This window comes from Esox lucius, chromosome 11 (assembly GCF_011004845.1).
Source record: "Esox lucius isolate fEsoLuc1 chromosome 11, fEsoLuc1.pri, whole genome shotgun sequence".
Classification (NCBI taxonomy): domain Eukaryota; kingdom Metazoa; phylum Chordata; class Actinopteri; order Esociformes; family Esocidae; genus Esox; species Esox lucius.
This window is the reverse complement of record NC_047579.1, coordinates 9,257,913-9,391,728: the sequence shown is the minus strand read 5'-3', so window position 1 is coordinate 9,391,728 and position 133,816 is coordinate 9,257,913. Positions and strand designations below refer to the sequence as shown.

Genomic DNA, 133,816 nt, shown 5'->3' with positions numbered 1-133,816 from the left:
ACCCGGTCAAAGACTGAGATATAACAATCTGGACAGTTACTATATGGGGACATAAGTTAACTATGCTCTTCCCAATAAGGAATAGAGCTCTGTTCACCTGTAGGATGTAAGTAATAATAACCCCCTGCTGTTCAAGAGCTTCCTCCTAGAGAACAGTTTCTTATGGCGGTTTTTGATCACTATCCTTAAATAAACATTTTTTTTTTGCATGATCAGTCATATTTGCAATATATATGCCATAATTTCACAATTTCTGCCAGGGTATGCCAATTTATGAGCACAACTGTATGCCACAAAGAATTAGGCCGTTCTGGGGTCCAACCCAGTGCTATCGAGGTGTATGTTTGTTTCATTGTGTTTCTGTGTGTTTTGTCTGAGTGTCTTAATATCCAGTATGTGACAATAAAGAAATAAAAGATGCATGTGTGTGTATAATCTGAATGATGATGATGTGTAATATTGTGTCTTGGTCTCATCCATCAGATGTCTGTGATCTCACACTGGACCCAAACACAGTAAACAGAAACCTGTCTCTGTCTGAGGAGAACAGAAAGGTGACAAGGAGGAGAGAGGAGCAGCCGTATCCTGATCACCCAGAGAGATTTGAGGACTGGCCACAGGTGTTGTGTAGAGAGGGTCTGTCTGGACGCTGTTACTGGGAGGTAGAGTGGGGTGGGGGAGGGGCTGATATAGGAGTGACATATAAAGGAATCAACAGGAGAGGAAGAGGTGGTGACTGTTGGCTTGGATACAATGACAAGTCCTGGAGTCTGAACTGTGATGGTAACAGTTACTCCGCCAGTCACAAAAATAAGACAACTGACATACCTGTCACCTCCTCAGACCCCCACAGAGTAGGAGTGTATCTGGACTGGCCAGCCGGCACTCTGTCCTTCTACAGGGTCTCCTCTGACACACTGACCCACCTGTACACATTCAGCACCACATTCACTGAGCCCCTCTATCCAGGGTTTAGGGTTTATACCGACTCCTCAGTGTCTCTGTGTCAGATGGTCCCTGTGTCAAACACAACATGATGTTTCACTCTAATCATGGTCATGTTCAGTAGGACACTGTAGTAAAACACTGACAATAACCCTCTAGTAGTGAGTAAATATATCATATATGCTGGTCATTACTGTCCATTGTAGTCATTTTTGTTTTCAGTGTTAGGTAACGTTAGTTTGGAATTCTGTTGTATGACTGTCCAGTGCTAATACCTGTTAGTTTTAGTTGTATATCTGGAGTTCCTTTTAGATTATTATTGTTTTTTTGTCCTGTTGTCCTTGTGTGACCTTCACTACTTGTCCTTAAATAAATACACTGTGTAAATGTGCAGCTACTCCCAGCTCATCCCTTGTCCCACCATTACAACACTGTTCTGTAAAACCTTCTCATTTGGAAATCATTCATCTGGTTGTTATTTTTTCACATTGGAGTTTCTAAACATTGATAGTGATGTAAAATCAAGGCTTTCTGAGGCATTCAATTATTTTATCAAATTGGGCTGAAAAACAGTTCCTTCTCAAGGCTTTTGAACTCACTCCACAGTGGTTTCAGGAATGAATCTCACGTGTTTAATGTTTATATAGACCTCTTTTTTAGGACATCCTACCAGACTTCGTGGTGCCATGGTTGGGCATGTGGATTGGAAAGTGGAATTAAAATGCAGGGTCGTGTCCTACGTTCTTGCCTTTTCAAACTGTATCCGTTCCAATGGTTTGGATGATAAAGGCAAGCGTGTCATAAGATACACTAAATGAATTGTATTAAATGAACAACAATAAACAGAATCATATGAACTCAAACAGTTTGCTAAAGTTAATCTGAATTGGATCTCGCACCACTACATTAATGATTATGTGTCCACAACACTGTCAGCTGCCCAATCGCTGGTTGAAAATGCCACCAACATATTTCTATATATAGATTTCTCAATCTGTTTGACTCATTTTTTGAAAGTGTCTTACCATTCTCTAAAATGTAAGTGCAATTGTCACAATTGTTTTACGGGACAACTTTATTGCATTTGTACAAAATGTAGTAATTCACCCAAAACATTTAGTTAATGTTATTTTGTCAGTAAATTGGCCAATGCCACCAAAGTGAATTTTTGTCATTCTGTGAGCCATACTGGTAAAAATGTTTAGATGTTTTACACCATTTCAGTCAACCCGGGAAATGTTTGTGATATACAATTGTCAGTTTTGTTCTACATTTTTGTTGACACTGACTGCTTACTGTAGTTAACAATAATGTCAGTTTTATCTGGCTGAATGTTATTGTGTTTCACCCTGAGCTTTTTAGATGCCGATTTCAACCACAACTACAAGGTTACTAGGAAATGTCAATACAGTACAAGACTGTGGTACACGGAGAAATGGTGTGCACGTTCGCACGTATACAGTACACTTATTTTTGTAGCAATGTGTTACATGTTAACACTAAATGTACATTTGCAAGTAAATTGTTACATATTTCTTATATGTGAAGTCATATTGTGAACAAAAAATTCCCCACAAAATGACATCCATGCGAAAAAAAAGAAAACCTGCAATATCCATCCATCCATCCATCTTCTTCTGCTTATCCGGGGCCGGGTCGCGGGGGCAGCAGTCTAAGCAGGGATGCCCAGACTTCCCTATAATAATAATAATAATAATACATGGGATTTATATAGCGCTTTTCAATGACCCAAAGACGCTTCCCTCTCCCCAGACACTTCCTCTAGCTCTTCCGGGGGGACACCGAGGCGTTCCCAGGCCAGCCGGGAGACATAGTCCCTCCAGCGTGTCCTAGGTCTTCCCCGGGGTCTCCTCCCGGTGGGACGGGACCGGAACACCTTCCCAGGAAGGCGTTCCGGAGGCATCCGAAACAGATGCCCAAGCCACCTCAGCTGACCCCTCTCGATGTGGAGGAGCAGCGGCTCTACTCTGAGCTCCTCCCGGGTGACCGAGCTTCTCACCCTATCTCTAAGGGATCGCCCAGCCACCCTGCGGAGAAAGCTCATTTCGGCCGCCTGTATCCGGGATCTTGTCCTTTCGGTCATGACCCAAAGCTCATGACCATAGGTGAGAGTAGGAACGTAGATTGACTTCACCACGACAGACCGATACATCGACTGCATTACTGCAGAAGCTGCACCGATCCGTCTGTCAATCTCCCGTTCCATCCTTCCCTCACTCGTGAACAGGACCCCTAGATACTTAAACTCCTCCACTTGAGGCAGGCACTCTCCACCAACCTGAAGTGGGCAAGCCACCCTTTTCCGACTGAGGACCATGGCCTCGGATTTGGAGGTACTGATTTTCATCCCCACCGCTTCACACTTGGCTGCAAACCGTCCAAGTGCATGCTGAAGGTCCTGGTTTGAAGAGGCCAACACGACAACATCATCCTCAAAGAGCAGAGACGAAATCGTGTTGTCCCCAAACCTGACAAGTACAAATCGTTTTTTGCAAATCTAGTGTGTTCAAAATTCTTTAAACAAACAGGAACCAATCCACAAACACCGGTTGCTATACACAAATATGATACGTTCAACAAACTCAGATGTCACTCACAAATACCTCTTCACCTGATGAAAAAAGTTTGCATATTGTGAATTCCGATTGCGGATCGTGTTTCATATTCACAGATGGTGAAGTATTTGTTTGTGAATTTTAAACGCGTTTGTTTGAAGATTCTGAATTAATTTGTGAACCGCGTTTCCTTACAGATCATTAAGTATTTGTAGAATTTGTGCAATTGTACATTTTTATGTAGTATAAAAAATGTTACAAACAAATAGGAACCAATCCACAAATATAATTTGATCCGTAAATAGTGAATTTACTGTTCAAAGGGATAATCCCAAATCATTTTTCATATGTTCAAATCCCTGCTTTGAGGTACAAGTAGAAAGGAATGCATTTATGTGTAGTGAAATATATTTGTGGATCGTGTTTTTTATTTGCAGATCATGAGACATGTGTGGATGTTACATTCATTTGTAAATTGTATTTTCTGTTTACACATTGTAATATACATTTGTGAATTGTAATCTGTAATGTCCGCGGTAAAACGCGATGTTAATAATATGCAATTAATTGATTTTGCCACTTTACTTAGAGTATATTGTAAAAATGTATAGAAGGAAATGTTCAGGAAAGTGGATAGAGTAATTATATGCAAAAGAATCAAGGGGCACTGTGTATTTGCAATTGTTGCTGGCATTTTTACTCCACCCATCCTATTGGCCACAATGTAACTCAATGGAAATGAAATACATATTGCGCTATACAGAAAAAACTATTCTATACGCCGCTGTGAATGTATTGTAGGAAATGTTCAGGAGACTCTGTAGAGTAAATAAATGCAAAAAAAAAATCAAGGGACACTGTGTATTTGCAATTGTTGCTGGCCTTTTACTCCGCCCATTCCATGTTGCTCACAAGACGCTGATGGAAATAAAAACTCGAAACTATTTATTTTATTGGTTCGCGAACGACCATAAGTTCCCTACTAATCTTCTGTGGACGGTTTAAAGACATGAAATAGATCAAGTTCGTTCCGAAACCAAGAAAGGACTGCGTTATTTGTGTGCGTTCATCTTCCAGTAAGTTTCACAGTTTAAATTTTTTATAAGAAGCGAAGTATGATCTGTAAGATGTTTAGAGTTTGCATCCGTTCGTCATTCGCCATGACTTGGCAAACTGCACCGCTAATTAAGAGGAATGAGGGGAATGTTTGTTATTGAAGTCGGTCATGTTATATACTATATGTGCAACGAAGAAAATTTAAGAAAACTTAATGAGGGGTTACTATTTAATATCCCTCTCTGTGTAGTTCTCGACGGGCTGTTCTTGCTGATACGTCCTGCATTGACGTTCTTGCCTGGGAAATTGATTTTCAGTTTTTCTCTTACATAATTAAATAAGCGCTATAAAAATATAATGTATTATTATTATTATTATCGCAGTAATGCACGAGCATCACGGCCATGGATGTGCGCTTTAGACCAGTGTTTTTCAAAGTCTGATCTTGGTTATTTTGGTGATTATAATGTTTTTACAATACACAGGTCTGTGACAGTACTGTCAATATTGAGAAAAGAAAATGTATGTTGTGTTATTACTCCTGACAATTAGAACGAGTTTTGTTAATACTCCTACAAATAATTAACATAAAGATAGGAAAACGGTATGTGTGAAAACACTTTATGTCATTTGGTTCGCGATGGTTTGTCATTTTGAAAGTGTGGGTCGCTGGACAAAAAGTTTGAAATCACTGCTTCAAACCATAATTAAGGAGACTATTTCCTGTTGCTCAACCTATTTACTGATATTTGTCCCACAGATCTATATAGAAAGTCCTCACTCGTTCCAAAATGTTCACCTTTTGTTGCCTTACAGACTGAAATAGAAACACATAAAACATACGTCTTTATTTACACACAGTAACCCACAATAACTAAGTTCACTTATCCACTATTTGGGAACTGCTGCCATAATAGATTGTTTTTCGTCTGTAAATGCAGATGTAACTTTAGTCACTGTTCCTATTGAAACACTGGCCAGTTGAGCAGTCTTTGTGAGGAAACTCCTCCCATCCGTGCCCCAATAATGAACCCTCTTTCAAAGTCTCTTGGATAATTTTGCCATTTTGATCCAAAATCAACTGGGACTGCTCAGCATTTTCATACATGCCACAGAGCATGTTAATTGCACGATTTCCATACACACGCCCTGTGCGGTTTCATGCTTGGGGGGCGTAATTTGATGCAAGGCTGATACTCCCTGTAATGTGCCAAATGCCACCTTTTACAGTCTAAATATAATTTTAATTGTACGTAAGTCTTGACTGGAAAATTCTCAACATTCATGAATAACTTCTATCACATATACAGACTGGGTCACTCAATGCTTCAAACTGTCTATCATTCAACACAGACTATTCAATACAGACGGTAAAACGCGATGTTAATATTAAATGAATTGATTTTGCCATTGACTATTAGCATGCAACTGATTATCATTAACTTAGCATTTGATCTAGTTTATGCAGGCATTTAGGTTTTTAAAATATGAAGGAAAGTTCTGGCACGGTTGTAACGCCTTGTTTCACCAGCAATGTTTTCACCTCACCTGTACTAGTCTGACAGCTAGATTAACACATTAGTGATCTCTAATTTTAGCTTAAAAACAGTGATTCTAATAATCTTCTTGCTTACAACTTTTGTGTAAGCAAGAAGACCGTCTAAGTGAACATGTGCAGAGTGAATGTAATCACTCTAGCTTGTCTCTGTAGGAATTCAAGGCGTTTCAATCGTCCCATGATGCTTTCGTTACTTCTAGACTAGATTACTGCAATGCTCTTCTCTCCGGTTATCCAGACAAATTAATAAATACACTTCTATTAGTGCTGCACACGGCTGCTAGATTCCTAACTACAACAGAAAGAGTATTATAACCTAATTGTCTTCCTTATAATAGGCCTATGTGATTTTGAAAATTAGCCTGCTTATGCCATTCAGTATTTATACATCATAAAAACTCATTAAAATGTTCAGTAAACTTGCATTACGCAGGACAGGACCTGTGAGATATTATTTGCTATATCAAGAAATAATTACACATGGTACAGATGCGTTTCAGGTAGGCCTAGTTTATGTAAGTTTTTAAAAAATGTGACTGATTTTAAGCTTTTGTTACTTGCCTATATGTTTTACAATTCTGGAATTACAGAAGAACGTCATGTTAGAACCCTCAAAATCAAGGAAAAAATACAAAAACAAAATTATTTCAACATTGGACAGGCAAAGTAGTATATTATTGTTTATTCATCTCGCAATCACGCCAATACAGCTCCCTTGCAGCGCCGCGCTTCTGAAATGCTCCCGGTGGGGTATAACATTATTTGGAGGACGGAACCAAACCTCATCGGAGCCGGAAAGCTCAGCAGAAGCGCCCGGTGTAAATCCGGCGTAAAGTTGATGCGACCATAGACATAATAAAGAGTAGACACCGCATCGACCGCTACTGCCTACTGGCGCTGAAGAGCCGTGGGGCCGCCATCTTGGATCGGTCCGCCGCTCCTCTCAGTGTAATCTGTTTTGGCAGGTGAAACGACCTGTCAGCGCATTTAATAAATCATACCTCAGTGAATACCTTACTGATTTTCACGCGTTTTTTTTTTTGCTGCAAAGGTCATACATGTAGCTATGATACAGGACACATGGTTTGGCGTATTTTAATATTGATAGTGGGCTTAACAGTAATAGAATATTCTGATATATGATATAAAGGGACCAGACGTCCGAGATCAAAACTGTGAACATAATCCCCAAAAACAGGGTCATTTCCAGTTTGACTATCATTCTGATTGAAACACCTAATGTGTAAATAATGGCAGTAAAGTCAGATATATATATATATTTCTCTCTCTCATTTCACAGCCCCCCTCCCAACATACACAGATGGGTCCCAGTCTAAAATAGCAGGATACAATTAAAAGTGACAGTTTTCATTTAAACTGCACATTTACTTTGTTGAAACTCCCTTGAAAAGTCTGCAAACTTAATGTAGCAGTTTTCAAAACACAGTTACAAGTGCTTTTCAGAACCCAGAGGGAAAGAGATCAGGGTTAAGACAAACACAAACACATAATGTAAAGAAACTTCACTACACACAATCTCGCAAATCCAGTGTAAGGCAAAGGAGACCAACATTTGGATTCCTGGAGACACACACCATGAGGCTAGAGTTCATGAAACACAAACAAACAGAGGTATTTACAGACCCACCAACACTTACAGCAGTATTCACATATAATGTGACAGACCACTGTTTCCAGGCATTTTTAGACATTGCTTTCAGTTTCAGTGTTAATCTTGTCAGAATGATGACAGATAGATACTATGTGTGATGAGTAAGGTTAAAGTACAGATATAAAGCTTAGAATTCGTTTTGGGATGCTGGAATTTAGGATTAAAGTCTTGAATTGTCGTGGAACCACACACATGCACACGCTCTAAAACCCCTGAAAGAGGACAGTTCTTCCTCGTGCTCCCTTTCTGCAGTTCAAGAGAGGTGAGTTTGGTAATGTGGTGCAGCCTTATTTTGAGAAACACAGACACAACCAATGACAACAAGTCAATGATGGTTGTCGATGCCAAACAGTCTCCTCAATGTGTTCCCCAAGCAGAAAAACATCCTCCGTTCCAATCTCCTCCCGGACGATGTGTGTGACTGTTGACACCTTAGGAGCTTGTATTGGTGAAGCTTGGCGGATCACCCTCTCTGCAGCACTCAGCACCTTATTAAAATAATAATTAAAAAAAATACATTATATTTATATAGTGCTTTACACAGGTGAGACACCACACGAACCATCAGGCAGCGGAAGATGGCCTGGAACTGGCATGCAAATTGATTGTAAAATATGTCTCAAGAGTTGCTTATTTTCATCTTCGAAACATTGCAAAAATGAGAAACTTTCTATCAAAAACATATGCAGAAAAATGTATCCATGCTTTCGGTACTTCTAGACTAGATTACTGCAATGCTAGAATCTTAACTAGAACAAAAAAATTTGAACACATTACTCCTGTCCTGGCATCCTTACACTGGCTGCCTGTTAGGGTTAGGGCTGATTTTAAGGTTCTACTCTTAACCTATAAATCAATACATGGACTTGCTCCTACTTACCTTTATGAAATGATCCAGTCGTACATACCTACATGTAACCTTAGATCGCAAGATGCAGGCCTTTTAATTGTACCTAGAATTTCTAAACAAACAGCTGGCGGCAGGGCCTTTTCTCATAGAGCTCCACTCCTGTGGAATGATCTGCCAATTATGGTTAGAAATGCAAACTCAGTGCAAACTTTCAAGTGTCTACTAAAAACTCATCTCTACAGCACGGTTTATAATTAGGTGTAGCCTGGCCCGGGGGCGTGAAGGTGACCAGTAGGCTTGATACTGTCCACCCTTGCTGTCTTGCCAGGTGGGCTCTCGTCACCACTGCGATGCCCTCCCTCCAATGCCTTTCGGGGGAAGAGTCACTGGCTTGTTATTGACTCTCTGTTGCGCATTTGTGCAATTGGGCTGTACTCTGCTGGCAATACTCGGCCCTCATTCAGGGGGGTTGCGGTTGGTGGGTGTCCCTTTGGTTGATGCCTGGCAATGTGGGTGGATTGATTTCCTGCCTGTTGGGCCCTGTCCGGGGCCTCCCCCGGGTAGGGCCACAGTGTCCACCGGACCCCCCCCGTCTCAGTTCCAAGGTGTTACGCTGCTATATTATTGTGCTGGGGAATATGAGGAATGCACTACTAACTTTTCTCAGTCTCCTCCCGTTTTAAATTTTAGGAGGAGATGAGGTCCTGGTCCACACCTGCGGACTACCTGGTTTGGGGGGCCCGTTGCTGTCCCTGTTCTTGTCCACCTGGTCATACTTCTGACCTAGTCTAAAATCAAATAGACTCTGGATTTAGCCCAGATACATTTATTTATTATTCCAATTGGACTCTTAATATCTCACCCGGCACAGCCAGAAGAGGACTGGTCACCCCTCTGAGCCTGAGTCCTTTCTAGGTTTCTTCCTTTAATCCGACCTTCTTAGGGAGTTTTTCCTAGCCACTGAAATTCAACACTACTGTTGTTTGCTCCTTGGGGTTTAAGGCCGGGTGTCTCTGTAAAGCACTTTGTGACAACTGCTGTTGTAAAAAGGGCTTTATAAATACATTTGATTGATTGATTGTTATTCCAGCCACCTTGTATGGAAAACAGGCACACAATACATACATTACTCACAAGACATAAAGAAATGCATTAGGTATATTTTCCAAATTGTAATTAAAAGAACACCAACCCTACCTGACGCTCTGATTGAATTAAATAGGAGCTCCAATTGATCTTGGCTGAACCTGTAGGTGAGCACATACCGCTGAACTAAAAAATAAGCTTGTTTGAAAACCATTCTACTATCAGATGTTCTGTTGCCTTTTTTTAAATGTGGTGGGTATGAGACATGAGAGGTAACTTACTTTTGTTAGGGTGAATTACATGTGAATAATACACAGTGTTGGGCAAGTTACTTGGAAATTGCAGTGAGTTAAGCTATTAGTTACTCTGTCATGAATAAAGCTTCACTACACAAAAGCTACCACCCAGTCAAATGTAGCCAGCTAAGTAACACAAACACAGCAGTAGGCTAGTTCATTACATAGGAAGCTACTTTAAGTTGTGCTAATTTCACATGACAAGAAAAGTAGCTTGTGTGGCCAAGCTACTCGGTAAATAAAGGAGTTACTACTACTGATAAGTTACTTGATTCTGGAAATATTGAAGCTACCACCAAAATACTAAGTTACTAGCTAAGCTAGTATTGCCCAACAATGATAATACCGTCTTTTATTTATATAAATATATATGTATATATACAGTCTGTGCCACTTGTGTGAAATTGGCTGGCCAATGTTATACCTATAATATTTGCTTTATTTCTACAATAGCATTCTTGTGTCAGTTGTAATCTAAGTCAGTGTTATAGAATAAGACTTATCAAGTCTCAGTTCGCTGGGTGAACACAGGCTGGTGCAGTAAACATAGCCTAGCTAGCTGGATATGATTTCAGTACAGTGATATCAAAGATCCTTGCTCCTTCTCAACTCTCTGGTAATATTCTAGTCACAAAATACAACCAATAGTACGGTACAGTTAAATCTTACTTTTGAAAAGTAATCCCCCGAGCCCTGCTTTCGATGGTCCGCCAAATTGAGCAGGAATATGCTGCACAGTGCTCTGGCATTGTCGCGCCCAGCAGCCAATGCGGCGTCTACTCTTTATTATGTCAATGCAAAATCAGGCTACGTTACAATGGGGTGTCGAATGTAAAAGTTCGGTTACAATTTTTTAGCTGATACATTTTCAACATTTAGCTCACTTTCCTCACATTTAGCGCATTTTCCTCACATTTGAGACAGAAATTATATATATATTATATCTAAATGTTAAACCTAAATGTTATAGTTAAATCAAAATGTTATATCTAAATCTAATTGTTATAGTTAAATCTAAATGTTATATCTGAATGTTATATCTAAATGTTAAATCTAAATGTTAAATTTATATCTAAATGTTACAGGGGGGAGAACAAGTATTTGATACACTGCCGATTTTGCAGGTTTTCCTACTTAAAAAGCATGTAGAGGTCTGTAATTCTTATCATAGGTACACTTCAACTGTGAGAGACGGAATCCAAAAATCTTGAAAATCACATTGTATGATTATTAAATAATTAATTAGCATTTTATTGCATGACATAGCAGAATGAAGTACATGGTGCAGGAAGCTTAAAAATAGTGTCCTCATATGTGGACACAGGGAGGTTAAACATATTGAAATTAAGAGGCAAACGAGTTTCAGTAAATCGATACATTTCCACAGAGCATGTCACATGGGGCTACACATCCAATAGAAACAGAGATAATTCATATCATTTTGGAATCAAAATATTGTGCAAAATAATAGCGATCTGGCTCAAATAATTATGATGAGGCAGTTATGTAATAATTGCAACAGTCCAGTTGTAGGCTCAGTTTTCAAAGATTGTGATGACTCCATTCTGCTGATTAATACAAAAAAAACATTTGTAATTCAATTGTAATTATTTCACACCCCATCACATAAAAAAAAAGATGTATTTCTAGTATTCAATAATTACATAAAGGAAGGATATGGCAATGGGGCGAAGATGGTAGCCAACCCATTATTTGAATTGAATTAATTGAACTGACAGTTAATTTAATCCACTGAAAGTCTACTGAAAGTCTAATAAAAGCATGTTATGAGAGCTGTTATACAAATATTGTTTGTGTTTAGAGTGTTTATAGCAGCACTTGACTTGGGATGAAATTAGCAGCAGGAACTGACAATCCACACATCAGACTGTGTTTATCATATAGCCATAGCCATGAAGTCAACATTGAGGGGTGGGACCAAGTCGGTCGGGGGAGTGGGGGGGTAATATTTAAACAATCACTTACTGATGGGATTAACTTTTAAGTAATTTTTTTCACAATAGCAGAAGCCTTACTAAAGCTTCCACTTGACTGAAGAGTCCTCTCACCTCTGGCAGCATTTCCAGAATAATGCTAGCAACATCTGAGCTCATTAGATACGTGTAATTAGCCCCAAACATGGCCAGCTGCACCCACATTAGTCTACATTGTCCATATCTCCACGTAGCAGCACATTTTGAAGCAGCTGCAGCTTGTTGAATCCAGCTTGATCAAACCTCTCTATGAACTGAGCATTCACTGTCTAAGATGTTGTAGAATTGGGCTCTGTAGAAAGACTGGGCATCTGGAAGGATATGGGCTGCAACCTGACAAAGTGTAATGCCTTGTAAGTTTGTGGATATGAGGCATCTGAATAGGTTGTAGGTCCAACTTTGTTGCCATAGCAGTTGCTCATGCAAACAACACAAGCAAAATGCTCCTGCATTTGCTTGTCCTGCATGCTTGTTTTGACCTGGTCCACAGCCTCCAACATGCCTGAAACTGTTACCTAAGCTGCAGGGAGGTTTTCAAGCACTCCAACTCCCCATCAGCCATTACAAGACCTAGCACATTCTTCAACCATTACAAGCCTAGCCACATTATTCAGCCATTACAAGCTTAGCACAGTGTTCCCTTTTGGAAAGGTTCCATGAGGGCCATTAGCCTCAGTTGAAGTGTCAGATGAGCTGCATCTGACACTAGCCATTTCTTCAAGTCTGTCAGCACAGACTCATACTGGCTGAGAAACTGAATTGCATAGGGGCGAACAGTCCACCTGGTGGGACAGAGATGTTTCAATGAGGTGAAACCATGTTATGAATTAGCAATTTCCTGGAAAATCACCATGAACTTGCCAGACTGATTAAAGAAATCCCCCAATTCATGCCCCAGACCCATTGGATCTCTTACTGTTGTAGAGGCTACACAGGCAACCTGCGTAACAAAGTTCACACAGTGTGGACCACAGACAATACAAAGCCAGCAGTTGTTCTTTCCTCACAATGGCTTGGACCCCTTGCAATAGTCCAGCCATGTTTGTGGCACCGTCGTAGGTTTGTCCTTGAAGTTGGGACAGAAGTTGTCCTAGACGCATCATCACATCAAATGCCATCTTGGCTATATTTTGGTCATCATCTCTGCATCACACTCTGCCTTGTACTTTAGAAGCTGGCTGAAATTCCCACTCTCCTTATCAGCGCCTCGAAATGCCTGATCTTGTCGCGCCAAGTACTTCACACCTCCAACAAGCTCACGTGAAAGATGCACATTAACAGGCTTTGGCTCCTGAATCCGATGGAGTCACATCCGTCACACCTAATTTGTGACACTTTGCTGTCTTTATGTGCACTACATTTCTCCAGGGCCTTCTTCCAATTTTGAAAGCTATTCTTGACAAAAGCTGAATCTGCTTTTGATGCGAGTTTAGACTTTTGTGCTGCAAAATATTTAGCACAATAGAAACAGAGGACGCCCTTGACAGAGGGACTGTAATGGAGACAAGAATGATCTTAAACCATTTCTCCTGAAAGTAGAGTGTCCTATTTAACTGGGTATGACATTGACATATGGCTTGTACTACTGTACCCTTCTATCTTCTGACTGGTACTCATTTTCTCACTGCTCTCAACTTACTTTTGTTCTTTTCTGAGGCTGCCCAACAAGTAAAAATGTCACTGCCACCCATCCTCTTACTCATGAAGACACTGACTGTGAATGAAAGCTGACTAATATAACTGCTTGGACTTTAATCAAACACTAATAATGCTATTGATCTTAAGCAAATACACTTATACAGTATACGAATATGCAATAGATAAAAGCTACTACTGTCTACATAACACATGCAGCGCAACATAAATGATTGACCCTTAACTCAGACCTCACATGAGCTTTCTGACAAATATAACGTAATGCAGACATTAAAGGTAGTTTAACACACCTGTGAGCACCATTGTTGGTCTCTGGGTGAATGTGTGCCTCCAGGGAAGACGGGCTGCCATGCATCTACGGCTTTTAGTTTTTGGAAATTGTTTTGAATAGTTTTTACTTTAGCCTGAGAAATTCAATAGTGTCTATGAAAAGTGTAATATGACAACAAAATGATAAAGTGAAGGTGGAATACAATTTCTTTCTTGACTTTTTCATTTTTCCAAAATATTGTTTTCTATTGTGGTTAGAAACTTAAAAATTGAATAGCATCTAAGAAATGTGTGCCATGATAACAAAAGTGGTATATTTGGACTCGGTGGAGGATGGGCTACAATCTCCCAGCAGGCAACACACCAGTGGACCACTAGCTTTTGGCCGCTGCGTCCGCCGAGCGTTTCTGCAAAGCGTCCGGCCAGCGGCAGTCGCTTTTCTTTATACCGCGCATCGCAGTCGGTCCGCCAGTGCGATAAATGCTTTTATGTAATAAACCCAGCGGGATGCCTCACACCCCAATATTAGGTTTTATTTATTATAATCCTCTAGAATAATTTTGGTCATACCACAAATGACAACGAACTGAATAAAATCGAAACTATATATTTCAAATAGTGCAAGATGCATACAAAAAAACATGCATTATACAGCAAGCATACAAAATAAACATGTGCAAATGAATTGAAATAAAAGTGTTACAAAATCAAATAGTGCAAGAAAACATTTCCAGCAACAGATAGTAAAATTACAGTATTTGAATGTGAAAGTACAAAATAAACATAATACAATACAAAATAAACAAGGGCAAGAATGGCAGTAATATACATATGTATGACTTAGCAGCAATCGATAGGTATTGAATATCACAGATACATCAGTGCAATAAGCTTATGAATGGTGGCATAACACAACAACTACAGTCAGAATTAAGAACATTCACACAGAGCGATAAATATATTAAGATGATAATGCAATCTGCAATATATATAACACTGTACATAGCAGCATTAAAAAAAAAATACAGTACTGCAGCTTAGCAGCAATATTGGTTGTGCTGGAGATGCCATTCATATTAACGGCAGAACCCTTGTACCGTCATGACATCTCCCACCTGCACGGTCATCTGCCCCTTTCTGGTACCTGGGGACCTGGTTCTGGACAGCCTCATCAGTGGCATCCCGGTTGGAAAGATTCTTCCTTATGGCTCCTGTAATACAGTAATCAGATATTATACTTAAATGGTCTGACATGATTGAGAATTGCATGACATTCAAGACAAATGCAGTTTCATTATGACAAGATGTTAGTGTAACTATAGTCTTGTTTTTACCTGATTGTAGAGTCAGCTGTGCCCTCAGCTCGACCTTCTCTTCAGTCAGCCACTTGATCTCCAAATGTTCTGAAAGTAAAGACAGACATTTAATTATTCAGTCCTAAATATCTGGTTATTTTACAATCAGAAGTCAAATCTTGGTGTCCACCAAAATGTTCATTCTTACTTTCATGTGCAGAGCTAAAACTTCCCCCTACCTCTGCCTTCTTGCCTTTAAAAATACATTGAAATTGACAAATAAAATTAGAAGCAACATGCTTTAATAAGTCAAGCATCTGGGTTAAGTGAATGAACCCACACTTACCAATGTAGCCATCCTCTATGGTGGCTTGGAGTACCTCTCTGGTGCCTTGGAGTACTGTGCTTGCTCCATCCTAAAAAAAAAACATGTAAGTTAGTGAACAGGTAAATATGGTGAAACCAAGAAAACATTGCAACAAAACTACAGAAAACGTCATCACCTGAACGTAATGTTTAGAAAATAAGTTTCAAAAACTGGCAGCATAAGACACACACAGGCTCAAGCTCAGTTTCTATAACCTGTTTTCCCGCCAATGGTTTAAAACTTGCGTTCAGCTACAGTAACTTGACTAAAGAATTTTAATGTTAATATAATATTGCAAACAGTTAGTTTAATACAAAACAGTCATTACGTTCTTACTCAGTATCCTAACAACACTTAACACTAGTTATTTATAATATCGCAGAACAGAACTCACCATAGATGTAGGTGACTCGGCGTTCAACAATTTTCGGTCTGATGTCCAAAAAAATCATTGATCTTCGTTTGTTTCGGGAGTTCATCAAATTGTAGTAAAACAATGTGATAATCCACATGTTGTATGGTCCAATTCGCACGGTACAACAGCGTGGAATCCAAATGGCGACTGTCTGTAAGGTCTTGCCTTACAAATGCGCAATTCGCTACTATTACGCCATCTGCAGACACGGCGGTGTTTAAACACAGTAAAGAACTGTCCCCCATGAAGCATTAATGTCAAGGCTATAGACGAGTTGAGCTGGTACCATGTAGTGAAAATGGCCATTAGTTCGTGAAAATATTATGGTAAGCAATGGCGAGATGTGTTTACTGTGCCTGTCTACACAAAGGTCCTTTACCAATGTTGACCAGAATTCTGTACACTAAGATTTTATAATATTAAAATAAATCAAATAATCAGTACAAGATTAGAAGGGGTATAATAACATCTCTGCTGGAAAAAATGGCAACACAAGCAGATACAGCAGACTAAAGTGCACGCCCTCTTTTCGACGGCTAGCCGCCAGCGTAACGCAGTCGGGCCGCTGGTGGAAAGCTGCCTGAGATGCAAATTAGCTTATGCAAATTGAGATCAGGAGAAAAGAGGCAAAATCTGGTGGCCCGCTGGCTGTACGACATTATAGCTGTGGCGACGCGCCAGCGATTGCTCACTGGGCTACAGCTTTTCATGTTTAGAAAATATTTAGCACATTTTTGAGGTTAGCTTTTTGAAATTCAATAGCGTCTACGAAAAGTGTGCCATGAAAACAAAAGTGCTATATTCTGACTCGGTGGAGGATGGGCTACAATCTATGGCTTTTTTTTTTTTTTTTATTGTACATTATTATTTTTTTTGTTTAGCCTTAGAAATTCAATAGAGTCTATGAAAAGTGTGCTATGACAACAAAAGTGGTATATTCCAACTCGGGGGAGGATTCGTTTTTTGGTTCAGACGCTATTGAATTTTTAAGGTTCTAACCACAATAAAAGTGTGGTGGAAGGGGAGATGGGAGTTGTTGTGCCCCGTTTGGGACAAGGGCAACTTCTGGAAGCATTGGGTGATTTTAGTTAGAGGGTCAGGAGAGAGGGGGTGGATACTCTGCCTATGAGTACTGTCCTTCATGCTTATCTTGTTTGGAAATGGCATTCCAAGAGCATGACGTATATTGGCACCAAGCAGCCGAAGAAAAAGTATTTGATACACTGGAAGACCCAGCCACGACCCATCTTAAATGCTCTTACTGAGGGAAGGAGGTTGTTGGCCAAGATCTCGCGATACATAGCCCCATCCATCCTCCCCTCAATACGGTGCAGTCGTCCTGTCCCCTTTGCAGAAAAGCATCCCCAAAGAATGATGTTTCCACCTTCCTGCTTCACGGTTGGGATGGTGTTCTTGGGGTTGTACTCATCCTTCTTCTTCCTCCAAACACGGCGAGTGGAGTTTAGACCAAAAAGCTCTATTTTTGTCTCATCAGACCACATGACCATCTGTCATTCCTCCTCTGGATCATCCAGATGGTCATTGGCAAACTTCAGATGGGCCTGGACATGCGCTGGCTTGAGCAGGGGGACCTTGCATGCGCTGCAGGATTTTAATCCATGACGGCGTAGTGTGTTACTAATGGTTTTCTTTGAGACTGTGGTCCCAGCTCTCTTCAGGTCATTGACCAGGTCCTGCCGTATAGTTCTGGGCTGATCCCTCACCTTCCTCATGATCATTGATGTCCCACGAGGTGAGATCTTGCATGGAGCCCCAGACCAAGGGAGATTGACCGTCATTTTGAACTTTTTCTAATAATTGCACCAACAGTTGTTGCCTTCACACCAAGCTGCTTGCCTCTTGTCCTGTTGCCCATCCTAGCCTTGTGCAGGTCTACAATTTTATCCCTGATGTCCTTACACAGCTCTTGGCCACATGTCTTGGCCATTGTGGAGAGGTTTGAGTCGGTTTGATTGAGTGTGTGGACAGGTGTCTTTTATACAGGTAACGGGTTCAAACAGATGCAGTTAATACAGGTAAAGAGTGGAAATCAGGAGGGCTTCTTAAAGAAAAACTAACAGGACTGTGAGAGCCGGAATTCTTACTGGTTGGTAGGTGATCAAATACCTAAGTCATGCAATAAAATGCATTAAAATTAATTATTTAAAAATCATACAATGTGATTTTATGGATTTTTGATTTTTGTTTCCGTCTCTCACAGTTGAAGTGTACCTATGATAAAAATTACAGACCTCTACATGCTTTGTAAGTAGGAAAACCTGCAAAATCGGCAGTGTATCAAATACTTGTTCTCCCCACTGTAGGTATAGATGACTATAATAAATAATGAAGAATCACTGAATGTGTAAATAGACATTGAATTGACATTTTTCGGTTCCTTCAATATCATGGCAAATTGTACACTTCGGGACATTGTAAGGAAATACGCTACCGACCAAACCGTGCAACCACTCGTACTGTGTAGCCTACATAGTGAACTCCAGCCACACACTCACTACTTCATAGCACGAAACACTTAAGAAATTGTACTGCCAATTCAGTTTTCACAACAAAAAGTTGTCAGTTTGTCTCTGTGGTTTCGATAGCAAATTTAATAGCAAATAATTTAATAGCAAATTATTGTTGCTGTCTATGCCCCTTCACCTTACACAATGTATAGCCAATGTATATCACAATATACAGTGGATATAAAATGTCTACACACCCCTTTTAAAATGCCAAGTTTTTGTGATGTAAAAGAATGAGACAAAGTCACTCAGACACCCAGACGTAATTCTCCCGCAACACCATTTTCATATCAGGCGAACATTCATGGGTTGCGACCCCTAGTTTGGGAACTGCGGCCATAATAAATTAGGTTTTCCACTGACAATTTGCCTGTAGTAGAACATAAATTAAAGCACCATCATGTAACTGTACAACAGTTACTCAATCTAACTTTTTGGTCAACCAGCTGCCACTTTAAGGGTGAGAAGCTTACCAGTGCCCTTGTCTTTCTTTCAGAACATCTGTCCACTGTTAGATTGGACCTGACTAGTATTTGCTAGCAGTTGCAGTTCAAACTCTTAACAAAAATGGTAACACCATCAAATTCACAAACAATACAATGTTAGTAACCGTGAAACATGGTGTTAAGTCTCACTTTTGATTAAAAGAGTCACAAAAGTTTATGAAAATTCAGCAATACTTGTTTCTTAGAATACATGCATTATTTCAGAAACATTTAGGCTGGTAAGAAACTGGCAGGATAATTTTTTTCATCTAGCTGCCACAGTGACTGGTATTGTAGACTAAGTTAGTTTGAGTATGGTTGTCTAATAGTGCTTTTGTTTGTTATATTAAACACAAAGACACAACGCTGAAGAGAGCAGAGAAAGAAAACACTACTAAACAATGGAGACAATGAAACTTGTTACTGACTTTTCAATATGTTTCAGCCTTTGCAGGATTATAATGAATAAACACATTCTGCTTTTAGATTGCAACAGTTTACTGCCATCTAGTGAGGAATACTAATTCAACACTTCATCAGGATGGGGTGAACAAACTAAGATGAAACTGAAAGTAGTTTGTTCTTTTTTGGCCTAGGATCCTTTTTGAGACAACCAGGTGGAAAACTCTAAACTGGAGATACTTGGAAAAATGTACTGTATTCGTTTGTATTTCAGAAACAGAACCTATTCTTAAGGAGAGAACATAACAAAATAAATTACTAGTAAGTAGATCAGTTTTTAATAGTTGCAGACAAGCAGCAGTTTTATAGTGTTGATGGAGAAAGGATCTGATTTGAAGTAGATTTGATAACCCTTTCACAGTGGTTTTCTACAACTTAACATTGGTTAAAGCTGAGGTACCTGAAAGGTACATGTATTTTTGACAACAAAGCCAAGGCTTTTACCTCCAACAACCAACCTAATAGAATAGGTTTACATGTTTCCTAATGCTTGTCCTGGAAACACATTGTTTATACAGTTGTGTACTTGCCCAGCACTAACACACCAGATTAAATTATCCTAATGATTATTTATAGTTGTGCTCAACAGATTGAATACTCTTGGATAATTGGCAATATACAGTTCTGGAAAAAATCAAGAGACCTCTCCTAATCTTTATCTAATGTATAGCAGCCATTATATTGCAGTGTCTGTTAAAATCCAACACAGGCACACCTCATTTTACCTAATGAGGTACTGATTAGGTGATTAACTGAACCATATAACCACTGCTGTGGTCATCACTAAGCTCTTGCAATAGGACCAGCTGGATGTCAAAAACAGTGCAAGTTGTACCTCAAAGGTATTTGAATAACTATTCAGAAGTTCAAAAGAAAGGCTTTGAGTGAGGAAAAGAAGGGGTAAATTCTGGCATTACTGGCAGAGGGATACAGTGAGTGTCAGGTTGCTTCCATACTGAAGGTTTCAAAGACGGCGGTTCATAAGAACAAGGTCAAGCCACAGACATTGGAGACAACAAAGCTACATACTAGCAGAGGGTGAAAACGACTGTCCACTGACTGAGATGACCGTCAACTCATTAAAATGTCACAACAACTGTAGGATGACATCAAGTGACCTACAAAAAGAATGGCAAACAGCAGCTGGGGTGAAGGGCACAGTGAGGACAGTTCGAAAAAGGCTCCTAGGGGCAGGGCTGAAGTTGTGCAAAGCTAGAAAAAAGCCCTTCATCAATGAGAAGCAAAGAAGAGCCAGGCTGAAGTTTGCAAAAGACCATAAGGATTGGACCGTAGAGGAATGGAGTAAGGTCATCTTCTCTGACGAGTCAAACTAATGGTTAGACAGACCTGGAGAGGCCTACAAGCCACAGTGTCTCGCACCCACTGTGACATTTGGTGGAGGATCGGTGATGATCTGGGGATGCTGTAGCAAGGCTAGAATTGGGCAGATTTGTCTTTGTGAAGGACGCATGAATCCAGCCAAGTACAAGGTTATCCTGGAAGAACACCTGCTTCCTTCTTCCCTACACTGTCAGGGCAACCATAGTTCTTGGTCAGAGTTAACATACCTCCTGATCTGAGCTGCCCGTGGTCTCTGTCCTGCCAAAATGGAAGAAACAGAGGAGACACAGGCAACTTCACCTTGGAGTTATCTATAGCTGGGTCATAGATAATATCAGGACATCATAGTGGCAGACATTTAACTAGTCAGGACATCATGGTGGCAGACATTTAAGTAGTCAGGACATCATGGTGGAAGACAAACTAGTCAGGACATCATGGTGGAAGACAAACTAGTCAGGACATCATGGTGGCAGACATTAAACTAGTCAGGACATCATGGTTGAAGACATATAAACTAATCAGGACATCATGGTTGAAGACATATAAACTAGTCAGGACATCATGGTGGAAGACAAACTAGTCAGGACATCATGGTGACAGACATATAAACTAGTCAGGACATCATGGTGGAAGACAAACTAGTCAGGACATCATGGTGACAGACATATAAACTAGTCAGGACATCATGGTGACAGACATATAAACTAGTCAGGACATCATGGTGGAAGACAAACTAGTCAGGACATCATGGTGACAGACATATAAAATAGTCAGGACATCATGGTGACAGACGTATAAACTATTCAGGACATCATGGTGGCAGACATATAAACTAGTCAGGACATCATGGTGGAAGACAAACTAGTCAGGACATCATGGTGGAAGACATAAACTAGCCAGGACATCATGGCGGCAGACATATAAACTAGTCAGGACATCATGGTGGAAGACATAAACTAGTCAGGACATCATGGCGGCAGACATATAAACTAGTCAGGACATCATGGTGGCAGACATATAAACTAGTCAGGACATCATGGTGACAGACATATAAACTAATCAGGACATCATGGTGGAAGACATAAACTAGCCAGGACATCATGGTGGAAGACATAAACTAGTCAGGAGATTGGTATGGATTACAATATAATACATGTATTAACTTACGTCTGTTTGTGAGGATTTCAGTGCAGGTCGACCACAGGTCCCTGTACAGGATCCATTTTGATCAGACGGAGCGGTATAACATTTTCATTTAATCATTAAACAACAAAAAATAAAGCCAATGATTTCATACTGATGATTCAAAGAACAAAGCAGAGAGAACAACAACTTGGAGTAAGTCATTATCAAGTGCTGCTACTTCAGTTTAGTTAGTCAGCCCACATTCTCAAAGAGGATGTGAATCAGTTGGTCTGTCTTATCAGTAAAATCTATGTTAAGGGAAGTCAAAGAATAATTTTATTCCAGGTTTGTTACTGAATATTATATATGTGATCATAGTACAGTAATTTGTGTCATTCTTCAGTTTGTATCTGATTCCGACATTGTGTCTTCTACTCTTTACAGTATGAGTCTTGATCCAGGAAGTGTGTGTTTTTCTCCTTTATGTGCTTACAGGTCTAAGAAGATAGACTGAAGAGTACTGCCTCTAAAATGAGTCTCTCTGGGGAGAGCGAGGAGGGGGACACTGCCTCTAAAAATAGTATTTTTGGGGAACATGACATTACAGCTAATAGGTAAACATTTTATAATTTGGTTTTAGAATAGCTTTCCCCATCTGAGTTCAGAGTACAAAGATTACTGAATATTTACCTTGTTGTGTTGAAGGGTAATCCAGCAGAAGAGACCAGCCTCCCCTGTACCCAACTGTGTGTCCATGAAGAGTGACAGGTCTATGGATAACCCTATCAGTTTCAGAAAATTAGACTCAAGGTGAGAGAGAGACAGCGCAATGGTGTTTCTGTTTATTGTTTTGTTAACCAATATTTTCCAGGTATGTTTTTAATATTGATCCTATAGGTGTTTTACTAATAAATAATAAATAGATTGGCTTCCATGTGTGCATTTATTATTGGTGCATTTAATACAATAATTCTCAGTTTGTTTTTGTAGCTGACTAATTTTCACATTTAAACAAGACAGTTAAGTGTCAGAGATTCTTAGTTCGTCCAAATACCAATCATGAGTCCATTATATAGACAACACTCTGGGTCCCTTCAGTATTATTTATATACACAACACTCTGGGTCCTGCCTTAGTATTATTTATATAGACAACACTCTGGGTCCCTTCATTATTATTTATATACACAACATTCTGGGTCCCTTCAGTATTATTTATATACACAACACTCTGGGTCCTGCCTTGGTATTATTTATATAGACAACACTCTGGGTCCCTTCATTATTATTTATATAGACAACACTCTGGGTCCCTTCAGTATTATTTATATACACAACACTCTGGGTCCCTTCAGTATTATTTAAAGGGTCCAGCAAGAGAGGCTCACTGTGTCAATATACAACAAACTACTAAGACAGTCCACTATGAACAAAAACATTGTTGAATTGCATTTAACTGTATTATTTCCAGGGACCATAAAAAGAAACCAGACTCTCCAGTACCCAGCTGTGTGTCCAAGAAGAGTGACTGGTCTATGAATCAACCTTTACATTTCAGAGATGGAGACTTTTCTACACATCAAAGGTAATAAAAACTCATGGGTCATGGTCAGTGATTGTCAACATTGTCTCTTATTTATTTTGTTCCCATTATCTGATGGTACAAAAACAGCTTGTCTTCTTGGGTTCAACATTTAACAAAAAATACATTACAGGCGAAACAAATCTTTACAATGTACATACATTTAACAAACACTTTTACAATATACGTAGGAGTCATAATTGACCTTTCACAAAAGCCCCACCTATCCTAGTTACTGTTGCTACACCCGTCAAGCTGCGCTTCTTTGTAAGGGGCAACTACTGTAAACAACCCAGCACGGAGGGTAAAAGTAACATTACCGGTCAGTGTAAGTGATCCTTTTTAGAGTTATTCCTCCACGATATCCTCCAGATCAAGACATTGCAATATGCAGGGGAAGGTAATGTTGACAATATTCAGATAAACAAGGAAGGTGACACTAATTGAAACAAGCATATAGAACTCAATCAAAGAATAAGAAACCACATTAACTCAAATGCGACCAGCACAGCCTTGTGGACCAGTCATGGACCGACCTATCAGTTTCAAAAAAGTAGATTCAGGGTGAGAGAGAGACAGCGCAATGGTGTTTCTGTTTATTGTTTTGTTAACCAATCATTTCCAGGTTTGTTTTTAATATTGATCCTATAGGTGTTTTAGTAATAAATAATAAATAGATTGGCTTCCATGTGTGTATTAATTATTGATGCATGTAATATAACAATTCCATCCTCAGTTGTACAAAATATTTAAACAAGACAGTTAAGTGTCAGAGATTCTTAATTTGTCCAAATACCAATCATGAGTCCACTATATAGACAACATTCTGGGTCCCAGTATCTGGGTTCAGTATTAATTATAGAGTCCAGCAAGAGAGGCTCACTGTGTCAAAAAAGTCCACTATGAACAAAAACCCTGTTGAATTGCATTTAACTGTATTATTTCCAGGGACCATAAAAAGAAACCAGACTCTCCAGCACCCAGCTGTCTGACCATAAAGAGTGACAAGTCTATGACACTACCAACACATTTCAGATTGGGAGACTTTTCTACACATCAAAGGTAATAAAAACTCATGGGTCATGGTCAGTGATTGTCAACATTGTCTCTTATTAGTTTATTTGTTCCCATTATCTGATGGTACAAAAACAGCTTGTCTTCTTGGGTTCAACATTTAACAAAAAATACATTACAGGCAAAACAAATCTTTACAATGTGCATACATTTCACAAAAACCTTTAAATGAACAGAGTAAAGATAACTCTTTCACACTTTTCCATCTCTCATATGGTTGTTTAAATTATCTATAATACCTTATTTAAAACATTGCAGATTTTTTATTGGAATATCTACATAGGCGTGCTGAGGCCCATTATCGTAATTTCCTGTTTATAAACCTCGCCTTATACGTGTATTTAGAAAAAAAAATTAACCACCATGGTTAATACATGGGTGCAGCTAATACACACGTTGACTTTTTTAAAACCACTTCCACCAGAAATCTTTTTCACAGATGATTTTGGACCAGGTGAGCCGGCCAAGAAGAGCAAATGTCTCTTACTGAGTGAGTGACTGACCCTTGTTAAATAGCATAGTGGTTAGAGACGTGGACTTTGAAGCAAGATGTCCCGCTTTCAAGTCTTGTCACTGTCAAAACAAATTATGCATTAGGATTTGTTAAGGAATAGATATAAACTTTGCTTGCTACAACCTTTAGTAGCTATGTTATAGTAACCCTAAAATAAAACTGTAAACGGTTATAATAGTTATTTCTGGTGGATTTTTGAAGTATGCCTCGGTGCAGGGTATTATAGGTTAGATCACATCCCCTTCGGCAGTAAAACAGTAGGGGTTTCCACGATTCTCTCATCTTTTCACTTTTCACAGTTATTGTCACCTGTTTTGATAGTAATTGTATCAATGTAATTCCTGAATGAAAGATAAACAAATATTGTTATGCCATGAAATGAAATAGCTTTGGCAGTGTTCATCTTCAGTCTCGCCAGAAATGTCTCAATACTTATGGCTATTCCAAGTACTAAGTTATTAAATAGTAAGCATATTACTGGCTAATAAGCTGTTAAAATGGCAAGTGGCAACAGTTCATAGAAGCTTTTTTTTGGTGAAAGTAAAGTTAATAAGAAACGTTAGTCAGTTTAACAGAATGCTTAATGGTGTCTAGCGAAATATTCAAACAAGGCCTGATGGTAATGTGTGTCGAGACGCTATACGGACAGTTGGCAAATGTTTACCTCTGTGGCATAGTGGTTAAAGACATTTCCTGTCATGTGGGAGACCCTGGTTTGAATCCAGTGAGGGAAACTACATTCATCACTTCTAATTGCAGTCCAGCTGACCTGGGCTTGCCTGGTTGCTTTTCTGGTTTTATACTTTGAATGTATATTAGCATTGAAGCTATTGTCAGCTATAGCTATCATACACACAGAGCTACATTTTACATGTAATCTGCTTTTATTAGACACAAGAAATACAAATATATATATTGACATTAGGAGATGACTACTGACACCTTTTTTACAAATGGTTAAAATCGTATAGTAGCCTTGACAAATGCAAATTATATTGAAAGGTCAGACTCACTTCTTCTCACAATACAATATCCAGGTCAAGGTTTATGATGCACTTTGTGTTGTGGTGTTTAACTTTGAGATTAAGGGGTATAAGAGCCTGCATGTTTCTATTGCAGAGCTACAATAGTCGATGTTGCATTAAATGAGTAATACTGTTTATTACTACATTTTTTAGTTTCCTCCTTTTTTGACCCATTTTCACATCTCTACTTCTACTTTCTCATTTGTTTCTTTATTTCCCATTTTTACTTGAACCTTTTTTTTCTTTAGGGTTAAGTTTTAGATTAAAGATTAGGAAAACATTTAGAATTACAAAAAATAAGTTGTTATTCCTGAAAGTGAAAACACAAAAATGTGTACGAGTCACACTCGGGAAGTATAGATGTAATGTCATGTTTTGTCCACAGAGACCAACAGGAGAGATCAGAGTCAGGGATTCTCAAGGTTCAATCTGTACAGAGTAATCAGACACCTCTGTCCTACATATTCAGTGTATGTACATTTCTTTACGTTTACCTCAAGTGAAGTTTATCTGTCAGTCTTTCATGCATTTGTTAATATTGTTTTGATATTTAATTAACTTTAATTCCGTCTGTTGTGAACATTTTCTATCTGCTTCTTTCAGTTACTTGAACAGAATATCATGACATTTGTGAAGAAAGAGTTGAAGAGGTTCAAGACAATGCTGAGTTCAGATCTCCCAGAAGGCTTTGAGAGTCAGAGGGAGGATGAGGAAGGTTTGGACACTGAAGATGAGAAGCAGGAGAGTAGTGCCAAAGAGGGGGCTCTGATGATCACACTGCATGTCCTGAGGAAGATGAACCAGAAGCATCTTGCTGACACACTGGAGAAAAGTAAGAATTGTCTGACATTTCTGTTGAATGTGTCATTATGAGGAATATTTAAAAGCTGTATGTAGCTGAGAACACATTGGCCCTCATTTATCAAAAGTGCGTACATCAAATTTCCAGCGTACACCAAACCACGGTGACTTTGAGATTTATCAATATGGACGTTGGCGTACGGCACTCTCAAATCCTACGCCAGCTCAGGAGGTGGTGTACGCACGTTTTGAGTTCGTGCGGAAATGCGCAGAAACAAAAATCCTAACGCACTGACAAACTAAAAGATATGATATATTATGACCCACTGTAAAAAAAAAACCAACAACATAATAATTACAAACTTTAGTGTTTATTTTTGTGCAACATGGACTTAAATGTTTAATTTGTGTGACTTTACCAAAGCATTTGATTTATATGTATTCCTTCAGATGCGAGCCTGTGCGCTTTACATGACGTTTCAGGGTTAGGCCCGGCAGTTGCGCACGGACTGGGTTCAGTAATAAAAGGCTTTTAATGACCAAAATATAATTCAGACTGACAAAATAATAAAAATTACATTCTTCTTCTTTTAAATAATAATAACAATAATAATAGAAATAATAATAATAACGACATTCTTCTTCTAAATTACAATAAACGTCATTAATAATAAATATCATAAAATAATAAGACGAATATTACAAATTGTCATGCAATTATTAATGTGAATGAATGGTACTCCACATCACATCATCATCTTTTATTCCGCTTTTTAAACTGCCAAATAAAACAATTTTATTTCTTTCTACCTCCCTGGTGATCGTCTCAATCTCCACGTCAGAGAAGTTTCTCTTTTTTGCCGTCTTCTGTGTGTCCGTGGCGTAAAATGAGGGTGTGGGGGAAGCGGAGACTTGAATATATAGGTGCGTGTTATTCTAATGACGATCGTTTTCAGCCGCGGCATTTATCAAGGGCAGGTATTGCGTACACCTGGATTTTAAAGGTACGCACAGCTTCATAATTCAGGCGGTGAGAGGAGTGTAAGCTAAATCTTACGCCAACATATAGGCCCGTTTCTACGCAAGAATGATAAATGAGGGCCATTGTCTTCTAATAGTGATGTGTTTAATCATTTAACAAAGAAGAAAGATTTAAGAGACTTATATACTGTATTGTCATTGTTTAAAGAAACACTTTTCTGTATTATTTCTTCCTTCAGGTCAGCTTGCTTTGATTTGTCCTGCACACAAATCTAATCTGAAGAAGAAGTTTCAGTGCTTATTTGAGGGTATTGCTAAACAAGGGAACCCAACCCTCCTCAATAAGATCTACACAGAGCTCTACATCACAGAGGGTGGAAAGGGAGATGACAATCATGAACATGAGGTGAGACAGATTGAGACAACCACCAGGAAACAAGCAAGACCAGAGACAGCAATCAAATGTAATGACATCTTCAAACCCATACCTGGACAAGACAAACCTATCAGAACTGTGCTGACAAAGGGTGTTGCTGGAATTGGAAAAACAGTCTCTGTGCAAAAGTTCATTCTGGACTGGGCTGAAGGAAAAGCCAATCAGGATGTCCAATTTGTATTTTCCCTCCCTTTTAGGGAGCTGAATATGATGAAAGGGGAAAAAATCAGTTTGATTCAACTCATCAATCATTTCTCAATAGAAACCGAAAAAGCAGGAAACTCTGACTACAACAAATACAAAGTTCTGTTTATCTTTGATGGTCTGGATGAGTGCCGACTGCCCCTTGACTTCCAGAACAACAAGAGCTGTTGTGATGTCACAGAGTCAACCTCAGTGGATGTGCTGTTGACAAACCTCATCAAGGGAAATCTGCTTCCCTCTGCTCTCCTCTGGATAACTACTAGACCTGCAGCAGCCAATCAGATCCCTTCAGGGTGTGTTGACCTGGTCACAGAGGTGAGAGGGTTCAATGACCCACAGAAAGAGGAGTACTTCAGGAAGAGATTCAGTGATGAGGACCTGGCCAGCAGAATCATCTCACACATAAAGACATCAAGGAGCCTCTACATCATGTGTCACATACCAGTCTTCTGTTGGATCGTTGCTACAATCCTTGAGTACATGTTGACTACAGATGATAAAGTAGAGCTGCCCAAGACCCTAACAGACATGTACTCACACTTCCTTGTGTTTCAGTCCAAACACAGGAATGCAAAGTATGATGGAAAAAAAGAGACAGATCCACACTGGAATAAAGAGAGCATTCTGACACTGGGAAAACTGGCTTTTCAACAGCTACAGAAAAGCAATCTGATTTTCTATGAAGAAGACCTGAAAGAGTGTGGCATTGATATCAAAGAAGCATCAGTGTACTCAGGAGTCTGTACACAGATCTTTAAAGAGGAATGTGGGCTGAACCAGGACAAGGTGTTCTGTTTTGTCCATCTGAGCATTCAGGAGTTTCTCGCTGCTGTGTATGTGTTTCTCTCATTCAACAACAAAAATAAAAATCGATTGGATCAAATAAAATCAACCTCCTTTAAAACTAAGTTCAGGAAAATACTTGAAATAGATTTTCACAAGACTGCTGTGGATAAAGCCTTCCAGAGTAAGACTGGACACCTGGATCTTTTCCTCCGCTTCCTTCTGGGTCTCTCACTGGAGTCAAAGCATTTACGGGGTCTACTGACAAAGACCAGAAGCAGCTTACAGAGCCATGAAGAAACTATCGAGTACATCAAGAAGAAGATCAGGGAGAATCCCTCTTCAGAGAGGTGTGTAAAAGAAAATGTAATCGGTCTTGAGTCCAAAGTTCTATATAGATGTTTACATTTTTACATTCGCATGGGATAATCGATATACAGCCATCTAGTATGACCTCACTCCGAGTAATCAAAGAATCCAGGTACAACAGGCGTCTTTGTAGCTTCTTCACTGGCCCCGCCCTCAACTCATATTACTCACACATTAAACAAAGAACAGATGCCGGGTCATTCTCTGGTCAAACTAAGATCTCTTCAACAGATAAACAGAGGACCTATGATCTGTTAATTACTCATGTACCTAGGTCACAGCATACTAAATGAAACCACCATAGAAATGAATATATGAATGTAATATAAAATAATAACTTCATATATTGCTTCACAATTTCAAATTTGTATCACAGGTGCATCAATCTGTTCCACTGTCTGAATGAACTGAATGACCATTCTCTAGTGGAGGAGATCCAGAGATACCTGAGTTCAGGACGTCTCTCCAGAGAAGAACTGTCACCTGCACAGTGGTCAGCTCTGGCCTTTGTGATACTGACTTCAGAAGAGGAGATTGATGTGTTTGACCTGAAGAAATACTCTACATCAGAGGAAGGTCTCCTGGGGTTGTTGCCAGTGATAAAAACCTGCAGATCTGCTCTGTAAGTACAGTCAAACAAATTACCCCCCCCCCCCCCACACACACACAGACATAAACCATCATACCACATCTACAGTATATTTATAGACTGACAACTGTGATCAGAAAGTTTATTGAGGGTTGTGTATGAGGAGAGGGTTTATAAATTGTGCAGTTGAGGGTTGTGTGTGTGTGTGGGGATTTGGCTACAGTCAGTTTGGTTCCGGGGGCAGGTTCATGAGGCCTACTGCTGTAGGAAAGAAACTGTTCTTGGTCCTGATAGACCTCAACCTTCTGAGAGTTCTGAATAGTCCATTTCCAGCCCCAATCTTTGCCGCTCACCTCCACGTCCTTGAGTTATGTAGGTCGTGTAGAGACGGCAGATTGCAGCCAATCACCTTCTCTGCAGAGCGGATGATGCGTTGCAGCCTGCCCGTCCATGGCAGTGACTGCAGTGGACCAGGCAGGGATGGAGGAAGTCAGGATGGACTCTATGATGGCAGTGTAGAAGTGCACCATCATAGTCTTTGGCAGGTTGAACTTTTTCAGCTGCCACAGGAAGTACATCCTCTGCTGAGCTCTCTTTGTAAGAGAGTTGATGTTCAGCTCCCCCTTGAGGTCCTGGGCGATGGATGTGCCAAGAAAGAAAAAAATACTCTACAGAGTTGACTGGGGAGCCACCCAGGGCAATGGGGGAAGGGCCGATGGGCTCATGAAGTCCACTATCATCACCTCTGTCTTTAGGGAGTTGAGCTCCTCGTTGTTCTGACTGCAGGATTTTCTATATTGGGAGTAACGCTGTAGTGTCATATATAGGCAATGTTTTATAAGTATGCCCTAAAGTAGGGCTGACATGACAATGATGTAATCTATTCATGCCTTCTCTGAATATACAATGTCCAAACACAACCATCAATGAAAGACATCTTCTGCATCTGGGTAATTAGACGATATGTTTATGGGGAGAACATGGTTTGAATCCATCAGCTAGTTATTATTTTTTGGACCATCAGTCCCAGAGTCTGAGGAAATCAGGTGAGGTCTGCCTTTCCATTCAACTGTGAGTGTTAGAGATATATCTTTATCATAGTGAATCACTGTGACATAAATTAAAGGGGTAGTGTAACGACTGTGTTATATAAATATGAACACATTATATCAGTTCATCTACTTTGTTGTGTTGGAATATATCGTTCAGATAGTGGTTACTTTAGCAAGAACATACTCAATCGAAGATCAAGGGGGGAAAGAAGCTTTATTAAAAGCAGTGTAAAGATAGTTGCTAGCGGTTATATACATTGAAGGGCTTGATAAGCAATTGCAAAGGATGAATTGCAAAAACAAATAGCTCATTCATAGAAATATCATCGATAAATCTTAGGAAATGTAACCTCTTGCATTGTTCTACAAAGGCATAGGCAACACAGCTTTCTCTCCAAGTAAAAACATTGCAGTGTATTATTCAATTACTTTCGTTTGTTAATTTGATTAGCAGAGTAAAAGGATGATCAAAGGATGACTTACAGTAGCCTACATGAATAACGAAATGGATTATTTGATAATCGATCTTGTATTGTCACCAATCCCCCCGGTGCCGGCGCTCCCCCATTGCACCTGTACCGCTAATCAACTTCACCGCGGACTGCCCTGTTTATTACACACCTGTTTCCCATTCCCACTGATCAGTACACCTATGTAATGCCCTGTTTATTACACACCTGTTTCCCATTCCTACTGATCAGTACACCTATGTAATGCCCTGTTTATTACACACCTGTTTCCCATTCCCTCCGATCAGTACACCTATGTAATGCCCTGTTTATTACACACCTGTTTCCCATTCCCACCGATCAGTACACCTATGTAATGCCCTGTTTATTACACACCTGTTTCCCATTCCCACCGATCAGTACACCTATGTAATGCCCTGTTTATTACACACCTGTTTCCCATTCCCACCGATCAGTACACCTATGTAATGCCCTGTTTATTACACACCTGTTTCCCATTCCCACCGATCAGTACACCTATATATGCCTTCTCTTTCCAGTGCCTTGTTGGCTATTATATCCATGTTACTGTTGCAGTGAGTGCCCGAAGCATGTGTGGGCGTATGTACTGCTATCCTTATGTCTTTGTCTGTGTATTCTGTTTTGGAGGCTTTACACCTCACTTTTGTTTGGGCTTGCACCATCAGTTTTTGCCAGTCCGCGTAAGCAGAGTCGGCCTAGAAAAGCGAAACTGCGAATCTCACTGACTGACTACCCCTTGTTAAATAGCGTTGTGATTAGAGACGCGGGCTCCGGAACAACAGATCGTTATTTGACGCAAAATGTCTGAGGTTCAAGACAGACAAAAACTTCTCTGGTTACCACTCTTTGTAGCTACGTAATTGGCTAATGGCCAATGGCTCATAATCTGTTAAAATGGCCAGTGGCAAAATCTATGAAGTTCATAGATACTATTTGTGGTGGAGGTAAACTTAATGAGAAACGTGACTCAGTTTAACACAATGCTTAATGGCGTCTAGCGACATATTACTGGCCAATAACCATTTAAAACGGCCAGTGGCAAAAGTCATTCAGTTCATAGATACTATTTGTGGTGGTGGTAAACATAGTAAGAAACGTTACTCAGTTTAACACAATGCTTAATGGTGTCTAACGAAATATTCAAACTTGGCATGATGTTAATGTGTGACAAAATGATATACAGGGAGGGTTTTTTAATTTGATGTCTTGCTGATTTTGTATGTTTGTTTCTTTACGAATTGATATGCATTTTAATGAGTGAGATAAGTATTTCAGCCCCTCTCAATCAGAAAGATTTCTGGCTCCCAGGTGTCTTTTATACAGGTAATGAGCTCAGATTAGAGCCCAATCATAAAGGGAGTGCTCCTAATCTCAGTTTGTTACCTGTATAAAAGACACCCGTCCACAGAACCAAGCAATCAATCCAATTCCAAACTCTCCACCATGGCCAAGACCAAAGAGCTGTCCAAGGATGTCAGAGACAAGATTGTAGACCTACACATGGCTGGAATGGGCTACAAAACCATCGCCAAGCAGCTTGGTGAGAAGGTGACACTAGTTGGTGCGATTATTCGCAAATGGAAGAAACACAAAAGAACTGTCAATCTCCCTCGGTCTGGGGCTCCATGCAAGAGAGTTACAATGATCATGAGAATGGTGAGGAATCAGCCAGAACTACATGGGAGGATCTTGTCAATGATCCCAAGGCAGCTGGGACCATAGTCACCAAGAAAACAATTGGTAACACTACGCCGTGAAGGACTTAAATCCTGCAGCGCATGCAAGGTCCACCTGCTCAAGAAAGCACATGTACAAGCCCATCTTAAGTTTGCCAATGAACATCTGAATGATTCAGAGAAGAACTGGGTGAAAGTGTTCTGGTGAGATGAGACGAAAATCAAGATCTTTGGCATGAATGCAACTCGCAGTGTTTGGAGGAGGAAGAATGCTGCCTATGACCCCAAGAACACCATCCCCACTGTTAAACACGGAGGTGGAAACATTATGCTTTGGGGGTGTTTTTCTGCAAAGGGGACAGGACAACTTCACCGCATCAAAGGGACGATGGACGAGGCCATGTACCGTCAAATCTTGGATGAGAACCACCTTCCCTCAGACAGGGCATTGAAAATGGGTCGTGGATGGGTATTTCAGCATGACAATGACCCAAAAAACACGGCCAAGGCAACAAAGGAGTGTCTCAAGAAGAAGCACATTAAGGTCCTGGAGTGGCCTAGCCAGTCTCCAGACCTTAATCCCATAGAACATTTGTGAAAGGAGCTGAAGGTTCGAAATGCCAAACGTCAGCCTCAAAACCTTAATGACTTGAAGAAGATCTGCAAAGAGGAGTGGGACAAAATCTCTCCTGAGATGTTTGCAAACCTGGTGGCCAACTACAAGAAACGTCTGACCTCTGTGATTGCCAACAAGGGTTTTGCCACCAAGTACTATGTTATGTTTTAATGAAGGGTTGAATACTCATTTCACCCATTAAAATGCAAATCAATACATAACATTTTTTACAAGCGTTTTTCTTACATTTTTTGTTGTCATTCTGTGTCTAACTGTTCAAACAATACTACCAATAAAATTATAGACTGATAATTTCTTTGTCAGTGGGCAAACATTGATATCTTGTGAGATGGCTAGATACCAATGATATTTTGGACAACATATGGACTTTTTATTGGATTTATTCTTATTTGTGTTTGGTATAATTATTATATAGTGTTTGAAAGCAAATAAACACTAACTGTCCAAATCATTAGCTTTACACCATTTTCTCGGAGACTTTTGCACAGTAATGTAGGTGATGGTCGGGTGTCCACATACTTTTGGATATATAGTGTATATCTACTGACTAACAACAGTAAGATTTGCTATACAGAAAGTTACATTCTGGTATCATGTATTTGCAATTTCAGTTTTAAAAGTATGCGATAAAGTGAAGTTCACATGACAATGATGTAATATATAGAAACTATTCTAACGTTGTTCTTAACTATTGTTCTGTTTGTGACATCATGATAATCTCTCTCCAGACTGTCAGGTTGTGGAATCACAAAGAAAGGCTGTGCTTCTCTGGTCTCAGCTCTGAAGTCAAACCCCTCACACCTGAAAGAACTGGATCTGAGCTACAATCAGCCAGACAATTCAGGAGTGAAGGAAATCTCTGCTTTGCTGAAGGATCAACAATGTAGACTGGAGACTCTCAAGTGAGTAATAGTAGTTTATATTTAATATGACATAGTTTCATAACATTATAATAATACAACAGAGGTGTTACACAACAAAAGAGGACTAAAACAGCTGCTGTTGTCAATGGGTGAATCTCCACCAGCCCTGAGCTCCCAGCAAGACAAAGTCCCCATCTCCCTGGTACAATACACTGTTCACTGGTGCAATATAAATGTTCACTGCTCTTCTCTAATTAATCCTAAAGTATCTGAACATACTGTATTGTATGTAGGGTGTACGTAGGCTAATAGGCAATATAATTACTTATCAGTGGCCAAAACCAAACAGACTTTACTACATAGGTTGACATAGTCTAATAATTTTTGCAGTCCTACTTTCCAGCTTTATAAACCATTCAAACTAATCTTAATTTCATCCCTCTGAGGTCCACAGATCCACCCCTGTTTTTCAGTTTATTGTCATTCCTGCTACTCCCCTCCTCACATACAAACACACATACACAAACATACACACACACACACACACATACACACACACTCTTCTAAAGTACCTCTACATTTAACCTTTTGACAGAGAGCAGTGATGTATTTCTATGTAGTTAGTTAGATTCTAGTGTCATGTATTCGCAATGTCAGTTTTAAAAGTATGCCATTAAGTAAAGTTTAAAATACAATATAATACACTGATCAGCCATAACATTATGACCACCTGCCTAATATTGTGTAGGTCCCCCTTTTTGCTGCCAAAACAGCCCTGACCCTTCGAGGCATGAACTCCCCTAGACCTCTGAAGGTATGCTGTGGTATCTGGCACCTTTAAGTCCTGTAAGTTGCACATCTCACAGATGTTCGATTGGACTGAGATCTGTGGAATTTGGAGGCCAAGTCAACACCTTGATCTCGTTGTGTTCCTCAAACCACTCCTGAACCAGTTTTGCTTTGTAGCAGGGTGCATTATCCTGCTGAAAGAGGCCAATGCCATCAGGGAATACCGTTGCCATGAAAGGGTGTACATGGTCTGCAACAATGCTCAGGTAGGTGGTACGTGTCAAAGTAACATCCACATGAATGGCAGGACCCAAGGTTTCCCAGCAGAACATTGCCCAAAGCATCACACTGCCTCCGCCAGCTTGCCTTCTTCCCATAGTGCATCCTGGTGCCATGTGTTCTCCAGGTAAGCAACGCACACGTCCCCGGCCATCCACGTGATGTAAAAGAAACGTGATTCATCAGACCAGGCATACTTCTTCCATTGCTCCATGGTCCAGTTCTGATGCTCATGTGCCCATTGTAGGCGCTTCAGGAGTCAGCATGGAAACCCTGACTGGTCTGCGGCTACACCGACCCATACACAAAAAACTGTGATGCACTGTGTGTTCTGACACCTTTCTATCAGTACCAGCATTAACTTTTTAGCTCGTCTCTTTGATCAGACCACACGGGCCAATCTTCACTCCCCACGTGCATCAATGAGCCTTGGCCGTCTATGACCCTGTCGCCGGTTCACCATTTTTTTTTTCTTTGGACCACTTTTGATAGGTACTGACCACTACAGACCAGGAAAACCCCACAAGGGCTGCAGTTTTGGAGATGCTCTGACCCAGTCGTCAAGTCATCACATTTTGGTCCTTTTCAAAGTCGCTCATTTTTCCTGCTTCTAACACATCAACTTTTAAGGCAGAATATTCACTTGCTGCCTATTATATCCCACTGAGAGGAGACATGATAATGAGATAATTCACTTCAACTGTCAGTGGTCATAATGTGATGACTGATGGGTGTATATATTTATATAGATTATCAGTGTTATTCACTTCACCTGTCAGTGGTCATAATGTGATGGCTGATGGGTGTATATTTTTACATAGATTATCAGTGTTATTCACTTCACCTGTCAGTGGTCATAATGTGATGGCTGATGGGTGTATATATTTATATAGATTATCAGTGTTATTCACTTCACCTGTCAGTGGTCATAATGCTATGGCTGATCAGTGTATGTAGAAGGTATTATTATGAACAATTGCTGAGTTTATGACATCATGAAAATCTCTCCCCAGACTGTCAGGTTGTGGAATCACAGAGGAAGGCTGTGCATCTCTGCTCTCAGCTCTGAAGTCAAACCCCTCACATCTGAAAGAACTGGATCTGAGCTGCAATCTGCCAGAAGATTCAGGAATGAAAGAGCTCTCTGCTTTGTTGAAGGAGCCACAATGTAGACTAGAGACTTTGAGGTAAGAAATAGTAGTTTATTTCTATTTTTAATATGACATTATTCTGTCATATTAAACTACAAGGGACTAAAACTGCTGCTGTTGTCAATGGGTGAATCTTCACCATCCCTGAGCTCCCAGTAGGACAAAGTCCCCAACTCCCTGGTACAATACACTGTTCACTGGTACAATATAAATGTTCACTGCTCTTCTCTAATAAAACCAGCCTGGATATCAGGACCATTTTACAATTCATTAGAAATGAATCAGTAATCTGTATGATCATCTGGCCACTTTTTCTATGGCACTAAATTACATAATATATAGCTAAGGAAACTACCTTGATTGTGGTCCCAAACGGTTAATAAGCTTATCTACTATCTACGTGACTTCTGTGAGTTTTTCATGTCTTTTTGTTCTTTGCTCTTAAGCAGGAATGTGGAAAATAATGAGTCAGGAGCAGGTTTAACAAATTCTCTATTACATTTTTTTTAACTTCTGAAACAAGCCCACACAGCCAAGGATGTTCTAAAAATCATGACATAAAACTTCTCCTTGTCAGGGATACATAAAAGAGGGGAGTAACCTTTAACTGCAACATAAATCACGGGTGTAACACCGTCTTAACTATAAGTGTTGGAGAGCTCGCTTCCGGAAGTGATGCGTATTTTCGCTTTTTGTGATGCGTATTTTCGCTATTTGTCACTCCACGAGAGGTGACCTTTTCCTTTCCTTAATCATCCTTGCTTTCGGATATCGGAGGTACCAAGTAAAGGATACCTGAAAAACACATTCCAGAACGGGCTCTGTAGAGTTACCTCAGATTTGTGCACCCTTTTTTGGGGGGTAAGCATATTTCTCTGGATTTAACACTACCTTAATTAAATAGTTCACATTAAACAAGATTTCCCATAATACAAGAGGAAGTGACATTCTTGTGTGTCAAATCCTGTGATCCTGATGATCAAGCTTATACAATTCATGGTGTCACATTCATTCATCCTTCAATCAACATTGAATAATAACATAACATGAATAAGATGAGCTAGATGAAGAATTTGTTCTTTCCCTCCCTGAATTAATGTTAACCAAGACATCCCTAGCAGTAATCATGGGCATGTTAGTGATCGTTTGTACATATCTCAAAAGTAGTGTTTGAAAAATAGGAAAACAATGTCCCATTACTATGGCAGCATGTTGAGCCGTATACTGTATTTGCAATCATACCTACATGTAACTATTGTAATGAACGACGTGATCTGACATCACCCTGTTTGAATGTACAGATAGCTGTCTGTACATTTGTATGCTTTCATTTTAGTAGCAGTGTAAGGGGATGGATTCTCCACAAGGTATATGTACCCATCCCCAAAGCTCAGCTACGGCAGCAATGTTGGTGTTTTTAACGGTGTAAATAATGCATTGGGTGCTGTAAATGAGTCACAATTTATCAATCAGTCAATCAATCAAATGTAATTATAAAGACTTTTTTACATCAGCATTTGTCACAAAGTGCTTTTACACAACACCCAGCCTGAAACAATTAGTGTTGAATTTCAGTGGCCAGGAAAAGCTCCCTAAGAAGGCTGAAATTTAGGAAGAAACTTAGAGGGGAACCAGGCTCAGAGGGATGACTAGTCCTCTTCTGGCTTTGCCGGCGGAACATTTTAAGAGTGCATGTTGCAATAATTAATAAATGCATGAGGGGTGAGTCCAGAGTCTATTAAACCTAGTCTACGTTAGAAGCATGATCATGTTAGATTCTGTCCAAGTTTGATCCATGGGCAAAATACATTTTCTTCCATAATTACAGAGGCAACAGTCTTTAATACCAGGATACATAGGAGGTGGCCTGTGGTCATAACCAACCATTACACAGTCCAATACCCTCCAATAAGAAAGGTTTATCCTACAACAGAGCCTTGTATGGTATGTTCCAACTTATGGTCAATGGACCTGTCCTAAGAGCCTATGACAGTCACATGGGCAACTCCTAGCAGTTTCTCATGCCATTTCCTCTCAACCAGTTGGACAGGGACAGCAACTAATCTTTTAAGCCTGGTACTCCGGAGGTGTGAGCCAAGACCTCATGTCCTCCCAAGTTTAAACAGGGCAGGAGACAGGGAAAATTTAAAAAGTGCATTCCTTGGATTAACAAGGATTCACAGTGGAGAAAGAGAACTGATCCTACTCCCCCAGCACAATAATATAACAGACAGGGGGGTCCAGTGACATTTTGCCCTATCCCCAGACAGGGCCCACCATACAGGAAGTCAATTCACCCACTTTGCCAAACATCAACCAAAGGGACACCCACCAACAGCAACCACCCTGAAATGAGGGCCGAGTATTGCCAGCAGAGTTCATACTATATTGCATGATGGGCGCAACAGAGAGACAACAACGAACCAGTGACTCCACCCCCAAATGTTATTGGAGGGAGGGCATCCCAGTGGCGATCAGCAAGGGTGTACTGTATCAAGCCTTTCTGGTCACCTTCACACCCATGGGCCAGACTGTACTTATTCATAGACCATGCTGAAGAGATGAGTCTTTAGTAGACACTTGAAAGTTTGCACAGAGTCTGCACATCTAACCTTATTTGGCAGATCATTCCACAGTAGAGGAGCTCTATGAGAAAAACCCTGTTTGTTTAGAAATTCTAGGTACAATTAGAAGGCCTGCATCTTGCGATCTAAGGTTACTGGATCAGTTCGGCAAGGTAAGTAGGAGCAAGTCCATGTATTGCTTTATAGGATAACAATAAAATCAGTCCTAGCCCTAACAGGCAGACAGTGTAAAAAGGCTAGCACTGGAGTATTGTGTTAAAAGGTTTTTGTTCTAGTTAGGATTCCAGCAGGTGTTCTGCACTAATTGAAGTTTATTTATTGATTTATCAGGGTAACCGGAAAGAAGAGAATTGCAGTAATATAATCTAGAAGTAGCAAAAGCATGGATTTGTTTTTCTGCATACATTTTTGATTAAAAATAATACAGATTTTTGCAAGACAGAAATATGCAACTCTTGAAATAAATATGTTCATCAAAGGAGAGGTCAGGGTCAAGGGTAACACCGAGGTTTCTTACAGTTTTTTGGGATACGACCATGCAGCCGTCGAGGTTCACAGTGAGATCTGCCAACAAAACTCTTTGTTTCTTGGGTTCTAAAACGAGCATTTCTGTTTTTCTTGAGTTTAAAAGCAAGAAGTTCTTTGTCATTCACTTCCCAATATCTGAGATGCATGCTTCCAAAGTAGCTAATTTTGGGGCTTCTTCATGCTTCATCGAAATATACAACTGTGTCTTCAACATAACAGTGAAAAATTACATTGTGATTCCAGATGACATCACCTAGAGGCATCATATATAGTGAGAACAATAATGAGCCCAAAACCGAGCCTTGAGGAACACCAAAACATACCTTTGATTTGTCAGACGATATGCCATCTACACATATGAACTGATATCTTTCAGATAAATAAGATTTAAACCTGGCTAGAACAAGTCCACTTAGCCCAATGTGGGTTTCCTGTCTCTCTAAGAGAAGGGATTGATCAATAGGGTCAAAGGCAGCACTAAGATCAAGAAAGAGCAGGATGTATGCAGAACCTTTGTCTCAGGCACTATAAAATGTGTTTCAAAACCTAAATGTGATATAATCAATACGTCTGTAATTACATTTCATCTTTTTAGTTACACAGGATCTGAAAAATTCATTTTAATATGGGCCTCAAAATACATGTTGTAATGTATTTTCTATGATGTGAAATACATTTGGACAAAACTGAAATGTATTTATACATTTTCAAATACATTTCAGAATAAAAGCTGAAATGTATTTTGAATAAAGTTAAATGTATTTATACATTTTTAAATACATTTCAGAATAAAAGGTGAAATACATTTTGATACCTGAAATGTATTTTGAATAAAGATAAATGTATGTATACATTTTTAAATACATTTCAAAATAAAAGGTGAAATACATTTTGATACCTGAAATGTATTTTGAATAAAGATAAATGTATGTATACATTTTTAAATATATTTCAGAATAAAAGATGAAATACATTTTGATACCTGAAATGTATTTTGAATGAAGTTCAATTAATTCGACATACATTCATCAATACATAAAAAAAAATGTGCATTGCAAAAAAAAAATATTTATTTTTCATATGGGGCTCATCACTACCCCTAGCTGGGAGGGGGCCAGAGACAATTATCGATGCCGAAACATCTATCTAGCTAGTTTACACGCTGATGCTATGTTCTGCTTCGTAACCTCTGACTGTTTCATCCTAACATCGTTGGTGCCAACTTGAATAACAATATCTCTGTACTCCCTATACTTGCCAGTTTTAGACTTCGCTAGCACCAACCCCAGATTTGTGGCTACGTCGGTGGCTCTGCCCCCCGGTAAACACTGTACGATCGCCGTCTGATTCTTTAGTCTAATACTGGGGGTAATGGAATTGCAGAGTTTTCAGTTTTTCTGGACCACCGGTAGAAAATCCATGCCGATTATTTCCCTCCGAAGACGGCTCAGGCCTTGACTCCAATTCCAGTGGGGAAAGCCTGTTGAAAATCTCAATCAGCTCTAGTAGCGACCCAGTTTTAACTGGTCTGCAGCATTTCTTCCCAGTGACAATGGCCCTCATTTATCATTCTTGCGTAGAAACGGACGTATATGTTGGCGTACGATTTTGCTTACACTCTTCTCACCGCCTGATTTATGAAACTGTGCGTACCTTTAAAATCCAGGTGTACGCAATACCTTCCCTTGATAAATGCCGCGGCTGAAAACGATCGTCATTAGAATAACACGCCCCTATATATTCAAGTCTCCGCATCCCCCACGCCCTCATTTTACGCCATGGACACACGGAAGACGGCAAAAAAGAGAAACTTCTCTGACGTGGAGATTGAGACGATCACCAGGGAGGTAGAAAGCAGTTTAAAAAAGCGGAATAAAAGATGATGATGTTATGTGGAGTGCCATTCATTCACATTAATAATTGCATTACAATTTGTAATATTTGTCTTATTATTTTATTATATTTATTATAAATGACGTTTATTGTTATTTAGAAGAAGAATGTCGTTCCATCCATCCATCCATCATCTTCCGCTTATCCGGGGCCGGGTCGCGGGGGCAGCAGTCTAAGCAGGGATGCCCATACTTCCCTCTCCCCAGACACTTCCTCTAGCTCTTCCGGGGGGACACCGAGCCGTTCCCAGGCCAGCCGGGAGACATAGTCCCTCCAGCGTGTCCTAGGTCTTCCCCGGGGTCTCCTCCCGGTGGGACTTCCCAGGAAGGCGTTCCGGAGGCATCCGAAACAGATGCCCAAGCCACCTCAGCTGACCCCTCTCGATGTGGAGGAGCAGCGGCTCTACTCTGAGCTCCTCCCGGGTGACCGAGCTTCTCACCCTATCTCTAAGGGATCGCCCGGCCACCCTGCGGAGAAAGCTCATTTCGGCCGCCTGTATCCGGGATCTTGTCCTTTCGGTCATGACCCAAAGCTCATGACCATAGGTGAGAGTAGGAACGTAGATTGACTGGTAAATCGAGAGATTCGCCTTGCGGCTCAGCTCTTTCTTCACCACGACAGACCGATACATTGACTGCATTACTGCAGAAGCTGCACCGATCCGTCTGTCAGTGTCGTTATTATTATTATTTCTATTATTATTATTTAAAAGAAGAAGAATGTGATTTTTATTATTTTGTCAGTCTGAATTATATTTTGGTCATTAAAAGCCTTTTATTACTGAACCCAGTCCGTGCGCAACTGCCGGGCCTAACACTAAAACGTCATGTAAAGCACACAGGCTCGCATCTGAAGGAATACATATAAATCAAATGCTTTGGTAAAGTCACACAAATTAAACATTGAAGTCCATGTTGCACAAAAATAAACACTGAAGTTTGTAATTATTATGTTGTTGTTTTTTTTACAGTGGGTCATAATATATCATATCTTTTAGTTTGTCAGTGCGGTAGGTTTTTTTTTTCTGCGCATTTCCGCACTAACTCAAAACGTGCGTACACCACCTCCTGAGCTGGCGTAGGATTTGAGAGTGCCGTACGCCAACGTCCATATTGATAAATCTCAAAGTCACCGTGGTTTTGGGTGTACGCCAGGTATACGCTGGAAATTTGGTGTACGCACTTTTGATAAATGAGGGCCAATGAGAGTGTTCTTGCCTGGCTGCAGGAGCTGTGCCAGGGGGCTAACAACACTGTCGTTTCTTCCAGGTGGCACAAACACAGTTTTTTCCATCTCCACACTAACATAATCCTTGCCTGATATTTGCATCTAAAGCCGAGCCTCTAATTCTGCTATCTTGGTTTCAACACGGAGGAGACGATAGTTCTTCAGGGGCGAGTAGCTCCGTTTATTTTGTCCAAATAGATTCCCGGTGTAGAGAAGTTGTGTAAAAAGTCAATAGATAAAAATAATACATTGTCTATTGCATTTGGACGATGCACATGTGTACACAATTCAAATGCAATGTGTATATATTTATTTATATATTTAATAATGTAATTTTCCATTTAATAATGTAATTATTGTTTGCTTGTCTGCGCAATTGAAATGCAATGTAGGGGTGGGACTTTCAGTAAGATCGAGGTGTTCCCATTCTATTATGTCCGTGCACACTGAAAACACTAGGCAGTTGACACTCTACACTACTCTGCAACCAGCAATACTCATCTATGATATCATACTGAGGAATATTCCAGATGATGTCACACATGAATATTCCAGATGATGTCTTTTCATGTACATTCAAAGTACATTAGAATATTCCTTTGTCTGTAACATTCATATGCATACTACACATTGTATCTATAATATTCAATACCCATATTCTTCATATTCCATGTCACAAGAATTACATTTTGCAGGAAGATGCTGTGTTATTCGGTGCATTTGATAAATAAACTTTGAACTTGATCTACACTAGTTGAAAAACTTGTAATAACCCAGAGGAATATCTGACTAGTATTGGCGAGATTGCCAGGTTAACAGACATAGATATTGATGATGTTTTAGACAATATTTTCAGGGACAAAAACCTTGGATGACAAGATATGAAATTTCAATTGAAGGACGCGACTTGACAGCCTGCACGACCTGGCCCAACTCCCTAACACCTTGCGTCTGTATTTTATCGGCTAACTAAAAAACATTTGCTACGGTGAAACCTTTATCTTTATGGATATTTACAGACAACTCTTGTCAATGCTTAAACCTACTATTGAGTTCCTCACTAAAAAGTTTCCTTTTCAAATTTTTTGTTAAGGAAAGGAAAATGTGCAGTTCCGGAGCTGTATACTGTAGATAGAAGAAGAGAAAATGTGTGTTTATGTTTGTGTGTGTGCGGAATGCAGGAACTGAGAACACTTATGATTTTGTATACAGCAAATTACATTCTAATGTGATATATAGGTCATGTCAGTCTGAAAGCTATGCCCTTAAGTAAAGTTTACAAAACATTTGAATATATATAGCCTATTCTAGAGGCTATTCTAAAGTTATTCAGAACTATTCTGTTTGTGACATCATGATAATCTCTCCCCAGACTGGCAGGTTGTGGAATCACAGAGGAAGGCTGTGCTTCTCTGGTCTCAGCTCTGAAGTCAAACCCCTCAACCCTGAAAGAACTGGAGCTGAGCTACAATCAGCCAGACAATTCAGGAGTGAAGGAACTCTCTGCTTTGTTGAAGGATCCACAATGTAGACTGGAGATTCTGAGGTGAGAAATAGTAGTTTATTTTTATTTTTAATACGACAAAGTGATAACTAACATGACGACAATACAGCAGAGGTTCAACACAACTACAGGGGACTAAAAACAGCTATTTTAATGAGTGATCCTCCACCAGCCATGAGCTCACAGAAAGACACAGTCCCCAACCCCCTGGTACAGTACACTGTTCACTGGTATAAAACAAATGTTCACTGCTCTTCTCTAATTAAACCAGCCTGAAAATAAGGACCATTTTACATTTCTTTAGAAAGTATTCAGTAATCTATATAATCACCTGGCCACTTTTTCTATGAAAGGCCTTTGGAGATGACTTATGGTAGAGAAATGAATTTTCAAATCACGGGAAACAGCTCTGGTGGACATTCCTGCAGTCAGCATGCCAATTGCACGCTCTCTCAAAACTTGCGACATCTGTGGCATTGTGCTGTGTGATGGAACTGCACATTTTAGAGTGGCCTTTTGTTGTGGCCAGCCTAAGGCACACCTGTCCAATAATCATGCTCTCTAATCAGCATCTTGATATGCCACACCTGTGAGGTGGATGGATTATCTCTCCAAAGGGGAAGTGCTCACTAACACAGATTTAGACAGATTTGTGAACAATATTTGAGAGAAATAGGCCTTTTGTGTACATAGAGAAAGTCTTAGATCTTTGAGTTCAGCTTATGATAAATGGGGGCAAAAACAAAAGTGTTGCGTTTATATTTTTGTGTAATAACAAACGTGTATGCGAAGTGTAAATGTAAATAAAATTTTAAAAGCAATCCCTTGTTTACCCAGGAAAATACAGGAGTTTACCTGCTAGACATGATTGGCTGAGATAAAGAAGGGGCTGAACATGCTAACATGATAAGCGACCTGATTGACCGATCATTCATCCGTGTGTGTGTGATTAGACTGGACATTAGATGGCGTCAAAATTCAGTTCATCGATGCTATTTGTGGTGGAGGTAAACTTAATAAGAAATGTTAGTCAGTTTAACACAATGGTTAATGGTGTCTAGCGACTGGGCAATCATATAGCGCAGTGGCATAGTGGTTAAAGACACAGCTTCTCACGTGGGAGACCCGGGGTTAGAATGCGGTGAGGGCAAAATCATTTAGCATAGCATAGCATCATCTTCCGCTTATCCGGGGCCGGGTCGCGGGGGCAGCAGTCTAAGCAGGGATGCCCAGACTTCCCTCTCCCCAGACACTTCCTCCAGCTCTTCCGGGGGGACACCGAGGCGTTCCCAGGCCAGCCGGGAGACATAGTCCCTCCAGCGTGTCCTAGGTCTTCCCCGGGGTCTCTTCCCGGTGGGACGGGACCGGAACACCTTCCCAGGAAGGCGTTCCGGAGGCATCCGAAACAGATGCCCAAGCCACCTCAGCTGACCCCTCTCGATGTGGAGGAGCAGCGGCTCTACTCTGAGCTCCTCCCGGGTGACCGAGCTTCTCACCCTATCTCTAAGGGATCGCCCAGCCACCCTGCGGAGTAAGCTCATTTCGGCCGCCTGTATCCGGGATCTTGTCCTTTCGGTCATGAGCCAAAGCTCATGACCATAGGTGAGAGTAGGAACGTAGATTGACCGGTAAATCGAGAGCTTCGCCTTGCGGCTCAGCTCTTTCTTCACCACGACAGACCGATACATCGACCGCATTACTGCAGAAGCTGCACCGATCCGTCTGTCAATCTCCCGTTCCATCCTTCCCTCACTCGTGAACAGGACCCCTAGATACTTAAACTCCTCCACTTGAGGCAGGCACTCTCCACCAACCTGAAGTGGGCAAGCCACCCTTTTCCGACTGAGGACCATGGCCTCGGATTTGGAGGTACTGATTTTCATCCCCACCGCTTCACACTCGGCTGCAAACCGTCCAAGTGCATGCTGAAGGTCCTGGCTTGAAGGGGCCAACACGACAACATCATCCGCAAAGAGCAGAGACGAAATCATGTGGTCCCCAAACCTGACACCCTCCGGCCCCTGGCTGCGCCTAGAAATTCTGTCCATAAAAATTACGAACAGAACCGGTGACAAAGCACTCTCCACAGGATGCCGCGAGGGACACAGTCGAATGCCTTCTCCAAATCCACAAAACACATGTGGACTGGTTGGGCAAACTCCCATGAACCCTCCATCACCCTGTAGAGGGTATAGAGCTGGTCCAGTGTTCCACGGCCTGGACGAAAACCACACTGTTCCTCCTGAATCCGAGCTTCTACTATCGGCCGTATTCTCCTCTCCAGAACCCTGGCATAGACTTTCCCGGGGAGGCTGAGAAGTGTGATCCCCCTATAGTTGGAACACACCCTCCGGTCCCCCTTCTTATAAAGAGGGACCACCACCCCGGTCTGCCATCCCAGAGGCACTGTCCCCGACTGCCACGCGATGTTGCACAGGCGTGTCAGCCAAGACAGCCCCACAACATCCAGAGACTTGAGGTACTCAGGGCGGATCTCATCCACCCCCGGTGCCTTGCCACCGAGGAGTTTCTTAACCACCTCGGTGACTTCAGCCCGGGTGATGGACGAGTCCACCTCTGAGCCTTCATCCTCTGCTTCCTCAATGGAAGACGTGACGGCGGGATTGAGGAGATCCTCAAAGTACTCCTTCCACCGCCCGACGACATCCCCAGTTGAGGTCAACAGCTGCCCACCTCTACTGTAAACAGCGTTGGTAGGGCACTGTTTCCCTCTCCTGAGGCGCCGGATGGTTTGCCAGAATCTCTTCGAGGCCAGCCGATAGTCCTTCTCCATGGCCTCACCGAACTCCTCCCAGGCCCGAGTTTTTGCCTCCACAACCACCCGGGCTGCAGTCCGCTTGGCCTGTCGGTACCCGTCAGCTGCCTCAGGAGTCCCACAAGCCAACCAGGCCTGATAGGACTCCTTCTTCAGCTTGACAGCATCCCTTACTTCCGGTGTCCACCACCGGGTTCGGGGATTGCCGCCTCGACAGGCACCGGAGACCTTACGGCCACAGCTCCGAGCGGCCGCTTCAACAATGGCGGTGGAGAACATGGTCCACTCGGACTCAATATCTCCAACCTCCCTCGGGATCCAGTCAAAGCTCTGCCGGAGGTGGGAGTTAAAGATCTCTCTGACAGGAGACTCGGCCAGACGTTCCCAGCAGACCCTTACAGTACGCTTGGGCCTGCCGAGTCTGTCCAGCTTCCTCCCCCGCCATCGGATCCAACTCACAACCAGGTGGTGATCAGTTGACAGCTCCGCCCCTCTCTTCACCCGAGTGTCCAAGACATATGGCCGCAGGTCAGATGAAACGACAACAAAGTCGATCATCGACCTGCGGCCTAGGGTGTCCTGGTGCCACGTGCACTGATGGACACCCTTATGCTTGAACATGGTGTTCGTTATGGACAAACTGTGACTAGCACAGAAGTCCAATAACTGAACACCGCTCAGGTTCAGATCAGGGGGGCCGTTCCTCCCAATCACGCCCCTCCAGGTGTCACTGTCGTTGCCCACGTGGGCGTTGAAGTCCCCCAGTAGAACGATAGAGTCCCCAGTCGGAGCACTTTCCAGCACCCCTCCCAGAGACTCCAAGAAGGTCGGGTACTCTGCACTGCCGTTCGGCCCGTAGGCACAAACAACAGTGAGAGACCTATCCCCGACCCGTAGGCGCAGGGAAACGACCCTCTCATTCACCGGGATAAACTCCAACACATGGCGGCAGAGCTGGGGAGCTATAAGCAAACCCACACCAGCCCGCCGCCTCTCACCATGGGCAACTCCAGAGTGGTGAAGAGTCCATCCTCTCTCAAGGAGTGTGGTTCCAGAGCCCAAGCCGTGCGTAGAGGTGATCCCGACTACCTCTAGTCGGAACCTCTCAACCTCACGCACCATCTCAGGCTCCTTCCCCGCCAGCGAGGTGACATTCCACGTCCCTAGAGCTAGTTTCCGTGTCCGGGGATCGGGTTGTCTAGGCCCCCGCCTTCGACTGCCGCCCGATCCTCTCTGCACCGGCCCCTTATGGTCCCTCCTGTGGGTGGTGAGCCCACGGGAGGGCGGCCCCATGTCGCTCGTTCGGGCTTGGCCCGGCCGGGCCCCATGGGGAAAGGCCCGGCCACCAGGCGCTCGCGAACGAGCCCCAACCCCGGGCCTGGCTCCAGGGTGGGGCCCCGGCTGCGCCATGCCGGGCGACGTCACAGGACACACAATTTTCTTCTTCATTAAGGGGTTTTTGAACCGCTCTTAGTCTGACCCATCGCCTAGGACCTGTTTGCCTTGGGAGACCCTACCAGGGGCATATAGCCCCAGACAACATAGCTCCTAGGGTCACTCGGGTACTCAAACCCCTCCACCACGTTAAGGTGGCAGTTCAAGGAGAGGGGCAAAATCATTTATTACTTTAAATTGCAGGCCGGCTGAACTAGGCTAACCTTGTTCCTTTTCTGGTTCTTAAATGATTTTCACATTTCCCAGAGAGCTGGTCTTTGTTTACCCCCATTCAGCATAGTTCACACCCTCTTAGTCCTTAACATCACCCAGCTCTTTAAGTATTCAAATGGTGAAACAATGACCTTATGCTAAACTGGTCAGGTTGGTCTCTAAAAGACACACACTATATCAAACCAAATAAATAAAAAAAGATGTTACACAAGAAATGTTACAGTATTATTAACTAACGTTATAGCTAATCTTCAGGTAAAGCTAACAAACCAACCACCAAACTAGAATTCAGGAAATGTTATCTACTGTGGCTTGTTAGTTACCATTACCTGGCTAGCTCACCTTAACAGTAATGGCAGTACCTAAACTGTAGCTCTCAAATTTTCAATGCAGATGACTTTCTGACAACTTTCTGAAAAAGATACAGAATAATTATCTGTAGCTAGCTAGAAAAACGTTAGACTTACCCGTACACATGTAGGCAGAGATCATCAAAGATACATCAAAATGTATCTTAAAATTAGATACCATCATCATCATCATTTTCTTCCGCTTATCAGGGGCCGGGTCGGGGACACACAGAGGCGTTGACATAGTCCCTCCAGCGTGTCCTAGGTCTTCCCCGGGGTCTCCTCCCGGTGGGACGGGCCCGGAAATTAGATACCAAATACCTTAATTTTAAATGTATCAAAATAAACTGCAAAATACAGAATGTATCAAAAATGAACTACTGTGTTTTTGTACATTAAAAATACTTTTACAAGGGAGCATGAAATCATTAGCCCTGTGGACTAACACTGCAGAGGCTCTTTAGCTACTGATGCCTTTAAGCATAACAAACTTCTCAAAATGTGTGGCATATAGATGTCGTTGATGGGGCCAGTACAATAAAGGAAAATAAACACTACTGTAGCTGAGGATGGGATGATTGTTAAGATTCAACTTTATTATCATTGAACAGTACAAGTACAGTACAACGAAATGCAGTTTACGTCTAACCAGAAGTGGAAATAGAGAAGGGCAGGGTACAAGTATATGTATATACAAGTGGAATGAATAAGTGTGCAATTTATGGAAATGCATTACATATGGCAATTCTAAATGTGCAGTGGAAAATTCACAAATTTACAGAAAATGTACAGGTATTAAGTATAATGTATGTACAAGTGAGATAAATAGATGTGGCATTCTGAGTTTGCAATTGAGGCAAATTGAGGAAGTAGAAAGCATGTGCAAATGAAATACAGGAATAGCAGCAATGACACATGAACTGAAAAATCTTATCAGACTAGTACAGTAGTGCAGAGGGTAGGCATTGTTAGTGATGGGAAGTCACAGAGTTCAGCAGGGTTACTGCAGATGGAAAGAAACTGTTCCTGAGCCTACTGGTGTGAGAACGGGGAGACCTGTACTTACTTCAGATGGAAGGAGGGCAAACAGATTGTGGCATAGGTGTGAAGGGTCCCTGGTAATCCTGGGCGCCCTACACAGACACTGCTTGTGCTGTAGGTCTTCAGTGGCTGGGAGCTGGGTACCCGTGATGTACTGGGCAGTTTTCACAACCTGTTGCAGGGCCTTACGGCCACGGAGCAACCACCAAACCAAACTGTGGCACAGTTGGTCAGAATGCTCTCGATTGTGCAGCGGTAGAAATTCACAAGGATCTTGGAAGACAGACTGGCCTTCTTCAGCTTCCCTGAGAAGTACAGGTGCTGCCATGCCTTTTCAACCAGGCCTGAGGTGGTCAACATCTTGATGATGATGTTGGAGTTGTGGACAGGAGCGCAGTCGTGTGTAAAGAGGGAGTCCAGGAGAGGGCTCAGCACGCAGCCTTGTAGGACAGTGTTCAGTATCAGGGTGGAGGAGTTGAAGTTGTCTAATCTGACAGACTGGAGTCTGTTGGTTAGGAAGTCCAAAGTCCAGTTAAAAAGAGAAGGGCTGATTACTAGGTCATGGAGTTTGTTGACCAGCCATGAGGGGATGACCGTGTTGAATGCTGAGCTAATGTCATTCTCACATACAGTGGGAAGAACTCGTATTTGATACACTGCCGACTTTGCAGGTTTTCCCACTTAAAAAGCATGTAGAAGTCTGTAATTTCTTATCATCGGTACTCTACAACTGTGAAAATCACATTGTATGATTTTTGAGTAATTAATTTGCATTTTATTCCATGACATAAGTATTTGATACATCAGAAAAGCAGAACTTAATATTTGGTACAGAAACCTAGTTTGCAATTACAGAGATCATATGTTTCCTGTAGTTCTTGACCAGGTTTGCACACACTGCATCAGGGATTTTGGCCCATTCCTCCATACAGACCTTCTCCAGATCCTTCAGGTTTCGGGGCTGTCGCTGGGCAATACAGACTTTCAGCTCCCTCCAAGGATTTTCTATTGGGTTCAGGTCTGGAGACTGGCTAGGCCACTCCAGGACCTTGAGATGCTTCTTACGGAGCCACTCCTTAGTTGTCCTGGCTGTGTGTTTCGGGTCGTCGTCATGCTGGAAGACCCAGCCACGTCCCATCTTCAATGCTCTTACTGAGGGAAGGAGGTTGTTGGCCAAGATCTCCCCATCCATCCTCCCCTCAATACGGTGCAGTCGTCCTGTCCCCTTTGCAGAAAAGCATCCCCAAAGAATGATGTTTCCACCTCCATGTTTCATGGTTGGGATGGTGTTCTTGGTGTTGTACTCATCCTTCTTCTTCCTCCAAACACGGCGAGTGGAGTTTAGACCAAAAATATCTATTTTTGTCTCATCAGACCCCATTACTTTCTCCCATTCCTCCTCTGGATCATCCAGATGGTCATTGGCAAACATCAGACGGGCCTGATCATGCGCAGGCTTGAGCAAGGGGACCTTGCGTGCGCTGCAGATTTTAATCCATGATGGCGTAGTGTGTTACTAATGGTTTTCTTTGAGACTGTGGTCCCAGCTCTCTTCAGGTCATTGACCAGGTCCTGCCGTGTAGTTCTGGGCTGATCCCTCACCTTCCTCATCATCATTGATGCCCCACAAGGTGAGATCTTGCATGGAGCCCCACATCGAGGGAGATTGACCGCCATCTAGAACTTATTTCATTTTCTAATAATTGCGCCAACAGTTGTTGCCTTCTCATCAAGCTGCTTGACTATTGTCCTGTAGCCCATCCCAGCCTTGTGCAGGTCTACAATTTTATCCCTGATATCCCTACACAGCTCTCTGGTCTTGGCCATTGTAGAGAGGTTAGATTCTGTTGGATTGAGTGTGTGGACAGGTGTCTTTTATACAGGTAACGAGTTCAAACAGATGCAGTTATTACAGGTAATGAGTGGAGAACAGGAGGGCTTCTTAAAAAAAACTAACAGGTCTGTGAGAGACGGAATTCATACTGGTTGATGGGTGATCAAATACTTATGTCATGCAATAAAATTATTTTAAAATCATACAATGTGATTTTCTGGATTTTTTGATTCCGTCTCTCACAGTTGAATTGTACCTATGATCAAAATTACAGACCTATACATGCTTTGTAAGTAGGTAAACCTGCAAAATCGGCAGTGTATCAAATACTTGTTCTCCCTACTGTAGTTGTTGGTTTTGTCCAGGTGGGTCAGGGCAGAGTGTAAAGCTGTGGAGATGGTATCCTCTGTAGACCTGTTTGACCTAACAGGCAAACTGGTAGGGGGAGGCAGGACTTGAGGTGGGCCAGAACTAGTCATTCGAAGCACTTCATGATCGTGGGGATGAGTGCGACAGGTCAGAAGTCCTTCAGGCTAGACACAGTTGACTGCTTCGGCACTGGCACAATGGATGCAGCCTTGAAGCACGTGGGGACCACCACCTGGGCCAGTGACAGGATGAAATTGCCAGCTGACCAGCACATTCAGGGATTCCATCAGGACCAGCAGACTTGCGTGCATTCACCCGGCTCTGTGCAGACAGCTCATCTTCGGTGGATAGACTGGGTGGGGAGATGTCCGCGGGGAGTTCAGCTTTGATGGCTGTTTATTGTCCCTGTCAAAGTGGGCGTAGAACCTGTTTAACTCATCGGTGATGGAGACGTCACTGGCTGTAGGGGTGGTGTTATTTGGCCGGTAGTCAGTGATGGCTTGGATGCCCTGCCACATGCGTCAAGGAACAGGGTTGTTATTGAAGTGCTCCTCAATCAGCAGTTTGTGGTAATTTCTAACCATCTTGATGGTTAAACTCAGATTTGAGTGAGTGAAATCACCTGCTACAATAAAGGCACCATCCAGCTGGGCAGTTTGCTGCTTGCTAATAGCAGCTTGCAGCTCTTCCATTGCTAGTTTAGCATTAGCATTCCGTGGTATGTTGGCTGCAGTAACAACAATAGCTGTAAACTATAAGTAAAAAGGTCTGCACTTTATCAGGTACTCCAGATCGTTCGAGCAGTGACTCCCGGTTACGTTAGTGTCTGTACACAATGCTTTGTTTACAAAAATGCACAGGCACATGCTCTGGTCTTACCAGAATCCACTGCTGTTCGGTGAGATCTGAAGACAGCTGTGATGGTAATTCCATCGATCGACACTCTTAAAGGAGTAAGAAACAGAGACAAAATTCTCTTGGCACAAGTTAATCATGTTATTATTATTTGCAAATAAGAGAGACGCGACAAACGCTTACAAACATAATAGTCCAAGGAGTCTCTAACTCGATATAGGTCATTCAACAGTATATATCACATAGAAAAGGGGTATGGTAAGTTGTTGCCCGTCTTGTCAATAAAACACATTCCCTTTGTTCTATCACGTGTCCTAGTTTTCAAACTAGTCACATGTTGTCCTCCCCCATCTGGGTAACCTTCTCAACCCTTGAGGGGGACTTAAAGCATCTGGACAACCTGCAGATTTACAATTAACCCTATAATCTACTGTTACCAATCAAGAATGCCCCCTAGGACAAATACCAGATCCCTCTCTAACACATTCCTTTTCACATCCAAACAATGGGACTCAGTCCTTTAAACAGTAAGAATGCATCAAGTTTCAGAATTTCCACAACACAGCGCGTCCCTCCAGCTCGATTAGATTGACGGGTATGTTGTTGTGTAGCTACGTTTCTGAGAAAATCTGGCGCTGCAATCCATAATCCTTTTTTGTGAGGTGATTCTTAGTTGTATTTTGTCCATTTTGTTCGCCAGAGACCGTACGTTATCGAGGAAGTGGCTAGGTAGTGAAGGCTGATTTGGGGTTAGCATTAGCCTAGCCCAGAGGCCACCCCGCTTCCCTCGTCTTTGTTTACGGTCTCGACACCGCCTGTGTGTACTTCCTGTCAGCAGTATAATTGGCGTTTCCCGGGATGACTTTACAATCTCTGGTGGGAGATGGATGTTGTCAAAAACTCTCTGTGCATTGTGTTCCAATATTCAGGAGTTCTTGTCGGCTATATATACTGTATGTTAGGCTGTACCGAATTAATAAAGTAGAAAATATTATGTAAATGATTGCTAATTTGCAAAAACTGGGTAGGCGCTGGGCCTCGCAATGTACACACACTGCCATCTTGGTCAAATAGTCTTGCCCCTTCTAAACGTATAGCTTGCCCTTTTTCATTTTACTAAACTAATTTGTATTTGAAATACATGTATAATAAATGCTGCCCATCCCTGCCTGTAGGAATGTTTCCTAGCAGACTGAATATCCTCTGATTACATGCAAAGTCCTTTGTTGTTTGCGTTTAGTCTGTTGACCTTGTTTACAACGCTGGTTCTTTTCGCTACAGTTCACATTGGTTCAGGAATTTCACAACGCCAATAGCCGTTGTTGCCCTTCGCTCTGGCCGTGATGGCCTGAAAATCATGGTACACACCATGGCATCATTTGTGGTGAAAGATTAAAAAACTTTCTTCCTGTACAAAAGTCACTATTTCCTTTTTATTTTTTTTACCTACATTAATGAGTCCTACTCATTAGCGCAGGTTATTGTGATGTTAAAAGATACTTTGCAATTTACTTTTGGGTAACTGAGATAATGTTAGATACGTTCTGGCTAGCTAGCCTTAACATAAACAATATGTGTAATTTAAAGGATTAAAACATGATCATTTAACTTTTCATGTAGAAAAACCATATCAGTTGTTATTCAAATCATGATGTCAAAAAAGTGAGTAATGTATGTTTTTATGTCATGCATGTTTTTTTTTCTTATTTGTGACTCAATGGCCTTTATGCCCTGGCATGTGGGACTTCATGCCCTAAACATTTTTGTGACACTGAGGCTCAAATGGCCTTGCTTCTGGTTCACACTCAAGGTGTTCAAAGAATACATGCATCTTTCACTGTCTCTGTAATGGATGCCATAGCTGCCATTTGCTTGCAAATGTAATCCGTGGACAGTTGTTTTATACAAGACGAGGGAGCGTTTTCTTTTCGACCATTGCAATGAAATGCCTATATTTTGCCTGAACGTTTCGAAGTTCTAGCAATGCGATTGCAGTTGTCTGTTTTTGAAAAACCTGTGGTTGGAATTCTACTGACCAAGTACCTGTTTTATGACAAAAACTTTTGACTTGGCAGACCAGTTAGAACTGAGGATGTCAGCATGTCCTGCCCCTTCATTATCTCAGCTGACCACGGGAAAAGTCCTGTATTTTCCGCTTGTTAAACAAGGCTTTTAGTTTACATTTTTATTAGTACACTTTGTTTATTGTCATTCGTGCTACTCTCCTCCTCACACAAACACACACATAAATACTTTTTGTACATCTGCAGATTATTAACTGACAACCGTCAGGAAGTTACATTCTAATGTCAAATTTTGGCAATGCCAGTTTTAAATGTATCCCATGAAGTAAAGTTGATATGACAATGATGTAAGCTATAGAGCAGTGGTGTCAAACACCACGGAGGGACAAGTGTACGCTGTTTTTATTGTTTTTTCCTTTCAATTGGTGCCCAACTGAGACCAAATAGAACCCCCTGAAGAAATATCTTAACTAATTAGTGACCTAATAAACCAATCAAGCACAAGGTGAGAGTGAAAACCTGCAGACACTCGGCCCTCCGTGGATCCAATTTGACACCTCTGCTATTCTAAAGTTATTGTGAACTATTGTTCAGTTTGGGACATCATGATATTCTCTCTCCAGACTGTCAGGTTGTGGAATCACAAAGAGAGGCTGTGCTTCTCTGGTCTCAGCTCTGAAGTCAAACCCCTCACACCTGAAAGAACTGGATCTGAGTAACAATCAGACAGAGGATTCAGGAGTGAAGGACCTATCTGCTGTGCTGAAGGATCCTCAATGTAGACTGGAGACTCTGAGGTGAGAAATAGTAGTTTATTTGTATTTATATTACAACATAGTGATAATTAACATGGCAACAATACAACAGAGGTGTTACACAACTTCAGGGGATTAAAACTGCTGCTGTTTTCAATGGGTGAATCTCCACCAGACCTGAGCTTCCAGCAGGACAATGTCTCCACCCCCCTGGTACAGTACACTGTTCACTGCTAGGGTTGCACATTTGAGACACAAATCAATCAAATGTATTTATAAAGCTCTTCTTACATCATCTGCAATTGTCACAAAGTGCTTTTACAAAACACCCAGCCTGAAACCCCAAGGAGCAAAAAATAACGGTGTTGAATTTCAGTGGCTAGGAAAAAGTCCCTAAGAAGGTAGACATTTAGGAAGTCCCCTTCTGGCTATACCGGAAAACGTCCATGGAAATTAGATTAGATTCAACAGTACAAGTACAGTACAATGAAATGCAGTTAGCATCTAACCAGAAGTACAAATAGAAGAGGGCAGAATATTTACAAGTATTAAGTATAATGTATGTACAAGTGGGATGTATAGAAGTGCAGTGAAATGGCAATTCCATATATGCAATAAATGCAAATTGAAGATGTATGTCCAACTGAAATGCAGGGATAGCAGCAGTGAGGTTCCCGAGGTAGACGTGTATGTAGAAACTCAAAAACCTCCTCACCAGACTTTGTAAAGCAGTGTCAGAGTCCAGTAGTACAAGGAGAGTAGTGCAACAAGGCCCTGAGAGGCAGTACTAAGCGGTGGGTGGGTGGGTGTGGTTAGTGTTGGGGACAGAGTTCAGCAGGGTTACAGTAGTAAAGAATGCTCTCGATTGTGCAGCGGTTAAAGTTCACAAGTATTTTGGAGAACAGGCGGGCCTTCTTCAGCCTCCTCAAAATGTACAGGCACTGCTGAGCCTTTTTGACCAGGGCTTAGGTGTTGAGGGACCAGGAGATTTCCTCTGAGATGTGGACACAGAGGAATTTGAAGCTGGACACACGCTCCACCTCAGTGCCATTGATGAGAACTGGGGTGTGACTGCAGCCTTTAGACTTCCTGTAATCCACAATGAGCTCCTTGGTCTTCTTTGCATTGAGGGCCAGGTTGTTATCAGGGCCACCAGGTACTTGACCTCCTCCCTGTAGGCTGACTCCTCATTGTCACTGATCAGGCCTACCACCATGGTGTCGTCTGTGAACTTGTCGATGGTGTTGGAACTTTGTACAGGAACGCAGTCGTAGGTGAACAGGGAGTACAGGAGGGGGCTCAGCACACAGCCTTGTGGAACACCAATTAACAGGAATGTATGGGAATTAATGGGAATATATGTGAATTAACGGAAACATATGCTAATTAATATTAATGCCAATTAAATGTAGTTGTTTTTTCATTGGTTATATTTTCCATTTAATTTCCAGACAGAAATGTAAATTAAGTAGACATAATTGCAAATAATGAAATCCTTCCAATAGATATAACAAAAACTATTTAGTTACCAGTTAAACTTTAATTAAATGAGTTGACTCTTCACATGGGGTGATTTCATTGAACAACAAAAGAAAGGGAATATTGAATGATTTGTTCCCAATGATCCATTGCATCCCCCAAAAAGGTTTTCAACATACATCTGTGAAATGGTAGTCGAAAAACTAAAGCATTGGTTGTCTTCCTCTCAGACCTCAATGTCTTCTCCCTGTACCTCCTCAATGTCCACTTCTTGAACGTCAGACTCTGAGGCCTTGTTGAGGATGACTCGTTATCAGGCCCAAAAGGTTGTGGCTGATGAGCTATGTAGGCACGACTGCCTTATTGCATCTTCATCCCAAAGCCCTTGCTCGGAAGTGTACTTCGCCAGACTACCAAGACCCTTGCCCTCATCCAGGCCAAGGTGGTGAGAGACAGTGGTGGTGACACCATAGGTCTTGTTGATCTCTGCACCAGACCAGACCTCGTGTGTCGTCGACCCCAGGTTCCTCTCAGCTACCTGGATAGCAGATGAGATGTTACCTGGTATGGACACAATCAGCGTGGCATGATGTCGTGCAGTAGATCTTTCCGCGCCCCGTAAACGTTGTCCTTCGCCTCCATCCTCTCTGTTGGAGGTTGCCTTCTCCATCTCATGGCAGAATCGTCAGGACTATAATTCGTCCAGCTCACAGGAACCCAGCATCCTGTAGACGTGCAGCGCCTAGACGTGCGGCGCCCCAGAGTAGACTCCACTCGTAGCTGTAGGACTGGACAGTCTGTGAGTGTGTGTGTATGAGATCGATCTTATCTCAGCCCACCTCAGAGTTGTCCTTTAAGTCAAACTCAGTCTCTCTGGGCTCCAACAACTCCTCTATTGCCGAATCGCTTTCAAGTGTCCTGTACCTGTCAGTGAATCTTGAGAAGATTAGTGGCAACCACACAGTACACCATCGCAAATATGTCCATTACATTAGCTTGTTGCATCTCGCTGATACATTAGAATCACACACTACCCTATATTTCCAATATCTCTCTACTTTTGTCCAAATAGATTAGAACAGTTGTAATCAGTAACAGTATCGTTAAAACATTAACATTTCTGGTGCTTCTGTTCTTCTAGTGTAGCAAAATAACAATTCCACTCTTTTCTATAGTTGGTTTAACAACCAACACAAAGAACAAAAGAACACAATTTCTCATTTTCCATTACTGTTTCAATAACTCATCAGTTAATATAGTTTGCTTACATTGAAGTACCATTCTCAAAGAGTAGTTCATGAACAATTCTCAGTTCACCATCTAACCAGATCACAGTTGCTGTATAATTTACATCTGATTGTGTTGTATCGGAACTACAATCAAATTCACCATTGTTTCACATAAATATCAAATACCTTATTTCAAATCAAAACATTTCACACCCTCTTAAAGGTCAGCTAACATACTGTAGATCGAAAGAGATCCAATCTCACAAAAAGCCCAGCTTTTGCTACAGATTTTGAAAGGTCTGACCATTACTAACCTAAAGATAAGTCCAATCTCATAGGAAAGAGTGGTGTTATCTTGAGGCCAGACAATAGTAATCAACCTTACACCTCAAAGAAGCATCTGTTAACCATTAACATTCCAATGATTGCCTACTAAGACAGAAATTAAATTAGAATACCCAATTTTGATATTGTCCCCAGTAAGTCTGCTTCTCTTCTAAAGAGTTCAAACAAGGTAAAAACCCATTTCAAACATAAGAAACGTAAGAAATAACAAAATGTGCTCTCTGCATAATGCATGAGATTTAATATGATTACTTCTAATCAAATATCAACAGTAACAATCCCATAGTCACTTACATCCCATCAAATTAGTTATTTCTTATCTAAACCAAGTTAAAATGGTTAGATGTATTCTACTCTACCATGATCGTTAGATTTTGCATAAAACATACTTTTCAAAAACCCAATTAGACAAATTACATTATTCACATAATTTCTTTAAGTACCTATTTAATTTGCTTTGAACTCTAAGTTCAAATCTTTTACATTATAGATAATCATTTCATACAGTCCCCCCCCTGCTTTCATGACAGAGTCAACGGAAAAAGACTCCAAGCTTGAAAGAAGAACCACAACAGGACGGACATGAAAAGAAAATCGATAGTTGGGGGGAATCTAACATTCATCCAGTAAAACGTCGCAAACTGAATATGCAACCAAAACAAATTAAAATGATAAAAACATTCACAAAGAAAATAAAAAAAGAAGAGAGACGCGTCAAATGCTTACAAACATAATCATCCGAGGAGTCTCTAACTCCATACAGGTCAGTCAACCGTATATAAGGTAGGAAAAGGGGTGTGGTAAGATGTTTCCCATCTGTCTTGTGTGATGGCAATTTCGGACAGGATAGGAGAAGATACACAACAGGGGGAGTAAGGTCAGTTGGCCCCTTTGGGTAAACACTACAGTAAACATTATGTCAGGAAGGATAAGGTGGGGGAAGATAGCATTTGACTTGTGTGATAGAACAAAGGGAAAGGTGTTTGATTGACATGAGACAGATGGCAGCATCTTACCACACCCCTTTTCCTATGTAATAAATACTGTCGAAATGATGTTTTTATTTAGAAACTATTCACTGTTACTTTGTAACCTGTATACTTTCTCCTTGCAAGCAAGATTAAAACCGTTTATTGCGCAATTGATTTCTCCTGTCTTACCTACCATTTTCATAGAACTATTTGGACTTTAGAAATTGCCATCACATTTATAACTGACTGTCTGACGTTTGAAGGAGCAGACCATTTGTGATGACTTTGGAAGTACATCTAATTGGAACCATGGAGAGGACTTTTCAGTGAATCGAGCAATTGGCATGAGAGAACTTTGTAACAGTGATAAATTGAAGGATGCATTCAGTGATATGTGTTTATGATGATTTTAACATAAAAGTTTTGCTGTACTATGTTATGATTCTGTATGATGACAATGTGTGATCTTGGAGTTAATACGGAAGGTAATGATCTAGAAGAATGTAAAGGAGGATCCAGACATTTCAGATTTGTTCAGATCTCTAATCACTAAGGGTAATAATATTGACTGGGTCATGTTGTTAAAGAGTACTGTTTTGTTGCAGTCTACATCCTAATGAGTGTACTGTTTAAGGTTTGATACCAAGGTTTGACATGGTATCAAGAGGATGGATTGAACGTCAGAGAGAGCATTCCTTGGATTCGCAAAGTAGAGTGACCCTACTCCCTCGGCACAGTAATATAGCAGTGTAAAACCTTGAGGCTTTGGTTATCATTATCTCCCTATTTGAAACATTCTGGGACTTTGGATTCTTTCACCTGCATTTTGGGTCATTGTGTAGCTCACTGCTGCCTGCAGGATCAGAAATGTTTCCGGTAATTTGTGAGATCTTTGTGTTCAGAATTGCCAAAGATACATAGGCTAATAGGCAATATAATGACTAGCTGAAACAGATTTTACTAGGTTGACTTAGTCCAATAATTGTTGTAGTCCTACTTTCCAGCTTTAGAAACCATTCAAACTAATTGTCATTTCAACCCTCTGATGTCTACAGATCCACCACTTTTTCTCAGTTTATTATCTTTCCTTTTACTCCCCTCCTCACACACACACACACACACACACACACACACACATACACACACACAGACAGACAAACACAACTACCCTTCTTACATCTACAGTGCATTTATAACCTGACAACATTGATGATTTTCTATACAGGCAGATACATTCTAGTGTCATGTTCTGGCAATGTCAGTTTAAATATAATGCCATGAAGTGAATTCTGACAATGATGTAATCTGTAATGATGTAATGATGTCATTCTAAGGTTTTTCTTAACTACTGTTCTATTTGTGACATCATGATAATCTCTCTCCAGACTGTCAGGTTGTGGAATCACAAAGAAAGGCTGTGCTTCTCTGGTCTCAGCTCTGAAGTCAAACCCCTCACACCTGAAAGAGCTGGATCTGAGTAACAATGATCTGAAGGGTTCAGGAGTCAAGCATCTCTCTGCTATGCTGAAGGATCCACAATGTAGACTGGAGACTCTGAGGTGAGTAGACTAATAGTTTGTATTTGTTACACTAGTCCAGAACCCCATACTTGGTCAGTCAGGTTAACTTGGGGTGACAATGTCTCAAAGTGATTTATTTGGTCCCTAGAGTTATATAACTCTGGCCTGGGAGGAATTCGGTAAGGCCATGGAGAAGGACTATCGGCTGCCCTCGAAGAGATTCTGGCAAACCGTCCGGCGCCTCAGGAGAGGGAAACAGTGCCCTACCAACGCTGTTTACAGTAGAGGTGGGCAGCTGTTGACCTCAACTGGGGATGTCGTCGGGCGGTGGAAGGAGTACTTCGAGGATCGCCTCAATCCCGCCGTCACGTCTTCCATTGAGGAAGCAGAGGATGAGGGCTCAGAGGTGGACTCGTCCATCACCCGGGCTGAAGTCACAGAGGTGGTCAAGAAACTCCTCGGTGGCAAGGCACCGGGGGTGGATGAGATCCGCCCTGAGTACCTCAAGTCTCTGGATTTTGTGGGGCTCTCTTGGTTGACACGCCTGTGCAACATCGCATGGCGGTCGGGGACAGTGCCTCTGGGATGGCAGACCGGGGTGGTGGTCCCTCTTTTTAAGAAGGGGGACCGGAGGGTGTGTTCCAACTATAGGGGGATCACACTTCTCAGCCTCCCCGGGAAAGTCTATGCCAGGGTTCTGGAGAGGAGAATATGGCCGATAGTAGAACCTCGGATTCAGGAGGAACAGTGTGGTTTTCGTCCGGGCCGTGGAACACTGGACCAGCTCTATACCCTTTGAGGGTTCATGGGAGTTTGCCCAACCAATCCACATGTGTTTTGTGGATTTGGAGAAGGTATTCAACTGTGTCCCTCGCGGCATCCTGTGGAGAGTGCTTCGGGAATATGGGGTCCTGAGTCCTTTGCTTAGGGCTGTCAGGTCCCTGTACGACCGAAGCAGGAGCTTGGTCCGCATTGCCGGCAGTAAGTCAGACTTGTTCCCAGTGCATGTTGGACTCCGGCAGGGCTGCCCTTTGTCGTTGGTTCTGTTCGTAATTTTTATGGACAGAATTTCTAGGTGCAGCCAGGGGCCGGAGGGTGTCAGGTTTGGGGACCACACGATTTCATCTCTGCTTTTTGCAGATGATGTTGTTGTGTTGGCCCCTTCAAACCAGGACCTTCAGCATGCACTGGGACGGTATGCAGCCGAGTGTGAAGCGGTGGGGAGGAGTTTAAGAATCTAGGGGTCTTGTTCACGAGTGAGGGAAGGATGGAACGGGAGATTGACAGACGGATTGGTGCAGCTTCTGCAGTAATGCGGTGGATGTATCGGTCTGTCGTGGTGAAGAAATCTATGTTCCTACTCTCACCTATGGTCATGAGCTTTGGGTCATGACCGAAAGTTCAAGATCACGGATACAGGCGGCCGAAATGAGCTTTCTCCGCAGGGTGGCTGGGCGATCCCTTAGAGATAGGGTGAAAAGCATAGTAAAAGCTCAGAGTAGAGCCGCTGCTCCTCCACATCGAGAGGGGTCAGCTGAGGCTAGGGGCATCTGCTTCGGATGCCTCCGGAATGCCTTCCTGGGAAGACCCCGGGGAAGACCTAGGACACGCTGGAGGGACTATGTCTCCCGGCTGGCCTGGGAATGCCACGGTGTCCCCCCGGAAGAGCTGGAGGAAGTGTCTGGGGAGAGGGAAGTCTGGGCATCTCTGCTTAGACTGCTGCCCCCGTGACCCGGCCCTGGATAAGCGGAAGATGATGGATGGATGGATGATTAATTTGCTACATGTTATTTAGTTGACATTGAAGTGATAAACATCTTTATTTTTTATGATTCCATAATGCATTGAATGACAGTTTCCTGCTATTTTTAATGACTGTGTGTGGTTCTTATGAGGAGTTCGCAAGTGATTGGGCCTATATTGTCAGTGAATCTGGCAACCCTAGGTATAATGTCAGATTTTGTCAGCTCGTTTGCTAAGGATCTGAACAGTTGAAAATGAAGTAACAAAACATAAAAATGGAACGTAGATATGTCTGCCAATCAGAGGAAAGAAAAGCAATACATTATAAAAAATTTATATAATGATATGTGCTCTTGAGAAACGTCTTTTGTCAAGTTGTTGAGCAGCAGAAGCAAGAGAAAATGGATAGATCTGACTTTAAAATGACAGGAGCAGCATCACAGTTTATAGCAAAAGGGGATTATAGTTATGATCCAGGTCCGAAAGCAGCTAACAGCGAAGTTTTGTAACTGCAGGTATGTTTTGTTGTAGCCTAATAACAATCTTCTGTTCATCATAGTACGTGAAACGTGTGTACATTTTTGGGAGAATAGTATTAAATATTTATATTATCTGCCTATCTTTTAGTTGGGAAATCAAGTAAGGGTGGGGGGAGCCTCCGCGGCTAAGGTTCACACCCATGGGAGAGAAAGCTAAGCTGCTTCACTGGTTCACGGTAACGATATTATCGCGGTATCTATAAAAAAGTTGAGTGAAGAAAATGCTGTTAGTCAAATTAATCTTCACCTTGGTTTAATGTGTTTTTTTTTCTATTTTTTGGTAAATGAATTACACTCAGAATACGAGTGTATGGAGGTGGAGAGAGTCTGTAACCATAACTTTACAAATAAAATAGTGAAAAGGCAACCAGATGAACTGATAAACAGAGGATCCACAAGGCCTAACACCAAGAGGAGTTTTGGAAAAATACAAAACATTTTTGCCTAGTGAATAGGCTACGAAAAGGTATTATTTCAAACACTAGCGTATAGGTCCAGTATATAGGTCCAGTGACCTACAAAAAGAATGGCAAACAGCAGCTGGGGTGAAGTGCACGGCGAGGATGGTTCGAAACAAGCTCCTAGGGGCAGATTTGTCTTTGTGAAGGATGCATGAATCAAGCCAAGTACAAGGTTATCCTGGATCAACCCCTGCTTTTTTTCTGCTGTGACAATGTTCCCCAACTCTGAGAATTGGTTTTTCCAGCAGGACAATGCTCCATAACACCAATCACAAAGTATAGTTAGGACATTACTGATGTAAAAAACAGGTCCCATTTCAAGCAACCATCACTCCCATACCTTATTCTTGACTGATCGTGCTAAATTGCTAATTTGGCACAAAAAAATAATTTCCCATTATTTTAAACACAGCAGAAAGCTATTTGGTTTGTTATATTAAGCTTAATGTTGTCTTTGTGAAAACCGTTAACAATACTGGCATCTGGTCAGGTTTGTCAAACAGGTGTTTGGGCAATGTAATGAGTTACAGGCAGTGACATGAGAACAACCTTTTCAGTGGAAACCACACTATCCATTGATGTTCCAATTAAATGTTTCATTTCATATATCTTATGACACTTTTCATTATCCTGAACATTACTATGGATGCCCTGTTTAAAAATAAATGGTTAGGACTTCCGGTTTGGGCCATGCTGGAGTAGGAAGCACGAGAGACGAGCTCCGACCTAACTTGCTTAGAACTTTCCTTAAAGGTGTTTTTAACGCCGTGGAACTGAACAACGACGGATATTAAAGTGTTACTTAGCCACAAACGTATAATGAGCACCTCTAGACACAAACAATCGACGACGCGGAACACCATTGCTAGCAAGCTAGCTACTATGGCCTCCCCTGCTAACGAATGCTCCTCCAACAACGACGATGGACTCTCCATGGGCCAGCTGGTGGAGGAGCTGTCCAACCAGCGTGCAAGTTTAAGAGAGGACATTTCCATCCTCATTCAGGAATCTGTTGGCCCTTTACAGTCTTCTGTGAACGCTATAAAAGAGACTGTGGATACATTTCAACGCCGCTTGACTGCAACGGAATGCTTAGCGGGAGAGAATTTTGAAAAAATATTCGCAGCAGATGCAGCCATCAAGTCACTGCAAGCGCAGAATACAAAGCTCCTGGATCGCATTGAGGACTTAGAAAACCGCTCTCGCAGATCTAATCTGAGAATTGTAAATGTTCCGGAAGGCAGTGAAGGGGACGAGGATCCTGTAGCGTTCATGTCAAACATGCTGATGGAGATTATGGGCAGAGAGGTGTTTGACTCTGCTCCAACTTTGGAGAGGTCGCACAGAGTGGGCAAAAAGCCTGAACACACTGGAAGGTCCCCTCGGCCGTTTGTGGTATGCTTCCAACGATTCCAGGAAAAGGAGCGAGTGCTGCAATGGGCCAGACGACATGACCTGACATACAAAAATTCTACCCTGAGAATATACCCAGATTTCAGCGTCAGTCTGTCAAGAAGACGTGCGGAATTCAACGACATCAAGCAGGCACTTTACAAAAAGGGAATAAAATTCCAGCTGCTTTACCCAGCCTGCCTGCGAGTCTCTTTCGGAGGGAATACACTTAAATTTGACACACCGGAGGACGCCAAGGCGTTCTACAATCAACAGGTGAAGACCCCAGAATGACCCGACAGTTTGCTTGACAGCTCTGAACTTGTTACGAAGTGGCTGTGTGGCTACTTTGGCTGACTGCCAGCGGCTATTTTTGTCGCCGTTAATTTTTTCGGACCGAACTGTGCTTGAGGAAATGGGTTGTCTTAGCCAACTGGTATAAAAGGATTTAAGCGAACATTTTAAGGTAAATCTGTGTTATGTGAATTTGTTTGTTTGGGACCATTCTATGCTGGGACTTAAGTTATAACTTACCAACTTATGTGGTGGCTAATGTTACACTAAGCAATATATTAATGTTAGCTAACTGTTACAGTTTAACGTTACTATCGTTGCCCAAGCTCACTGCCGGATTAGCCCGTGACGATGTGGCGAATGTTAGACGGCGATATTGATTATCTTGAAACTGTTTTTAGTTTAATTTTTAGAAGGTCAAGGCTCTCTCGCAGGTTAACGGTTTAGTTAAGACACGATGCATCCCCGGAAGATTCAGGATCCAGTAGGGGACCAGCGGTCTGCCTATGTTCTGGAGGCAGACATTGGATATTTTTATGTTATTTTTACTGTTGGGATGGGTTTGATTATTGACACAACTACTTTTTGTTCACTCTGTGTTAAAACAGGTTTTTATACTGCCAAAGGGGATTTTTGTACATTTTGTATGACTATTATTTTGGATGAGTTGTTGACGAACGGCCACCTTTCTGCTGTGGGGTGTACTCTCCACCCCTTCCTCCTCTTCCCTCTCAAGACACATGTCTGATGACACAAATGATAGTAGAGCTGAAGTAAGCGTGTCTTCCACCCGATGTATAAGCTGGAATGTTAAGGGCTTGAACGGGCCGATTAAAAGAGCACGGATATTTTCCCACCTGAAAAAATTAAATGTAGGTGTAGCATTTTTACAAGAAACCCACCTGACCATAGCGGATCAAGTTAGGCTCCGGAAAAACTGGGTTGGACAAACTTTCCATTCTGCGTTTAACACCAAGGCACGGGGAGTGGCAATATTGATCCATAAAAAAATATTGTTTACGCCTTCAAAAACGATCTCTGATCCTCAGGGACGGTTCATAATAGTGTCAGGTTCCTTCTTTAATACCCCAGTCGTACTTATAAGTGTATATGCCCCTAACTGGGATGATGTTGGCTTCATTAACAACTTCATCTCCCTAATTCCGAATCTAGATTCACATAGGCTCATTCTTGCTGGGGATCTGAATACTGTGACTGACCCAGCTATAGATCACTCCAATCCTAAAACTTTAGCACGTTCCAAAATGTCCCAGGCTCTTTGTGATTTCATGGATCAAACTGGCTGTGTGGACCCATGGAGGTTTTTCTACCCACATAAAAAAGAATTCTCTTTCTTTTCACACGTCCATCATACATACAGTAGAATAGATTACTTTTTTATTGATAAAACGCTCCTTCCTTCTGTAAAAAATGTGGAGTACACCGCCATAGTAGAATCAGACCATGCACCTGTGGTTCTTGATTTTCTTTTCTCTCAAAACCTAGCACAGCGCAATAACTGGAGACTGAACACAGCCTTATTGGCAGACAAACAGTTTTGTGAATTTGTATCTAAGGCAATTGATGAGTTTTTGTTGTTCAACAGATCAGACTTAATCTCACCATCTACTTTATGGGAGACATTGAAAGTTGTCATAAGGGGAGAAATTATATCATACTCCATATCACGTAATAAAGCGAGAAAACAGAGAGAGCAGGAACTTGTCAACTATATATAAGAAAAATAGACCACCAGTATTCCTCGGCCCCAACCCCGGAACTATATAAAGACAAAATTGCTCTGAAAACGCAGTACGAGTTGTTATCGACACAAAAAACAGAGAGACACCTCCTCTGGTCAAAAGGGCGCTACTATGAGCATGGGGAAAAAGCAGGCCGCTTGTTAGCTTACCAGTTGAAATGTAATTCAGCATCTCGTATGATCCCAATGATTCGCAGTGGTTCACAGTCAACAATAGATCCAGTGGAAATAAACAATGCTTTTAAAGCATTTTACTCTGACTTGTATACATCTAAATTCCCACAAGATACATCAAACATGTCACAGTTTTTCAATAATCTAGATATCCCTAAAATAGATGTGGCTGTTAGAACTGACTTGGACAAGCCCTTGCGACTTCAAGAAATCTCTGATTCCATCCAGAAAATGCAAAGTGGCAAAACCCCAGGGCCAGACGGCTACCCTGTGGAATTCTACAAGAAATTCTCATCCCAGCTAGCTCCCATCCTTCTGGAAATGTTCAATCATTCATTCATTCAAGCAAACCTACCACAGAGCTTAACAGAGGCCTCTATCTCACTCATTTTGAAACCCGGTAAGGACCCGCTTGAGTGTGGGTCATATCGGCCAATTTCACTCCTAAACACAGATGTAAAGATATTAGCTAAACTCCTTGCCTCAAGATTGGATACTGTAATGCCCCATATAATCTCAAATGACCAAACCGGATTCATGAAGGACCGCCACTCTTTCATAAATATTCGCAAACTCCTGAATGTTGTGCATTCTCCAGCATCCGGGGAGATTCCAGAGGTGGTTGTCTCCCTGGATGCGGAGAAGGCATTTGACAGAATCGAGTGGGGTTATCTGTTTGCCGTCCTCGAAAGATTTGGCTTTGGTTCTAATTTTATTTCTTATATCCGCCTGTTATATACTTCCCCAAAAGCATCAGTGATAACTAACAAATTAGCTTCCCAGCTTTTCCCTCTGTCGAGGGGCACCAGACAGGGCTGTCCCCTCAGCCCACTCCTGTTCGCATTAGCTATAGAACCTCTGTCGATTAAGTTGAGAACATCACACGTCATACACGGGCTCCACAGGATGGGAGTCGAACATAGAATTTCCCTATATGCAGACGATTTATTGCTCTATATATCTGACCCAGTGTCCTGTGTTCCTAATATTGTGGAATTGTTACATATTTTTGGGCTTTTCTCCGGTTACAAATTGAACCTGTCTAAAAGTGAATGTTTTCCACTCAATAATTTGGCTCTTCAGATTTCAGATAATGAACTCCCCTTCCGTATTTCCAAATCTGGCTTTAAATACTTAGGTGTACAGATCACCCGTAACTTCTCTGATCTTTACAAAAAGAATTTCAAACCTCTCATGAGAAAATTAGAATCGGACCTTCAGAGATGGTCAGCCTTATACCTCTCTCTCACAGGTAGAGTTAATTGTATAAAAATGAATGTTTTACCTAGGTTTTTGTATTTGTTTCAGTGTCTCCCAATATTTTTGCCCAAATCCTGTTTTCAGTCTTTAAATAAATTGATCTTTTCCTTTTTGTGGGATGGTAAAAATCCTAGAATCCGGAAAGAATTCCTAGAGAGACCCAAAAACCAGGGTGGTCTAGCACTTCCCAATCTAAGGAATTATTATTGGGCGTCAAACATACAAAAAGTTATTTATTGGTTTCAGTTTCCAGAAAGGGAATGGTGCCAAGTTGAAGGAAACTCCTGTTTATCAACATCTCTCTCCGCTTTAATTACAGCAAAACTACCTTTCTCACCAACACAGTACACTCCAAACCTTGTCGTACGTTCTACTCTCAAAATATGGGCACAATTTAGGCGTCACTTCAAACTTCTCGACTTTTCTATGTGTAGCCCTATTACTAACAACCACCTCTTTCCTGCAGCCAGATTGGACCATACCTTTACACAGTGGCACAGAGTTGGTCTTCGTAGATGTAGTGACTTTTATATGGACGGTCTATTCGGCAGCTTTGATGATCTTGCTGAGAAATTTAAACTACGACGGTCAGATTTATTTAGATATTTCCAGGTCCGTCACTTTATTCAAACATGGTGCTCAACCTTCCCAGCCTTGCCAGTAAATTCGGGGTTGGACAATATCTTACAAACTCCTGTGCAGCATAAAGGGCAGATTTCAAATATATCCAACACAATCTCATCTTTTCAAAAAGTGTCATTAAATAAACTCAGAGCTGATTGGGCTGAAGAACTTGGGATGGAGATATCTGATGCAGCCTGGGACTGCGCTCAGAGTAGAGTTAATGGCACATCCTCCTGTGCCCGCCTTAACTTGATACAATTTAAAGTCTTTCACCGAATTTATTATACGAAATCAAAATTGTCCAAGATATACCCAGACATTGATGACAGATGTGACCGCTGTAATTCTACTTCAGCCGACATGGCTCATATGTTTTGGACTTGTCCAAAGTTAAAAGAATTTTGGTCAACGGTTTGCAAAATTTTAAATGAAGCATTTGGCACGAATGTAAGGCTGAATGCAGAAATGGCCATTTTTGGTGTATTTGTGAGTGAGGTCTCAATGACCACTAACAAGAGAAGCGCATTTGCTTTTGCCTCCCTGTTGGCCCGTAGAAGGATAGTACTGAAGTGGAAATCTCCTGAACCACCATTTTCATCAGTCTGGCTCAACGACCTGATGCTATTCCTGAAATTAGAAAAAATCAAGTATTTCTCTAGAGGTTCGACTGACACGTTCCACAAGATATGGGATCCGTTGTTGTTGTACTTTGAGAGGCTTAACGCCCTCCCCCTAGATAATATAAGGCCCTAACAGCTCTACCCAATACACGCAGTTGCGTTGTCTGATGTGTTTTCCACACGAAATGGGAACTGCTTTCTCCGTCAACCTCATCACATATCCTTATTATTATTTCTTTTCTTTTTTTTTTTTTCTTTTTTTCTATTTTTCTCGCTTTTGTTTTGTTAGTAATGGCAGTATGTGGGTGGGATGGGGTTCATTTTCAAAAAAAAAAAAGAAAAGAAATCAAGACACTGTAACCAAATGCATAGATCTGTATTGTTTTGCCTTTCTTGAATAAAAACATGGTTTAAAAAAATACAAATAATAAATGGTTACCTGGGAGGCAACCCCCCCATTCTGACTGAACTGCCCATTTTAAAGTCCAAAGAATTGTTAATGTAATTAGTTTTGTCAACTCTGTGCAGGTTGTCAGGCTGTCGGGTCACAGAGGAAAGCTGTGCTTCTCTAGCCTCAGCTCTGAAGTCAAACCCCTCACATCTGAAAAAACTGGATCTGAGCTACAATCACCCAGGAGAATCAGGAGTCAAACTGCTCTCTGCTGGACTGAAGGATCCATACTGGAGACTGGAGAAACTCAAGTATGTCCTGTATATGTTTTCTCTATTTTTTGCAAATACAGACCTGCCTACCTGCACTCATTTTGCGTAGCATAAACACACTTTCAAGTTCGAAGTACATGTATGTGCTATCAAGCTGGATAATTGTGAATTTAAGGGAAAACACATTATTATTATTTAAATAAGACTGGACCATCAATGTTAATATTATCAGGCATCAGCTGGTATGTCTTTGTTTTCAACGTTTCTACTCCTGAACAAATGTATCTGTGTAGCCCATTTAGAGTATTTAGACTACATATGATCTCTACAATGGAACGAGGTGGAGCACATTGACTAGCAAGAAAACCTGCAGTGTGTTGGTAGTTCATTCAGTGTGTTGGTAGTTCATTCAGTGTGTTGGTAGTTCATTCAGTGTGTTGGTAGTTAATTCAGTGTGGTGGTAGTTAGTTCAGTGTGGTGGTAGTTAATTCAGTGTGGTGGTAGTTAATTCAGTGTGGTGGTAGTTAGTTCAGTGTGGTGGTAGTTAGTTCAGTGTGGTGGTAGTTAGTTCAGTGTGGGTTAGTTAATTCAGTGTGGGTTAGTTAATTCAGTGTGTTGGTAGTTAATTCAGTGTGGTGGTAGTTAGTTCAGTGTGGGTTAGTTAGCTCAGTGTGGGTTAGTTAGTTTAGTGTGGGTTAGTTAGTTTAGTGTGGTGGTCGTTTGTTCAGTGATCTGGAATTGGGACCAGATTTTACCTCTCACTACCACACATTGTGTCAGATAAATCTCATTGCTTTTCATGATCATAATTCCACACCAGACATTACTCAGCATAAATTACATAACCCAGGAGTGCTTAAATTGCACAAAATAGCTCATAGCTAAAATATCATCAGGTAGGTTACATGAACACTGTAAAAAAGATTGAATGATAGATAAACATTATCTAGGCTCAACAGATAACACTGACACAGATAATAACTAAAGAAACATCAGTGCAAAACAGGGTTTCTCCAATATCTCAATGTAACCCAACAATTACAGCACTGCAAGATTACAGGAGACCATCTCTGTTCCAACAGGGTCTTAACATATAGAATGTGTTATTCCACCAGGTAACAGACCATCTCTGTTCCAACAGGGTCTTAACATATAGAATGTGTTATTCCACCAGGTAACAGACCATCTCTGTTCCAACAGGGTCTTAACATATAGAATGTGTTATTCCACCAGGTCACAGACCATCTATGCTCTAACAGGGTCTTAACATATAGAATGTGTTTTTCCACCAGGTCACAGACCATCTCTGTTCCAACAGGGTCTTAACATATAGAATGTGTTATTCCACCAGGTAACAGACCATCTCTGCTCTAACAGGGTCTTAACATACAGAATGTGTTATTCCACCAGGTCACAGACCATCTCTGCTCTAACAGGGTCTTAACATATAGAATGTGTTTTTCCACCAGGTCACAGACCATCTATGCACTAACAGGGTCTTAACATACAGAATGTGTTATTCTACCAGGTACAGTGGGGAGAACAAGTATTTGATACACTGTTGATTTTGCAGATTTTCCAACTTACAAAGCATATAGAAGTCTGTAATTTTTATCATAGGTACTCTTCAACTGTGAGTGACAGAATCTAAAACAAAAATCCAGAAAATCACATTGTATGATTTTTAAGTAATTAATTTGCATTTTATTGCTTGACATAAGTATTTGATACATCAGAAAAGCAGAACTTAATATTTGGTTCAGAAACCTTTGTTTGCAATTATAGAGATCAAAAGTTTCCTGTAGTTCTTGACCAGGTTTGCACACACTGCAGCAGGGATTTTGGCCCACTCCTCCGTACAGACCTTCTCCAGATCCTTCAGGTTTCGGAGCTGTCTATTGGGTTTGAGATTTTCTATTGGGTTCAGGTCTGGAGACTGGCTAAGCCACTCCAGGACCTTGAGATGCTTCTTACGGAGCCACTCCTTAGTTGCCCTGGCTGTGTGTTTTGGGTCGTTGTCATGCTGGAAGACCCAGCCACGACCCATCTTCAATGCTCTTACAGAGAGAAGGAGGTTGTTGGCCAAGTTCTCGCGATACATGGCCCCATCCATCCTCCCCTCAATACGGTGCAGTCGTCCTGTCCCCTTTGCAGAAAAGCATCCCCAAAGAATTATGCTTCACGGTTGGGATGGTGTTCTCGGGGTTGTACTCATCCTTCTTCCTCCAAACACGCCGAGTGGAGTTTAGACCAAAAAGCTCTATTTTTGTCTCATCAGACCACATGACCTTCTCCCATTCCTCCTCTGGATCATCCAGATGGTCATTGGCAAACATCAGATGGGCTTGGACATGAGCGTGCTTGAGCTGGGGGACCTTGCGTGCGCTGCAGGATTTTAATTCATGACGGCGTAGTGTGTAACTAATGGTTTTCTGTGAGACTGTGGTCCCAGCTCTCTTCAGGTCATTGACCAGGTCCTGCTGTGTAGTTCTGGGCTGATCCCTCACCTTCCTCATCATTATTGATGTCCCACGAGGTGAGATCTTGCATGGAGCCCCAGACGGAGGGAGATTGACCGTCATCTTGAACTTCTTCCATTTTCTAATAATTGCGCCAACAGTTGTTGCCTTCTCACCAAGCTGCTTGCCTGTAGCCTATCCCAGCCTTGTGCAGGTCTACAATTTTATCCCTGATGTCCTTACACAGCTCTCTGGTCTTGGCCATTGTGGAGAGGTTGGAGTCTGTTTGATTGAGTGTTTGGACAGGTGTCTTTTATACAGGTAACGAGTTCAAACAAGTGCAGTTAATACAGGTAATGAGTGGAGAACAGGAGGGCTTCTTAAAGAAAAACTAACAGGTCTGTGAGAGACGGAATTCTTACTGGTTGGTAGGTGATCAATTACTTATGTCATGGAATAAAATGCAAATTAATTATTTAAAAATCATACAATGTGATTTTCTGGATTTTTGTTTTAGATTCCGTCTCTCACAGTTGAAGAGTACCTATGATAAAAATGACAGACCTCTACATGCTCTGTAAGTAGAAAAACCTGCAAAATTGGCAGTGTATCAAATACTTGTTCTCCCCACTGTAGATCATAATTTGATTAATTGTCCAACCCTAATGTAGTGTGTGTATGTTGGGGGAGTGGTGATGTGTGTGTTTGTGTGTGGGGGGAGGTTTGTGTGTGGCGTGTGTGCGCGTATCATGTGGGATGGAAGTTGATATGGGGTTGTGTGTGGTGTATGGTGTGTGTGATGGGAAGGGGGGGGTATATAAAGTGTGTGTTTGGGTTGCAGGTCTATAAGGTGTGTGGTTGTGTGTTTTTATTTGTGTGTCACTGAATGACAGTCTGTTCTTCTGCTTCTTCCACAGTATGGATCATGGTGGAGAGTGGAGGTTGAAATCAGGACCCCAAAAATGTAAGTGATTTATTATACATATACAGCTGGTGTGTTCACAATTTACAGTTAGGTTAGGAAATAATTTGACTAATAGGTTCTGTTAATTTGGTTGTTTATCAAAATATATTAAAGGTACAGTTAAATAATGAATTTGAGTTTAAAGTGCAGTTTTCAGCTTTAATTTGAGGATATTCATATCCAAATTGGAGGAAGGATTTAGGAAATCCAACTTTTTAATATGTAGCCCCGTCTTTTTCAAGTGACCAAAAGTAATTGGACAATTGACTCAAAAGCTGTTTAATGGACAGGTGTGGGCTATTCCTTCATTATTTCTGTTGCTGTGATCCCACAACATGTGGTCAAATGAGCTCTCAATGCAAGTGTAACAGGCCATCCTTAGGCTGTATAAAATATCATCCATCAGAGAGATAGCAGGAAGATTAGGAGTGGTCAAATCAACAGTTACATTATGAGAAAAAGAGAACACACTGGTGAGCTCTGCAACACAAAAAGGCCTGGATGTCCACAGTGGTGGATGATCGTAGGATCCTTTCATGGAAAAGTAAAACCCCTTCACAAGATCCAGCCAAGTGAAGAACACTCCAGGAGGTAGGCATATTATTATCCAAGTCTACCATAAAGAGAAGACTTCACAAGACCAAACACTAAGGGTTCACCACAAGGTGCAAACCATTCATAACCCTTGTGTCACACCCTGATGTGTTTCACCTGTTGTCTGGTCCCCGCCCCTCACCAGGTGTTCCCGGTTCCCTATTAGCCCTGTGTATTTAAACCCTGTTCTCGGTTTGGCAGTTGCCAGATCGTCTTGTCCCGTACAGTCGTTTCCAGCGTTCAATGTGTTGTATTACCCGCTCTGCCTGTCATTCTCTTCCCCGGTTGCGACCCTTGCCTGTCTTTCGGATTACGAGCCTGCCTGCCCTCTCCTGTACCTTTGACCATCTGACCGCCCGACAACAAACACTGCCTGTCCCCCACCGCGAGCCTGCCTGCCCTCCCCTGTACCTTCGACCATCTGACCGCCCGACAACGAACACTGCCTGTCCCCCACCACGAGCCTGCCCACTACCTGGTTGTTCAATAAATACCTTGGACCGTCCTCCTCTGCCTCTGTGTCCGCATTTGGGTCCCCGCTTGCTCACTGTTGTCTCACCATGAAAATAGAAAGGCCAGATTTTGCCAAAAACACATCTAAAAAAGACAGCCCAGTTCTGGAACAGCATTCTTTGTACATATGAAATGAAGTTCAACCTGTACCAGAATGATGGGAAGAAAAAAGTATGGAGAAGGCTTGGAACGGCTCATGATCCGAAGAATACCACATCATCTGTAAAACACAGTGGAGGCAGTGTGATGGCATGGGCATGCATGCCTTCCAATGGCACTGGGTCACCAGTGTTTATTGATGATGTTACAGAAGCAGCTGGATTAATTCTATGGGGATATATTGTTTTCTCCAATTCAGCCAAATCCAGCAAAGTATATTGGACGTCGCTTCACTTTACAGATGGACAATGACCCAAAACATACTTTGAAAAGCAACCCAGGAGTTTTTTTAAGGCAAGGAATTGGAATTTTCTGCTATGGCCGATTCAATCACCTGATCTCAACCCGATCAAGCATGCATGATCAACCTGCTGAAGAAAAAACTTAAGGCCCATTGGACAAACAACAACTGAAGACAGAAAAGTTCTGTCAAATCATCACAAAGGAGGTGTGGAGTATGAAAAATGTTCACGATTTATACAAATAAGAACTTCTCAGAGTCTGTTATAACAGTTGATTATTTCAAGTTTAATTACGCGGATCCACGAGAACAACCGTCACAATACTGACAGAGAAACATCATGACAGATTGTTCTGACTAAAAAGCATTTCAAGTTTCAAGCTTATATCCTCCTCTAACAGTACAGATGACGGAAGTAGTATTTGCAGATGTACATACAAGGTATAGTAGCCACTACGTTGTAGTTTAAAATGCAGCGTTGCACAAATAGCTCCAGGAGACAGAAAATCATAGAATGTCGGTTGCCCAGATAACCCGGTCAAAGACTGAGATATAACAATCTGGACAGTTACTATATGGGGACTTAAGTTTACTATGCTCTTCCCAATAAGGAATAGATCTCTGTTCACCTGTAGGATGTAAGTAATAATAACCCCCTGCTGTTCAAGAGCTTCCTCCTAGAGAACAGTTTCTGTTCGGTTTTGGCGTTTTATGGCACAGGCAGCAGCCTGTTTCTCTTACTGCTAAAAGGAGCCAAGGCCCTGCTCAGCCCACATTCCATTCATCACTGTCCTGAAAACAAGACACTGGCCTTATAAGTTGGAGACAGAGAGACTAGTTTTTCAGCATATGTGTAATTGATCAAACAATCCTTTCTAATAAGACAATGAATAAAAATGAATGCCAATAAATACATTTTCTACAGAGGAAACCCAGTGTTTGGTGATGTCCGCGCGTTCCAGACTTCAAGCAGTCATTGCCTGCAAAGGATTCTCGACAAAGTATTAAAAATTAAAATAGTATTTATGATTGTGTTCATTTGTCCAATTACATTTGAGCCCCTGAAATAAGTGGACTGTGTATGGAAATGATTGCAATTCCTAAACGTTTCATATGACATTTTTGTTCAATCCCTTGAATTAAAGTCTGCGCTTCAATTGCATCTTGGTTGTTTCATTTAAAATCCCTTATGGTGGCGTATAGAGCCAAAATTGTGAAAATTGTCAGTGTCCAAATTTTTCCGGACCTAACTGTATGTATGTTTGTGTGTACATGTCTGTGTGTGTGTGTATGTGTGTGCATGTTTGTTTCATTAGGATTGTGTGTGTGTTTCAGTGTGTTTTGTCTGAGTGTCTTAATATCCAGTTTATGACCATAAAGAAATAAAACATGCATGTGTGTGTATAATATAAATGATGATGATATTAAGTTTTGGTCTCATCCATCAGATCTCTGTGATCTCACACTGGACCCAAACACAGTAAACATAAACCTCTCTCTGTCTGAGGAGAACAGAAAGGTGACATGGAGGAGAGAGGAGCAGCTGTATCCTGATCACCCAGAGAGATTTGAGGACTGGCCACAGGTGTTGTGTAGAGAGGGTCTGTCTGGACGCTGTTACTGGGAGGTTGAGTTGAGTGGGAGAGGGGCTTGTATAGGAGTGACATATAAAGGAATCAACAGGAGAGGATATGGTGATGACTGTTGTCTTGGATACAATGAAAAGTCGTGGAGTCTGAACTGTGATGGTAACAGTTACTCCGCCAGTCACAATAATAAGACAACTGTCATACCTGTCACCCTCTCAGACCCCCACAGAGTAGGAGTGTATCTGGACTGGCCAGCCGGCACTTTGTCCTTCTACAGGGTCTCCTCTGACACACTGACCCACCTGTACACATTCAACACCACATTCACTGAGCCCCTCTATCCAGGGTTTAGGGTTTATACTGACTCCTCAGTGTCTCTGTGTCAGATGGTCCCTGTGTCAAACACAACATGATATTTCACTCTAATCATGGTCATGTTCAGTAGGACATCGTAGTAAAACACTGACAATAACCCTCTAGTAGTGAGTAAATATATCATAAATGCTGGTCATTACTGTCCATTATAGTCATTTTTGTTTTCAGTGTTAGGTAACGTTAGTTTGGAATTCTGTTGTATGACTGCCCAGCGCTAATACCTGTTTGATTTCGTTTTTTATTATTCTGTTGTCTTTGTGTGACCTTCACTACTTTTCCTTAAATAAATACACTGTGTAAATCTGCAGCTACTCCCAGCTCATCCCTTGTCCCACCATTACAATACTGTTCTGTAAAACCTTCTCATTTGGAAATCATTCATCTGGTTGTTATTGTTTTACATTGGTGTTTCTAAACATTGATAGTGATGTAAAATCAAGGCTTTCTGAGGCATTCAATTCTTTTGTCATATTGGGCTGAAAAAAAAGGCATTTGAACTCACTGCACAGTGGTTTCAGTAATGAATCTCACGTGTTTAATGTTTATATAGACCTCTTTTTCTATGGCATCCTACCAGACTGTGTGGACAGAGAATGCTGTAAATAGTTTATTAAAGACAGACCACCAAAGCCATTGGATTCATGTGACAGTTTACTAACACCAGAAACTTAGTGAACCTCCTCCTGTTAACTTGGCATCTAACCATGAAGAAAGAGAACCATGTAGCACACCAGGTGAACAGAACCTGATAGAAACATGGATAGAAAACACACACACACATCTTCTCCTGTGTTTCAGGGTGTCTCTGTCCCCTCTGATCCAGTGTCTCCTCTCTACCTCCCTCTCCTGTCCCCTCTGATCCAGTGTCTCCTCTCTACTTCCCTCTCCTGTCTCCCCTGATCCAGTGTCTCCTCTCTACCTCCCTCTCCTGTCCCCTCTGATCCAGTGTCTCCTTCTACCTCCCTCTCCTGTCCCCTCTGATCCAGTGTCTCCTCTCTACCTCCCTCTCCTGTCTCCCCTGATCCAGTGTCTCCTCTCTACCTACCTCTCCTGTCCCCTCTGATCCAGTGTCTCCTCTCTACCTCCCTCTCCTGTCTCCCCTGATCCAGTGTCTCCTCTCTACCTCCCTCTCCTGTCCCCTCTGATCCAGTGTCTCCTCTCTACTTCCCTCTCCTGTCTCCCCTGATCCAGTGTCTCCTCTCTACCTCCCTCTCCTGTCCCCTCTGATCCAGTGTCTCCTCTCTACCTCCCTCTCCTGTCCCCTCTGATCCAGTGTCTCCTTTCTACCTCCCTCTCCTGTCCCCTCTGATCCAGTGTCTCCTCTCTACCTCCCTCTCCTGTCCCCTCTGATCCAGTGTCTCCTCTCTACCTCCCTCTCCTGTCCCCTCTGATCCAGTGTCTCCTCTCTACCTCCCTCTCCTGTCCTTTACTCATTTTCCTCTTCTCACTCTGTGCCGGCGTTGCCTCTAATTGGGGATCCTATTTAAGTTGTCTTGTCTCCACTTTGTGTGGATCATTGTTTTTTGCTTGTTGCCCAACAGCCTCAGTTTGTAGCTCTCCTTTTGTTTTGAATTGTTTTGAATCAACCAAATAAAGGGAATGTTCACCTTTCACCACTCTGCATCTTCTGTCCTGCCCCACAGCTGTGACCGAAGGATCCACCATAAGATCCCAATTAGAGGCAAAGCAGGGCAGCTGCCTCTAATTGGGGACAACCGAAACCAAAGTGCAGAGTTGCATAGAGGCATCCCCGCTGTCAGGCCCTGACTATCTCCCCAGAGATTCATAGAGATGCCTAGAGGCTCCTGTATAGTCAGGACCTGACAGTTAGGATTATGTTGTTGGCGAGGGCTTAATACATATGGAAATATACTGTGGTGTGACATCTTTTAGATGTTCTACTATAGTGATTTCTTTTAGATGGGAGGTTAAATGGGTGTCTGGACTCTGTGGTCACTAAGGATCCCCTGGCAGTGTTTCAACCCTGAAGTCATGGACACATTTTCAGTCTGTCTACTTATTTCAACATGGCTACCTAATTATCCCCAACATCCAAAAGACCGCCCCCCCCCCCCATTCCCCAGGTTGTTGGTATCTGTGGTCCTTTGAGCAAGACAAGTAACCCAATGTGCACTTTAATTTGGAAGGTTTGTGTTAAAAGCTAAATCCTTTATTTCTTTAACACAACTAACAAATCCAAACAATCCACCAATAATCACAGTTGACACAATTGGTAAGAATGTATTATTTATTGCTCGACCTGCCTTTAGGATAACCTATACCAAAAGGAATTTATTTTTGAGAAAACAACCAGCAAATCAAACCTTGTATAGTCCTGATAATAATAATAATAATAATAATAAACACAATATTAAAATGGTCCTGGGTCAAACCAACAGCTCCATGGCTGACAGGTTTCCTGTTAATTGACACCCTATTCTCTTCATAGCGTACTACTTTAGATAAGGGTCATTGGGCTAAAAGTAGTTCACTATGTACAATCCCAAATACAACCTGGGCCCCTTTTCTCTATTAACTGGATTAGATCTGTAAAAATGTATGGGTCCAAGCTGCATGGTAACAGATTCACCCTGTTCTCAGATAGGCTCCTCATGACTAGACCTTTTAAAATCACAGATATTTGTATTTAAAAAAGAAAGTGCATTAGTGACATTACTAGATAAAGTGGCAGGACAAATAAAATAAAAACAGCAACATCTGAAGCGTGAGGACTGGAAATGGTGGTTTAATAAAGCCCTGATCATATATTATCAAAGGGAAACCTACAGTGGATGTCTCAGCTGTGGATTGGTGAATCTGCTGTGTTGAACAAACATTGTGTGTATCAGGAAGACAAACTACAGTGGATGTCTCAGCTGTGGATTGGTGAATCTGCTGTGTTGAACAAACATTGTGTGTATCAGGAAGGCAAACTACAGTGGTGGTTGCTGTTAGAAAACACAAACAACAATGTTAAGCACGGTTGCAAGAGGCTGGTAACTTCCTCATTAAGACTTTCCAGGTTTCCCAAAGACCCAGAAAACAAACCAGGAAGGTTACCAGCCATTCTGCAATTTTGCTGTATATGTGAGTGAATCATAAACACAAAAACATGGAGGCACAATACTAAATACAAGGGGATAGATTAAATCATAGTGAACCACCTGTCAAAGAGAATTAACCAACAGCATGAGACCAAGAGGGCAGTCAACACTACATTAAGTACTTGCTCATATAGAAGATTAGAGGGATTGTATGTACTTCAGTAGGGTCACGTTAAGAAACTTTGAGCCTAGAACATACTTTCTGAGTTAAACGGTCAATAATGGATCAATCAAGGCCCTGTTCATCTGTAACATTTCACCCTGAAAACCCTGACACTTTGGTGTCAATAAAACAACATTGGTGAGTTTCCCAAATGGTCCCCTATTACATGTATACTACACTACCTGGTCTAAAGTAGTCCACTATACAGGGAACAGGGACCATTAGTTCAACCAGCCCTTTCAGAGGACTACACTACCTGGTCTAATGTAGTCCACTATACAGGGAACAGGGACCATTAGTTCAACCAGCCCTTTCAGAGGACTACACTACCTGGTCTATAGTCCACTATACAGGGAACAGGGACCATTAGTTCAACCAGCCCTTTCAGAGGACTACACTACCTGGTCTATAGTCCACTATACAGGGAACAGGGACCATTAGTTCAACCAGCCCTTTCAGAGGACTACACTACCTGGTCTAAAAGTAGTCCACTATACAGGGAACAGGGACCATTAGTTCAACCAGCCCTTTCAGAGGACTACACTACCTGGTCTAAAAGTAGTCCACTATACAGGGAACAGGGACCATTAGTTCAACCAGCCCTTTCAGAGGACTACACTACCTGGTCTAAAAGTAGTCCACTATACAGGGAACAGGGACCATTAGTTCAACCAGCCCTTTAAGAGGACTACACTACCTGGTCTAAAAGTAGTCCACTATACAGGGAACAGGGACCATTAGTTCAACCAGCCCTTTCAGAGGACTACACTACCTGGTCTAAAAGTAGTCCACTATACAGGGAACAGGGACCATTAGTTCAACCAGCCCTTTCAGAGGACTACACTACCTGGTCTAAAAGTAGTCCACTATACAGGGAACAGGGACCATTAGTTCAACCAGCCCTTTCAGAGGACTACACTACCTGGTCTAAAAGTAGTCCACTATACAGGGAACAGGGACCATTAGTTCAACCAGCCCTTTCAGAGGACTACACTACCTGGTCTAAAAGTAGTCCACTATACAGGGAACAGGGACCATTAGTTCAACCAGCCCTTTCAGAGGACTACACTACCTGGTCTAAAAGTAGTCCACTATACAGGGAACAGGGACCATTAGTTCAACCAGCCCTTTCAGAGGACTACACTACCTGGTCTAAAAGTAGTCCACTATACAGGGAACAGGGACCATTAGTTCAACCAGCCCTTTCAGAGGACTACACTCATTATTACTCATCTGTATCCACATCTTTACATATCACAGTTTGGAGGGACTCTGGTAAACTTGACATTATGTTCAGCTGGAGAGGGGAAAGCATTACGCTAATTGTTATACTACATTACAAAATATCCATTGAAATTACAAAATGGGAAACATACTGCATTTGGGATTGGAATAAAAACAAGAGTCCCCCCACTCCCCAAAATAAAGATGAGATAAATCAACCCAACATTGGAAACACGTCTGACTTGATGAATCATGTTGGTTCTAATTCTGACTTCTAAGAGAACAGCCAGGTACTTCCCAAAGATAGAAGACTGATGGAATCACTATAACCCAAAAATACACCCTGAATGAATGGGTGGAAAACAAGGGTCTGGTTTCCATGGCCAGAACATATATTACCATTGGATATTGTGTTTTACATTTTAAAACATTTTATGAAGTTATTTATGGCACTGGATATCTAATATCCATGAGGGTAAATACATACATACCTAATGTATATGTTTGACTAAAAGAGTCGTGACGTTTTTTCCTACAACCATCAGTTGGTAAACCTTTTATTTAAAAGTATACAGGCACATGTACCACACATACAGCTGAAACACTGCCCTTCCTTTAAGACTATGTGATCCACCTGACACTGAATAATCTCTCTCCATGGTCCAGATCTGCATTCTGGGACTAAAACTGAATATTGTCAGAAAACTGACAATATGGAGACACTGTCTCTGGGCCACTGACCAGCTGTCACACACAGAGCCCAGGCCTGGATGTTGACCTGTTTAAAAAATGCCTTTCCTGTCCAATGTGTTTTTGGTAACGCTCAGACATCCAACTATTCAACGTTACGACTTCACGTTTACACCACACGCACTCACACACACACCTTAGAAAACACAGTCTTATATTTGGCACTAGAGTGTCTGTGGCTGGCATTATTCTACATCCAGGGTCAAGGGTCAAACCATTTTCAACATGAACATTTATGTTTGAAAAAACATTCATCCATTTTACTTGGGCCTGAGACAGAAAAAAACACAAACATCTATATCGTAAAATGGCATCCAATCCCCAGCCTGAAACAACTGCACTAGAAAGGAAATAGGTGATTTAGGAAATGATCCACCAGCTTGTTGCCTTGAGTTAGGAAAGACTAATTATTGATACTAACATTAAAGTCTGCCCTTCTGAAACACTCAAGACTGACGCTTCAACAATAAACAATGAACTAGCAGGCGAATAGACTTTTTAAAAAAAATATATTTATATATCACAAACTGTGCAAAAAAATATGGTTATGGTCAATTACCCCCTACTATATTTGTTATAAGCTGTATTTGTGCATCTATTACGATAAAAAGAGCTTGTTGTGTCACCCTCTGTGGTTGTCATGGTGACTGCCCTGCCTTTCTACTCAGAAGTACCCTCAGAAAGAAAGAAAAGTTATAAACTAAAGAACAAAGATTACCCTTTGGCAAATATCTGTTATATTACTTGTCTGATATAGACAACAACTACAGTTTACATATGACCCATTGTGTCAGAGGGAACAGTGAGCGGACAGTACCAACTCCCAGAAGCATAGAACCTGTGTTACATTTCTATTACACTGGGTGTAAAGGACCCCACCCCCGCAAGACTGACCCCACCCCCCCAAGACTGACCCCACCCCCCCTAAGACTGACCCCACCCCCCCTAAGACTGACCCCACCCCCCCTAAGACTGACCCCACCCCGTCAAATACTCTCTGAACACTAACAGACACAGTTTAAAAAAAGTTTGAGTTTCCATGCCCGAACCCCCCTCCCAAAGAAGACCATTCCATACATGTCAAATCAAACTAATCCAGAACAGTTACAGACTAAAAGCAGAGACATGTACTCTGTGTGTGGGGATGTAAACGTATTAATTACAAATTATGAAAATAAAGCAGATTTGGAAGGAAAATGAGGACTAAAGGAATGAGTGGGAGGGGAATCAGACAGAGAGGGGAGGATGAAGGACCAGAGGGTCTCAGACAGAGAGGGGAGGATGAAGGACCAGAGGGTCTCAGACAGAGAGGGGAGGATGAAGGACCAGAGGGCCTCAGACAGAGAGGGGAGGATGAAGGACCAGAGGGCCTCAGACAGAGAGGGGAGGATGAAGGACCAGAGGGCCTCAGACAGAGAGGGGAGGATGAAGGACCAGAGGGTCTCAGACAGAGAGGGGAGGATGAAGGACCAGAGGGTCTCAGACAGAGAGGGGGGGATGAAGGACCAGAGGGTCTCAGACAGAGAGGGGGGGATGAAGGACCAGAGGGTCTCAGACAGAGAGGGGGGGATGAAGGACCAGAGGGTCTCAGACAGAGAGGGGAGGATGAAGGACCAGAGGGCCTCAGACAGAGAGGGGAGGATGAAGGACCAGAGGGCCTCAGACAGAGAGGGGAGGATGAAGGACCAGAGGGCCTCAGACAGAGAGGGGAGGATGAAGGACCAGAGGGTCTCAGACAGAGAGGGGAGGATGAAGGACCAGAGGGTCTCAGACAGAGAGGGGAGGATGAAGGACCAGAGGGTCTCAGACAGAGAGGGGAGGATGAAGGACCAGAGGGTCTCAGACAGAGAGGGGGGGATGAAGGACCAGAGGGTCTCAGACAGAGAGGGGGGGATGAAGGACCAGAGGGTCTCAGACAGAGAGGGGGGGATGAAGGACCAGAGGGTCTCAGACAGAGAGGGAGACAAAGCTGTTGTACTGCTGGATGTTTCTCTTCAGAATGTCTGAGCAGGGCCCCAGGACGCGTTCAAACCGCGGTCGGTCCAGCTTGACACACTTCAGGGGTCCTCTAGAGACCACGGTGGCAGCACGGGGGCGGTTCATCAACAACGCGATCTCACCTGGACGAGAACAGGAGGGAAACACAAGGATACACAACAACTTCCTGTCACTTATTGACATGTCAAACACTGACATTTCAAAGACTGACAGTCAATGGGATTGGGAGCCCCAGACACATCTGACAGGGTTAGTAGATTGCTCAAGCTCTGTGTGTGTGTGTGTGTGTGTGTATCCACTAACCAAAATAGTCGGAGGGCCCCAGCCTTCCCACCTCCACAAACTCTTCATTCTCAGAGCGTCTCTGCAGGACCGCTGCTGAACCCTGAACACAGACAAAGGAGGAGCCAAACTCAAAAGGACTACACTTCCCAGAGGGCCACAGGCTCAATCAACTACATGCAGCAAGAGGTTCTGGGTACAATTACTCAAATGTATTTGAAAGTATTTTTTCCTTCTGTTACACGCAAAGTAAATCTTAAAGTAAAAAATAATTATACATTTTTAAGAACAGAAATCTGATTTTCTACCTCCAGGATGATGAAGAACTCATCTCCAGGCTCTCCCTGCACAACAATCTTCTGACCGTCCTCAAACTGAACCGTCTCCAGGGCGTCAGCTACTGTCAGCCTCTCCCATTTGTCCAGGGACTCTGTAGACGACAGACGCTGTTACACACACTGGCCACAGGGTGGTGCTAATCTGTACTACAAGCTCAGAATAAATCAGGAAAGATAAAAGTTTGGTTCTTTGAAAAGGCTTGATTTTTGGCTTGACCCGATTCCATACATTAACACTGAGACTAAGAAAGTAGGCTCCAATGTATTGAAATGTGATTTGAATTGGTTTTCAAACATTGTGTGAGTAGTCATTAGTGTTCAATTCCTCACCTAAAATGGACACCTTGCTGAGGAATTCCTCATACATCTTGCGCTTCCTTAAAGTGCTTCCCTGAGAGTGAGAGAGTCAAAAACCATGTTAATAGTGACAATAACAACCAAATCCATATTTAAATTTAGACCCAAAACTCCCACTGTTGAAGCCCATCAGACACCCTGAATTGATGCTGACATTTTAAATGTGTTGGGACCAAGCGTGCCGCACAATCCCTGAAAAGTGAAGCCAAAACGTCTCGATCGCCCCCTGGTGAGTGGTCCCAGTATAGGTCATAAACCCCGCCCTCCCCATGTTATTCAATGGGACGCGAGACCAACTAAACAATTAAATTACCCTTCAAATATATTTTTTCCGAAGCTGGTTTCTGTCATTTACTGTAGTTTGTATCACGCTAATGTAAATTCAAGAGTTTGTTTTTAAAATAAGTTTGTTTTTAGTTAGTTATTTAATGCTCTAAAAACGGCGGTGTGACGTCGTGATTCACAGCTGTGATTGACAGCTATCTGAGCCGAGGAGCCACTGAATCTTCGGAGGACTGAGGAGATTGGAACTTTACATTTAATCTCTAAATTTCTATACTTAATATAATTTCACACGGACATAATGGGTTGTTCTAAGCTATTTAATTAGTAAATAAATGTAATTGGCTAGCTAACGTTAGCTAAAAGACAACAAGCCTCGTTAATAGCCTTGTTAATAGCTAGCAGGTGATCGTTAGCTAGAAGTTACCAATTATTTTTGTATTAGGCCTATTCTAAATTAAGGTTAAACATGATGTAAGTTAGGCTATAACATATCGTCTAGGTTTAACAAGCAAAGGTTGTACTGTACTTGGACTTGCGATTGATTACGGTGTGCGCATTCTGCGAGGGAGATTGAGGGCGGGGCACAGGGGTGGGGCCGTTGATTTCGCGGCTTTACGGCTTTACTTCCTTCTCGCTACTGCGCATAACTACTGCGCAGAACTGGTCCCAAGATCTCTATCTGCGCAGACGCAAGTCCAAGATGTCAGCGTCGTATCAGGACACTGGTGGCTTCATTTTTCACCAATGGAAAAGAGCGAAAGGGCGTCGTCCATTATATATACAGTCTATGGTTGGGACTCACCATGAGTATTCTCCTGTAACTGTCTCTGTCGATGCCCCACAGCTTGACGTTGCTCTTGGCCCGAACTGTGGCGGCCCTGGGGGTCCCATAAATCAGGGCTAGTTCCCCAAAGCTGCCTCCTTCCCCAATATTGGTCACCCACTCATTGTTTACATACACCTGAGAGAGAGGGGAGGGGCAGGCAACAACATCAGCAATGAAAACCTTCCAAACAGTATACAAAGAATCTTTTTTGGGGCCATTTTCTTACGCTAAACAGACTATGTTTGAGCATATAGATGATACATTTGTGTTCAGTGAGCTTGAAAACAAACCAGCGCCGCCCAATAAGATAAGGTGCAGGAGCTGTACAATGGCACTTACATCCATCTCTCCTTGGTCGATCACGTAGAAGTTGTCTCCCTCGTCACCTGGTGGGGAGAAAAACATCTGAGACAGGCCTTATGGTGGGTTTGACCGTGACTCTACTGACACACCGTTGACGACATATGGCTGACATACCTTGCTGGATGACATATGGCTGACATTCCTTGCTGGATGACATATGGCTGACATAACTTCCTGGATGACATATGGCTGACATAACTTCCTGGATGACATATGGCTGACATAACTTCCTGGATGACATATGGCTGACATAACTTCCTGGATGACATATGGCTGACATATGGCTGACATTCCTTGCTGGATGACATATGGCTGACATACCTTGCTGGATGACATATGGCTGACATACCTTGCTGGATGACATATGGCTGACATACCTTGCTGGATGACATATGGCTGACATACCTTGCTGGATGACATATGGCTGACATACCTTGCTGGATGACATATGGCTGACATAACTTCCTGGATGACATATGGCTGACATTCCTTGCTGGATGACATATGGCTGACATATGGCTGACATAACTTCCTGGATGACATATGGCTGATATACCTTGCTGGGTGACATATGGCTGACATACCTTGCTGGGTGACATATGGCTGACATACCTTGCTGGGTGACATATGGCTGACATACCTTGCTGGATGACATATGGCTGACATTCCTTGCTGGATGACATATGGCTGACATAACTTCCTGGATGACATATGGCTGACATACCTTGCTGGGTGACATATGGCTGATATACCTTGCTGGATGACATATGGCTGATACACCTTGCTGGATGACATATGGCTGACATAACTTCCTGGATGACATATGGCTGACATACCTTGCTGGATGACCGTCTCCCCGGCAATGTAGGTCACGGAAAACATGGCGTCAAAAATGTCACTGTGAAAAGTGGCATTGTGTTTTGTTATGTTCTGATCCCAACTTAAACAGAACTTCTCTATTTCCTAGGAGTCATCACACCAACATTGGTCTTTATCCACAGTACACATAACAGGACAATTGTATCTGTACAATCAGTGTGATCAAAACTTGTATAATCACGTATGGAAGTACTAAGTACTAATCTTCTATGTGTAACGTATGCATATAATCTATGTCATTTTAGTCAAATGAGACGTATTGATCATGTGTGTGTTAGAGCAGGTTAGTCACAGGGAATTAGCCAGGAAGAGGAACCAATATATTGTGCTGGCCTTCATAAGATCATGCATGGCATGACCATCATTGTGCTAAGGAATGGGTAGTATTGTTTTGATGTAGTTGGAACTGTGAAATGTTGGTAATATATTTTAGATAGAAATTGTCTATAGCAAGCCGTTTTAACATTCATTCGCTATACTTGACTATCCGGAATTAACATGACAGATATCAAGACCGTAATTTTGTCTAGTCGTAATTACATTGCGACTAGTCAGACTTTTTATTCAAGATATCTGTAACGTCATTCTGACTAGTCAAAACTACAGTTAAAGATATCAGTAATTCAGTTTTGACTAGTCAAAATAATAGTTGCAGATTTCTCAAATGGCATTATGACTATTTCAAATTGTTTTGCATGACGTTTCTCATGCGAGGCATCAGATCATGTTGGCCCGGCAACGCATTTCGGTGTTAGCAGCAATGGCGGTTTCAGTTGTGGATAGAATAGTTACAACAATCGTTTTCAGTTTTTATAATCGACTTTTGAAAGAGTAAATCTTCTGTATTTCTTGCTAAAAGCGACTGCACTGCCTGCAGCCTTAAAAATGAAAGTTAAAGATATCTCCAATCAAATTTAATTCGAAGATATCTATAACTTGATAATAAATATCTACAATTACATTATGACTGGATGTAATTCCAGTTTCAGATATCTTCAATTTAATTCAGACTAGTCAGAATTCCAGTTCAGAACAATCTAGATATCTTAAATTGAGGGGGGTTTAAGATATCTTGAACTGGAATCGTGACTAGTCAAAACTGAATTACAGGTATCTTTAACTGTAGTTTTGACTAGTCAGAATGACGTTATAAATATCTTGAATTGGAGTTTTGACTAAGCGAAATTATGTTGCAGATATCTGTAAGGAATATCCAGCCTAGTGAATAAATGTTAAAACAGCTTGCTATAATAGTCTGTTCTATTACCTATGGAAATAGTAACCCTATCGTGATAACTTGATAAGCGAGCGCATCAGCTGTGGAACTCGAATGTTTGCTAGCTCAGTCTTGTAATTGAAGACGTTGCAGTATTTAGCTGTGTAGTCGGCTAGCGTAACTAGTTGGCAGTTTTCTCGCGTCTTTTCCAAATTCATTCAAATATGGAAAATGCCATTGATAACTAGACAACTGTCCCGTTTAAATCATCTGTTGGACTAAAAAAGTTGTCTGCCGACAAATGTGTTTCACTTGTGCACATACAAGCAGTCATTTTCACAAGCTACTCAGGAGTGGAGGCAGCAATTTTGTGCTTCGATGATGATGTTGGTTTAATCTCAAATCGCATACTACAAGTACGCACTTCACAGATCATGGTACCGATTGGGACATTCAAACACCATTAAGGATTGTGTTAAACTGAGCAATGACTTTTCACCTCACTATGTTTACTTCCACCACAAATAGCATATATGAACCGTTTTAAAAGCTTATAAGCCAGTAATACTAGTATGTTACTACTTGGAATAGTCATAAGAATTGAGCAATTGCTAGCGAGACTGAAGATTAACTTTACACTGCAAAAGCTATTTAATTTCATGGCACAACAACTTATCGTGACATTGACGCAATAACTATAAATATATAAGACGATAACTGATTTTCATCAGGCAAAGAAAAACAAGAGAATCGAAGAAACCTACCTTTACTGTGCAAGGGGTTGTGGTCTATATTACCCCAAAAAGCATGCATGGGTGCGTACTTCGAACAGAAATGCATAGGTGCGTACTATAGAAATAGTAGACCATCCGGGAACATTTGGCATACTATTTTCAGCGTACTATGTTTTGAGACATACTAATCTTCTCGCAAACTAATCTGACATACTATATAGTATGCGATTTGAGATCCAGACGTTGTCACTTGATCGCTATGATGTCCTGCATCTCCCAAAACATGTACCACATACGTCCCATGGTCATCTATAAAAACTTTTATCTTGAGATTTGCCTTATGCTTACTTTATTATGATCACATTAGGACCTAATTTGACTGCTGGCTCGATCTCATTGCAGTGTTTCGTTTTATGCAAACGTAGGTATTCGTTATTCTTGCTATTGATTGTTAATAGGAGAAAAATTATTATATTATTCCAAGTAACATGAATTTGGTGTCAAATTAAAGTGTGCTTTTTAAAACACAGTTAACTTGTAATTTTCAGTAATCAACAGCAGCATTCTAGAATTCTATTGGGGTATTATGGGTTAAATTTCATTTCAAATTGAGTCATTTCAAATTGAGAGGTTATTTTTTTATTGGGGGTTGCCCAGGGGAATTAGCTAAAGAGTAAGTATCGTGACTCAGTTGTGATATCATGATGAATCGTGATGCTTTGAATCATAACTTGTGTATCGTAATATATATCGTATCGCAAGGTACCCACCCCTAATTGAAATGGACTGTATATAATTGGTAACCAATCAGTTAAGATCCAAGACAATGCCACTGGTCAACACCCCAACAAACATGGAAGACTTGCTGTAGGAACCTTGCATGAACCCAGTCGGCAGCATTAACTAATGTATACCGTCCCAATAGACATAGGTTTGGATATAGAACCACTAGTCAAATTCGTAATACTTAGTAGACAAGTAGAAACACGCGGACTAGCTCTGGAATGCATCTAACACATGGAACAGCTGGAGGTCCTCAGGGAGGTTTGAGAACCACTGGCTTAGGATACAATTGTTTTGAAGCTACCTTCTCTCGTTGTCGTCCAGGTGAGCAAACAGCACATTCTTCTCAATAGCTTTAGCCAGGGCGGCCATGGTCTTGTAGTCTTTAGGAATGACCTGGATAAAATAAAACAAACCACCCACTCAATCAAAACCAAACCTTCTTAGGCCGTTAGCTTATATAGATTAGACTCAATGGTCACGTCCCGAGAAAAAAACTCTCCCCTTTTTCCTGAAGTGTGCACTTGCATACAACTCTCTACATTGGGATTGGAGTACAAACAGTAGACTCAGGGTTTCCAATATATTTCTTATAGACACCATTTGCCATTCAACTCCATGAAGGGGGAGGGACCAAGTGCACACTTAGGGAGGAAGGCGATGTCGCCCGGACGTTTCCCAGAGGTCGTGGAGTAGTAAAAGGCTGAAGGGTCAGGTGCACCTGTAGCGACGTGTGATTGGCTGAGGGCTGACCCCCCCTGACCTTTCTGACGTAGGAGGCAGCATCCTCCTCGGTGTAGACCTCGGCACTGATGGCGCCACGCCGCCGCCACCCCTTCACCACGGGGATCATGGGAGGGGACACCTCGTCCTCGCGGGAGTCAGAGCGAGAGCTGGACTTCTGCTGTTGCAGGATCTGCTTGGCTTCCTCCTGGCGGGAGAGGAGGAAGACATTAAGATACGGAGCAGAACAGGCTAACAGCTATATTAACTACGCTATTGGTGTGAAAGTGGTTGGTAGCCCTGAGAGGTTGATAGATTCTAGCTAAATAATGACAAAATATATACTGGATTCATGTTCTCTATGAAAATTAGGTCATTTGATTAAAAACATATACCGTCACAGTTCTCAATTGCTGCTGTAATAATTACCTGTAAGTTCAAACTGGTTGGTTCTAGATGCAATGTTTGCATCTTCTCTCAAGGAAACTTCACATTTTCAGAAGGGAGAATGTTTCTATTGCGTGATTAAATGAGTCATGTTTTTCAAAATAAGTGAATTAATTACAAATATTATTACCTTAATTTACTACAAAGGCAGATGGAATTGCACTTCTAGTGTGTAATAAAAGTCCTTGTTTTCCACAACACTATACAGGTGCTTGTTTTTGCATACAAAGGACACTAAAGATTTTGTATTCAACTTTCAATGGTCAAAAGGATGGGGTAGTATAATTACACTGAAGGGGTTAATCCCCCTAAAACCACACATCCCTATGATATGTAGAGTTGGGATATAAAAAGATATAAAAAGTCTACACACCCCTGTTAAAATGCCAGGTTCTTGTGATGTGAAAGAATGAGACAAAGAAATTATGTCAGACATTTTTCCACCGATAATGTGAACAATTCAATTGAAAACAAACTGAAATCTTTGAAAACAATAACCTGGTTGCATAAGTGTGCACACACTTAAACTAATACTTTGTTGAAGCACCTTTTGATTTTATTACAGCACTCAGTCTTTTTGTGTAGGAGTCTATTAGCATGGCACATCTTGACGTGGCAATATTTGCAAAAGTTTTCCAAATCTGTCAGATTGCGAGGACATCTCCTGTGCACAGCCCTCTTCAGATCCCCCCCAGATGTTCAATTGGATTCAGGTCTGGGCTCAGGCTGGGCCATTTGTGGATTTGGATGTGTGCTTTGGGTCGTTGTCGTGCTGAAAAGTGAACTTCCTCTTCAGCTATCTAACGCCTGAAGGTTTTGTGCCAAAATTGCCAGGTATTTGGAACTGTTCATAATTCACTCCAACCTGACTAAGGTCCCGGTTCCAGCTGAAGAAAAAGAGCCCCAAAGCATGATGCAGCCACCATCATGATTCACTGTGGGTATTGTGTTCTTTGGGTGACGTGGAGTGTTGTTTTTGCGCCAAACATACCTTTTGGAATTAAGGCCAAAAAGTTCAACCATGGTTTCTTCAGACCCTAACACATTTTTCCACATGCTTTTCGGAGACTTGACACTTGTTTTTTCAAACTTCAGCCGGGCTTGGATGTTTTCCTTTGTAAGACAAGGCTTCCTTCTTGCCACCATACCCCATTTATATGAAGAATATGGGAGATTGTTGTCACATGTAGCACACAGCCAGTACTTGCCAGAAATTCCTGCAGCTCCTTTAATGTTGCTGTAGGCCTCTTGGAAGCCTCCCTGACCAGTTTTCTTCTCGTCTTTTCATCAATTTTGGAGGGACGTCCAGTTCTTGGTAACGTGTCTGTTGTGCCATATTTTCTCCACTTGAGGATGACTGTATTCACTGTGTTCCATGGTATATCTAATGCTTTGGAAATTATTCTGTACCCTTCTCCTGACTGATATCTTTAAAAAATGAGATCCCTCTGATGCTTTGGAAGCTCTCTGCGGACCATGGCTTTTGCTCTGAGATGCAACTAAGAAAATGTCAGGATAATCCTACTAGAACAGCTGAACTTTATTTGTGATTAATCAGAATCTCTTTAAATGATGGCAGGTGTGTAAAGACTTCTGAATACTCTGTCTGAGTACTCTATTATTTGAAGGGGAGAGAAGGTATATTAGTCTAGCTTTCTTATTGATGGGCAACTAGCTAGCTTCTCTGTTTGGTGCAGTCAAGACAGGTACTCTGTAGCCAATCAGTTGGAATGATGAGGCAGTCAAGACTCTAGTCCAGGGGTGTCCAAACCATTCCATGGAGGGCCGTGTGTCTGCAGGTTTTTGGTTTTTCCTATAAATCGGTTCCCAGTTCACACCTAACCAACCAGGTGAGGGTAGAAACTAAACAATTAGTAACCTAATCAGTCAATCAAGCACAAGGAGAGAGCAAAACCCTGCAGACACACAGCCCTCTGTGGAATAGTTTGGACACCCCTGCTCTACTCAATCAGACGGAATGAGGAGGCAGTCAAGAAAAAGCCTGTTTGGTTAACATTATTTTACTGGTATTTGAATACCGTAGTCGGTTATCATTCCTAACAACCTGATTCTACAGTGACCTCAATCCCAATTTGTTTATAGATTTTCATATTTTAAGACATTTCAGGCATTTAGGCTTTTATTAATGGAGAGGAAATACAGACAAATGTTTTGGGATTTGTTTTTCACTGAAATCTGGGGGGCAAGACACATAACATATATACAGCATTCCATCACCATGGTAACCTCGCATGAAGGTAAGCGCGTGTAAGCAACTTCCACAAACAAAACATCTGCGCAGCAACAAGGACCAAACAGAAGTTTGTATCTGAGAGAAGGAAGACATAGGGTAATATTGAACACGCAGGGACACACACGAAACCAATCCCCACCTTCTCCAGCCTCTCAAAGTACTCCTTGAGGTAGGCCATGGGTCTGTCGGGCCTTGAGGTGCACAGCTGGATGATGCAGTCCTTCAGCAGCTGCTGGATGTTGTGTTTCTGCACGTAGAGCTCACATTCCCGCAGACTCCGCTCCTCCTCGCTGCTCGCACTGCCCGACGCCATCGCGCTCGCAACCTGGCAGCCTGCGAGACAAGGCAGAGAGAGAAAAACCATGGGGTGAGTGAGAACGGACATGGGGACACGACATAATCAGTTGGGAGTGGGAGAAAACAGGGACGGAGGAGATCACGTGAAGGTGAGCAGTGTAATGAACAGAGCGAGTGAGGGAGAGCGAGAGAAATGTAACGAGAGGGTGAAAAGAGGAAGGAGATGCAGAAAAAGGAGGGTTAGAGCAAGCCAAGGCATTTAAGAGAAAGAACTGAGAAAGAGATGGACTTTGCACAAAGCCCCATTGTATCTTCCCAACTCCAAAGCTTGGAACAGCACAAGAGCTCAACGGATGGATAAACCTGTTTTTAACAAGGACTCAACTGACATGGTCATGCCTTGTGGGAACCAGAAATATCATGCAACTAAAACCAGTTTGCAACACACTTCCCACAGCCCTTTATGTCTAGCAAGAGGGAAGTGAGAATGCTACAAAACCATGATAGAGGCTGACATGCATGTACCACCAAGGCTGTTTTTATACATTTTCAAGATCATCTGATGTTTTGAAAATCGAGAATTTGGAACAACAATTGCAAAGCATTATGAAATGTAAACTTAAGATGTGACCACAATCACCATTAATGAACAATTGGCTGGATAGATTTGGGTCTGTGTCAATTCTCACAAAGCTAGTTAAACTGATCACATAGTTGCAAGTCAAGGGCGAACTAAAACACACTTTATAGGAAGCTAGTTAACTAATAAGATTGACATTCTGTGTAAGTTGTTGATTGTTAACAATTTACCCAACTACTTAATAACTCGCATTATAAGTCTATATTGACACTGTCAGATACCCTAATACCCAAGTGAACTTTAACGTTAGTGTTCGGCTTTCGAGTACAGGCAACCATTTGGCTGTAGTTCATCGTGGGCCTAAAATGGCTTTCATATATTTTGCAATGAATTATTTGATTTTAAATAACTCTACACAACTGCTGGTGCCTGTTTGGAAAACATAGGAAATGTAGCTATACATTGAGAAAAGCTAAAACCGTGAGAATGCCAGCAGTGGTCTTTTCAGAACAGCCATCTTGGTAACCTAGCTAGCCAATTGGTACCTCCTGTACTGTGTAGCTAGCTAACGTTGGCTAGCCAACTTACTTTAGCAATCATAACAAATGGCAAAACGACGAGATACGGATCGAAATCTAGCAATATCCTCCACTCCATGCAGTTCAACTATCCTCATGGTAATTTACAATAACATACGACAAGAACTTTACCAAACCCAATGGAAATCCTCTCTTTATTTCTCCCGAATGTGTTCTGACACTGACAGTTCTTCGTCCCTGTTTTTTTCCACTTCAGTCCTTGGACGGCTGCCCTACCGGAAACAGATTTGGACCAATCACAAACAGAAATTCACGTCAATGTATCTCACTGGCAACATTTCCCATAAATTGACTGTTTCGGTAACCAGTTGGAAGCGTGATGTTCTTGACAGTTAGCACTGTGTATTAACTAATGGTGTTGAATCAAGTTTTCTGAACATAAATGTCCTACAGGGGTCGGGTCTTGGTTTAGTACTTCTAATTAAATACAATACAGAGTATTGTTTTTTGTGGCCTAGGATGGTCTGACTTACTCTACTCAGTCGACATACCTTCAGTTAAAACGCTTCTCTATCTTTCAACACTATGTTTAACAAAGCATAAACAAGCCTAATATATACTATTGTATTAATATTTTATAATATATACTTTGCAAGTATCTATATAACTGTAAATGCATACATTGCTTTTGCAAAAGTATACAAAACCCTGAACAATTCTGTATAGTAAATTCATAGGTTTACTAAGAAGTTGAAAATATAGAAATTACATTCTTTCCAGTCCTTGATTTAAATCAGGAATGTACAAAAATCATTGAATATGTATGTACAGCATGTAACAGTGACTGCTAATGTAACAGTGACTGCCAAGGATCCAGATAACTGATGATCAACAAGAAAAGGGTATATTACCAAGCAGAATCAGAAAGTTAGCCAGCCAACGTTGATGATCAACCAGACATAACTACAGATTATTTCAAATCAATGAGATTCAATTTCAAGCTTAGCTTGTTTATTTTTTTCCCATTTTTACAAGTTAGTTGGTGGACTCTGAGTTATTCTGATGTGTTTTCTCCTCCATCCAACTCCCACGGGTGTGGAGGGCAAACAGTCTAAGCGTGTGCATGTTATCGTTCAGCTCCTCCTTCTGTCACTAGTTTCAGGTGCTTGCTCAAGAGTTGAATAGACAGACACACCCTCTTTCCACCTCCTTTCCTCGCTCTCTCTCCCTCCCTCCTTCCCTCCCTCTCTCTAATTCCTCTGCTGGTGTCCTCTCCGGTCCACCCTCGCGCTGCTTCATTCGCGTCGACTGCCCAGAGTCCGCGAATACAACCCTGCCACAGCCACACTCAGTCACTCACACACAGAGGTAACCTAATACAGTGACAGCTCCAAAGGTAAGTGCCACCGCCTTCTCTATGTTAGTCTGGGTTGTTTCTTTTTAGTATAATTGCTGTGGAAGCGAAGGTAGGAGGAAGAAGCCTTGGGTTACATTGTCCTTTTCTTTGAGTTTTAATTGGGTTTCTTATTGTTTCGTATGACATGGACTTGCGGGTTGGTTTGTGTGTGATCTCTGAGGTATTTTAGTGATAAGAAAGCACTCTGACTTCCCTGTCAGATACTGGGCCTGGCAGCCAGGGCTAAAAGTATTGTAACAGCAAATATCAAGGACATTGAGATTGTAGGAGCATATAAAGAAGACGAAGGTAGTGTTTATGTGCAATGGAGATCAATGGTGTACAAATGCAATGGAACCAGTCTACTGCTGCTATGGGATCAATCATAGTGTGTTTTACACTGAAAGCAGAAGGTAGACTCCAATCACAACCCAAATGGTTTTGTGTGGGTCTGACAATTTGCATATGTGGGCCAGGTTTATCCAACAGTTTATCCAACTACCTCAACACAGCAATCATATGAATCTGAAAGGTGTGTTTCACTGTATGCGTCAACACTGATAAAGGTCTGCTTTTAGTTTTTAAGTCATTGCTCAACTAGGCAAACACTCACTGAGGCAAACTGGCCTGGTAATAACACCAGACAACACAACATACTTCAAGCATACATCCGGACTCTGAAATACACAAGGGTCTTGGGCTGCTCTGGGGCAAATGTACCACTCCTAGATTAATAGCCTTAGCCTACAATCTACTAACCTAATCTTTCTTTTCATCCTCTCTTCCTGGTTTCTCCACTTTAGAGTTCCAGAAACAAGAAGACATTCCGATCCCAGGCACATCCCAGAATCCTTTGTGAGCCTTGTTGAGACATGTCTCTGTACAGCTTTGGGTTGGAGCCTCTCTCCTGCCACGCCTGGAATAAGGACAGGACGCGTAAGTAGACCTGCAGTGGTACAAACCAGTCTGCCTGCATTCACACGCGCACACACACACACACACACACCCGCACACACACGCACACGCACTCTTCCAGGCTGCAAGGCCTCCATTAGCTGGTCTTGTGTCTGGCTCCTAGTAAATGTCCCGAACGGCCCCCTACTCCCTATATAGTGCACTGTTTTAAACAGGAGCCTGTAGGCTGTAGTGCTCCAGTCAAAAGCAATGCACTATGAAGGGACAAGGTTGCTATGAGAGACACTGCCCATGTAATGCTCTCCACAGATGCATTTAATCTGCCCCCTTGTCTAACTGAACTCCATTAAAATCCTTTCTAGATCTAGGGAATGTGATTACCAACGGAGGAAGTGTACTGGAGATGGAAGGACATCCATAATATGTCCCAAATGGCAGCCTATTCCCTACATTTGACCAAACCCTATTGGCCTCCTGTTTCAAGGTGGTGCCTTAGGGAATGGATGCCATGTAGGTAATAGACTGTGTGCATCAGACGCTGCTCCTGCCTCAGACTGGTATTGCCTTAGTGAACGAGACAGAACACAGATAATAATATACACAATAAACAAGATAAACCGTCTGCTTCATGTACAGTGACATGTCACTGGTTTACATATGATTCTTGTGTCTGTCTACAGCCGTTACGGATCAGGCCATCAAATGGATTGCTCCTTCCAATGATGCAATACTATAGAACGCTGTCAGTCAATCAGCATTTATAATATATGTATATGTTAATAATAATTAGATGGGCGCTTATTTTTGCCATGTTTCTCATGTTGTACAAGGCGTATTATATCTGGGTGGTTCAGACCCAGTATGTCGATTGGCTGGAAGCCATAGTAAATAAGAATTATTGTTTGTCCAGTTCTACTTTATTTGTAAATTAGTTTATAGTAGCATTAAGACATGTCAGGGGTTTATGTTATATGGCAATAATACCACGGATAAGGGCTGTATTCAGACATTCTGTGTTCCATTGTACATACACCCATCAGCCATCACATTATGACCACTGACACTGATAATCTATATAAATATATACACCCATCAGCCATCACATTATGACCACTGACAGGTGAAGTGAATAACACTGATAATCTTGTTATCATGGCACCTGTTAGTGGGTGGGATATATTAGGCAGCAAGTGAACATTCTGTCCTCAAAGTTGATGTGTTAGAAGCAAGAAAAATGGGAAGCGTAAGGATCTATACGACTTTAAAAGTGCCAAATTGTGATGGCTAGACGACTGTGTCAGAACATCTCCAAAACTATAGCTCTTTTGGGGTGTTCCTGGTCTGCATTGGTCAGTACCTACCAAAAGTCCAAGGAAGGAAAAGCGGTGAACCAGCGACAGGGTCTTGGGCGGCCAAGGCTCACTGATGCATGTGGGGAGCGAATGCTGGCCTGTGTTGTCCGATCCAACAGACTAACTACTGTAGCTCAAATTGCTGAAAAAGTTAATGTTGGTACTGATAGAAAGGTGTCAGAACACATAATGCATTGCCGTTTGTAGCGTATGGGGCTGCGTAGCCGCAGACCAGTCAGGGTGCCCATGCTGACCCCTGTCCACTGCCCGAAAGCGTCTACAATGGGCATGTGAGCATCAGAACTGGACCACGGAGCAATGGAAGAAGGTGGTCTGATCTGATGAATCACGTTTCTTTTACATCACATGGATGGATGGTATGTGTGCATTGCTAACCTGGAGATCACATGGCACCAGGATGCACTATGGGAAGAAGGCAAGCCGGCAGAGGCAGTGTGATGCTTTGGCCAATGTTCTACTGGGAAACCTTGGGTCCTTCCATTCATGTGGATGTTACTTTGACACATACCAACTACCTGAGCATTGTTCCACCCTTTCATGGCAACAGTATTCCCTGATGGCATTGGCCTCTTTCAGCTGGATAATGTTTCAGGAATAGTTTGAGGAACACAACAACCTTCAAATTCTCAATTCTCAAAATCTCAAAATCTCAATCCAACTGAGCATCTGTGGGATGTGCTGGACAAACAAGTCCCATCCATGGAGGATCCACCTCGCAACTAACAGGAGTTAAAGGATCTGCAGCTAACGTCTTGGTGCCAGATACCACAGCACACCTTCAGAGGTCTAGTGGAGTCCATGCCTCAACAGGTCTGGGCTTTTTTTAGCGGCAACAGGGGGACCTACACAATATTAAGCAGGTGGTCATAATGTTATGGCTGATCAGTGTAAGTTGCCCCATACACTGGGGTCACAGACATTTTTAAGGCTAGCCTGGAGCAATTTGGTTTTACTGGTCAGGGAATTGTTTTTCCCTTGTCGCTGCAGGGATTTGATCCAGCAACCGTTTCGGTGCGCAACCGCTGTCGTTAGCTGTTGTTGTTGTTAACTTCATTACCTGTTGTTACCTGTCATTACCTGTCATTACCTGCAACTTCTGGATATTAGATGTTAGATCTACCCTTCTTTCTCATGTCACTCTGGAAAACAAATGCAGAATGTCTGCTGATTTCTCCCCTGTACTTCATTGATCAATCAAGGACACAGATTAATTAGGAATTCACCTGGTTGTCAATTTGTCTTAATTCGACTGAAATGTAAAGGAAATCTCCACAGTCAGCACAATAGACAAGCTGTAGACAACTGGTTCCTGAAGGGTTGCAGGTACGGTTGGATTTCCTTCACCACTGGTTCACGTCTGACCTCTGCAGCACATTGTACTGTTCACACAAATCGGTGGCCACTGGCCCTCCATCAAGATCCATCATGACTCCAGGCCAAGAAAGAATCAGGGCAGTGCCGGCTCTAGCCTTTTGGGGTTTGGGGCTTCCTCTCCCCTAGCCGTTAGGACTGCTAGGGATGATTGCATTGACTAGCATTCGGGGGGCCCTAAGCGAACACTTATGTTGCATATGCCCAGAACCGGCCCTTCGTCAGGGAAAGATCACTGGTGAATCCTTTTACTGTGTACACCCATTTCCCCCCAAATTCTCCCCTGGCAGACGGGCAGTACAGATCAGTCATGGTCCAACCATCCTGCCACCTGAACAATCACTTTCCCTGCACTGTGGCGCTCAGTAAACGCTATGCTCACCAGATCAAGTAACATCCAAACTGTTATCCGAATTGCTGCATTATAGCACACGCAAAACTCACCTCCCTGCATTTACAAATACTGTCATCAGCTGTCAATCCATACATGTTCTACACTCACTACTCATGTCTGATTATTATATATGCTCACCACAAATGATAGGCCTATATAATTGTGTGTCAACTTTATGTAGGTTTTGTGTGTTCTATTTCTATTCCCATGGCAACACCATTAAACCAACTAACATTCTGGCTAAGTGTACGTGTGCTTAGAGATGAAAGTTGGTCCTGACCAGAGACTTTCTTTACTTATCGTTAATGAACCTACTGTAGTGACATCAACCTGTTCCCTCTCACCAGAGACTGCTATCTATATTGTTGATCACGTGACTGCACTGACATTGAGATGTGTCTTTTCTCACCAGAGATTGCTGTCAGCCCTAACGACAGTTTTGTGATCATCTATGAGAAAAAGGGAAACGAGTGGGTCAAGATCCACGAGCTGACTGAGCACAGTGGACGAATCACAGGTACCCACCCACATTGAGTCAGCCCAAACAGCAATGTTCAATACAGTGGACGAATCACAGGTACCCACCCACATTGAGTCATCCCAAACAGCACTGTTCAATACAGTGGACGAATCACAGGTACCCACCCACATTGAGTCAGCCCAAACAGCACTGTTCAATACAATGGACGAATCACAGGTACCCACCCACATTGAGTCAGCCCAAACAGCACTGTTCAATACAGTGGACGAATCACAGGTACCCACCCACATTGAGTCAGCCCAAACAGCACTGTTCAATACAGTGGACAAATCACAGGTACCCACCCACATTGAGTCAGCCCAAACAGCACTGTTCAATACAGTGAACTACAGACGTGCTCAAATTTGTTGGTACCCCTACAGCTCATTGAAATAATGCTTCATTCCCCCTGAAAAGTGATGAAATTGAAAGCTATTTTATCATGTATACTTGCATGCTTTTGGTATGTCATAGAATAAAGCAAAGAAGCTGTGAAAAGAGATGAATTATTGCTTATTCTACAAAGGTATTCTAAAATGGCCTGGACACATTTGTTGGTACCCCTTAGAAAAAAGATAATAAATAACTGGATCATAGTTATATATCAAACTAATTAGTTTCTTTAATTAGTATCACACATGTCTCCAATCTTGTAATCAGTCATTCAACCTATTTAAATGGAGAAAAGTTGTCATTGTGCTGTTTGGTATCATTGTGTGCACCACACTGAACATGGAACAGAGAAAGCAAAGGAGAGATTTATCTTAGGAGATCAGAAAGAAAATAATAGACAAGCATGGTAAAGGTAAAGGCTACAAGACCATCTCCAAGCAGCTTGATGTCCCTGTGACAACAGTTGCAAATATTATTAAAAAGTTTAGGGTCCATGAAACTGTAGCCAACCTCCCTGGGCGCGGCCGCAAGAGGAAAATCGACCCCAGATTGAACAGCAGGATAGTGCGAATGGTAGAAACAGAACCAAGGATAACTGCCAAAGAGATGCAAGCTGAACTCCAAGGTGAAGGTACGTCAGTTTCTGATCGCACCATCCGTCGCTTTTAGAGCGAAAGCGGGCTCCATGGAAGAAGACCCAGGAGGACTCCACTTTTGAAAGAAAAACATAAAGCCAGACTGGAATTTGCTAAAATGCATATTGACAAGCCACAATCCTTCTGGGAGAATGTCCTTTGGACAGAGGAGTCAAAACTGGAGGTTTTTGGCAAGTCACATCAGCTCTATGTTCACAGACGAAGATGTTCACAGCTTTCAAAGAAAAGAACACCATACCTACAGTGAAACATGGAGGAGGCTCGGTTATTATTTGGGGCTGCTTTGCTGCGCCTGGCACAGGGTGCCTTGAATCTGTGCAGGGCACAATGAAATCTCAAGACTATCAAGGCATTCTGGAGCGAAACGTACTGCCCAGTGTCAGAAAGCTCGGTCTCAGTCGCAGGCCATGGGTCCTCCAATAGGATAATGACCCAAAACACACAGCTAAAAGCACCCAAGAATGGATAAGAACAAAACATTGGACTATTCTGAATTGGCTTTCTATGAGTCCTGATCTGAATCCTATCAAACATCTATGGAAAGAGCTGAAACTTGCAGTCTGGAGAAGGCACCCATCAAACCTGAGACAGCTGGAGCAGTTTGCTCAGGAGGAGTGGGCCAAACTACCTGTTAACAGGTGCAGAAGTCTCATTGAGAGCTACAGAAAACTTTGATTGCAGTGATTGCCTCTAAAGGTTGTGCAACGGAATATTAGGTTAGCGGTCCCATCATTTTTGTCCATGCCATTTTCATTTGTTTTCTTATTTACAATATTATGTTGAATAAAACATTTAAAAAGCAAAGTCTGATTCCTATTAAATATGTAATAAACAATGGTGGATGCCAATTAATTTGTCAGTTTCAAGTTATTTGAGGGAAAACTGTGCATTCTTCATTTTTTGTGGAGGGGTACCAACAAATTTGAGCACGTCTGTACTTTAGATCCAGGTGGCCCAGAGTGGCCCAGGATGGCCCAGAGTGGCCCGGCAGTCTGGACCGATACCTGCAGTGCACATGTAGGCCTGCTGCTGCGGCAGGGGTTCAAATCCAACTGACGCCACTTTCAGTAAAAACTCTGTCCCGTCTCTCAACCCTTTCCTGTCCAGTAATGCATAAAATTCCAAAAGAAATACACTGCTCAAAAATATTATGGGAACACGTAATCATCACAGTAAAACACCAAGTCAATTAAACTTCAGGGATATCAATCTGTCCAGTTAGGAAGCATAAGTGATTGTGAATCAGTGTCACCTGTTTTGGTGCAAATGAAAGTGACAGCAGGTGCACTGGAGAGGCAACAGCAAGACATCTCCATTATCCCATCCTGTTCCTGCATCCCTTCCTTGTCCTAAAAAGCCGTACTTCATTCCTGTGTCCACAGGCATAGACTGGGCCCCCGAGTCCAACCGCATCGTGACGTGTGCGTCGGACCGTAATGCCTACGTATGGACCCTGAAGGACAAGGTGTGGAAGCCGACCCTGGTGCTCGTGAGGATAAACCGGGCGGCCACCTGTGTCAAATGGTCCCCCCTGGAGAACAAGTTTGCCCTGGGCAGTGGAGCTCGTCTCATCTCTGTCTGCTACTTTGAGAAGGAGAACGACTGGTGAGACACAGTACTCATATTCAAACCATACTCATTCATACAGTACTCATATTCAGACCATACTCATTCATACAGTACTCATATTCAAACCATACTCATTCATACAGTACTCATATTCAAACCATACTCATTCATACAGTACTCATATTCAGACCATACTCATTCATACAGTACTCATATTCAAACCATACTCATTCATACAGTACTCATATTCAAACCATACTCATTCATACAGTACTCATATTCAAACCATACTCATTTATACAGTACTCATATTCAAACCATACTCATTCATACAGTACTCATATTCAGACCATACTCATTCATACAGTACTCATATTCAGACCATACTCATTCATACAGTACTCATATTCAAACCATACTCATTCATACAGTACTCATATTCAAACCATACTCATTCATACAGTACTCATATTCAAACCATATTCATTCATACAGTACTCATATTTATGCAGTACTCATATTCAAACTGTACCTATATTAAGAAATAACTAATATGCAGTACTCCGATTCAACCAGCCCGTCAGTCATAGAGGTATGGCCAGGCAGTCAGTCAGTCAGATACTTTTGTCTAGTCAGTCAGATGGTTACGGTCAGTCAGTCAGATGGTTACAGTCAGTCAGATGGTTACGGTCAGTCAGTCAGATGGTTACGGTCAGTCAGTCAGATGGTTACGGTCAGTTAGTCAGATAGTTACGGTCAGTCAGTCAGGCAGTCACTAAAACACTCACCCAGAAGGGCTGCACATACTGTTCATTTAAATTGGAAATGCATTAGCAGATGCTCCAGCACATACACTTTCAGACTTTTTCTTAATGCATCCAACCCACAACACTTGCATTATGAGAGCCACTGGTTTTGTCATACAAAGGCAGTTTAGCTGCGGCATTGCAGTGCAGCGAGCCCAGCCGTCTTTCGGATGGTGGTACACAAGTCAGTTCTACTCTACTGAGATACCAGCTGGGGGGTTTTGTCTGCAGGGTGAAATGGAACGGGGCTCTCTTGCAAAAGGGAATGATCTCAATGAGACAACCTGTATACATAAAGGTTAAATAAAAACAGAGAGAATTGAGCAGCGCGGTCTCACTTCCACGTCCGTTCCTGCAACGTCACCTCTGACATGTGACGTTTACCCTCTGACCCTTGCAGGTGGCTCAGTAAGCACATCAAGAAGAACATCCGTTCCACAGTGACCTGTCTGGACTGGCACCCCAACAACGTGCTGCTGGCCGCAGGCTCCTCTGACCTCCACTGCAGGTCAGAAACCAGTCAATCCTGGGTGCATGTTTTCGTTCCAGCCAAGCAATAAGATCTCTGACATGTTCCCGGCAGGCAAAACGGGCAGGAAAATCTGTTCTTCTTGTTGTGCTACTTGTCCATTATTAAACAAATGTTCTCATTCAGAGCGACTTCCAGTACTGAGTGCAGAAATTGTCATATTTGGTAAGAATCTTACCTCCGTGAGAATCTAACCCACAATACTGGCATGCTCTGCTAATGGACCCGACAGGGACACCGGGTGGTAATGTTATCAGGGACACCATGTGGTAATGTTATCAGTGACACCGGGTGGTAATGTTATCAGTGACACCGGGTGGTAATGTTATCAGGGACACTGGGTGGTAATGTTATCAGGGACACCGGGTGGTAATGTTATCAGGGACACCGGGTGGTAATGTTATCAGTGACACCATGTGGTAATGTTATCAGGGACACGGGGTGGTAATGTTATCAGGGACACCGGGTGGTAATGTTATCAGGGACACCGGGTGGTAATGTTATCAGTGACACCATGTGGTAATGTTATCAGGGACACCAGGTGGTAATGTTATCAGGGACACCGGGTGGTAATGTTATCAGGGACACCATGTGGTAATGTTATCAGTGACACCATGTGGTAATGTTATCAGGGACACCATGTGGTAATGTTATCAGTGACACCGGGTGGTAATGTTATCAGGGACACCGGGTGGTAATGTTATCAGGGACACCATGTGGTAATGTTATCAGTGACACCGGGTGGTAATGTTATCAGGGACACCATGTGGTAATGTTATCAGGGACACGGGGTGGTAATGTTATCAGGGACACCATGTGGTAATGTTATCAGGGACACCAGGTGGTAATGTTATCAGGGACACCGGGTGGTAATGTTATCAGTGACACCAGGTGGTAATGTTATCAGTGACACCGGGTGGTAATGTTATCAGGGACACCATGTGGTAATGTTATCAGGGACACCAGGTGGTAATGTTATCAGGGACACCGGGTGGTAATTTTATCAGGGACACCGGGTGGTAATGTTATCAGTGACACCGGGTGGTAATGTTATCAGGGACACCGGGTGGTAATGTTATCAGGGACACCATGTGGTAATGTTATCAGTGACACCGGGTGGTAATGTTATCAGGGACACCATGTGGTAATGTTATCAGGGACACGGGGTGGTAATGTTATCAGGGACACCGGGTGGTAATGTTATCAGTGACACCAGGTGGTAATGTTATCAGGGACACCGGGTGGTAATGTTATCAGGGACACCAGGTGGTAATGTTATCAGGGACACCGGGTGGTTATGTTATCAGGGACACCAGGTGGTAATGTTATCAGGGACACCGGGTGGTAATGTTATCAGGGACACCGGGTGGTAATGTTATCAGTCTTCTGTCGGCTCATACGGTCTCCTCCTACAGCGTACTTTTCTAAAAAGTTTCCGACTCCCCCAGGATCTTCTCAGGCTACATCAAGGACATCGAGGATAAGCCAGGCCCGACGCCGTGGGGCGCTAAGATGCCGTTTGGGGAGCTGCTCCTGGAGACCAAGGACTGTGGAGGCTGGGTGCACAGCGTCTCCTTCTCCCCCAGCGGCGATCAGCTGGCCTGGGTCGCTCACAACAGCAGCGTCAGCGTGGTGGACGCCCCCCAGGGGAAAGAGTGAGTTCAACTGGGAGAGAGTGAGGTCAACTGGGAGAGAGTGAGGTCAACTGGGAGAGAGTGAGGTCAACTGGGAGAGAGTGAGGTCAACTGGGAGAGAGTGAGTTCAACTGGGAGAGAGTGAGGTCAACTGGGAGAGAGTGAGGTCAACTGGGAGAGAGTGAGTTCAACTGGGAGAGAGTGAGGTCAACTGGGAGAGAGTGAGGTCAACTGGGAGAGAGTGAGTTCAACTGGGAGAGAGTGAGTTCAACTGGGAAAGAGTGAGTTCAACTGGGAAAGAGTGAGTTCAACTGGGAAAGAGTGAGTTCAACTGGGAGAGAGTGAGTTCAACTGGGAGAGAGTGAGTTCAACTGGGAGAGAGTGAGTTCAACTGGGAGAGAGTGAGTTCAACTGGGAGAGAGTGAGTTCAACTGGGAGAGAGTGAGTTCAACTGGGAAAGAGTGTCCCACTTAGCTTTTTAGATACATATGTACAAACTAGAAGTCTCTCTGGACAAGAGTCTGCCGAACGACTAAAATATGAATGTCATGTCAAACATGAATTGGCAGAATGTTGCTGATTATACAGACGGTAAGCAAACACTTGAGGTCTCAATATGAATGCGTCTCTATAGACTCGGCCTGTTTGTCAACATGGCTAACACACAGCTTGACCCCTGGCCTTTTGTTGACCGATAGGGTGACCCAGCTGACGACGGACCGCCTCCCTCTGGTGAGCGTTCTCTACGTGAGCCCCACAGAGATCGTTGCCGCAGTAAGAAGAAAATCCACTTCCTTCTCTAACTCCCCATCTCTCTCTCTCTGTTTACATTTTTCTATTTCAAATTGCTTTATTGGCAGGAAAAACACAGGCGCAGAGTGGTGGTTCAAATCCATTTTCTTCTAATTCAGCAAAACAGAAGAAAATAAACAAAGACGCAACTGAGGCACATAGCACAAACAATGATCCACACAATGGTCTGTACAAACTCCCCTGATATAGGTTCCCCAATTAGAGGTAACAATGTACAGCTGCCTCTATTTCAAGACAGACAAGAGATGGCTAGGGGCATAGCCAGGACCTGACAGCATGAACGTCTACAATATATATTGTTAAAAAACACAACATTTGTGAGAAAAAAAGAAAAATTAATAGTGAAAGTAGTAGTATAAATAACTGATTGACATATTAGAAATAACAAGAATACAATGATAGCTTTGAATAGCAATGAAAATAAATGTATTTGACATAAGGTATTAATATTACCATTTCAGCAATCTAAAACAACGCAATACAACTATCACTTCTACTTCCATTACTATCACCATTAGATATAAAATCAGTATATCTACCTGCTAAAAACATTATAAAGTTTATTTCTTATGGATTCAGGTGTAGTTTTTCTTACTTTCTCTCATCATTTTGTTGTGATCTACCAGAAGAATAGTTCCTCAACATGTCAGTCCATTTCCACCTCTTAAGAGTTCCCTGTATAAATACCCACCATATTCTATATGTACCCTGGACAGCCCTGAACCCAACACCCTTAACCCTGGACAGCCCTGAACCCAACACCCTTAACCCTGGACAGCCCTGAACCCAACAACCTTAACCCTGGACAGCCCTGAACCCAACACCCTTAACCCTGGACAGCCCTGAACCCAACACCCTTAACCCTGGACAGCCCTGAACCCAACACCCTTAACCCTGGACAGCCCTGAACCCAATACCCTTAACCCTGGACAGCCCTGAACCCAACACTCTTGACCCTGGACAGCCCTGAACCCAACACTCTTAACCCTGGACAGCCCTGAACCCAACACCCTTAACCCTTGAATGATGTCTCACATCGTCCTTTCCACATTAGACAGCCCTGAACCCAACACCCTTAACCCTGGACAGCCCTGAACCCAACACTCTTAACTCTTGAATGATATCTCACATTGTTGCCTCAGGAAGGGGAATGATGATCAGAGTTAACTTGTCACAGAATTCACTAACTAGCTCTGTGAAGTCTGACCAATGAGGTTCGAGTCTGGCATGAACATATACTTGTGTTGAGTAAATTTGAAATACCAAAAGCATCAGTACAGTTTTTCAAACGTGTTGGCGACATCAATACATAACATTTTAGTAATTTAGTGGATGTTCTCATCCAGTGAAACTTGCAGTCAGTTATACATACTTATAAACCGGGTGTTTTTAATCCTGAATGCTGATTGGCTATTAGCTGTGGTATATAAGCAATAAGGCACGGGGGTGTGGAATATGGCCACTATAACACAACTTAGAACTGATCATAGGCATGACAAATCACGGAGTGCCTGGGCACAGTGCTTAGCCGTGGTATATTGGTATATATCACAAACCCCCACAAACCGTATTGCTCTTACTAACTGGTTACCAACACAATCAGAGCGAAACAAAGTGATGCAATGTCACACCTGTTGTGTAGACCTTCCGCGATGCGTCAGCTTTTAGCTGTGTTATATCGGCCATATACCACATCCCCTTGTGCCTTATTGATGCGGCGTTCCTAATGTCTAAACCTTCTCCCCTTCAGGGCCATGACTGCTGTCCGTTCCAGTTCTCCTACAAGGGCCTGGGGAAGCTAGAGTTTGTCAAAAAGCTGGACGTGCCCAAGCAGACGTCTAAGGGCAGCATGTCGGCCATGCAACACTTCCGTAACCTGGACAAAAAAGCCACCGACGATGAAATCAACGAGCTAGGCTGCCTGCACCAGAACAGCATCACGTAAGAAGAGACTGTGTGTGTGTGTGTGTGTGGGATTGTGTGTGTGTGTAATTGTGTGTGTGTGTGGGGGGGGGGGGTTGTGCACGTGTGATTGTGCCTGACTATTCATCCCATTCTGCACATCTTCCCTTGCCTCCCCTCCCTCCAGTCAGCTGTGTGTTGTGGCTGGAGATAAAGCCCGCGTGACCAAGTACAGCAGTGTTGGTCTGGATGGATCTATGGTCCTTTGGGACTTCAAGGTACGTCACTTGACACACCGAGCGGCAGAGGTTATAACAGAAACACAAGACTCTACTTAAGTACTTTATTTAAGTCACAGGCTCCATCTGAATAGCATCCTAATCCCTATATATAGTCCAATGCTTTTAACCAGAACTCTACTGTGCAGTATAGACTCATCAGTAGGCTAGTATCCCCTGTTTATATAACACTTATTAACATGGTTTTCTCTGTCTCTCCTTAGCACTGAGTAAATAGGCTGTTTTAGAGGAAGCTGTGTCTGGACACCTGCCTGGTCAACATCAGTCCAGCTGACCGTGGGACTGACCACTAGCGGTTAATGACCACACTAGTCGTTGTCAGTGAATTCACCAACATCAAACACCTATTCATGTTAAGTTACCTATTCATTTAAACGGCTGTATTATTGCTCTCATTTTCAACTGGAACAGCTGGGTTTTGTGCAGCTTCCAGACAATCTGAAGTAAACTGGGTTGCCTGGCTATGGTTTTCAAGCGGTTTGATCCATGTTGAAAAAATAAACAGACTTTCTACAGATTTTTGTTTTCACGTTGTGCTCTGTGGTTCCAATAGGTATATTTAAACAATAAGGGAAGGTGGTGTATGTACCACGGTGTCTACCACAAACGCTCCAGATGTCTTACTGTTATTATTAACCTGTCACCAACGCACTTAAAGCAGTAAAAAGCTGTCATGTCATTCCCGTGGTATAAGATCTCTTGTAAACTGGGTGGTATGAATCGTGAATACTGATGTGGCTGTGATATATGAGACCGTATGCCAAGGTAGGCTATAACATCAAAAAAAAATGTACTGCTCTGATTGCACTGGTAAACGTTTATAAGCGCAATAAAGCATCGCGAAGGTTTATGAAACATGGCCAATAGGCTCATCGCTGTGCCCACTGCCCAGAAACTTCGCGATGACAATGCCTTGTCTAAGAACTACTCTTGACCTGGTCTACTGGCCATTCACAAGACCCCTCGCGCCTTAATGCTGACATACACAGCTATCAACCAGTCAGCATTCAGATTTCAAATCACCTGGTTTATAATGCTGTATAATAACAACCGTTTGTTGAGTGCCATAACTGAAGCATTGATTGTGTTTCATACAATATAAATATAATTATTTTACAGTCCACAACAGTTCAAATTAATAACTTGTGTCCACTGAGGATGATCCACTTTATAGGGTAAATGATCCACGTGTAAGCAAAAGACTGATGCAGGTGCATTAACTGCTTGCGGTTTGCTTACGGGGAAATCGAGGAAAGTCAATGTTTTGCCAGCTGCTCTAACTGCATACCTTTAAACTGGACTGTGCCATTACTGGGAATGAATAGCTTTTTTGTCGACCACCGCCCATCGGTTTGAGATCTCCATGAAAAACAACACCGGCTAAACAGTCTGCTGGAGCATTACTTTATGCTAGAGGCGTTACCCGACCGCGCCCCTTCCCACAGTGGAGCCAATCCCAACAAAACATTTGTTCACCTAGCCAATCAGAATCGAGCCGGATGATAACATTGCATTTTGTTCCAGCCAACTGCGACGGGAAATCCGAGTGACGGAACAAGCTGTCAGCTGTTCTTGTTTTCCTTGGTTTTTCTGCTGTTCTTTCACCAGAGCCGCGGGTCTCTCTATTGAAAAATTATATTCATGAAAGTCAGAGTTGGATTCTAAACACACGTAACATACTGAGTTGAAAACTCGCGAGCCCTTGTTTAGAACGATTTTTTGTTGAAAAGGCGATCAAGATTTCTTCTCCACTGGATCCTCTGTCCGACGCTATCGTGCCAAGAGGCGAAGCCGATCCCAGGCCTCCGATCCAGGGCGGAGGGAGGGAAAGAGGTCGCTGGGAATCGGGATGGAGACGGAAGCGGGAGCGGAAGGTCCTATTGGGCCGGGAGAGCCGGGCAGCTCGGGCGAACCGGGGCCCCGGCCGGGGACAGGGCTGGCTGGTCTTGGCTGCGCCTCTTTCAACCAAGACTCCACGTAAGCGTCTCTGAAACCACCGCTGCCTGCAGGGCGTCTTGCTTAACATAGCTACAACAGAATGTTGTCTTTGCAAATTGTCATATTTACTATAAACTAAGCTATGAATGCATTTGGTATAGCATATAACTGACATTTTAATTTTAAGATTAATAAATGAAATATCCGATTGATTTTATAGAATTGGATAGAGGCTTTGGAATCAGATTATCCAAGTGCCCGGTGTTACACATCACCTGAGCAAAAAAAGCTAATTAGCCAACGCTTAAAGCCTTAACAACCAGATTTGTTCTAACTGCTTTGAAAACTTCCGAGTGAAAGTTTTTCGCCCAGGCTTCTCCAGAGAAAGATGGTGAGGTTTAAAGAGTGAATGGAACTTTTCTGGAGCCAAAACAACATGGTTCCAAAAGGATTGCTGTTAATATCACGAATGGCCATTACAATACAAACTTTTTAGGGTACTCCTATCCCCCATCTTTGGGTTAATGTAGGGCAGGGCTGTAGAAAACAAGTGTGGGTATATGTGTCTAATGCAAACACTAACCCAGAGAAAGCCTGACATGCCAATCTTAACTAATCTACACTAACAGGTATGTCTCAAATGACATCCAGTGCCTAAACAGGGCCCTACTTCAGAACAGGACTCTTGTCAAAGCAGGATCACAAGTAGTGTGCTGGATAGAGACAAGTAGTGTACTGGATAGAGACAAGTAGAGCACTGGATAGAGACAAGTAGAGCACTGGATAGAGACACGTAGTGCACTGGATAGAGACAAGTAGTGTACTGGATAGAGACAAGTAGTGTACTGGATAGAGACAAGTAGTGTACTGGATAGAGACAAGTAGTGTACTGGATAGAGACAAGTAGTGTACTGGATAGAGACAAGTAGTGTACTGGATAGAGACAAGTAGTGCACTGGATAGAGACAAGTAGTGCACTGGATAGAGACAAGTAGTGCGCTGGATAGAGACAAGTAGTGTACTGGATAGAGACAAGTAGTGTACTGGATAGAGACAAGTAATGTACTGGATAGAGACAAGTAGTGTACTGGATAGAGACAAGTAGTGTACTGGATAGAGACAAGTAGTGTACTGGATAGAGACAAGTAGTGCACTGGATAGAGACAAGTAGTGCACTGGATAGAGACAAGTAGTGCGCTGGATAGAGACAAGTAGTGTGCTGGATAGAGACAAGTAGTGCGCTGGATAGAGACAAGTAGTGCACTGGATAGAGACAAGTAGTGCACTGGATAGAGACAAGTAGTGCACTGGATAGAGACAAGTAGTACACTAGATACAGACAAGGGTGTTTGTTGTAACTGATCCTGGTTCTTATATGGCCTGTTCACCTGGTCTGTAACCGACTGGCAGTCAGGAAATAATTCACACACATGTTTTGTTGTAGGTGAATACACATGTAGAGACCGACACACACTTATTCATAGCTTCTGCCCTCTCAGCTTAATCCTGGGTATTATAACCTTGGTATAGATCCAGTGTAGAGTAGATCTACTGTCCTGTAGGAGTTGGATGTGCTCTAACTTGCAATTACTTCAGAAGCACCCAGTTCACTTTCCTTTTCCAGCTTGACTTTAGGCAATGTTGACTTTCATGATGTGATGCTCTGGGCAAATAAGTATGAGGTTGGTTGAGAGAAAATGAATATGTGAATTTCAAGTTGATTTGACAAAGTCCTGTGTGTAACAGATCCTCAAAATAAATGGGATTATTTTTAGTCAGAGTAGTCCCAATGAAAACTAAATTAAAAGAAATACAAAGAAGTTCAGGATAATGATTTACTCCATTTATTTATCAGTAAATGATTCAGTAAGATAAACGTGAACAAAATCAGCTCAAAGCAAGCTCAAAGTACAGTGAACACAAAGAACTTACTTTGCAAATCCTCCTACTGTGTAATCAGTTAAGAAAACCCAAACACCTTTTATTTCCTTCCCAGAATATGACTTCTGGTTAGAACCTGTTTCAGAGCAGGACTGGACATGAACTCCCAGCATTCAGACCCATCCAGGGGGAAAAGTAGTGGCTCTGAGAACCAGATGTAGGTTTTAGAAAGGGCCTTCTGCAAAAACCCAGTGAACCTATTAAACACTTCAGTTGTACTTCCCAACTGGCACCCTTATTCCTCTATACGGGTAATGCACTACTTTTAACCAGAGACCTGTAGTCTCTAGGCAGAAAACGTGTACTATTTAGATAGCATGCTGGCATTTGCAGTGTTCCTCCTTAACACAACCTAATTAGATGGCTGTCCTCACTGCCATATCAGCTGAATAATATAACCCTGTTTGTTGAAGACAAACAGGGTTACATTCTTTTTAAACAGGTTACTTTGACAAAGAGTGCAAATAGTTCACTTCAGAATTAGCTTGCAAGGCAAATTATGTTAATCATTGTTTTTACTCTTTGCCAGTTCAGGGGCATTCCCTTGGTAGGTAGGAAATGATATAACTTATAACTAATAAGATTAAATTTTATGTATATAACCAAGTAATAACAATATTATTATTCAGCATGTTATACAGAAATAACATTGAAAAATGTAATTGTCTTAGCCTTCCAAACAAGCAAAGAATAACATGATTATTTAATGTATTTATTAGCGAGTCATAATGATACTAAGCACTATTTTACAAATTTTTAACAGAAACTAAATTATGTATTTCCTTCATGTAGTTTCGGGAAGTAGAACAGAATTTGCATGAGGAAAGAGTGATACTTTCAAATTCTCTGTTTTTGTTTATGTTCCACTGCACCTCATTTGAAAGCGTCCTAACGGCAAAACATAATAAAGGAAGTAACTGTTTGTAGAGTTGAAATCCCAAACCATGTAATTCTCTAGAAGCTAAAGCACTAATTTGAGTCCAAAGTATAGGATTACATGTTCTGGTGTGCCTGAAGTATGAGTCACACTTAATTCACATACACACTTGAGTCACACTTAATTCACAATATACTATCAATAGAACTGTTATCAATGTTTATCAACTGGTTCTCCAACTCTGCATGTTTTGTTTCTGTTTCTGTGTGTCCCCAGGTCATTGGCAGTGGGGACCAAAACAGGCTACAAACTGTTCTCTGTGACCTCAGTGGATAAACTGGACTGCATCCACGACAGCGGTTAGTATGGCCTCATTCCAAACAAAGCCCTAGACCCTTGCTCTGGCCTAGTCCCGGTCCCAAACGGGAACCTTCCTTATCGGCTCTGTACCCATTGTCCAAATGCCTCCTTAAGTATGGCCCCTACCAAACTGACCCCAGGCCTTATTCCTCTTTCCCATCCTCAGAGGCTATTTTTAGACAAGGCCACGTGTATTTACCTCAATATGTCCCCGTCCCAAACACATCCCTACACCCTTTGCGCTAAAACCCAAACCTTGTCCCCAGGCTATCTTCCTCAGTATGGCCCCATATCAAACCCCGCCCCCTATCCCTGCTTGACCTCGTTGACTGCCTCCTATGCCGGCTTAGATTAGGTAATGACGTCCTGATAAAGGGGCCATGAAGTCCGTCTCAATTAGAACAACGTTTAGGTCTGCAAGGTCCGTGGTGTTAGTTTGGGTCAAGCATATTCCAGAATGGACATAGTTCCAATCACTTCATAAAATTAATGTGTCCTGTTTCTTGTGCAAAGTGTATTTCGCGAGCACATGATTTGAAAATCTGTTTTTTGTTTTTGCATGTTCTAAGTGCCCCTGGTGTGACACTGTTGGAGAGGCGGGTCAAGGCGCGGTTTATGAAATGGGGTATCTATATTCTATATACCAGAGTTCTCCACTGGAGTCTGATACCGGGTCCATTCAGGGCTCTAACTTTAAGATAATGTGGCTGAGCAGTACCATTGTTCAGCCCTTAGAAACGGGATAACGTTCCGGTTTTGCTTTGTAGCCCCGGGGCGTTAGTGTCAGTTACAGGGAAACTGATCGCCAGGCTCCTCCTCGCAACAACAGGAGTTCCCTGTTTTCCAATGGGCGCCCTACACCCCCTGCACCCCTCTTGATCGGAGCTCCACAGGATCTAGTCCAAAGCGCCGCACAAAATAGGGAGTAGGGTTTGCATTTGGGACTTTCAAGTGTGGTTAGACTGACACCATGGGGTTTGGCAGACGAAAGGATATGGATCGGAGTAATTAACCACCCTGATTGCTGGCGCAAACATCTCGCGGTCACGTCATTCTTTTAGGCTGACTTTGTGAGTCACAGTACATTTTGAGCTGGTTTCCAGCTTGTAAAAAAAAGTTAGGGAGGTACCGTTTGAAAGACCTCCGGGCCCCAAGACGCCGACCTCCGCAGGCTAACCGGCGTTGGTTCCCTACGGGGCCCCTCTTCCCCCTCAGAGGCCCCGGACGTGTACATCGTGGAGCGGCTGTTCTCCAGCAGCCTGGTGGTGGTGGTCAGTCTGTCCATGCCCCGCCGCATGAACGTCTACCACTTCAAGAAGGGAACGGAGATCTGCAACTACAGCTACTCTGACGACATCCTCTCCGTACGCCTCAACAGACAGGTACACACACACACACCCACACGCACAAACACACACACGCACACACACACAAGCACACACGCACACACATACACACACACACAAGCACACACGCACACACATACACACACACACACATACACACACACACACAGACACGCACCCACACACACACAGACACGCACCCACACGCACGCACACAAACACGCGCACACAGGCATTGATTCACAAGTTCTCCACATTGATTCCCACACTCACTCTCCAGGGACATATAGTCTCTCTCACTCACACACACGCTAACTCTCAGACTCATACACTCACACTAACGCACACATTCACACTAACGCACACACTCACAATAACTCGCACACTCAGAATAACTCACACTAACTCTCACACTAACTCTCACACTCACAATAACTCTCACACTCACACACTCACACTAACTCACACACTAACTCTCACACTCACACTAACTCACACACTCATACTAACTCACACTAACTCACACTAACTCACACACTCACACTAACTCTCACACTCACACTAACTCACACACTCACACTAACTCACACACTCACACTAACTCATACTAACTCACACACTCATACTAACTCACACTAACTCACACTAACTCACACACTCACACACTAACTCTCACACTAACTCACACACTCATACTAACTCACACTAACTCACACACTCACAATAACTCACACACTCATACTAACTCACACTAACTCACACACTCACACACTAACTCTCACACTCACACTAACTCACACACTTACACTAACTCACACACTAACTCTCACACTCACACTAACTCACACACTCATACTAACTCACACTAACTCACACACTCACAATAACTCACACACTCATACTAACTCACACTAACTCACACACTCACACACTAACTCTCACACTAACTCTAACTCACACACTCACACTGTGTACACCCACATTCTTGACTTATTATTATTATATTTTTAGTTAATGTTGTAAATGGTCATTGTGTGGATTGTATTGTCCTTATTTCTATTGACTTTTATTAACATAGGAGGCGAGACGTTTCACTAGACTGGCGACAACATCTGCTTTGATTTGCATGTGATCGATGCGACGTTTTGTCAGACACAAACGCGTTTATTGTTGGAATGGTGAGGAGTCCAAGTCTATGATTAACAAACACACAGGAACAAAGAACAGGTCTCAAAACATATGTTAAAGGTTATCACAACAGATAGCAAAACCTTTCATCAGAATGCAGGGTGAGAAAGAGGAAGAGAGAGAGGAAGATGTAGAGGAAGAATCAATAATTCACTCAATGTGATAAATACTTGAAACAGAGAGCAGACATAGGGGAAAAATTCAACTGAATTGAGAACAAGAGTGGAAGAGAAATAGACAGCCTAGAGAGGTGCTGACTGGCACTGTACAGAATAGTAACACAATAGCCATTGAACTGACGCTCAACTCAAGTTCCCTGTAGAAACATTGTTGTTTAGGGAACCGTCGCATAGAGAAACTGCAATATGTGCTGTTGTCAGCAGCCATTGATTTTGAACACTTAAAACTTTATTGGGAAATGTTTTGCTGGTACAGGCTAATAAGACAGGAAATAAACACAAACCACAGTGTACACACTGACAGTATCCTCCCTCTCTCTCTCTTTGTCTAATTCTGTCTAATTCTGTGTGTTTCTGTTTCTTTTTCTGTCTCACTCTGTACATCTGTCTTTCTCTTTCTGCGTGTCTCTGTAATAGAGGCTGGTTGTTTGTCTGGAGGAGTCGGTCTTCATCCACAACATTAAAGACATGAAGCTGCTTAAGACCCTACTCAACACACCATGCAACCCCTCAGGTACCACTCACACACACACACACACACAAAGACACAGACACACACACACACACATACAGACACACAAAGACACAGACACACACACACACACACAGACAGACACACAAAGACACAGACACACTCACACACACAAAAACACAGACCCACACACACACACACACACAGACACACAAAGACACAGACACACACACAAAGACACAGACACACACCCACACACACAGACACACAAAGACACACACACACACACACAGACACACAGGTTGATGGATGTAGTGCTTCTTCCACCTGGGTCCTGTCCAGGGACACACATATGGGACAGAAACAGGACCTGCACTCCTATCGGTTCGCCGTACCGGATAGTCCAAGTCAACCTCCTTTTTATCCTGTGTTCCCGTCCCCCTCCTCCGTCCAGGTCTGTGTGCCCTGTCCATCAACCACTCAAACTCCTACCTGGGCTACCCAGGCAGTGCCACCATCGGGGAGATCATCATCTATGACGCCAACAACCTGGTAATTGGTATAATTCATATCCCCGAACCAGTACAGCGAATCAACACCCTTTTAACGCCGTAGTGGTTTCAGACGTTGTGCTCAAATCGAATGACGTCACCGTTGTTATGGAGCTGAGCTGCATGTGTGCGTGTACTCACAGAAAGCTGCGTGTGTGCGCGTACTCACAGAAAGCTGCATGTGTGCGCGTACTCACAGAAAGCTGCATGTGTGCGCGTACTCACAGAAAGCTGCATGTGTGCGCATACTCACAGAAAGCTGCATGTGTGCGCATACTCACAGAAAGCTGCATGTGTGCGCGTACTCACAGAAAGCTGCATGTGTGCGCGTCCTCACAGAAAGCCGCATGTGTGCATGTACTCACAGAAAGCCATATGGGTGCGCGTACTCACAAGAAGCCATATGTGTGCGCGTACTCACCGAAAGCTGTATGGGTGCGTGTACTCACAGAAAGCCATCGACAAATCTGTTCCTCAGTCGAACATCCACCGTTATCTCTCTCCAACCCATTCTCATCCCCTCTTTTTCTCTCCTCCTCCCTCCGCTCATCCTCCGCTCATCCTACCAACTCTTTCGCCTCTCTCTCCCACTGTCTCTCTCTCCCACTGTCTCTCTCTCCCACTGTCTCTCTTTCCCACTGTCTCTCTTTCCCACTGTCTCTCTCTCCCACTGTCTCTCTTTCCCACTGTCTCTCTCTCCCACTGTCTCTCTCTCCAACCCTCTCTCTCAGAGCACTGTGACCATGATCCCGGCACACGATAGCCCCCTGGCAGCTCTCACCTTTAACGCCTCGGGCACCAAGCTGGCCAGTGCATCGGAGAGGGTGAGCACTACCTAGCACGACAGGGCGGGGCACTGCCCCAGAAATGGCAAGAAAATGTTGTTCTTTTAGAAAACTAAACTCTAAATAGATACCTCCCTGACTGTGAACGATGGTCTACTTCTCTCTCTCTAGGGTACTGTGATCCGCGTGTTCTCCGTCCCAGAGGGACAGCGTCTGTTTGAGTTCCGTAGAGGGATGAAGAGGTCAGTGCTAATAATGAACAGTGCTAATAATGGACAGTGCTAATAATGAACAGTGCTAATAATGGACAGTGCTAATAATGAACAGTGCTAATAATGAACAGTGCTAATAATGGACAGTGCTAATAATGAACAGTGCTAATAATGAACAGTGCTAATAATGAACAGTGCTAATAATGGACAGTGCTAATAATGGACAGTGCTAATAATGAACAGTGCTAATAATGGACAGTGCTAATAATGGACAGTGCTAATAATGGACAGTGCTAATAATGGACAGTGCTAATAATGAACAGTGCTAATAATGGACAGTGCTAATAATGGACAGTGCTAATAATGAACAGTGCTAATAATGAACAGTCACACGGATGCACACGCCTCTGGGGAAAATGTTATCCAACAGTACAGAATGTGTACACACACATACACACACACGCACATACCACTACCATTAAAACGTTTGGGGTGACATTTTCGATGAAAACACATGAAGTTAGTCAGTATCGGATCGGTAATTGGTATCCCACAAAATGGGTTTCAAAAATAAAAAAGTGGTTTGGGTGTGTCCCGATTATATATCATTTCTAACAATGGAAATCAAATGTTGCAACTTTGTTGCATTAGTTCCCATACATGTGTTGCACTTGGGGGCTGCTTTGCTTTCACCCTTCAGCCTAGTTCATCCCAAACCAGCTGGATGGAGTTTAAGTCTGGAGACTCTGCCATTCCATTATTTGAAGTCTATTGTCTTGTTCTTTTCTTCTAAGAGATTCTGACATAGCCTGGAGGTATGTTTGGGGTCATTATTTTGTAGAAGGATGAATCGCTGACCAACCAGGAGTACACCAGAGGGTTTTGCATGGTGCTCGCAGTTTTGGTTCAGGGTGCCTCTCAGTCTGAATAAGTCACAACACTGGATCCAGCAAATGAGCCCCAGACCATTACTCTTCCTCCTCCATGTTTTTCCTGGCTCTAAATTAGCTTGGTACCCCAACTTCTTGATGTCATCCTACGGTTGTTGAGTGACATTCCGAATAAGTTGATGGTCATCTCGGTCAGTGGACAGTCGTTTTCGCCATCTGCCAGTCTGTAGCTTTGTTGTCCCCAATGTCTGTTGCTTGACCTTGTTCTCATGAACTGCCATCTTGACGCTCACTGTATCCCTGCCAGTAAAGCCAGAATTGAACCCTTAATTTCCTCACTCAAAGCTTTTCTTTTCAACTTTTTGTCATGCTGAAAAGTATTTTTTTAATTCAAATTACCTTTGAGGTACTACTTGCACTGTTTTTGCCATCCAGCTGGTCCTATTGCTAGAGGATAGTGATGACCACTTTTTATACTTTTCCTTGTTAAGTGAGATTTGGTTTAGGTAATCACCTAATCAGTACCTCATTAAGTAAAATGAGGTGTGCCTGTGTTGGAATCTAACAGACACACTACGCTATGTGAACTACACTTTGTTAATCAAAATCGAGAGGGATGTGTTTGTTGCCGACGCAGTTCGTCCAACGCAATATAATCATGAAGTTTTACTTTAGGCTTACTATAATGTAGCAACTGAAGCTTGTAGCCAGCAAAGGTTTTCAGGTTTTCCCACTTAAAAGCATGTAGAGGTCAGTAATTTTTATCATAGGTACTCTTCAACTGAGTGACGGAATCTAAAACAAAAATCCAGAAAATAACATTATATGGTTTTTGTGTAATTAATTTGCATTTTATTGCATGACATAAGTATTTGATCACCTACCAACCAGTAAGAATTCCGTCTCTCACAGACCTGTTGGTTTTTCTTTAAGAAGCCCTCCTGTTCTTCACTCATTACCTGTATTAACTGCAACTCGTTACCTGTATAAAAGACGTCATTTATAATGCATACGCTATTTAACAAGGGGTAGTCAGTCAGTCACTCACTCAGTAAGAGACATTCGGTCTGGGAAAAAGTACTGATACACACACTGAAATAATTTGCCAAGTTTTAAATTGAAAACCAACAAACAAATACAATTAGCAGCACTATGCACTTTTTGTGTGCATAAGCATTCAAATAATTAACATTAAAGATGTCACCATGTGCCAACGAGAGCTATGTTTCCCCAATGCAGGTTTTAATGAACACAACCTTAAGTAAGCAGATTCAGTGTGCATATGAACGCAATACAAATAAAGCAATGTGCATGTAACAACAATACAACCATATGTAAACAAATCCAATGTGCAGGTGTTGACATTAAAATAACAAGTTTCAAGGTTTATTTGTCAAATGCACTGAACAACACAGCGTCATCCTGAACAATTACATTCTTGTGACATGGCACCTGACAACTATGTAGTGAGAGTTAAGAAGAATACATAAGCAAAAATATAGCCAGACAAAAAATCATAAAATAAAGCAACACTGTACAATAGCAGCAGTTAAAAAAAAAAAAGAGTACTGTAAACTAGCAGCAATCTGGGTGGTATTATTGAACATTTAGATATGGCAAGTATGGCAGTAATATACATAACAATGTAAACTAGCAGCAATTGGTAGAATTATTGAATATTATAGATACATATGAGTGTAATACGCTTATGAATGGTGGCAGAGCACACTACAACTACGTAGTGAGAATTTAAGAAGAAAGATTTATACACTGCAAAAAGCAAGACGATAAAGCAATAATATATAACACTGTACATAGCAGCAATATTGGTAGTAGTACTGAGTATTATAGATATGGCAAGTATGGCAGTAATATACATAAAAATGTAAACTAGCATCACTTTTGAAAGAGTAGGATGGGGGAGTATGAACAGTATGGAAGAAGAACTCAGTATTATAGATACATATTATAACCACTGACAGGTGAAGTGAATAACACTGATAATCTATATAAATATATACACCTATCAGCTATAACATTATGACCACTGACAGGTGAAGTGAATAACACTGATAATCTATATAAATATATACACCCATCAGCCATAACATTATGACCACTGACAGGTGAAGTGAATAACACTGATAATCTATATAAATATATACACCGATCAGCCATAACATTATGACCACTGACAGGTGAAGTGAATAACACTGATAATCTATATAAATATATACACCCATCAGCCATCACATTATGACCACTGACAGGTGAAGTGAATAACACTGATAATCTATATAAATATATACACCCATCAGCCATCACATTATGACCACTGACAGGTGAAGTGAATAACACTGATAATCTATATAAATATATACACCCATCAGACATAACATTATGACCACTGACAGGTGAAGTGAATAACACTGATAATCTATATAAATATATACACCCATCAGCCATCACATTATGACCACTGACAGGTGAAGTGAATAACACTGATAATCTCGTTATCATGGCACCTGTCCGTGGGATATATTAAGCAGCAAGTGAACATTCTGTCCTCAAAGTTAATGTGTTAGAAAAAATGGGCAAGCATACGGATCTTTGCGACTTTGACAAGGGCTGAATGCAAGTGCTGAATGCATGTGGTCTGATCCAACAGACAAGCTACTGTAGCTTAAATTGCTGAAAAAGTTAATGCTGTTACTGATAGAAAGATGTCAGAACACACAGGGCATCACAGTTTGTTGCGTATGGGGCTGCTGACCCCTGTCCACTGCCAAAAATGCCTACAATGTGCATGTGCACATAAGAACTGGACCACGGAGCAATGGAAGAAGGTGGCCTGGTATGATTATGGGTTTTTTTACATCACATGGATGGATGGTATGTGTGCGTCGCTTACCTGGAGAACACATGGCACCAGGATGCACTATGGGAAGAAGGCAAGCTGGCGGAGGCAGTGTGAAGCTTTGGGCAATGTTCTGCTGGGAAACCTTGGGTCCTGCCATTCATGTGGATGTTACTTTGACATGTACCACCTACCTGAGCATTGTTGATGACTGGTCAGATGTGCATCCTTTCATGGCAACGGTATTCCCTGATGGCATTGGCCTCTTTCAGCAGGATAATGCACCCTGCTACAAAGCAAACATGGTTCAGGAATGGGTTGAGGAACACAACAATGAGTTCAAGGTGTTGACTTGACCTCCAAATTCATCATGATGGTATTCATCATGACCCCACTTTGTCACAGAGGGGATGCATTTGAACCCCACTTTGTCGCAGAGGGGATGCATTTGAACCCCACTTTGTCTCAGAGGGGATGCATTTGAACCCCACTTTGTCGCCGAGGGGATGCATTTGAACCCCACTTGGTCGCAGAGGGGATGCATTTGAACCCCACTTGGTCGCAGAGGGGATGCATTTGAACCCCACTTTGTCGCAGAGGGGATGCATTTGAACCCCACTTTGTCGCAGAGGGGATGCATTTGAACCCCACTTTGTCGCAGAGGGGATGCATTGTTGGCATGTAGATGTTGTTGGGAGTGACAGGCAACAGGTTTCGGCTACTGGCCCAACTCTTTTACCAGTAGCTCTTTGCTGTGCCAATCTCTTATCTTATCTCAACTGCATGGCTCAATGCATCACATAGTTTAGTTGTTAATAGGCTAGTGTTAGAGTGAAAACAGGTCAATAGGAAGGAAAAGCTGTACTGTTTCTTTGGTCAATCAAACTGAATTTAATCATGTTCTGAAAGCGTGTGTCTTATCTGTATGAGCGAGTCTACTCTCGTGTAGATCCCTCCAACATCCTCCAGTTTAGGGAAGCCTGGTTTTCAACAAGGCTGAGGGGTGATTTCCAATAACTGTGTGTGTGTTTTCAGGTATGTCACCATCAGTTCCCTGTCCTTCAGCCCTGACACCCAGTTCCTCTGTGCCTCCAGCAACACTGAAACTATACACATCTTTAAACTGGAACAGCACGGACCCAGGTACACAGACACACACACATATCTCATGTGTGGCTTAAGGCACTTCTGTTCTCTGGAGACCCCATGATCTTAGAACAACAAGACACAAGACTTTTGTGTCTAACACAACAGCACACACCAGCAGACCCACTTCCTCATAGACACAGATACAACAGAAGAGAACACAGGAAACCCCGCCCCTTCCTGTTGTTGTTTTTCTCGCTCTCTCCATTTCAGTATAAGTTAATGGCTTCTCTTAGGTCATTGTTGCCAAAGCAAAGTGATACTCATAAAAGGGTTGAAGACAGCAAAGAAAAACATTAATGGTAAATGTAATATAACAAAAAACATATCTAATATATAGGCTGTATACAGTACATACTGTACCCTCAGGTACTCTACACACAGTTTATAAAAAAAGACAAAATATCCAATACAGAAATGTGAATTCTACAATACATGACGTAATTCTACAGACAAAATGTAAAATACTGGCTGTACCCGTGTTGTCAATGACTTACAGAATAATAATAAATAAATAATAATGTTGTGGAGAAAACAGCCAGGTCATCCCTGTCTCTGTCCCTTTCCTCTCTCTGTAGTGTCGAGGAGGAGTGTCCGACCTGGGGATCCTATGTGGGAAAGATGTTCTCAGCAGCAAGCAGCTATTTACCAGCCCAGGTTTCCAATACATTTCTGTTTACTTAGGATCATTTGGGTCTTTTTAAAAAGAAAAAGTGTAATTGTATCGAATAACATCGGTGTCGTTAGGAGTTCCATTTGTAATTCAGCACATTGCGTTCATTTGTACATGTGATTTGTAAATGTATGTATTTTGTTTACTCTCGTCTTCAACTGTTTTCATCAGGTGTCTGGAATGATGAGTCAGGACCGAGCCTTTGCCACCGTGCGCCTCCTACTGGCCGAACAGAGAAACGTCTGCACACTCGCCATGTTAGTGTGTGTGTGTGTGTTTCCGTCTGTGTGTGTTTGCCTCTGTGTGTGTTTGTGTCCGTGTTTGTTTATGTTTGTGTGTGTTTTGTCCCATGAGGGCTTGTCTTATTGCTTGGGCTTGGCTACAACATACTGTACCACCACATTTCAGCATTCTACTGTATTCTCTTTGTCATAGTATGACAATAATATACTGTAACACTGTAAAGTACATTAAGCTGTCCTGCTCCAAAACCAATGACCCTGACTGAGGAATGCATCTGCTCCTGTTGAGTGAGAGGGTGTCATGGCTGGCTTGGTCTCTCTGTTTGGCAGGATCCAGAAGCTTCCTCGTCTTCTGGTGGCCTCTTCCGACGGCCAGCTGTTCATCTACAACATAGACCCTCAAGAGGGAGGAGAGTGTGTCCTAGCCCAGAAACACAGGTGAGACGTCAACTGAGCCTTGAACACATTCGATACCGGCCCTATTATTGGTGTTTAAAGTGTCTGGTATTAGTGTTGTTTTCAAAATGATCTAGTCACCTTCCCCTCCCTCCCTCCCTCCCTACCTCCCTCCCGCCCACCCTCCCTCACTCACCCTCCGTCGCTCACTCCCTCCCTCCCTCGCTCTCTCACTCTCTCTCTCTCACTCCTTATGCTCTGTCATTTTTCTCTGTATTTCACTCTCCCTGTTGCTCTCTCCTTCTTTCTCCCTCTCTAGGTTGTTTGGTGAGGATGAGGACAAGGAGGAGGGGGCTGAGGCTGAAGGGTTAGAGGTCAGCTTGCCCGCCCAGGCCTGTCCGTCATACGCCGCCACCGTCGCCATACCAACCAGCGGCCCTGTCCCTGCCACGCTCACAGGTGAGGGAGATGGAGAAATAGCAATTGTGTGTGTGTGTGTGTGTGTTTGTATACGTGCGTGTTTGAAGGGGTGACCCGTTTCCCTCTCTATCCCAAGGGTACTCTGAGGACGGCGGGGCCAGGAAGGGCGAAGTCATCCCGGAACACGAGTTTGCCGCCGGTCCAGTCTGCCTGGATGATGAGAACGAGTTTCCTCCTGTGAGCAACCGGAACCCCTAACACCCTCACGCAGACCCCAACGCGCCAAGCTTCTAAAACGGCTTTGTTGAAAACCAGTTCTCTTCTATACAAGAAACAATAGTCCTTTCAGCAGGCTACCAGCCTGTCAGAGCTTAAGAAAGCAGCGTTTAGTAGCATTAAATAAAGGGTGAAACTCTACTGCATTCAAAAATAACAAGTCATTAGTGATATGCAACAGTAATAAATTTTGGAAGTAAATCAAGAATGGCAAGTAGGATAAAAGATTAAACCTAAATTGACCTAGTTTGTGTTTAAACTGTTGAAGACAAGGTCCAATCGGAAATGTAATTCTGCTTTTAAACAAACCTCTCTGGGACATGGATGGTACCATTCAGTACCCTGGGATTTATTAGGTTCTGTCTTGCTCAAGTACAGAATGCAGATTTATTTTCCCGATCCGACTCTGAGATTCGATGTAGAAACCTTTTGGTTCCAATCACAAGTTGACCAAACTCTCAAGGACTCTGGGACGAGCCAGGTTCCAGTACGAAATGATATATCACTTAGTCTTCCCTATACACGAGTGAGTTTTAAAACAAAGTTAGTTTGGATGAATTTTGTTTTAAAGGCAAATGTTGCGATACTCTCTGTGAATATCGATACTACTTTCATATATAATTCCTCTGGAATAGCAGTTGATGCTCATATACGATTTTATAAATGGTACCTTTTAAGTAAGCTGTGTTTAGTTAATCAAGTGTTACAGGGCATTGCCATGACTTGGGTTAAACACCAATTCTGTGTACAATTACATTGAATACATTGAAATTCAACTCTTATTTTCCTAAAATAATTTCTTACTGAAAGTTGAAGTTTAAAATGGGCATGCTCCGTGTTTAAGCCAGTAGCATGTGGCCAGTTTCTTTTTAGTGTCATAAATATCCACAAGGGGGTGCTGTTGACCCTCTGAAAGCCCCTGGGGTTCAGTCCATATCCAGAACTAACTCTATTTTAGATCTTATGTATATAGTCCAAGATAATTTCTTAAGCATAACTTAATTCTAGGTTTCTTGTTCCACTGGCTCCCGTTGGCAATGTCTCTGATCCTGTGTTTTCTGACGGAATTTCATGGTTTGTTTTACAGCATTGTATCATATGTTATTGGAATGAATCTCTGTATGTAATTCACTCTGATTCTCTGAGAAGGGAGTTTAAAGAGATATCCAGGTTACTATAGATGTTACTGTGTTTTTAAATATCTTGGCATGACTTTATAATGTATAACGGAATCTGTCTTGTCTGTCCCGTGTCTGATCAGAGAAACCCTTGTCTAGAGCAGGCATCAGAGTCTTTATCTTCACACATTTCTAGAGTTTCTAACTGTATTTTCCTTAGTGGTAACGGTGGACATGTCTCTGAGGGTTGGGGTCAATTCCATTTCAATTCAGTCAGTATAGGAAGCCCACTGAGTTGACTGAGGCTCTCCGTCCCAAATCGCACCCTACTCCCTTCATAGTGCACTACGTTTGGTCAGAGACCCCTATTCCCTTCATAGTGCACTACGTTTGGTTATAGCCCCCTACTCCCTTCATAGTGCACTACGTTTGGTCAGAGACCCCTATTCCCTTCATAGTGCACTACGTTTGGTTATAGCCCCCTACTCCCTTCATAGTGCACTACGTTTGGTCAGAGACCCCTACTCCCTTCATAGTGCACTACATTTGGTCAGAGACCCCTACTCCCTTCATAGTGCACTACGTTTGGTCAGAGACCCCTACTCCCTTCATAGTGCACTACGTTTGGTCAGAGACCCCTACTCCCTTCATAGTGCACTACGTTTGGTCAGAGACCCCTACTCCCTTCATAGTGCACTACGTTTGGTCAGAGACCCCTACTCCCTTCATAGTGCACTACGTTTGGTCAGAGACCCCTACTCCCTTCATAGTGCACTACGTTTGGTCAGAGACCCCTACTCCCTTCATAGTGCACTATGTTTGGTCAGAGACCCCTATTCCCTTCATAGTGCACTACGTTTGGTCAGAGACCCCTATTCCATTCATAGTGCACTACGTTTGGTCAGAGACCCCTATTCCATTCATAGTGCACTACATTTGGTCAGAGACCCCTACTCCCTTCATAGTGCACTACGTTTGGTCAGAGACCCCTATTCCATTCATAGTGCACTACATTTGGTCAGAGACCCCTACGGGTGCCTTTTGGGATGCAGGATGAATTCAAATGGAGGTAACCTCAACCCGGTTGTCTCCATTATAAGGCGCTCACAACCTTTTAACTATGACCCCGAAACCATTCCACCTGACCCCGGTCTGTTTTGGTGTTTCGGTAGATAAATTGGTGCCGCGACGGAACTCGAGGTGGCAAGGTTCGCCGTTCGTGAGAGGGTAGAGTGAAGGACAGGCGGACGGACAGACAGGCGGACAGGTGTGGAGGGCGACAGGCGACCGCAACGCCTGTTAGAACACACACCTGGTCCGGGACGACAGGATATTACAGCGTGAGCCAGGACACAAACAAGAAACAAATACATCCTCATCGTGGGGTGCACATCGCGGGGTGCTAAGTTATTTTGACTAGAAAAAAAGAGAGATGAATAAATAAATAAAAATCTCCAACTGGAAATATTGGGTGATTCCTAATTTAGAGGAGGAGGGAGGGGGCCGGGACTATGTGTTTGTGAGCCCCTGTGGCTGTGTTGGTGTGTGGTACAGCCCTGGGTCAGTTGTGTTAAATACTCTCCGCTGTGTCAAAGCACAGCTCTAGAATGTTGTCCAGATGGACCCTGTTCACCTTTTTGACAGGGACCCATTGGAGGCCAACAGGGCTTTGGTCAAAGGTAGTGGAGTAACAAAGACTAGGTTGCCATTTAAAGGACATTCAAGAGCTGCGCTTGACTTAAAGGGATATGTTACCTCTAAAACTCTTTTAGTATTTTGTGAGCTGCCTTTAGTTTGGAATTTGCCCTTTTGGACAGTTTTGTAGAGTCTAACAGCAACAGGGAGGTGGTTCCTGGGGAGACAGTACAACAACAGGGAGGTGGTTCCTGGGGGAGACAGTACAACAACAGGGAGGTGGTTCCTGGGGAGACAGTACAACAACAGGGAGGTGGTTCCTGGGGGAGACAGTACAACAACAGGGAGGTGGTTCCTGGGGAGACAGTACAACAACAGGGAGGTGGTTCCTGGGGGAGACAGTACAACAGGGAGGTGGTTCCTGGGGGAGACAGTACAACAACAGGGAGGTGGTTCCCAGGGGAGACAGTACAACAGGGAGGTGGTTCCCAGGGGAGACAGTACAACAGGGAGGTGGTTCCTGGGGGAGACAGTACAACAACAGGGAGGTGGTTCCCAGGGGAGACAGTACAACAGGGAGGTGGTTCCCAGGGGAGACAGTACAACAGGGAGGTGGTTCCTGGGGGAGACAGTACAACAACAGGGAGGTGGTTCCCAGGGGAGACAGTACAACAACAGGGAGGTGGTTCCTGGGGGAGACAGTACAACAACAGGGAGGTGGTTCCCAGGGGAGACAGTACAACAACAGGGAGGTGGTTCCTGGGGGAGACAGTACAACAACAGGGAGGTGGTTCCCAGGGGAGACAGTACAACAGGGAGGTGGTTCCTGGGGGAGACAGTACAACAGGGAGGTGGTTCCCAGGGGAGACAGTACAACAGGGAGGTGGTTCCTGGGGGAGACAGTACAACAGGGAGGTGGTTCCCAGGGGAGACAGTACAACAACAGGGAGGTGGTTCCTGGGGGAGACAGTACAACAGGGAGGTGGTTCCCAGGGGAGACAGTACAACAACAGGGAGGTGGTTCCTGGGGGAGACAGTACAACAACAGGGAGGTGGTTCCTGGGGGAGACAGTACAACAACAGGGAGGTGGTTCCTGGGGGAGACAGTACAACAGGGAGGTGGTTCCCAGGGGAGACAGTACAACAGGGAGGTGGTTCCCAGGGGAGACAGTACAACAGGGAGGTGGTTCCTGGGGGAGACAGTACAACAACAGTATGGAGATGTTTCTACTCACTTCTCTAAGTCACTCCGGGTAAAAGTTTTGATAAATGAATTTGATGTAAACACTGAACTGTAAATTAGTTAATGGGATTGTAACTGTAAGTTAGTTCATGGGATTTTTACCCCCAAAACTATTGTTTAGTATTTTTCCACTGATAATACAGTCTCAAAAAGTGAACATGTCAACAGGGATGTTTTCAGGAACGAGCACTAAAAAGTCACATGTTGATGCGATTTGCAGTATTTTTCCCCAGTTAACTGTTGAATTATTATCTAAAAAGGCAAGTCTCCAACTAAATGAGGTAACAAAGGACAAGTCCCAAATGTAACCGTATTACCCATTGTGTCTGAAATGTTGATCTGACGTGTCTCTGGTCCAAAGTAGTGCACTTTATAGGGAATAAGGTGAGAGTTAGGACACATGCATTGGTTCAAGTGTGCTGTGTGTTACATACGTTAGGACAGTGGCTCCCAACTACGCTCCTCAGGGACCCCCAATAGTACACATTTTCATTGTAGCCCCAGCCAAGCACAGCTGATTCAACTTGTCAACTAATTATCAGGCTCTCATTGAGTTGAATTGGGTGTGCTTGTCCAGGAATACAACAAAAATGTGTGCTGTTGGGGGTACTGGAGGACCGGAGTTGGGAGCCACTGCTTTAGGAGATGCATGACTGAAACAGAAACTATAACCACGGTTTTCATAGCCACATGCATTACTTGAGAAACATATTTTATTGACCAATTAAGTTGTATCATTTTAGAATTATAACTTTTTATTATTTCCGTTATTATTTTTGTTATTAACATGATGGTATTTCACTGAAAGATAAGGAATTGAACTGTTTTTAAGACTGTTTATTTTTATTCTGTGTATTTTGCTGTATTGATACTTATTAAATGTTTACATGTACGCCTCTTGGACACAATCCGGCAGGTGTTTTTTTATGTGCAGTATGTGCCTCTGATATCATTTCTTTAAGTGCGTCAGTATTTTGCGGATTGCACAAGACCAAAAAAACTACAAACAAATTAAGAAATAAAGAAGTAGACTAAGTAGGATGGAAATTATGCAAAGCATCTAACTTGTGTTGAGTGATTTATTTCCCTGAGCTTTGATTTAGTTTTGACTTATTTATATACAGCTAATGGAGTTGTTGCTGCTGGCTCTGTCCTGAGGGTCAGGTTTTTCATAAGTGATCTATCTGGATAATGACTACCTGACAGGCTTAAATATAAACTGTATACTGAACAAAAATATTAACACCTCATGTAAAGTTTTGGTCCCATGTTTCATGAGCTGAAATAAAATATTCCAGAAATGCTCAGAAAGGACGATCTTACAATAGCTTCTACTGGCGTCTAAACAAATAAAGCAGGCAGATGAGAAACAACTGAGTCACAACCCATTTTCAGGTCTCATTTATTGGTCTTAGTACCAAATGTATCTCCCCTCAACACAGGTTTTTTGTTTGCATTCCCGGGCCCTTCCGCTTAGAAAGGTGCTCGACCTACCCCAAGGAGTCACTAGAGCTCAACCAGACAAGTCAGCCCTCTGCATCCACACGTACACCCCCCCTCGGCAGCCATGGGACTCAAGCTGGCCCCCCACATGCATTGGTGTGACCAAGTCTCCAAAACCTGACCACAATGACACAGTTGTACTACAACGCTGTGATTTCCACCACTACATTTCCTCCACTGCATTTCCACCACTACATTTCCT

At 42.4% G+C, this 133,816-nt stretch overlaps 5 protein-coding genes and 1 long non-coding RNA gene across 15 annotated transcripts; 4 read left to right on the top strand and 2 right to left on the bottom strand.

Annotated features, from left to right (window-relative positions):
* Positions 1–4,493: 4,493 nt before the first annotated feature.
* LOC106024501 (NLR family CARD domain-containing protein 3-like) lies at positions 4,494–30,374 on the top strand. The gene is made up of 10 exons (XM_034295672.1): positions 4,494–4,597; positions 22,476–22,594; positions 22,686–22,790; positions 23,451–23,564; positions 24,510–24,623; positions 26,560–26,644; positions 26,778–27,006; positions 28,196–29,729; positions 30,125–30,159; positions 30,274–30,374. The coding sequence occupies exons 2-10, from the start codon at positions 22,512–22,514 to the stop codon at positions 30,372–30,374; spliced, it is 2,400 nt and encodes a 799-aa protein (XP_034151563.1). The 5' UTR covers positions 4,494–4,597; positions 22,476–22,511.
* Positions 30,375–56,271: 25,897 nt separating this feature from the next.
* On the top strand, positions 56,272–78,662 carry LOC114840367 (tripartite motif-containing protein 16-like; the record flags this gene model as incomplete). Its single annotated transcript, XM_034295671.1, has 6 exons — positions 56,272–56,276; positions 56,577–56,726; positions 62,094–62,267; positions 71,626–71,799; positions 75,137–75,183; positions 78,139–78,662. Coding segments are annotated over exons 1-6 (1,074 nt in total), but the record flags the coding sequence as incomplete, so codon positions are not given.
* Positions 78,663–80,887: 2,225 nt separating this feature from the next.
* LOC117595299 lies at positions 80,888–84,773 on the bottom strand. Its single transcript, XR_004576494.1, has 2 exons — positions 82,178–84,773; positions 80,888–82,103 (listed from the first exon to the last, which is right to left on the bottom strand). It is a non-coding gene; the product is annotated as an uncharacterized LOC117595299 (long non-coding RNA).
* Positions 84,774–85,788: 1,015 nt separating this feature from the next.
* prkar1aa (protein kinase, cAMP-dependent, regulatory, type I, alpha (tissue specific extinguisher 1) a) lies at positions 85,789–97,815 on the bottom strand. 3 transcript variants are annotated; one of them, XM_013135729.4, is made up of 12 exons: positions 97,708–97,815; positions 96,968–97,063; positions 95,520–95,713; positions 92,678–92,887; positions 92,261–92,352; positions 89,181–89,242; positions 88,321–88,367; positions 87,958–88,116; positions 86,844–86,904; positions 86,484–86,605; positions 86,197–86,278; positions 85,789–86,015 (listed from the first exon to the last, which is right to left on the bottom strand). In XM_013135729.4, the coding sequence occupies exons 3-12, from the start codon at positions 95,691–95,693 to the stop codon at positions 85,843–85,845; spliced, it is 1,182 nt and encodes a 393-aa protein (XP_012991183.1). In that variant the 5' UTR covers positions 95,694–95,713; positions 96,968–97,063; positions 97,708–97,815; the 3' UTR covers positions 85,789–85,842. The 3 variants fall into 3 exon arrangements, with proteins under 3 accessions (XP_012991183.1, XP_028979385.1, XP_028979386.1); XM_029123552.2 differs by lacking the exon at positions 97,708–97,815 and having other exon boundaries at positions 96,968–97,075; XM_029123553.2 differs by lacking the exon at positions 97,708–97,815 and having other exon boundaries at positions 92,720–92,887; positions 96,968–97,075.
* A 227-nt stretch (positions 97,816–98,042) lies between these two features.
* Positions 98,043–111,883, top strand: zgc:86896 (uncharacterized protein LOC415190 homolog). Its single transcript, XM_013135740.3, has 10 exons — positions 98,043–98,192; positions 98,996–99,128; positions 102,658–102,762; positions 105,197–105,419; positions 106,590–106,697; positions 108,167–108,373; positions 109,051–109,126; positions 110,916–111,106; positions 111,255–111,345; positions 111,570–111,883. The coding sequence occupies exons 2-10, from the start codon at positions 99,065–99,067 to the stop codon at positions 111,573–111,575; spliced, it is 1,071 nt and encodes a 356-aa protein (XP_012991194.1). The 5' UTR covers positions 98,043–98,192; positions 98,996–99,064; the 3' UTR covers positions 111,576–111,883.
* A 1,009-nt stretch (positions 111,884–112,892) lies between these two features.
* wipi1 (WD repeat domain, phosphoinositide interacting 1) lies at positions 112,893–133,170 on the top strand. Of its 8 annotated transcripts, none has more exons than XR_004576486.1 (15): positions 112,893–113,343; positions 116,399–116,481; positions 117,698–117,864; positions 119,613–119,709; positions 120,122–120,219; positions 120,950–121,042; positions 121,175–121,245; positions 125,998–126,105; positions 126,687–126,765; positions 126,953–127,038; positions 127,354–127,461; positions 127,739–127,878; positions 127,976–128,076; positions 130,406–131,078; positions 131,148–133,170. XR_004576486.1 is itself a non-coding variant. In XM_034295511.1 (14 exons), the coding sequence occupies exons 1-14, from the start codon at positions 113,216–113,218 to the stop codon at positions 130,454–130,456; spliced, it is 1,410 nt and encodes a 469-aa protein (XP_034151402.1). In that variant the 5' UTR covers positions 112,893–113,215; the 3' UTR covers positions 130,457–133,170. The 8 variants fall into 8 exon arrangements, 1 of the variants encoding a protein (XP_034151402.1); XR_004576491.1 differs by having other exon boundaries at positions 130,406–131,112; positions 131,481–133,170; XR_004576490.1 differs by having other exon boundaries at positions 130,406–131,282; positions 131,516–133,170.
* Positions 133,171–133,816: the final 646 nt, after the last annotated feature.

What these genes read in the sequence shown, in the direction of transcription:
- LOC106024501 (XM_034295672.1), top strand. Translation starts at nt 22,512, where the DNA reads ATGAGTCTCTCTGGGGAGAGCGAGGAGGGGGACACTGCCTCTAAAAAT. An exon ending in GACTTTTCTACACATCAAAG is followed by an intron (nt 23,565 to 24,509) that starts GTAATAAAAACT and finishes TATTATTTCCAG; the next exon opens with GGACCATAAAAAGAAACCAG. An exon ending in GACTTTTCTACACATCAAAG is followed by an intron (nt 24,624 to 26,559) that starts GTAATAAAAACT and finishes TTTTGTCCACAG; the next exon opens with AGACCAACAGGAGAGATCAG.
- zgc:86896 (XM_013135740.3), top strand. Translation starts at nt 99,065, where the DNA reads ATGTCTCTGTACAGCTTTGGGTTGGAGCCTCTCTCCTGCCACGCCTGG. An exon ending in GCACAGTGGACGAATCACAG is followed by an intron (nt 102,763 to 105,196) that starts GTACCCACCCAC and finishes CTGTGTCCACAG; the next exon opens with GCATAGACTGGGCCCCCGAG. An exon ending in CTGCACCAGAACAGCATCAC is followed by an intron (nt 111,107 to 111,254) that starts GTAAGAAGAGAC and finishes CCCTCCCTCCAG; the next exon opens with TCAGCTGTGTGTTGTGGCTG.
- prkar1aa (XM_013135729.4), bottom strand. Translation starts at nt 95,693, where the DNA reads ATGGCGTCGGGCAGTGCGAGCAGCGAGGAGGAGCGGAGTCTGCGGGAA. An exon ending in ACTTTGAGAGGCTGGAGAAG is followed by an intron (nt 92,888 to 95,519) that starts GTGGGGATTGGT and finishes CTCTCCCGCCAG; the next exon opens with GAGGAAGCCAAGCAGATCCT. An exon ending in CTGGACGACAACGAGAGAAG is followed by an intron (nt 89,243 to 92,260) that starts GTAGCTTCAAAA and finishes CACTTTTCACAG; the next exon opens with TGACATTTTTGACGCCATGT.
- wipi1 (XM_034295511.1), top strand. Translation starts at nt 113,216, where the DNA reads ATGGAGACGGAAGCGGGAGCGGAAGGTCCTATTGGGCCGGGAGAGCCG. An exon ending in GGACTGCATCCACGACAGCG is followed by an intron (nt 116,482 to 117,697) that starts GTTAGTATGGCC and finishes CTTCCCCCTCAG; the next exon opens with AGGCCCCGGACGTGTACATC. An exon ending in CTGGAACAGCACGGACCCAG is followed by an intron (nt 126,106 to 126,686) that starts GTACACAGACAC and finishes CTCTCTCTGTAG; the next exon opens with TGTCGAGGAGGAGTGTCCGA.